Source organism: Perna viridis, chromosome 1, assembly GCF_037379345.1.
Source record: "Perna viridis isolate PV_CMFRI_1.1 ecotype Kerala chromosome 1, ASM3737934v1, whole genome shotgun sequence".
In the NCBI taxonomy this organism is placed as follows: Eukaryota; Metazoa; Mollusca; class Bivalvia; order Mytilida; family Mytilidae; genus Perna; species Perna viridis.
Window position 1 is genome coordinate 8,181,529 of NC_142445.1, and position 144,179 is coordinate 8,325,707.

General features: G+C 33.3%; 9 protein-coding genes, 1 long non-coding RNA gene and 1 pseudogene across 15 annotated transcripts; 6 read left to right on the forward strand and 5 right to left on the reverse strand.

The window, feature by feature from the left end:
* Positions 1-3,488: 3,488 nt before the first annotated feature.
* On the reverse strand, positions 3,489-3,941 carry LOC148627086 (uncharacterized). The gene has a single exon (XM_088564810.1). The coding sequence runs from the start codon at positions 3,939-3,941 to the stop codon at positions 3,489-3,491; it is 453 nt and encodes a 150-aa protein (XP_088420936.1).
* A 1,078-nt stretch (positions 3,942-5,019) lies between these two features.
* LOC148627087 (transmembrane protein 69-like) lies at positions 5,020-13,131 on the forward strand. The gene is made up of 2 exons (XM_088567237.1): positions 5,020-5,120; positions 12,245-13,131. Exon 2 carries the CDS (start codon positions 12,252-12,254, stop codon positions 12,966-12,968), a length of 717 nt encoding a protein of 238 aa, XP_088423363.1. The 5' UTR covers positions 5,020-5,120; positions 12,245-12,251; the 3' UTR covers positions 12,969-13,131.
* A 694-nt stretch (positions 13,132-13,825) lies between these two features.
* LOC148627088 (sterol carrier protein 2-like) lies at positions 13,826-24,839 on the reverse strand. Its single transcript, XM_088567201.1, has 5 exons — positions 24,777-24,839; positions 22,310-22,469; positions 20,030-20,257; positions 15,600-16,376; positions 13,826-15,058 (listed from the first exon to the last, which is right to left on the reverse strand). Exons 2-5 carry the CDS (start codon positions 22,410-22,412, stop codon positions 14,892-14,894), a joined length of 1,275 nt encoding a protein of 424 aa, XP_088423327.1. The 5' UTR covers positions 22,413-22,469; positions 24,777-24,839; the 3' UTR covers positions 13,826-14,891.
* A 183-nt stretch (positions 24,840-25,022) lies between these two features.
* LOC148627089 (transmembrane protein 69-like) lies at positions 25,023-52,865 on the forward strand. 3 transcript variants are annotated; one of them, XM_088567221.1, is made up of 2 exons: positions 25,023-25,117; positions 52,124-52,865. In XM_088567221.1, exons 1-2 carry the CDS (start codon positions 25,101-25,103, stop codon positions 52,725-52,727), a joined length of 621 nt encoding a protein of 206 aa, XP_088423347.1. In that variant the 5' UTR covers positions 25,023-25,100; the 3' UTR covers positions 52,728-52,865. The 3 variants fall into 3 exon arrangements, 2 of the variants coding, with proteins under 2 accessions (XP_088423347.1, XP_088423339.1); XR_015919697.1 differs by having other exon boundaries at positions 25,024-25,117; positions 51,993-52,133; XM_088567213.1 differs by lacking the exon at positions 25,023-25,117 and adding an exon at positions 41,164-41,296 and having other exon boundaries at positions 51,993-52,865.
* On the reverse strand, positions 26,917-29,521 carry LOC148627090 (uncharacterized). 3 transcript variants are annotated; one of them, XR_015919710.1, is made up of 3 exons: positions 28,760-29,521; positions 27,600-27,638; positions 26,917-27,388 (listed from the first exon to the last, which is right to left on the reverse strand). It is a non-coding gene; the product is annotated as an uncharacterized LOC148627090 (long non-coding RNA). The 3 variants fall into 3 exon arrangements; XR_015919699.1 differs by lacking the exon at positions 27,600-27,638; XR_015919709.1 differs by having other exon boundaries at positions 27,600-29,521.
* LOC148627091 (sterol carrier protein 2-like) lies at positions 52,737-66,365 on the reverse strand. 2 transcript variants are annotated; one of them, XM_088567169.1, is made up of 5 exons: positions 66,310-66,365; positions 64,097-64,256; positions 57,696-57,923; positions 54,792-55,565; positions 52,737-54,250 (listed from the first exon to the last, which is right to left on the reverse strand). In XM_088567169.1, exons 2-5 carry the CDS (start codon positions 64,197-64,199, stop codon positions 54,018-54,020), a joined length of 1,338 nt encoding a protein of 445 aa, XP_088423295.1. In that variant the 5' UTR covers positions 64,200-64,256; positions 66,310-66,365; the 3' UTR covers positions 52,737-54,017. The 2 variants fall into 2 exon arrangements, with proteins under 2 accessions (XP_088423295.1, XP_088423305.1); XM_088567179.1 differs by lacking the exons at positions 64,097-64,256; positions 66,310-66,365 and adding an exon at positions 59,542-59,592.
* LOC148627092 (uncharacterized) lies at positions 59,581-63,947 on the forward strand. Its single transcript, XM_088567156.1, has 2 exons — positions 59,581-59,707; positions 60,436-63,947. Exon 2 carries the CDS (start codon positions 60,439-60,441, stop codon positions 62,980-62,982), a length of 2,544 nt encoding a protein of 847 aa, XP_088423282.1. The 5' UTR covers positions 59,581-59,707; positions 60,436-60,438; the 3' UTR covers positions 62,983-63,947.
* A 149-nt stretch (positions 66,366-66,514) lies between the features above and the next one.
* On the forward strand, positions 66,515-74,986 carry LOC148627093 (hydroxysteroid dehydrogenase-like protein 2). Its single transcript, XM_088567192.1, has 8 exons — positions 66,515-66,649; positions 69,566-69,729; positions 69,990-70,203; positions 70,901-71,004; positions 71,850-71,951; positions 72,214-72,414; positions 73,579-73,773; positions 74,188-74,986. The coding sequence occupies exons 1-8, from the start codon at positions 66,564-66,566 to the stop codon at positions 74,427-74,429; spliced, it is 1,308 nt and encodes a 435-aa protein (XP_088423318.1). The 5' UTR covers positions 66,515-66,563; the 3' UTR covers positions 74,430-74,986.
* Positions 74,987-77,330: 2,344 nt separating this feature from the next.
* Positions 77,331-100,728, forward strand: LOC148627094 (peroxiredoxin-like 2C). The gene is made up of 7 exons (XM_088567267.1): positions 77,331-77,635; positions 84,738-84,774; positions 85,441-85,472; positions 86,772-86,825; positions 88,866-88,971; positions 97,229-97,351; positions 99,174-100,728. The coding sequence occupies exons 1-7, from the start codon at positions 77,429-77,431 to the stop codon at positions 99,299-99,301; spliced, it is 687 nt and encodes a 228-aa protein (XP_088423393.1). The 5' UTR covers positions 77,331-77,428; the 3' UTR covers positions 99,302-100,728.
* Positions 79,056-82,742, reverse strand: LOC148627095 (uncharacterized; annotated as a pseudogene).
* Positions 100,729-105,148: 4,420 nt separating the features above from the next.
* On the forward strand, positions 105,149-107,628 carry LOC148627096 (uncharacterized). Its single transcript, XM_088567280.1, has 2 exons — positions 105,149-105,308; positions 105,740-107,628. The coding sequence occupies exons 1-2, from the start codon at positions 105,240-105,242 to the stop codon at positions 107,507-107,509; spliced, it is 1,839 nt and encodes a 612-aa protein (XP_088423406.1). The 5' UTR covers positions 105,149-105,239; the 3' UTR covers positions 107,510-107,628.
* Positions 107,629-144,179: the final 36,551 nt, after the last annotated feature.

A 144,179-nucleotide genomic window follows, 5' to 3' on the forward strand; every position in this document is an offset into this window, starting at 1 on the left:
CCTTGATCTGTTAAATGACTTGAATGAGATTAAAGAAAGCCTCAAGGACAATGTGAAAAAATCCAGCCTTCAGGAAGCAATTGACTCATTATTGAAACAACAAGATCTTAAATCAATTATCATTGATGTTGTAAGCAAATTAATAGAAACCTTTAAACAATCAATGATAGAAGATCTTGAAGCAAAACTTATAGACAGGACAGGTAAAATGCAAGATCAGCTTGATTCATTGCTAATGGAAAATGAAATTCTGAAAGAAAAAATGAAAGATAAAGATAAAACCATGCAATTGATGGAAGAAAGGTTAACTGATTCAGAAAACTGAGCAAAAGAGGCAACAAAATTGGGAAATTAATGACCAGTACTCTAGAAAACACAATATCAGAGTTGTAAATTTGCCCGAACAAATTGATGAGAACCTAAAAGAGAACTTCCAAACAATTGTAAAAGATTAATTGAAAGTTGACACTGAACCTCAGGATATACTAGCAATACACAGAATTCCAGGAAAAGATAATGACATTAGACCTGTCATTGTTGAGATGAGAAATACCGAAGTCAAGGTGAAAGTGATGAGAGCTAAAAAAGGACTTCAGAAGGGAGTTAAATTCCATGATGATAAAACTCTAAAGAACTTGGGACTGATGACAAGACTAAAGAACACTGAAAAATTTGAAAATGTATGGTTTTATAACTGCAGTGTTTACGCTAAGACTGAAGAAGGGAGAAGAAAAAGATATGATTTATTTGACTGTTATGGTGTATCCATCAGCACCATAAAAACTAATTTATTCAACGGGTCATAGTTTTCCTTCCCTTGTTTGTCTACCCCGGACTTGACTTTTTATGAGCAACTCGGCGGGTGTTTCTAGAAAAGCAGAGGACGCTTACCCTACCGGTGCACCTGGTCCATGCTCCCAGTTTTTAGTGGAGTTCGAGTTGCTCATTTTCTTTTGTTACTTTGTATGTATGATTTTAGTTACTTTATGTTCTTTGTTGTGTATGTCTGTTTTCCATGTCTGGTCTTTGTCCCTGGATTATATTCTTTTGATTACCGCTATAACCTTGGTTCCCTTGATTACTCTTTGACAATATTGAGGAGAAGTTGAGAAAAGTTCAAAACTTTATAAAAATTAAATTCTGACTGTGTTTAATGACAGTTCAATCAAAGGTAAGTAATGTTTTGTTTTTTAATACATTTTTCTTTTTAGTTATTTTATATTAGAAAGCGAAATTTATAAATGCTTTAGGATAAGTCATTAATTATTCGATATTTCTATTTAGATTAACTTAAATTAACATCAACTTTACAGATGAATTTAAAATAACCGGTGAATAGTTATTGTCAAGTTATTGAAAGTAATTCATGTTAATACATTTATGATAAAAAATTGCAATTATTATCCTTTATATTTCAAGAATCAACTGATTATGTGATAAAGCCACATTTAATTGTGGAGGTCAAAGTCAAAGGGAGATAATCATATTGATAACTTTGGTTTTCATAAATTTTTGTCAACAACCAATATCAGTGTTTCTTTCTGTTCAGTTTATTTTCTTATTTTAATGAGAAAAGGTCTTTACCTCATGGTCAATGGTTGAATTAAAGAAAAATGAAAACAACACTTTTAATTCTTCATCCAAGATGTAAAATGCCTACATAAGTAAATAAACTGAGTCAGTATAACAAACAGTCATATGGTAGAGTTGTGCGAGTTACCATATGTGACCATCTTTTGTGAGTTTATGATTTCTGAGTGTGTGTGTGTGTGTGTGTGTGTGTGTGTATATGTGTGTTTGTCTTTGTAAGTTATATGTTTGTTTTCTTGTTAACATATAATAGTGTAGAAAATGCTTTTGCAAATGTGTTTAAAAATTAAAAATATATTTTTGATATAAAATGAAAACAGTATTTATAGTCAGGTGGTTTTGTAGGGGGTATTTGTAATATCCTGAATATTCTTGAAACGAATTTCGGTTTCGGGGGTTATGCTAACCTTTTGTTAAAAAAAATGGCCAAACGATGAGGGCAAGTAACAGCCAGCAGAAACCCTTTTCTTCAAGTTTCTTGATTGGAACCACTGCTCCTTTTATCCGCCAAAGCCTGCATGAAATATCTGAAGACAGCTCTTCCAATTGGTACTCCGCATTCTTCTTTATATTTCAATTCTATGATTGATGACTATTTATAATATCGTAGGTTTTTCATTTCTAACTAAAAATCAAATGGTTTATTATGCGTCTAAACATAAATAGGCAACTTGAATTTTTCGATACCGAACGACTGGTTTAATTGGGTAAATGCATAGAAATAAAATAGGAACTGTACTGATAAGAGGTAAGGGATAACTATTTTTAATTGGACCGTTGTTAATACAAACCAAATTTATCAGCATATTTAGTTTGCAATAAAAGTTGTTTAATGGGTTGTTTATTGGCATAAATAACAAAGAATTAACTTGGAAATAACAAAGAATTAACTTGAAATATTACAAATAATTAACTTGGAAATAACAAAGAATTAACTTGGAAATAACAAAGAATTAACTTGAAATATTACAAATAATTAACTTGGAAATAACAAAGAATTAACTTGGAAACATTACAAATAATTAACTTGGAAATAACAAAGAATTAACTTGGAATATTACAAGTACCTACAAAGTGGAATTAACTATCTGCATTTGATCCTTAATGGGGAATGCTAATGGGACTATTTTCCTCCCGTAGCGTAAGATAATTGCAGATGCTATCAGGTTTTACAGATCTAAAGGCTCTAGTGACCGCTATATCAATTCTGATCGTCGATCTAAACTAATAAAAAATCACCTTTTTAAAGGTTCATAAAGTATGAGTGTTCATTGAATGTTTGTGAAAACTATTGCATTTATTAAAATGAAATTAACACCAAATGAAAGAGAAAAATCTGCTGAATGGCTATGACTATTTTAATAAGTGTGCTTTGAATTACAATAAAATGATGACTAAATGAGTGTACCTATGTCTTGAGAAAGAAATATAAAAATTTTCCTTTTTCCTTCTTCTTCCTCCTATAAAGTTCATCCCTCAGATGTCTGAGTATTGTCGAACTTGGCTATGTGCACTATTTAAATACGGTGACAAAGGACGGACTGTACATTTAAATGAATCTGTATGTACAGTTAAAATCCAAGTTCGTCTACTCTGCTGTCAGGATTCCCACTTTGAATACCTCTAGGGTGGGTGAAACAATTAGAGTGTCTGGCAAGGCATTCCATATCCTGATGGCTGATGGTAAGAAGACATACTGATGCGTCTTGATTCTTGAGTGGGATATGATGAACATCATTGAGTGACCTCTGGTTGTGGAGGTAATGACTGGTGTGAGGTATTGTTGCGGTGGAATTGCAATCAGATGGTAGACAATCCTGTACATCATTATTGCTTTCATGTTTTGTCGTCTATGTTGTAATGACGGCCACTTGAGGTCTGACATCATCTTACTGACACTACTGTAGGTTGAGTAGTCCCCATTCACAAAACATGCTGCTCTTTTCTGCACTTATTCCAGTTTGTTGATGCTCTGTTTTGTGTGAGGGTCCCACACTGTGGTAGCATATTCTACATTTGGTCTCAGTGATGTAGTATAACACTGGTCTTGCTTGCTTGCTACAACTGCTGATGTTTTGTCGCAGAAAACCACAAGTGGAATTGGCTTTCTTTGTTATGTTGTCTATGTGTTTATTCCAAGTTAGGTTGGTGCTGAATGTAAGTCCCAGGTATTTGGCATGTGGTACATGAGTAAGAACCTTGCCATGGATGTTGTAGTCGAAATGTACATATGACCTCTTGTTGGTGATATTTATGACCTCACATTTATCAGGATTAAATTCCATCAGCCAGGTGCGTTCCCATCTTTGCAGAGTGTCAAGATCGTGTTGCAGTTGTTTTGCATCCTCCATGTTTTTCACGTTCCGGTATAAGAAGCAGTCGTCTGCAAAAAGTCTCGCTGTTGATGATATGTTCTCTGGCACTGGGAGTATCGAGTAAGCGTTCTCTGCTTTTCTAGAAACACCCGCCGAGTTGCTCATAAAAAGTCAAGTCCGGGGTAGACGAAAGAGGAAAGGAAAACTATGACACATCTAACGTGTGTATCTCTTGGACTACATTTCAGGTGGACACTTTCCGTGCATAGCTATTTGGAAATCGTTAGTTCAAAGTGCTATAAACACAAAACAATCGTCCGAATGGCATGATCGTATGAGTAACGATGGTGACTTCGAGAGATTTCGATGATTGCATAAATCAATACAACTAGCCCCTGTCTGGAAGTTTTCCAAAAACTTTACTCATTTTCATTACAAAACTATGGACAGTTACACCAAACTCTACACCTGGTGCTCGCACTATATGTGATAGACCATTTACTGATGTGTATGTTCGTGCATGCATTAACAGAACATTTACGTGATGTATTGTGGAACATTATAATTGAAAATTTTGATTTGAACTTGTATTGTGAACTCTCGCAGTATTATGATGAAATTCCTTTACCAGAAGTTACTTGGGCGTGAACAGACAACCGGTCTGAAAGCAAGAGAGCAAGTTGAACTTAACATGAAACTGTGCCATGCACATATTATTCAATATGTCTTTCCTTTGATAACAGATTCCGGTCGTAGATGTGACGATACATGCTATGTCGTATACAAGCGACCTTGCTATATTTGATAGTATTTATTAATGCATATTGACGTATATAGCTTTTGTATTCAGTTCGTATACTTATATGTTGTATTTAATATATCTCTTCATGAGGAAATAAAGATTTGAATGAATGAATGAAGTTTAACCAGAATAAAGACCGGTAAGGCACAATAATTATTTTTACAAATTATATAGACTTTGTAAGGAGTGAGTTGTCCCTGTAATATAAGGTCCGTGATATAATCAAACAGTTTTTATACCCCAATAAAAAAAACTCTTAAATTCCGCGTTTGGTTCGTATTTTATATTTTTACACTGGGTTACTGTTTATGCATTCTATTTGCCATTAGCCTGTCGTTACTTTTAGTTCCAGTAGATGTCACCCCCCCCTCTTTTCCCCTGCTTTTCTGATCCTGATTATTTTTAAGCTTCAGGTAAACCTGTTCATTAATTTTATATAATGTTCTGAATGTTTATATCGTTTCATATTAAATATTTTCAATATGAAAAAGGAACAGATTTGGTGAAACACTACAAATGCACCATCGTAATCTCTTGAAAAATAGTAAAGTCTACTAAAGAACACCAAAAGGTCTTCAATAAGTGAAAACATAGATCACAAAGGATCGCAATAATGGTATAAAATAATTCCAGTATTGTGATTTTTTTAAAATTTTGTACATAACTGTTATACCAGTTTTGTACTTATAATATTGGTATGGTAATTGTGTCTTTAATTGTTATGTAAAATCAAGCTGTGAATTTGGCAGTGCTTTTGAAGATTTTTTTCTGAGTTTGTTGTGTATTTTGACCAATTGGTTAAATTTGCTTATTTGCATTGCGGTTGTGATGTGGATGTGTATGAAACTGGTATACAGAAAGTTTTTGCATAGCATAGACACCTGAACATGTAAAAGAAATAATATTTTCTGTTTATTATATATATTGTGATACATATAACATCATAAAGTATGAATAACAAATTATAATATTTCAACAGTTCAATTATTGAAATCAAAGAGTTATTCTCATACAAAGTCAAAATAACACTGTTCTACAATGTGGGCAATGATGTTGGTGTAGGCATCATCTGTGTTACATAACCTCATCAGTCTTGCCATATTCTTTCATTTAAATAACTAGGGAGTTGATGACAAAACGCACCTTTCAAGATGTGCTGTCTTTTTTTGGAGTAACAGTGATGTATAATGCTTTTGAGTCAGGATTGTAACTGAGTATGGAAAGTGGATTTTTATTTTGCCTAAAGTTACATGTAGAACATCTAATCTTTCATTGCATTAAACTTCTGATGCAATGGCAATTTGTAGGGATCCCCTCCACGGCTGTTTCACAATATTTTACACAGGACTGTAACAAATTTGATGAAAAATAAACCTGGTTGAATCTTAATGACAAGGCATTTTTCAGAAAGAAGCATGTCTCTAGAATAAAACCTGAAAAGATTTTTGTGTAACCTTTTCTTGTTTTCCTGTATTCGATAAAAGTTTCCAGGCATCCACAGGCTCTTTTCATTGTATACAAGAACTATTATGTTAAAAAATTTGAAATATAACACCATTAACCATGACTTTATGGTCTCCATAAGTTTGAACTATGATAATGTGTAGTTGTACAAGTAAAAGTTTCATGATAATCTTTGATTTTTTGGGAAAAATGAAATTTTTACCCTATTTTTCTTCCCTCAGAAATTCAGCATACTATTATAAATGGATACTTAGATCTTGTTATGGATAACAAAATGATAATTCTAACTAATTTTGATACTATAGGTATAATATGAAAAGAAACAACAATTAATTTTAACACTTTATTCAAAATTTTGAAAATAATAGGGGTCTAAAAAGCAGCCTGAAAGCGTTGCGGACACTACAGTTTTGAATTTAATCTAAAATTTATCATATGGCTTTATATTGAAAACTAAGCAATACAAAATAGTACTAATGTCTTAGTGTACCTTACAATGTCACCACTGATACCAGGAGAAAGTGTCTCTTGTAATAAAGAATCATAAAAAATTTTGAGCTATGAATAACATAACGTTTCATTTTCAACTAGATAATCTTATTCCACTGGATATTTAGAAAACAAAGCTTGGTAAATGTTTGCATTTGATGAAAAAGCAATCAGTATAAAGGTTAAAGCCATTTGATATAGAGATGATCAATATTGTGAAATAGAAATCAAAGTTAATACATTCCTACATATATTTTTAGACTTTTGAAGATATATCTTATCATGAAATAAAAGTTATAAGCATACAATAATTTCTTATTTAGGAACATTGTAAAAGCTATTAAAGAACAGTAAATAAAGAAAATGTATTAAAGAAACTGTTTCAACAATAAACATATGTACAGAACTCCATGGCAAATAAGTCTGAAGTGTCTTTATGTTCATCTATTAGGTTATTGAAATATTTCTTAATTTCAGAAGGTCCACAATTGTCACAATTTCTGTTCAGGCAGTTAGCTTTTGGAAACTGCTGGTTTTCATAGCTGCAAACTGTTATATCTGAAGCAGATCATTTAGTAAGACTCTGTATTTCTGTATCTTTTCCAATGATGAACTTATTAGCTGCCTCAACTTTAAGAGCTACATTGCAGCAAATTTGAGAGAGACAGCATCGTCTATTTGTTTCTGACACCTTCTTTATATTCCGTGGTTTTAACTTGTAGAATGTAGTTAACCCAACTTTGTTGTCTGGATACTTCTTCTTGTACATCAGATGTGCATCTTTTATAGTCATCGTCATAACCATTTTACCTATGTTGGTCTTCTTTGATACATTTTTCTTGTCTGGCATCTCCCTAGATACTTCTCCAGAGGTATAGAAGTCAGTGATTTCTTTCTTAACTTTCCAGCTTATCTTGTCCTTTCTTGTTTTTCTCTCTTTATTGATCCACCAAGCCAAACCTGACACCTTTCTAGGCTTGAAAAAACCAACCTTCTTTTCAGTTTTTCTTTTAGATTTACTTCCTTTTAGTGACTCATTCAAAATGTTTTTTAGAGTTCTCCTGGCTTTGATGTGTCCTTCGTTCCTAGTAACCTTTGTAGATGAATACAGTGACGACATTGATTTCACAAAATTCTTTCCAATTTCTGCATTTTCTATATTTTCAGATGTCATCATCTTATCTTTCAAAAATTTAGAACAACTGGGTGAATCAGCTAGTTTTTGTATGATGATGGCCCTCTTTTTTTGGTGTTTTTGGCAATTTCTCTTTTACTTTCCTGATGGCTCTGTTCTCTGCCATTCTGTTCTTAAATTTAGCGTTTGGGCTTTCTGTTTCACTTTTTTCTCTACCATCAGCTGACCCAGTTTCAGAATTGTTACCAGTTTTTAACTGTATTCGCATTCACCATTTTTGTGTTCTTATTACAGCTTTCTCTTTCTTAAGTTTTTCAGCTTTCTTTTTTTCATTGTATCTCTTTTTTCTCTGACTTTGTTTAATTTTAGCATTCTTTTGCTTTCCAGAATTCTCTCTGTTATTTGCTAATGTATTTGCCTTCTTCTTTTCTCTGTACTTTTTCATTTCGAGTCTTCTTTTCCCTTATCTTCAATAGTGTGTTATTGTCTGCTGTCTTCCTAAGTTCTGACCTGGCCTTTTGTTTTCGAACCCTATCCCTCTTCTTTGCTTCCTCATGTCTTTTGGCATTCTTTTTCAGATTTTCTCTGTGTTTTCTTGATCTCTTAGTGTTGGTCTTGGCCATAGTTACTCCTGAAACAAGATACTACGTTTATATTCTTGTAAGAGACAGAACATGTAGTGTCCGCAACACTCTGAAATATTGTTAAAGTTACTTTATATTGTTGTTTGGTTCCTTGGTAGTCATGGTCTGGGGCTATGAATGGAAGGCCACTGTCGCCAAATTTTCAAAATTTACGATTTTCTGTTTTCTTTTGACCTGAAACCGGAATAGCAGTCCAGCAACAATGACCTTCTAATAACACTGACGTACATCGTATGCTATGCCCGTTATGCTACAATTTTTACCTTATACTGATAAAATTCTACTATTTTGTATTAAAATCAAGTTAAATACTGAACATTGAAAGATATTCAAACATTCTTTTGTTGAAATGAAGAGAAAAAGAGCTTCAAAGCTTAAGCAAATAAGAGTGTTGCAGACTCTACAGTTCAGCAATTATATGATGCTGTAAAGTCTAATCAATTGAGAAAGTCATCATTGATTGGTTAATGTCTTCAGTGTGGAGGAACCTGTTTACACACAAAATACTTTTTCAATAGCTCCAGTAGTTCAGCAGATATAACTGTGTTGCGGACACTACAAAAAAAGTGTCCCTAAACCAAACCTGAAATAAAATGAAGAAATTGTTATCATGCTATTTCATATATATAGTAAAGTTATTTTTCACAGTTTGTATATACATTTCTCCACAAATTAAAGAGTTAATTGATGAAAATCTGTATAAGGCTTTATTTCTAAGTACTGATTAGCTAGCATATGTTCCTTTTTTATGAAAAACATAACGAAGGTATCCCTTCTTTCATTTATTCATAACTTTCTAAATTTTTATCCGATCTTAATAAAATAAAATGCAAAATAAAGCTGGTGCATTCTGCTTTTTGGGAAGTAATTCATCATTGTACACTTAAGAATTATCTACTGTCTGAAATAATCAAAACTTACCTTATTTTCTAGATGTTACAGCATAACAACAAAATATGCACTATTTTAGGACACAAAATCTTGATTTTTTAATATAACGTTCAACTGGGAATATCATGTATCACTGTAAAGGTTAAAATATCAATTTGCATGATTTTAAATCTATTTTCAATGATAAACAAACATATTTTCCTGTCATTTAATGAGCATAACCAAGGTTATGTAGGGCTGTGTAAGATATTGTGAAACAGCCGTCCAACAACTTTTCAGTAGATCATTATAGCTTTGAATCAGAATTTCATCTTAATTTGACTAGACAGCAATTTTGGGAACAAGTCCTTAGCAAAGTTTGAAAATGGCTGAAAATCACATTTTTCAAGTTTGTCCCAATTTTCATGATCCTTAGAAAAACTGGATAAATAAGTGGTTTTAAAGTTTATGTTTGGCCCTTATTTCAAGCACAAGTACTGAAAATGTGCATTGTTCTAACAATACCAGGATACAGTTGGTCCACACACAATGGGAACAGAGTATACATGAACATATACATAAACAAGGGACTCAGACCTTTCTGAACTGATTTTTAGGTGTGTTTAGTTGTGTGATATTTTTCTACAGTGGCCAGATTTTAAAGGGGGATGGTTGTGATCACACCTTTTTTTCATGCATTTTTTGTGCCTGTCCCAAGTCAGGAATTTCTGGCTTTTGTATTTCTCATGTTGTTTTCACCTTTGGTTTATTTTTATGTTCCTTGAGTATATAGGGGTAACTCTTTCAATTTACCTGTGTATAATGATGTTCTGGAGCCAGCTACAGCCTTCATGTGGTATGAGGGTTTCCTCATCATTCATTGAAGACCAGTAGGTGGCCTTCAGCTGAAATTTTCATCCTGGTGGGGTTGTTGTCTCATTGATACTCACACCATACCTGTTCTTGTTATATTTTATTGAATTATCTCTATAACTCTAATAAAAGCATTTTCTATACCACAATAGTCAGACTTGGTTTGGTTTTTGAGGTAAAGCCTTGAACTTTTCAGAAATTAGGGGCCAAAAAGAGGGAGTCAGAAACATGCAATTTTCTGATGTCCAGACAATAACTTGACTATTAAGACTGAATGTAACTTTTTGAAGTTGTAATACCACAAAAGGAAGACTGGTATGGACTTGAGCCATGTAAGAATAAGGGACCAGAAACAAGTTTTTTTTCTGATTTCTTGACAATAGCTTGTTTATTTCTAGTCTGGTTTTGAAAATTTATTTTATTATACATGTATTCCTATATGTTAGGTTTAATGGGCAAAAGTTTGACTCTTGGAAGCAAATAAAAATGTTTATGATTTTATATGGATTCTATTACTTTGATTTCTTCATAAACACTGGCTCAACCACAACAGAAAACATTACGAAATTCTATATTCATAAATTGTTTCAACATCATGCCATAGTAGATTATCCATATATGATTTTTCAGTGGTATAAAATTCTCTATATGCTAAATGTGTAAATAGTTAGCAAGAAAAAAGACAAAAGGGAATCTGAACTAAATCTAATTGTAGTGGTACAACACTATTATCTATCATAGTCAATGTCAATTTTCAGTTACTAAAATCAATTAAAATATAAAGTTTGATAAAAAAAAATGTAAAATGGGAAAATGCTTTGTTTTTTTTCTCAGAGCAATTTTTGGGGTAATGTAATGAAAATGTATTAAAAAAGTAATCATGACTACAACACTTTTTCACCTAGTAATTGATTACATATTATTACTTGTAATAATTAATTACACTGATTACTGATTACATTGATTATCTATGAAGATGTAATTAACTACTGACTACAATTCCTGATTACAATTTAACCGTCGCTGCCCTATAATTAAGATCCATGTCTATTATTTTAATGTCTACATTATTACACCATTTTGTAAACAGAGATGAATATCATGGACTAAGAATTTTAATTGGATAAGAAATATTAAGTTAGTCATAAACCAAGAGCTTTAGTTTTAGTTTGTGTCATTTTAGTCATCAATCATTTATATCTGACTATAATTTTATAAAGAAAACTAACCCTCCCCCCAATAAAAACAAACAAACAAACAAACAAGGGTAATAAAGGGAACCAAGGTTCTAGTGGTAATCAAAGGACAAAGACCAGACATGGAAAACAGACATACATTTACAAAACAAAGAACATAAAGTAACTAAAATAATATATACAAAGTAACAAAAGCAAATGAGCAACTCCGACTCCACTAAAAACTGGGAGCATGGACCAGGTTCACCTGCCGAGTTGCTCATAAAAAGTCAAGTCAAGGGTAGTCTAAAGAGGAAAGGAAAACTATGACACGTTCAACAAATCAGTTTTCATGGTGCTGATGGTTACGCTGGAATGATCCACAAGTTCATGATGACGACCATAAAACTTCTGTAGTTTTGACTTCAATCTTGTAGCAACCCTGTTCCAGAAGCCTAGTGTGATACAAGAAGTCTGCGTAGTTTCAGCAAGCTATGACATAACATACAAGTTTGATATGAATACTCCATATGCAGGTACTGAAGGGATGCTGCTACATATGAAAGGAAAGTTGACAATTCTGATTGAAAAGTCATCATGTTTGTCGTAAAGTTTGGTCAATAGTTTTCCCTTACCATCGCTTTCTAAGTATAGGTTAAGATATGAGGCCAACTTCACAGTGTCTGTAGTATCCTTTATCTCAAGTTCTTTGGGGTAGATGCGATGTATCAAATCCCCGAAATTAGGATTGTTTAAAGGTAATACGTCATCAATATAACAGAAACTGAGATTGAAGGATCTATCTAAAAGTGTATGTTGTGTTTGCAATATATTCGAGCATGTTTAGTCTTATCTAAAATAATTTTTTTTCCGAAATTTATTTTCAGAATTGGGATGCATCTGTTGACAAGATTACTGAAACCAAACATTTCATTAAATCTTTTCAAGCGACAGTTAGTACATAATGAAGTGCATGATTTGTGCAGATTCACATGGAAACCAACTTATCATTTCAGTTCTTTACAGCAGTGGAAGAGAAATCTTAAACATGACAATATTAACAAACAAGCTAAACGAAACTTCACAGAAGATAGAGAAACAAAAGCATTGACAGTATGGGGCAGTATTAAACACTTGAAACATTCGCCATTGCCTGCATTGGCACTTGGAGCTTCAGGTCTGATACCTTTTGTAGCTGCACCAAGTTATATGATTTTATGTGGGACATTTATGCCATCGATATGTACAGCTCAAATGACTTATGGAGCCTCCATCTTATCATTCTTAGGAGGAGTTAAGTGGGGGTTTTCAATTGCAGAAGAAAGTATTTTAAGACCAGATTGGATAAATCTTGGAGTAAGTGTGCTTCCCTCATTAGTAGCCTGGGCTGGACTGATGTGCCCTCATCCAATCTCTCTATTTGTAATGATAGGAGGTCTTGCCAGTGTGGGATATTATGACATGGTTACTTGGGGTTATCCCAACTGGTTTAAAGGTTTACGCTTTGTTCTGACATTTGTAGCAGTTTTGGCTTTGTGGACAACTTTCATGTGTAGTTTTTTGTTAAAATCTGAAGTTGAAAATAGGAAAGATGAAGACTGCAGTATTTAAACTAAAATGAAGTGTGTATTGTTGATTATGTGCTATGCATGTTTTTTTTAAGACATTTTATTTTACAAAGTAAATATTTTAAGCCAAAAAAAATCTTCTTTCATTCGGTTACATTTAGGTTTATGTACACGACAATGCATTTATAATTAAAATTGACAGGGTACCAATGTATGTCCTGTTTCTTTGTATTTACATATTTACATCTACCAGTATAATTAAAGGGAAAAAAAGCAGGTTCAATGTTGTCAACTACATGTACATGTAAATCATACTTTTTTTAACAGGTAACTTTAAAGAAAACTATGAATGACTGAGTCTTCACCAATGAAAACATGAATAATATGTTCTTGAAGGACAAGCATCTTCTCCTTTCTCAGTTTATAGCGGAGTCCGAGTTGCTCATTTGCTTTTGTTACTTTGTATGTATGATTTTAGTTACTTTATGTTCTTTGTTGTGTATGTCTGTTTTCCATGTCTGGTCTTAGTCCTTGGATTACATTCTTTTGATTCTCGCTATAACCTTGGTTCCCTTTATTACTCTTTCTAGAGATTAACATTTTTATAATTGTTAGAAAAGTTCCACCACAATATCACTGAATTTCATAAACCTTGTTCCTAGAGTTAATTTGTGAGTAGTAAAAGCTTCTTACCCTGTGCACAATGTAATTATTTGGGATATGAAGACTTTACAGAGAAATAAACAAGATGCTTCATGGACAACAAATATGATTGACCACATACATAATAAGTTTACAATGTATATTTAGGCATTATAGATCTTTTAAAAATGTAACGAAAATACTAAAAACAACATTTTGAAGATAGGTCCAATATAAACACTTACTCCTTATAAAAACTTCAAGATTCTAAAAACTTTAATAGAAAAGTAATCATGCTTCATTAACTATAAACAACAATACAAATATATAACTGTCTATATACCAGTATTATATTATAAAACATGACAGAAAAATTCTGTAAAAATTACACATAATTAACTCTATAAAGTAACAACCTGAAAGATAACAAAAAACTGGAAGCACTATCTGAATTCTTTATACAAAAACAATAAGGTTTTTTCCTCATCTATAGTTTTTAAATGATCCAAACAAGAACACAATTTACATCAAAGCTCATTGTAATGATACTAACAAAAAGTTCATAACCTTTTATTTCCATCTATTCCAACCGTTTTATGAATCAAGGACAAATAAAGAAATTTTCTGTTTTTTTATCCCGTCTAATTTTATTGCAAAAATTTCAAAAGTAGTAATTGCAATAATTTGTTCTTGTATTTTTGAATTCTAGATTTAATCCAGATAAGCAGGATTAATCTGGATATGGAAAAAAAATAGTATAATCTTGGAGGTAATTACAAAAAGGGAAATGTACTCAAAGATTTCAGAATTATATAAAATAGAAGTAATTTGAAAGTAGAGACTGGACACAAGAAATTTCTTGATAAGATCACGATAAAAAAATCTTGTATTATTCGATTGAAATGTATTTCTTGATAAAATTAATCAACTATAATTTTTTTATAACTCTTTTGTCATTTTTTATATTTTAAATTTAAGCTGAGATTAATTTCACATTTTCAATTATACAATCAGAACACACTTTAAATATAAACTCTCACACACATATATATAATTATGCTAAAATATACAAATAATATCTAATACAACAAATTTCTTTTAAAATGACTTAAACAAATGGAATATAATCAGACTCCCTGATTAATGCTACAGTAGCAGTCTTTTACATTGATTGTCATAAAAGTACATCATACATGTACATTTAATCACCAACATGTACCCAGTTTTACTGGAATTAATAACTGATTATGCTGACACATACTGTATTGTTAATCTGATCATTATACATAAAACTATCACGGTTACAAGGCCCTTCCCTCTGTATCTATAGTTTAGCTTTATTCTGTCTAATGCCATATTTTTTGTACATGGTAACAACTGCTGCACCACCAATACCAAAGTTGTGTTGTAGTCCAACATTTGCCTCATCTACCTGTCTTTTACCTGCCTGTCCTCTCAGCTGCAACACTAATTCTGCACATTGGGCTAAACCTAGAAAATCAAGTTCAAACCTCACTCAAATTTACTCAATATTTACAGAGATCAACTTCATGTGGTATTCATCACTACATATTAATTTAAGGTGAATTGCTGTATAAGTTCTTCTAATGTATCAAGCTGTGGTATTTATAGATTGCTAATACATTTGAGATTGACCTTATAAAACATCTTAATACTTCAGTCTCTTGAAGTCATCGCTTCAAATGAAAATATTTTCTAACCCAAGTTATTAAATGTGAATATTTTTGGTCCAAAGGTGTATCTATACACACCTTTATATTATAATACATTATAAATGCATTGTTATACTTGTTTTCTATTTATAATTCAGGGGTCAAGCTAGAATCATGATCCCATTTTTGGCTATGTTAGCCAATTAGATTAATTTGTTTTGGGAGATTTGATACAAGAACCCCTCCAAAATGATCTCTACCATTTAAATTGTATGACACATATCTGTAGGCTTGGTTATTTTCTATCTATGTAATTCAAATATTTTTGTTGTTTGGCAATGCTCACAAACATAAATTACCTGTAGCACCTATAGGATGACCTTTAGACTCTAGACCACCAGATGGATTAACTACCCATTTATTGTTAAGGAAACACAATTCTCCTCCTGCTTTGTTCTTCCTCCACTCACTGTTCCTAATCAGCTGATACCCTGTTCCTTCTTGAGCAAGACCTAAAGCCTCATACATCAACATCTCATTACAGGAGAAACAGTCATGGACTTCTAGTACATCTACCTGTTTAGGATTTAAACCAGATTCTTCATAACACCTTCTTGCTGCTTCCTTTGCCATTTGGTAACCAGATAAATCTATATAACTTTTCTCAAAAGAATTTGGCATATCTGTGACCAAGTGTTGGGATATAATTTCAACTGCTTGTCTCTGTAAACTATTGCGTATTACAAAGTCCTCACTACAGACTATGGCACATGCACCACCATCAGCCACTGGTGCTGACATCCAAAAGGTGATAGGATAACACAACATCAGTTTATCTTTTATATCAGAATGAGTTAACTCTTTAGAAATACTTGCTTTAGGATTATTTACACTTTGTTTATGGTTTTTATATGAAATGTTCACTAAATCATCAATACTTGACTCTGGGTATTTTTCTAGATACTCCCTAGCAGCATAGGCATACAATTTAACCACATCAGATGTCATATTTGTCATTCTCTTTTGTATAAGCCCAGGTTCAGCTCCTAGGCTTCCCATGTGGTCCATATGTCGTCCAACTGGTGACAATTTTTCTGGGTATCTTTCTGATAAACCTTTTTCCATTTTCTCAAAACCTGTAATTAAAACAACAGCTATTAGAACTGAGTCTTTAGGACAAAGATACTCCTGTCATCCCTTAAATGTAAGAGAACAATTAGATGCACACATGTAGCAAATGACCTTACTCAAAAAAATTACAAAACCCTAAAAACATTGTGAAAGTTTATATGGGAGCAAGGCAAAAAGAATTCAGATAAACACTGTCATGCATAAGCAGTGTTAAAAAAATTGTCCCCATGAATAGTTGTGACAGAGACATACACATGTCCTCAAGAAAAAAAAATGTGATATACACCATAGTCACTAGAGATAGAAATTCAAGATTGTAAATACGAGGAAACTAATTTATTGAAATTTATTCATTTCTGAGTATTTTTCATGTTTTGTCATTACATATATCACACTTCAAAAAGTTTCAATTTCATAAGGAAGCAAACTGAACCCCCCACCCCATCCCTCAGAATCTGCCTATTAGTATAATCCCTGGTTAAAGAAAGTAAGCAAAATACATTAATGACCTAGGTCTGTCATCTATAATGAATATTTAATCTAATCTAAGCAAAATTAGGCAAAGAACTTTTTTTGTCAATGTTTACAAACTCAAAGTACAAAAATATTTGTGTCGCAAAAGTTTTAATTTTCCCCGAGTGTCCACAAAATAGGTCAAAGACCTCCATATGTTGATACTTTAAAAAATAGAGTAGATCAATCTGCTGTATGTAAATTATGAATTCATGTTCATTTAATGATGATTGGACCAGGAGGACATTAATATATTGCTAGAAATGAAGTATATTGCCCCTATGTAACTTAAAATGAACTTGAAAATAAGAATCATTTTCTCCTAAAATGCAAATATGAGAAAAATTAAATATAAAAACAAAATTATGGTAAACATTTCTATTTTATTAAACCATAAATCATACAAAGTTCTCAGCCTGACTTCCTCTTTCATGATAAACTTCAAATATTAAGAGACCTACTATAGTTAACCTTAAATATTATAAATGTTGTTTCAATTATCATATTATTTGAACAATGTATTCCCATGTTCATTATATTGGTAAAATTTGTCTGTTTTGGGTGTTACCATTTATTATTGATAAGTTTGTGCCAATTAAGTACATTGTATTTATTATTTAGTAAACATAAAATCAAATATCTAAATAAATAACATATGCAACACCACAGCATTGATTATTCAGCATCTCAAATTTAAACCAAGTTTTTGCAAATCAAATAATCCCTAGAATTTCTCATTAGTTGAAATCCATCCAACTTTAATGCTGGACGGCAATTTGACCAACCCGAATAAAAAGCTTTGTCAAGTGCAGCATGATACGACCTCAGTGGTTGAAACCCTGAACAGTTGGGGCAAGTGTGAACATGATATTAGTTTTTATTAGTTTAGGAGAAGAAGTAGGTAGGGACCTTTCTGAGGAATCCGATAAAAAAAATCTGACCAAAAATAAAAAAGTTGATTTTCTTTCGGGTGTGGCCCCTTTGACCTCATATAACTCGAAAAACATAAGACATATCTAAATGCAGAAAAGGACACGAAGTCCAATTAAATGGAAAGCTATGGTTAGTAAAATCATATTTGAATTTCAAAACAATTGGTCAAGCTCAGCTTAAGTTATCCCACGGAAAGGAAGTGTACCCAGATGATAAAGCAGCTGCTACCGCTGCTGACCACTCCATAACATAATATGACTGCATTTTTTTCTGCTGCTAAATAACAAGAGGCTCCAGAGAGTCAGAATCGCTCACCTGGTCAAAAATAGTCTTTATAGCTTTCTAAAACTGGACTCTTGACCTTACCGTACTATTGTCAAATCAATTAATCAATACAGAGTATCTTGGTTATCCACCAGGTTTCCATATTATAAAATAAATCTGTAATTGACATTTTTTTTCTTCAAGGGCAATAACTCCAACATTTAGCAACAGATCTTAATGAAAATTTCGACATAGATCGATCTCACCATGCTGATCAATTCCCAACACCCCCCCAGAAAATTAGGCTAAACCCTTTGGTTTTCAAGTAATTTCAACAAGTCGTCAATTTCTAGTAGTGGTGGCCATGTTTTCAACAGATGAAAAATTGTTAAGGATATATGTTCACAAACATTCATGCAATGTTTGGTTACAACCCATCCTACAAGACTATGAGGAGATTAAAAAAAAAATCCATTTCAGGACCCATAACTCATTCATTTGTCAATGAATCTTTCTGAAAATTTCGCCATACAAGTAGGTAACCCCATCACGCAGAACAATGTTAATCCTTGCCAGATTTTAGCTAAACCCAACTGTTTTTGAGTTATTCGCACAATTCTGCAATTTGACCCCTATGGTCTATTTATAGTAATGACAGCCATGTTTTTTTGCCAGATCAAAAATCCCCATACATGGATTGTTAAAAACATCCAAAGGAACACTCATGCAAAGTTCGGTTACAATCTATTGAGTAGTTTCAGGGGGGAAAATGTTTGTAAAAATTAATAGACAATGATGATGATGGACACATAGTGATGGCAATAGCTCACATGGCTAAAAAGGAGCCTAAATGGGAAAATCCCAAACCCCTACAATTTTAAGCCCATTTAAATTGGTCAAGAAATAAATTACCCATACATAGTTTCAGTAACAATTATAAATTTGTACTTTTTTTCAGCCCCTGTCAGTTCCTTCATTCTCAAATGAGAAGGGCCTAATACCTCCTCTCAGACAGTGAAAGAAATTAGCAGAAGACATACAGACTGTGTCTATGTAAAATCAAGCAGGTCTATGATGAAATTGGTTGAGTTTGCTTTGAATTCTACAGTGCAGTCTACATAAAATTATGATGGGTCTATGTTGACCAAAAATTAAGTTTCTTACACTGCCCAGATCAACCTTTATTTACCAGTAGTAGTAAGAAGCCTTGTAGTACAAATTCCTAGAGATCCATTTACTTATGCATGTGTACTAAACTTACTGTTCAGACATCAAATTTAATGTCTATAGACGACAAAAACATTTATAACATCATACCATTAAATGACCCATTTTTTTAGTGGTGACATGTAACCTATCTACTTATCCCATTCACTCTCTCTAGAGTATAAGCTCAACACCAGGTCATGTTGCTTGGCATATTTCTTAGCTCTTACTTAGTGAGTTGTACACAGCACCAATACAAAATGATTGGCAGCCATTAAATTAAGATTGATGACAAGGAATCTTCAAATACAGCTTTATTTAAATTACAGTATCAGTGATTTTCAACAATTATTTTGGGTCCATATTTTAGCCTCCATTCCACAAAAAAAAATTGCTCCGAAATTCCCAAATTACAGCAGTAAAATTCCCAATGGTTGTACCATCATGTACATATATATTATTTCCAAAAGTCACAATTTTCACACTCTTTTTCCCAATTGTATGGGTCCTAGGCCCCTTCCCTGAAACAGTAGTTAATATTTTTTTCTAATACAACTGTCCAATATACATGTACCTGTGAAATTTACTTTTAAAATCTTTAAAATGATAATTATTCACACAGGCCTAGAAAATTTTAGGGGGTCTATCATAGAATGATAACTTGAAATTTATGATTTTATCTAATCATAAAAAAATACATTACAAGGAATTTTGCATTTACATTTTTACTTCAGCCTCTTACCTAGTGCCATGACACAGTCTTCAATCCCACTCTGAATGAGACGCCTGGCTAACATCAGTGCACTTGATCCTGAGGAGCAGTTATTATTGACATTAAAAACTGGTATCCCAGTCATTCCAAGCTCATAGGCTGCTCTCTGTCCACAGGTAGGTTCACCATAACAATAGCTGGCTACCACTGCTTGAATCTTTGAGAAAGGAATTTTTGCATCATCCAATGCAGCTTGTCCTTAAAATAAATTGCATTGTATCAAGAAACATATTTAAAGGTAAAACATGCATACCTTTTTCTGCAATACTGATTTTCTTTATTGTGGTATTTCATATAAGTAGTAATTATATTTGAATATCAATGAGTACAAAAATGATAATACAAAAATATAGTAGACCAGAATTCAGAAACAAGAATACTTAAATTGATTTGTCTCCCATGGTAAGTTGTTGTCTTCAAGTTTCTGTTAAAAAATTTCAAAATGTGGTTCCCTGAACTTAATTTATGATATACCAATGTAATCAAGTCCAAAATTTAGGGCTTTATATAGATCAAACAGAGGCTGTATTTCTCATTCATACTTCAAGAACTTTTACACAGATTTTTTTTTATAAATGATAAAAAGAAACTTAAATGAATTACTTTAATAAAACTTTTTTTGTTAGGCCTATAAAAAAATGTTGTGTTTCCAATCACCCCTCTAAAATTTTGTAGGGTCAGTAGTTAGGGATTTTTGACAATTTTTATTTTCATTTTTTTTAATTTTGAAGTGAAAAAGTGTGTCAGAAACTAAACTCGGAATACAATGAAAACCAAATCTGCAAAGATTAAACAAGTACCAGGTAACAGACTCAGTCCATGACCAAAAACACACTCGTGTATTGTTTACAATTAATTCTAAATATAAATAACCAGTATTTTTAACTCCTTGATTTTCCATCTAGGATAGAAACAAGAGGCTCCCCGAAGCCTGAATCGCTCAACTGGTTAAAGTCTGTCTTTCAAGGGCAATGAATTTAACAAGTTGTCCAACAATTTGGACTCAAGAAGACTTTGGTAGGACTGTCATTAGAATCATTTCAGTGATAGAAAGTTTCTTTCTTTTATAGTTTTAAAGATATTGGCTGAAAGCTGTATAGGGCATCTTTCAAGGGCAATAACTATTACAGGAGTCACCTGACAACTTTGATTCCCGACGACTTTTGAAGGCCTTATAATAAGGGTCATTTCAGCTATAGAAATAATTTTGCTAAACCTAACAGTTTTGGAGATATATGCAAAAAACTAATGTCTGACCCCTATGTTCTATTTTAGTAACGAATGCCATGTTTTTCGACGGATCAAAAATCCCCACATCAGTTCTATGCATGATATCCCAAGAAACATTCATACCAAGTTTGGTTCCAATTGGTCATGTGATGTAAGAGGAGAAGATTTTTGAAAGAAATAAAATACAAAATAGCAAAAAAAAAAACGTCGAAAAAGGGCAATAACTCCAACATGGGTTAACATATTAAAATGAAAATTTGACCATAGATAAATCTCATCATGCTAAACACCTTTATCCCATTTCAGAATTGGCTAAATCTAACGGTTTTGGAGATATATGCGAAAAACTACTGTCTGACCCCTATGTTCCATTTTTATTAACGATGGCCATGTTTTTCAATGGATCAAAAATGCCCACGTCAGTTCTATGCAAGATACCCCAAGGAATATTCATACCAAGTTTGGTTCCAATTGGTCAAGTGGTGTCAGAGGAGAAGAGTTTTGAAAAATTGTTAAAGATGACGACGACGACAGACACCAAGTGATGGCAACAGCTCACCTGGCCGAAAAAGAAATATCTTTGGCTCTATTTTCTTCTTCTTTTCTCTAAGACGGTCAGCAAGCTATTTTTTTTTAAACCACAAATAAAAAACTTTTGGGTTTGGAGGGTCTGACGGAGGGTTGGTAGGGTTGGTAGGGTGACCAGAAACATACCGGCAACATTTTTTTGTTTAGGCCTTAATTGCACAAAAAGTTATACCTTGTATATATATTTGTGTTTCCTTATTTAGTATCCCCACAAACTACCTCCTAAAAATTAACTATTGGTAGAAACTTGTTTAGTTGCTTAGTTTGCAGATTAAATTGATAATTTCCTAAATGTTGAAAGCTTTCTTTTTTTAAACTATCGAAATGAAACACTTGAAAAGTTTTGTCAAATTGTACACCAGGTACTTAATACCATAAATATTAAAGGAGTTAACTATTATGCTTGAAAATTCAGATAAGTTTTATTCTTACCAGCTTCTCTACCCATGTCATGATAGTCCCATGTTTTTGTCAGAGGTCTCTCAAACTTAGTAGTTCCAACTCCAACCACAAATGTTCGTATTTTTCTGTGCATGATAACTAGCTCTGTTATTCCAATTGGGTAATACTGTTATCCAAGAACAGAAAGTCCCTAAAACAGATAAAAGTTGGAACTTTGAAACCATAAGTACCAGTAAGGCAATTTAAAGTATCAAATGCAATTACATAAGTTCTAAACTAAGGAACTTGTACTATTAAATTTTTTGGCAGCATCAGGGTATTGTTAAGGAGACCAAGCCCTATCCTTCACTAACATCTTTATATCCAGTACATTTCTACCAGTTACTTTTCATGTTTGACAAAAAAAAAATTATGTCTGTTTTCTGCTACCCTACCTACCATAGTTTTTGTGCCTACTTTCAACATTTTATAACCATTTTGGCTAAAGCACCATTAAAACCTAGATTGTTTCCCAATTAACTTAATGTAAAATGTTCCTTAAAAAATAAAATAATTTTCTTACCTACATGCCTTATTTTTTTATTTGCCGGTAGCATAAAACAAGATTAATAATTTTTTTGCCTTATCAGGATTTTAAGATGCAAATCCAGGTTGTGGCACATGGAGCAGGACTTGGAGGTGCAGACTAACAAGAAAATGCCACAATAAGCACGATGAAGATTTATAATTGTCAGAAAAGGCCTGTTTGAGAGAGTAAAGTTGATTTATTAAAAGAAATAATTTTCAGTTTGATGCCTGCCAGATTTTAAATTATTGTCTGACAAATATAAATCAATGGCTCTGTCCAAACCCATAATTGTTATTATTTAACATCTTTTATCTATCACATTGAGTCCATAAGTCTTATCTAATAATGCCAATCACTTGTACATGTATGTAGTTCTATGATCTATCAAAGGGCCTTTTAATTAGAATAAATGATCTTTATCTTTACTGTCAAAAGCAGCATTATAAAATAGAAAAAAAAAGGTTTCATTCAGTATCAAATTTTAAAACAATACAGGCTTCCGGCTAGTGGCTTAAAGCAAGCACTGACTGTAGTCATGATTACAATTAAATTAACATTTCTAAATAAACTTATTAAGCTGAGAATTTATATATAGAAAAAAAAAAATTTATTACTTAAATATTTTGAAAAATATGACGAAAAAAGCAAATGTCAAATATCAAAGAAATTCATATTTCACAGTTTGGTGCTTTGATATAAGATGATAGAATACATATGGAGAGTCATTATTCCAAAAATCTTGCCTGTGTACTTATGCATCACTTATGACACATGTTAATTAAAAGACAATAACTTACTAGTGCATGACTTATCACTCTAGGCATGCTACTCGCATGATAAGTATTAAATATTTCAATCATTTTGTTTAAGTACAAATGTATCCACAAATCGCACATAATTTGAAGTACAAAATTTGTTTTTTACTTATAATCTGTGTTTACTTGAGATGATTTCTGGGACATACATGTACCTGTAGGTTAGTATTATAATCATTTTCTGTATTTCAATTTATATGTACAACACTAGTCCAAGACCGAAGCCAGGGGTGCAACAGGTGTGACCACACACCCTTTCAAAAAAAAAAACCAAAAAAACTTTGATTTACATCTTAGCCTGTAATTAAAGAGAAATCATACCAGATAACCAAGTAAAATTGCTTATCAGTGATCAGTTTGCAGTCCCATTTAGAAAACCTGGCTACAGCCCAGTAGTCACAACAAAAACATCATTCAAATTGTAAATGATGTTTATTACCTCTCACATATTTTCACTATGTTTTCTTTTTTTTGGTTTTTTTTTTTGGTACAATTGAGCAAGTTCATATGTTAATCAAACTAGATGTAGACCATATGCATTTATATCTTTCTTTTTTCTTTGTTGTTGTTGTCAGAATTTACATACTTTGTTTCTATTAATATGTGTTATGACCATTTACAGTAAATGTGTTAGAACAAATAAAAATATTGAAAATATGAAAATATTGATGTAGCTGAATTTTCATCGCAGGTCTATAAATGTTGGCAAGAGCCAAGACAACTCAAAGCGTTGTTAAACCCCAATCAAAAACTTTGGACCAGATTATTGGGGGGGGGGGGCGGGGGAGGGGGGCTGTCAATTGAGGTGTTGACTTCTCTCTTATTTCCAATGACACCCATTAGCACTGACAAAAGCAAGGATTTTTATAGGAGCCTACAATAAATATCCTTGACAGCAACAAGTACTTGTGCAGTTGTGCCAATTAAAAGGCACAAATAATTTGTGGCCAGTTTCAGTGACAGTGTGAGGGCCACTTGGAAAAATTAATTCACAGATGGTGCACTGGTGGTTAATGGCATGTTGTATTTTTTCAAAATATTTTTTATAGGTATAACTACCACCCTGTAACAACCTCCCTTTCGTAATCAGTGTAAATATTTCGTGAAATATTACCATTTACTGAATTAATTGTCTAGCAGTAATGCCCATTTATTTCGGCATAAAAATTTACAAAACGAAACATAATAAAACTATAATAAAAATAACATCGTAATGTTTTTGTTTTGTTTTTATCACAAATCATTTCAAATATACTTATAACATATCAAGAAAACTATATTTTACATGCTAATTTGCAGAAAAAGATAGGTTTGAGATTACTTTAACGTCTTAACAGATTTAAATTCGTTCCGTCTTTAATTCATAACGACGAAGACCGGCTACTACAAAGTTCAAAGTCTACGGATCTTTTCCAAAAGGTCTTTTAGTAGAACGCCAATGGCTTCAAATACCTGGTAATTAATTGCAATTTAACGCCTTACACACATGAAATTCATTGTATTTCAGTTGAGTCGAATTTCATACTTAGACTTACAGTAGGTACTCACTATATATATATAAAAATAATGTCAGCCCTACGTGTCCAAACAATTAAGCCTTCTTCATGTTCTTAGGAGGGTTGTTTTATTTTGCAAAATTTGTTAGACTTGACAGGATTGACTACAGATGGGGTCTTTACCCTGCATCAAGTGTGGTTCCCTCCTCCCGTTGGCCCACTATGTCCATGGTTCCTAGTAATAGGGAGGTCAGTCAAAATATGAAGTATATAAAAAATGTACAAGTTTATATTAGTTTGAAAGAGCCCAAGAAATGTAACTTACTGGTGCAAAAATTTTTAAAATCCGTCAAGGGGTTCAAAAGTTATTACAATTTAAAGTTCAAAATTTTGGTCATTTTTCTTGCGAAGGCAAAAATGTCACATTTTGGGCACTTCTGTGGCCCACATAAGTCAAACAGGTAAAGAAATTCATACATTGTGTCTTAATCATTTAAATAAAGCCATTTCATACTTTGATTTAAGCCATTCAGGAAACTTGTATCTTAGATACAAAGAAAATTACACTTTTTTAAAATTGGCAAAAAAACACTTTGGACTTAGTTTTTTTTTGCTATGTGTCAACAGCATCGTGAATTAAAGTGCCATTTTTGGATATTCATATTTGGAAATTGGAAGGTAGCAGAAATCTGATACTTTGCTGTTCTTTCAAGAGTAATCCATTAAACAGAAATAAATAAACAAATATTATGTCAAAACCTCTGATTTGTTTTTCATTGGAATCAGAAACACTGCGGCAGACCGCCTTTTTTTTAAATGCGTTTTTTCAACAAAAAAATACATTTTTGCTTACTAAGAATTCAAAAAAAATATTTAATTTTTTCTGTCACTTGTTTTGTGTGGCAATAAAGTTGCTTGACTTGAAAAATCATGTTTTTCAGCTCAAAAAAATTTTTTGAGGTCGAAAATTTACATTTTAGGGTAAATTTTAGAGCTATTTTCAGTGGAAAAAATGGCGAAAGGTCAGACAAAAAAAGACATTTTGAATTTAAAAGCAGTTTTTAGCACATGACAGTTATTGTTATTGTGATTAAATATGTAAAAACACATTTTTATCAAGAAATAATTGAATTATATTTAAAAACCAACAAGCAAATGTTGAAAAATGGGGGTAAATCGAACATTTTTGAAAATTTCAGATTTAAAAAAAAACCGCATATTTATGCTTATATTGATCAAAATATCAACCTACCATATACTTATGTGGTACCATTTTAAAGCTTAGAATCTAAGCTATCACATGAAGATACTTTCATCTTATTTTGCTATAAAATGTTTAATGTGGATGAAAATTTGTTAGGCCTATACCTTAAATGAAGCCAGACGATAATCAAAATAAACATACATTTTTGCCGCAAAAAGTGGCAAAATAATATTATATCAAGGTCTGGTCAATTCTAAGATTCCTAATGTAGTCTTGTAATGTTTTCTTGTTTAAATAGGGTCTTTTAACATAATAAAATTTCAAAAACAAATGCTGTTTTCCCAAGAAATTGAGAAAATTTGTATGAATACATTGACTTGAACCAATGCGCATCCTTTCACTATGGAACTTTGAAGCCCTAGCTGTTTCCTCATGTGTACTATTATGTACATTAAATGATAATAAACAAAATATCATCATTTGATTAAGTTTAATGAACTTTTTGAAGTTTCCATTTCAGGCCAGAAGGGTTTCTTCACCAGAATCTACTATGTCTGCCAAATCTACAAAAGAGATTATGTACATAAGGACATTACACCTATTAACATCATTTACCTTATCAATTTACTTACAGTTAGTTTACTTTCTATTAAATCATAATCTGGTTTGCTAACAATCTGAAAAAATGTAAAACTATTTGATGTTGGTTGCTCACAAAGCGGTTGACAAAAGATGTGGCGAGGAGTTAAAAACACCAAACTTCCTTTTCCAGAATAATTATCTTCATTTCAAAACAAGAAGATTGTTTTATAAGGTTATATTAATGATATGTTAAATAACTTAATATGAATAATTTCGCTGCGTGATCCGTCTGGTTCTTCTATCAACTGTTGAACTCTCTTACCAATCAGGTTATCGGGTTCAGGTGTGTCTGGAACTACCCTACTTACTGTACCCCACATGGTCCTACCTCAGACTCGACCCATATTCGTCTCATAGCATAGCCCACTATGCTGCTCAGGCCATCTGAAATAAACAAGTAGTGGTATTCAATGAATATGTACTGTGAGGCAGTTTTAAAGCAGAGTCTAAACACAAAACTAATCGACAGTTCTTGTAAGTAATGTATGATTCAAATGTAAATGCTTATTTGTTACCATAATTAAAAGACTCAAAAGTTTTATTATTAAAATAAATAAAGCTACTAAACTAAATCAAAGTATAAAAACTAACTTACCATGAATTCGAAATATCTCCAGAACTCAACAAAATGAAACTAAAATGATGAAAAACAAACAGAAAATAAAACTAAATCATAATAAAATTTACATCACAGTTTACTTTTTATATGACAAAATAAAATAAATATTTAGGCAGCCTGTTTACTAATACTTTCTTCTGAAATAAATCAATAATTAGAAGAAAAAACATAGTACAAGTATGTTTCATATACATACAACAAAAGATTGGTATTATGAGTCAATCAATGTGATCCTAAAAAGGCCAAAAAAATATTAAACCATAATTAATTAAAATTTAATGATAAATAATGTATATTACTAGGATTTTAAACCTTTTCCAAGCAATTGTACATGTATATGAATATTAAATAAGTAGAGCATCTACAATCCTCTAAAAAATGAATATGTAAGTTAGCTGTTAAAAATTGTACAATATGAATATATAAAGTAAACTTAAGAAGATGCAGGTCATATGTAAAATATGCAATTGCCACATATATAAATCTCATCAAATAAGTTCTATTTATCAAGTAAAGTACAAGCAGGGCTACATGATAATTGTTCTAATAAAAGTCATAATTAATATATATGAACTGATAAAATGAAAACCAGAAAAAAAAGTTGTGTATCATTTGAAGAAGCAATTTAAGGTTGATTTTTTTTTCTACATATGATAATTTTGAATAAATAAAACAGTTAAAATAAATATAAAGAAGGTTTATGCTTAAACATGTGAGTTTCATATAAATTGGGCACTACATATAAATTAAAATTGAATTATCAAGGAAATTAAATGCAATATGTGCAGATTCTCCCAACCAATAGAAAAAAAGCAAGGTAAAATACAGAGACTTCCGATAATATAGGAAAGTCGATAAAGTCCGAAAGATTTTGAATGGATTGCAATCAAACGTTGGGAGAATTTACCTCATTACATATTCATCCTTTAATAAAAATGTTATGGAAACATATTCCAACTAATGCTAAATGAGAGTGATCTTTTTTAAATCAGCTTATGCAGAATCAAACGAAAATCAGACCTTCCAAGAAGGTGAATATAGTTTTTAAGCTTGCAGATGATAAAAGGTCATTCTAGAATTTGACCTTACGGAAACAGGGCGATTAGGCTTATATTAGACATAATTTAGGTACTTACCGTAAGTGATTGGCCTCCATGGCCTAGGTCCATCGTTGTCTGCACCACCAGTCAAAAATCCGTTCAGAAAACAGTCGGTAAAAGGCATTTATCCCCGAGTGTTCGAAAATCTTAACAGAAGCTATGGCGGATCAGTAACATCCGGTTAGCAAGAACGATAACCGGTCCCGCTTTAATTTTTGTGAAAACCACGCCCTGTCCACCCTAATATCCAATCGATTCCGCAAGCTATTATTGTTTTTCTTCTGAAACCAGGGTTACGGATGGACGCAGAAAGGATTAAATTTTCGGAATCCGACTGTCAGTGCATTCCGGGTACGCAAAAACTATTTTTTTTCAACATGTTTTTCCTTAAAATTACGTAAAAAATATATTTTGTAACAAAAAAATTAGCCTGACAACCGGATTATCAAAATTGAAGATATTTCCAAAAATTTAAGCCATAAATGAAGAAAATCGGTCCAGTAATAGCTTGCGGAATGAATTTTGAAATAGGTATGATCTTTGACACATAGTTTTTCAGGCGGCCATTTTTCTCAAAGTATCGTCACTTCAAACGTTTGTACCAAATGACCATCAACTCCAATAACAATGAAAGTTGTATATTTAGAAAGAGAAATGTCTCATCTTCAATTACATATATTTTTTTTGGTCATGCAATGGATTTTTAACCATTTTCTAACGTGTTAAAGTTGACTCAAAATTGAGAATTTTGCTCTCGCAAGAATATCGATAAACGCACTACCGACCTCCCTACTAGTAAGGCCACAAAGGGTAAAGTTGATTTCATATGGCCTGTTGTCCCCAGAAGTAAGGGCTACCCAATTCAGCCATCTCAGGTACCCATCTTTTAACAGCTTCTTTAAGCTGAGCATCTGACCACTGGCCAGATTTCTTTGTACTCTTGTCGCCTATAAGGGCAAGCTAAGTTTTGCTTTTAAACACCTGGGCTTCAAATAATGAAACCTACACATACATGTACATGATCCATGTACACACACATACATGTACTAGTATTACAATTGTTAGCTAACTGATAGGCAGTGCTTACTCTATACGAAATTAATTCAAATTTATAAAAAGAGTAATGGAAGGAAATATGGTCTGCTTACTTTTTTTTTTATCAAAAAGCATTATGAACAGTATACATTTGTAGTTCACAGTTTAATAGTATTCCTCACTGCAAAATATAAAGTTAATCTCATGTCATTTGCAGGGTTACTTATTTATATTGGGTACAACTTGTAATGACTGAATTACGTGGATAAAGCCATAATCTTTTTTTATGTTGTTACATGTATCTGAAATCCAGAATTATGTTTTCACTTCGTTAAGATCTTTCCTAAGGGCAAAGAAATCGTTCATAAAGCTGTCTTAGATCTGAATCCACAGGTACCAATATGAGATTAATATGTGTATGTAATTGTGATATTGAGTGAATGTTTCTTGCTTTTCAATTATGGAATAGCAAATTAAATATAAAATGAATATTACTTTTTTGTACTTTTTAGCTCACCTTGTTGAAGGCCATGTGAGCTATTGCAATCTCTTGGTGTCTGATGTTGTTAACAGTTTTTGAAAACTCTTCTCCTCTTAAACTATTGGACCATTTAGAACCAAATTTGGTAACAAAGTTCCTTAGGGTATTGTGCGTAGAATTGATTTGTGGATTTTTTATCTGTCGAAAAATATGGCTGCTGTTACTAAAAATAGAACATAGGGGGTCACTCGGATGTTTTTTGCATATATCTCTAAAATCATTAGATTTAGCAAATAGCGAAATTCTGACATGGTAAAAGTGTACATCTAGTCCTCTGACCCTGCAACCCTCCTTTTTTTTTATTTGGATATTGATATGTCCCAACCCGACATACCAATATCCAAATAAAAAAGAGGAGGGTCGCAGGGTCAGAGGAAATTCGGATTAGTGTATATCATGATGATATCTATCAAATTTTGATTTTAATCTGTTAAGCTATGTTGAAAAATTTCCCTTTTTTTGATGTTGTTTACAATCACTTGGCGTCCGTTGTACTTGTCAGTCGTCCCTGTCGTCTGTTATTAACAATTTTCCCAAAATCTTCTCCTCTGACACTACTGGACCAATTGGAACCAGACTTGGTTTGAATGTTCCTTGTGGTATCCTGCATAGAACTGTAGTGAGGATTTTTTTTATCTGTTGAAAAACATGGCCACTGTTACTAAAAATAGAATATAGGGGTCAGACAGTAGTTTTTCGCATATATCTCTGAAACCGTTTGGTTTAGCCGAATTCTGACAAGATAAATGTGTTAAGCATGATGAGATCAATCTGTTTCATTTTAATCTGTTAAGCTGTGTTGGAGTTATTTCCCTTTTTCAACATTTTTTTGCCATTTTCAAAATTATCTTTCAAAAATTTTCTCCTCTGACATGACCTTTCAATTGGAACCAAACTCAGTAAGAATGTTCCTTGTGGTATCCTGCATAGAACTGACATCAGGATTTTTTATCCTTTGAAAAACATGGCTGCCGTTGCTAAAAATAGATCATAGTGGTCAGAGAGTAGTTTTTTCGAATACATCTCCAAAGCACTTAAGTTTTGCCAAATTCTTGTAATAGCTGAAATGATCCTTATTATAAGGCTTACAAAAGTCTTGAGGAATCGAAGTTGTCAGATGACTCCTTGTAAGAGCTATTGCCCTTGAAAGGTGAAAAGTGACAGGGTTTTTATTTGTTTGTTTGTTTGGTTTTTTTTTTACAGTTTTCAGCCAGTAGTTGAAAACTATGAATGAAAGAAACTTTCAGTTGCTGAAATGATCCTTATGATAAGTCCTACCAAAATCTTCTTGGGTCAAAATTGTTGGACAACTCCTTGTTAAAGCTGCATTAGCTGCCAAATATGTTCAGTTTTCATTCTACTGAATTTTGCTGATTCAATGAAATAAGTTAGTAGTAATGCAATTGAAGCAATAAATGTCGATAATATCTACAGAATATTGTGAAAACAATGTTTTTTAAATCAGAGAAGATCAATAGCTCTGATCTAATTATTTTTTGTGTCTTGTTTTCATTTCATTTCATCTATTTCTTGATTAGTTTTCAAATAAATAATGACCATATTTGAGCCACATTATGTCTCAAAAGGTAAATTTCAAAAGGATCCTTGCGTTATATTCGAACTTTTTTCTTTTACGGCTCAAGTCCGTCGGTCTTCCTTACTGTTGAATAACCACTTTTGCTTTGCAATCAGATTTGTTATAAAAGAAATGACCCTTACAGTACATGCACGGATTAAGGTCACAAGAAGTCACTTGCATACGGATTTATCCAGGTCGATTTTTTGTCTTGCAAGACAATAAATATGTAGACACCTATTTCATGTAATTAATGCATTTTATTTGTGGATATCAAATGAAGTTATACAGGAAAAGTACAATTTAGTAGAAATAATTCGAAGTTGAGGTATACTTCAACAGAAACCAAAATTTATGAAATGACAGCTAATGCAGCTTTAAATTGATTGCCCTAAAAAGGCAATATTTAACCAGGTGAGTGATTCAGGCTCCTGGGAGACTCTTGTTCTTCATAAATTTGGGTTCTTCTACTTTGACATTGTCTGTTAAATCATTCAAATTTAATTCACAATCGTTGAAATAAATCATCCTTGAAAACTTGTTCCTCTCAACTAGCTACATTTCTCAGTTGATAAACTTAATAGCTCAATTGCTACAAGTTATTCCATATACTTCTATGTGTCATGTAAAAGCGATTAGTTTCTGGTTACCTAGTTCCACAGACAAATACAATAATGTCTCATAATATAATTTCACAAATTGTGTCTGTTGCAGGAAACATTAGTAATGCAGTTTTAAGACCTGGATCTACTACAGCTCTATCATAATAACATACAAATGGGCAAAATATCCAAATAGAATGATTATTGCAAAAAGCAATAACACCAGACTCAAAAAAGTGACAATTCCAAAGAAATGCATTATCGAAATTCCTATACCATCTTCTAGGTGTAGTTTCATTTTAATTTGTCATCTGCGGGCTTCAGATGTCACAAGGTAATAAAAATACACAATTCCATGGGCGATACATCAGGACGGTTTAGGGGGTTATGCTAACCTTTTGAGAAAAAAAATGGCCAAATGATGAGGGCAAGTAACAGCCAGCAGAAACCCTTTTCTTCAAGCTTCTTGATTGGAACCACTGCTCCTTTTATCCGCCAAGGCCTGCATGAAATATCTGAAGACAGCTCTTCCAATTGGTACTCAGCATTCTTCTTTATATTTCAATTCTATGATTGATGACTATTTATAATATCGTAGGTTTTTCATTTCTAACTAAAAATCAAATGGTTTATTATGCGTCAAAACATAAATAGGCAACTTGAATTTTTCGATACCGAACGACTGGTTTAATTGGGTAAATGCATAGAAATAAAATAGGAAGTGTACTGCTAAGAGGTAAGGGATAACTATTTTTAATTGGACCGTTGTTAATACAAACCAAATTTATCAGCATATTTAGTTTGCAGTAAAAGTTGTTTAATGGGTTGTTTATTGGCATAAATAACAAAGAATTAACTTGAAATATTACAAATATCTACAAAGTGGACACAACTATCTGCATTTGATCCTTAATGGGGAATGCTTATGGAACTATTTTCCTGTCGTAGCATAAGATATTTGCAGATGCTATCACGTTTTATAGATCTAAAGGCTCTAGTGACTGCTATATCCATTCTGATCTTCAATCTAAACTGATAAAAAATCACTTTTTTAAAGGTCCATAAAGTATGAGTGTACATTGAATGTTTGTGAAAACTCTTGCATTTATTAAAATGAAATTAACATCAAATGAAAGAGAAAAATCTGCTGAATGGCAATGGCTATTTTAATAAGTGTGCTTTGAATAACAATAAATTGATGGCTAAATGAATGTACCTATGTCTTGAGAAAGAAATATCAAAATTTTCATTTTTCCTTCTTCTTCTTCTTCCTATTAAGTTCATCCCTCAGATGTCTGAGTATTGTCGAACTTGGCTGTATACACTATTTACATACGATGACAAAGGATGTACATTTAAAAGAATCTGTATATACAATTAAAATCCAAGTTCGTTTACTCTGCTGTCAGGATTCCCACTTTGAATGCCTCTAGTGTGGGTGCAACAGCTAGTGTGTCTGGCAAGGCATTCCATATCCTGATGGCTGAGGGGAAGAAGGCATACTGATGCATCTTGATTCTTGAGTGGGGTATGATTAACCTCATTGAGTGGCCTCTGGTTGTGGAGGTAATGACTGGTGTGAGGTATTGTTACAATGTAATTGCAATCAGATGGTAGACAATCCTGTACATCATTATTGCTTTCATGTTTTGTCGTCTATCTTGTAATGATGGCCAATTGAGGTCTGACATCATCTTACTGACACTACTGTAGGTTGAGTAATTCCCATTCACAAAACGTGCTGCTCTTTTCTCCACTTGTTCCAGTTTGTTGATGTTCTGTTTTGTGTGAGGGTCCCATACTGTGGCAGCATATTCTACATTTGGTCTAACTAATGTAGTATAACACTGGTCTTTGACTTGCTTGCTACAACTGCTGATGTTTCGTCGCAGGAAAGCACAGGTGGAATTGGCTTTCTTTGTTATATTGTCTATGTGTTTATTCCAAGTCGGGTAAGTCCCAGGTATTTGGCATGTGGTACATGAGTAAGAATCTTGTCATGGATGTTGTAGTCGAAATGTACATATGACCTCTTGTTGGTGATATTTATGACCTCACATTTATCAGGATTAAATTCCGTCAGCCAGGTGCGTTCCCATCTTTGCAGAGTGTCAAGATCGCGTTGCAGTTGTTTTGCATCCTCCATGTTTTTCATGTTCCGGTATAAGAGGCAGTCGTCTGCAAAAAGTCTCACTGTTGATGATGTGTTCTCTGGCATGTCATTTACAAAGAGAAGGAACAATAGTGGTCCAAGGACAGTTCCTTGAGGGACACCTGATGTGACATTTGATGATGCTGAATGTTTGCCCTCTAGTACAACCTCTTGTTTTCGTCCACCTAGGAAATCTCTTATCCAGTCATTGAGGTTATCAATAATCGTTGGTGAGGGACATGAAATCGTGGTATGAGTCAAAACAGTCTATAAATTGCAAGTATGAGTGTGAGAGTGGAAGGTTTATCTTTTTATATATTGAGTTTCATTTTTGATCAATTTTGTTTATAATAGAAAAACATGGTCATCATATTTAGAATATTGTTTTGTATTACCCAGCTGTAACACCCTGGTCAGGTGGTGATATAGGGTTATGATGTAAAATCCTGGCTATGAAAAACAAATAAAAAATTTAAAAAAAAATTCACATAGTTTGTCTAAAGGATTGGTGCAGTTTCTGGGGCATATAGGTGAAGAAGTTACCAAAAGCTTTACTAAAGTCCAAAAGTATCCCATCCACCTGTTGGTTTTTGTTCAGGTTTGAAGCAAGATCGCCGACTGTTAGTAAGAGCTGTGATTCACATGAATGAGATTTCCTGAATCCATGTTGCACCAAGGTGTTTCATAACGACGCTAAATATTATGTGCTCAAGTAATTTACAGCAGATAGGTATTAAAGATGGCCTGTAATTAGATGGTTTACTCTGATCTTCTGTTTGTTTAACCATACGAATTTACTACTAATTAAAAGATAAAAGAAACTTCTTTAAAATGATGAAATTTTTATTGCATAATACTGAGTATGAAATAATTAACAGTTACAAGGTAAAATTTGTGAAAAATAGTAACAGTTATCAATTGCATCTACATTTAATAGTCGGTACTTTATAATTGCCTAACTGACATATTTCCAAATGCATATTGTATTTAAATATAGAACAGTGCATCATCTTGCTAATATGTGTGTGTGTAGGTATGTATGTTTGTGTGAATTTTATAGCAGAACTGTAGACTGTATGGCTTATTTTTTCACCTTTATAACATTCAGTTATTATTATGACAGATAACATAACAGTTTTGTCTATGAATGTTAGGGGCATTTTTCTAACTGTAAAAAAGGTCAGATATTTTTAACTGGGTAAAATGAAATAAAAACTTCTATTGCGTGCTTTCAGAAATCTCGTAGTTCTCAAGATATTGAAAAAGAATGGAAGGATGAGTAGGGGATATAAATGCTAGTTTAGTCATTTTAATAATAGAAGTGCAGGTGTTAGCATTATGTTTCAGCCTGGGTTTGATTTCACAGTACATAATTCTATTTGTGATGAAAATGGTCATTATATAATTTTAGATTTGAGTATATATGAACATAGATTTACTTTTGTATGTTTATATGGTTATAATACAGATGAACCCACATTTCTTAGTGAGTTATTACAAAAAGTTGCTTCATTTTCAAATACTAGCTTAATGTTTGTCGGTGATTGGAACCTTGTTCAAGATCAAAGTATTGATACTTACAATATTTTACACAATAGAAATCCAAATACTAGGAAAAAACTAGAGGAGATGATTGAATCTCTAGGGTTGTTAGATCCTTGGATAACGTGTTACTCCGACACAAGAAAGTATACATGGCGACAATGCTCACCAATAAAGCAGTCGTCTTGATTATTTTCTTGTGTGGGAGGATATTTTCTCCATGATGAAAACAGCTAAAATTATCCCAGGGTATAAAACTGATCATTCGGCTATTGTTTTTTTCTTTTACACCCTGCCTTGCTAAGAGAGGAAGAGGTTATTGGAAGTTCAATTCACAGTTATTACATGACGTTGATTACATAAGTATGGTGAAAAAATGTATAAAAGATACTGTGACTGAATATTATAGTTGAGGTGATATAAATGATCCTGTAACTGTCAGTTTATCTTGTAGTGACCAGGTATTTTTTGAAGTTTTGAAAATGAAGATTCGAACCATTTCTATCTCTTATAGCATTAAAAAATCTAGAGAGCAAAAGTTTTTGTACCAGGAAATTGAAAAAGAATAGTTAGTTTGGAAAACAGTATAAATTCAGATCCAGATGAAATTAAATTTGCTCAGCTGAATAAAAGAAAGCTCGAATTGGAGAGCCTTAGAGGTGAAATGGTTGATGGTTTAATACTTCGATCCCAGGCTAATTGGCATGAAAGTGGAGAGAAATGTAGTGAATATTTTTGTAAATTAGAGAAAAAAAACTATATATACAAAACGGTTTCTGAAATTATTAATGATCAAGGTAATCATGTATCAGATCAGGTAGATATCTTGACAGAACAAGAAAATTTCTACAAGACTTTATATACCACCAAGACCATTGATGATTTTGATGACACTTTTTTTCATCATGATGTAAAATTAACTGATGAACAAAAAGAATCGTGTGAAGGAAACTTGAGTTTTGAAGAGTGTGCAGAAGCTTTGAAAAAGATGAAGAATGGAAAAAGCCCGGGATCTGATTGTTTTACTGTAGACTTTTATAAGTTTTTTTTTGGAGAGATATTGGGTCTTATGTTTGTCATTCTTTACAATATTGTTATGAATGTGGTAACTTCTCTGATTTTCAGTATCAAGGAGATATTACATGCATACCTAAAGAGGGAAAAGATCGTCAAATTTTAGGTAACTGGCGTCCGATAAGTCTGTTGAATACAGATATTAAGATTGCCTCAGCAGCTATTGCTAACAGTATAAAACCAGTTCTGCCATTCATTATAAGCGATTCACAAAAGGGTTTATGGAAAAAAGATTTATGGGTAAAAATACTCGACTTTTGTATGATATTATGCACTATTTAGAGGGAAGAAATATGACTGGCTTATTACTAGTAGATTTTGAGAAGGCATTTGATTCTATCGAATGGAATTTTTTTAAAAAGGCTGTCAATAGTTTCAACTTTGGACCTTCTTTTTGTAAATGGTTTGAAAGTTTTTATTTATGTGCAAAAGGTTGTTATCAATAATGGTCACATGTCCAAATTTTTTAAACTTAGTCATGGATGTCAACTAGGTGACCCCTTATCTCCTTATTTATGTATTATTGGTGTGGAATTATTAGCATTAAAACTGAAAGCAAATCCCAGTGTTGGTGGTGTTGTTATAAATGATACTGAACCTCTGATAAATCAGTATGCAGATGATACATTTTTTATGTTAGATGGTAGTGAAGTGTCTTTACATGAAACACTTCTTTGTTTTGAATCCTTTTATAAAGTCATGAACAAATCTAAGACAAGAGCTATTTGGGTAGGCTGTAAAAGGTATTCTGACCATATACTCTGTCCAGATTTTAATTTGCTATGGGCACATTCAAATTTTAAAATACTTGACCTAGATTTTTCACTAAATCTTGATAAAATAATAGACATTAATTTTTCCAAAAAAAATTAAGGAAATTTCTATGATTTTTAAAAGCTAGCAACATCGAAAACTTAGTTTGTTTGGAAAAATAACTGTAGTTAAATCATTGGCTCTTTCCAAAATTGTTCATCTTTTGACCTCCTTGCCCAACCTCAACCAATATATGTTGAATCAATTAAACTCTCAGTTTTTTTAGCTTTATTTAGAATGGGAAAACTGAGCAGTTGAAACAAAAAACATTGATTGGTGATATTGCACAGGGAGGACTAAGAATGATACATTTGGAATCCTTTTGTGTATATTTGAAGATTGGTTGGATTAAAAGACTTATTGAGAATATAGATTGGGGTTGGCAAAAAATAATCATGTCGGATTTGCAATTATTTGGTGGTGAAAGGGTATTGAGCCTTGAGAAAGAGAAAATAAAGGAGGTTGCATTAAACCTAAAGAACTCATTTTAGAGAGATGTGTTTTTTAGTTTTTACACTGCAAAACCTTGTACTATAGAAAATTTGAGAGAGATATTATCTCTGGATATATTAAATTTTGTACCTGTGGCAGAATTTACATTCATTGGAAACATTTTGGCATACAGTATGTATACAATCTTATAGATCCTCAAAACAAAAAATTTATGTCATTTCATAAAATTAAGGATAAACTTTTGACAAATAATTTTATGAAGTACTACAGTCTTATTTCTAAAATACCAAAATATATAAAGGATTGTTTGAAGAAAAGGTCTGATGACATTTCTTTAAACAATTTTGTTGCCGAAGACAATTTTTTTACCGCTCTTAAATAATAAAAAAAAATTATATTTGTATATAAAAATATGATCAGGGAGATTGTACATATACTTTCAAAGGAATTTTTTCAGTGTGAAAATGTTGTTGGTCAAGAAATAGCTGATTAGTCTGTTTTCTTTGTCATACTACGGAAGTGTTGCAAAGACACATATTTACTAAATTTTCAGTATTAATTTGTACATAGAATAATTCCAACAAATAATTTCTTGTTTAAAATTCATCTGAAGGATATTAAATATTGTACATTTTGTAAAACAGAAGTAGAAACAATTGAACATTTATTTTTGATTGTTCTATAACACATCAATTTTGGGTATTATTCGAAAGCTATTTGTTTTTGAACTTATTAATATTGATTGCAAAAAATTATATTTTTAAGTGTAAACTCAAGGAAAAAACCCAAATATTGTAGAATTGAAAAGAGTTATAAAACAGTATCAACAACTTGAAAAATATGTTGCATTGAAAAACAGTAAGTTATTGTCATACAATAGATACTGGACCCCTATACATCATGTTTTTCCTTAAATTATAATTGTAAACAGTTTTTGTTGAGTATTTATTATTTTCATGAAATCGTGGTATGAGTCCAAACAGTCTAGGAAGGTTTATCTTTTTTTATATATTGAGTTTCATTTTTGATCAATTTTGTTTATAATCATAGAAAAACATGGTCATTATATTTAGAATATTGTTTCGTATTACCCAGCTGTAACACCCTGGTCAGGTGGTGATATAGGGTTAGGATGTAAAATCCTGGCTATGAAAAACAAATAAAAAATGTAAAAAAATATTCACTTAGTTTGTCTAAAGGATTGGTGCAGTTTTTGTGGCGTACAGGTGAAGAACTTATACCTTTTGCAGAAAGTTATACCCACTTAGGGATTGACATAAACTTAAAATTCAAATCGATTAATAGAACACAGAATGAATGTAGGAAGGGAAGAAATGCATACTTTGCTTTGAACGGAATATCAGCTAAATCTACGAATCCGTCTGTACTTATAAATTTATATAAAACTGTTGTTCTGCCGACTCGTTGTATGGCTGCGAAATGTGGTCCAAAATGAAATTTAATGATGTTTCTTTAGTAAACAGTTTTCAACACTTCATCGTATAACATATTCTGAATCTTCCCACTTTAAATCGTTCTGATATGTGTCGAAGTATTCTAAGGATATATCCAATAGAGATGTACATACATCAGCGGATGTTATTTCAAAAAACTTTGCAATATGGATACAACTTATTTATCAAAAACAATATTCATGACAAGACTTTTTTGGTTTCCAAATGATGATAAGCATATACATCTTGGATTTATACCAGACGCTGTTGAAACATGTCAAAATATGATCTAAGAGTAATCAAGGGAACCAAGGTTATAGCGGTAATCAAAAGAATGTAATCAAGGGACATCCGACAAAAACCAGACATGGGAAACTGACGTACACAACAAAGAACATAAAGTAACTAAAATCATACATAAAAAGTAACAAAAGCAAATGAGCAACTCGGACTCCACTAAACTGGGAGCATGGATCAGGTGCACCGGTAGGGTAAGCGTCTTCTGCTTTTCTAGAAACACCCGCCGAGTTGCTCATAAAAAGTCAAGTCCGGGGTAGACGAAAGAGGAAAGGAAAACTATGACACATCTAACGTGCGTATCTCCTGGACTACATTTCAGATGGACACTTTCCGTGCAAAGCTATATGGAAATCGTTAGTTCAAAGTGCTATAAACACGAAACAATCGTCCGAATGGCATGATCGTATGAGTAACGATAGTGACTTCGACAGATTTCGATGCTTGCATAAATCAATACTACTAGCCCCTTTCTGGAAGTTTTCCAAAAACTTTACTGAAATTAACAGATCATTTTTCATTACAAAACTATGGACAGTTATACCAAACTATACACCTGGTGCTTTTACTATATGTGATAGACCATTTACTGATGTGTATGGTCGTGCATGCATTAACAGAACATTTACGTGATGTATTATGGAACATTGTAATTGAAAATTTTGATTTTAACTTATATTGTGAACTCTCTCAGTATGATGATGAAATTCCAAGACGGAAAAGGAGTCATGGCCATCGCCACTATACGTCACCTAAGTTACATGATGTCTCCATAGATGGTCTCCTTCCTTTCATACAAAAACCTCTTGGACTTCATCACATTAGAACCAAACTTTATTCTATACCTCTCACTCTACTACACTCCCTTTACATAACAGGTCTTGACACTCCTGTTTCTGACCCCACCTCATCATTATACAGACTTGTTGCCATCATTTTGGATATTGGTTTCCACAGACTCTCTAAACCAGTTTGTGTGAAAAGTCAAGATGAAGAAAAACGATCATTTCTTCCACTACCGTTTGTCAACAAAGGTATAGATGCAATTAATTTGGCTAACATACTCCATCACAAAAGCGTTACCAACAAAATTCCCCCATATTTCAAAGACAAATCCATACCAATTATTTCATATTCCTATACTTCACCCATCGCATCCAAAATTTTCAATTATAAAAGGCTATTGCAGAACCTCGAGATTGAGGACTTCAAGGCTAAACCACATGACTGTTCTTGCAAAACCTCTCCATTCAAATATTGTCCTTCTGGTCACGTTGTTACGGGAGATTTAACCATTTTCGAAAACGAATCTCTGCGTAATATCCTTTCTAAAGGTCCCAAGTACCGTGAACCACGCTCCATAAATTGGAATTAAAACTTTAAAGTTCTTATGGATGCCGTCGAGGACTGTGCAAGTAAATGGATAAAACGAGAACAAGAAGACATTGATTCTCTGTCAGAGTGGTTAAAGGCCGTGAGGTCTTTAATTTTGAAACGAATGAAAGTTTTAAGTAGGTCAATGAGTGCCAAGGCTACATCAGTTTTCAAAGACCGCGATGTAGCAAAAACATTGTCTACTATACATGACAAATATGTTGTCGTACCAGCAGATAAAACCCAAAACAACATTGTTTTTGTCTGCAAAACGTTTTATATCCAATGTTTATTATCATAGGTAGACGTAGAAAGTAATAGCAGTGATAAGACCTACACTGCTACCACTCTCTCCAAAGAGGAGATTGTGGAAAACCATAAATCTGTGCTATCCTCATTTGGTCTCTCCACCAAGGACGATGATTGTGATTTACCGTCTATGTACTGGATTCCTAAACTTCACAAGAATCCATACAAACAACGTTTCATAGCTGGATCTGCAAATTGTTCCACCAAACCTCTTTCAAAACTTTTAACTTCTATACTTACAACTGTCAAAGAGGGTCTACAGTCCTTCCACAACACTTGTTACTCCCGTAGTGGTATTAATTCAATGTGGATCCTGAAAAATTCGAAAGATCTTTTGGAGACAATCAGTTCAAGACTATTATCTGAATATAATAGCATTAAAAACCTATGATTTTTCAACACTGTATACTTTTATTCCCCACGCTCGGTTGAAGTCCCGACTTAAAAACATTATACATCGTTGTTTTTCCAAAAAAGATGGTACACCTAGATACAAATATATAGTTCTTGGTAGAGATTCCTCATACTTTGTAAGAAATAATTCCAAATCATCTTCCAAATATACAGAGGAAGATGTTTACAAAATGCTGGAATTTTTCATTGACAACATATTTGTCCAGTGTGGTGGACGTGTTTTTCAACAAACGGTCGGCATTCCAATGGGAATAAATTGTGCTCCTTTACTTGCTGACCTATTCCTTCACTCTTATGAGACTGACTTTATAGCTGATCTGATCAGAAAGAAAGAATATCGTTTGGCTAGATCCTTCAATCTCAGTTTCCGCTATATAGATGACGTATTCAGTCATTCCCAAATAATGGGTACAATTAGATTGTAGAAACTGATAAAAATAAATGTCAACTGAACAGAGGGACAAATGGTATACCATTTTGTATCTATATCTGGTCTGTCAATTTCCAAAATTTCACTCGCACCATCAAAGCAGTTTTCAAGTTATAGAATTTTTAAGATGTTAAGGTAGATGTGAACGTTACGGAAGTTAGTGTTTTATAAAGTCAGCCTTAATAATTAAAGAAGAGGAACACATGATGTTTATCAAGGCTCATGTGAAAAGGCTTACATATACCACCATAACAAAATAATTAATGGTATTATTCTGCAATGTATAGAAAGAAATAAACAAATAAAATGTCTGAATCAAGAGAGTTTTTTTTATAATTAATTCATATTACAAGTTTGCAGTACTAGAGAAGTAATGAATTTTAACATATAAAAAGGTCTTATTGTATATTATTATAGTTTCATATTACAGCTTTCCAAAATGATCTAATAAATATGTTTTGAATTACTATTGCGCATGTTTCATGTGGCATATCCACATGCCCAACTTTGTTACGGAGGTTAAGAAAAAAACAGTATGCAAATGTTGATACAAAGTAACATTCAAATATTTATTGCGTACATTTTACAACAACTCACAGACAAGATACAAACTAGACAACTGTTTTTTTATATCAAATTATATGTATTTTTAAATTAAAAGGACCTTTTATGCAATAATCTCCGTAACGATTCATGAACATTCACGAGATTGTTTTATCTTAACTTAATATCGTTAATTTGATATTTCTTGTAACCAACAGTGATATTTTACTGGCCATATTAGACAAATTTATATAACTTGCAATGACATTAAGACGAAATATATTATTTTCAATTATATTTTCGTGTTACGGAGGTTATTTTTTCTCATTTAATTCACATATATTACCAAAACATCACAATAACATGTTTGGAATGACAAGTACATCAAAGTTTTTTAGGCATGTGTTTTAGCGAGGATCTCGATTTTCTTCAAGTCATCTAATGGGATGGTATAAGTTTTTATCCTTTTCCCCGATGGTTTAGGAGGAGACACAATAACACATAAAATGTGCTCCAATTTTATCCAGATTATGTCATCTTCCTTTGGCCATTTGAAGCTCTCCCCATATCGACCAGCCTGTGTCATAAACTTCACATTGACTTCTTCATCATTTTGATCTAAATCTATAACTTGTCCTATGTACCATTTTCGTTGGTACATTGCTGCAACCCAAGTTTCTTTCGAAAGTTTATCTAGCGCAACAGTCTCCTGCTGGTGTCTGTTTATTTCTACTCCTTCTAGATTTCTTCCTTCTCCTGTTTCTCCCTCTTGATCTGAACTTGCCAGAGCTTCTACAATGCCCTCGTTACCACTGTCCTTTACAAGTCGATGAAGCGTGTACCCTACACATGTTGATGTAGAAATATCAACAATACATTCCTTACAATAGCATGACGTATTTCTTGTATATACTTCGGTTATTCCATTTCCTATGACATAGTGAATTTTGAATGTTCCTTTGACAGCAACAGGTGTAATTCTTTCCGACAAAATCTTCTCTGAGTTATCATAATCCTCCTGGTTGTAAGATATGTATTTCACTCTACTCCCAGATTCCCGAGCTCCAGTAGCCCATATCATAAAATCGTCTGCAGACTGAATCGACCTCTTGCCTTGCTTGACGGCATTATCCGCAGCTCTCTTGACACTTGCGCCAAGCCCGTCACATGGCCCCTTGCCATGACCACTTTCAAGGTAGCTCCATCGAGCTGACATTCCAAATTCCTGATCGTGCATTGCAATAAACTGGAATATTGTTTTATTCCTATACTGACTTGTCGGGGAATCGCTTAGGTAATGTATTCTTTTGAGGTTTGGATTGTCTTCTTTCATGATAGCTATCATTTTTTTAAGGATTGTGTAGACTGCTGTAGCATTGTGTGACAGAACATCTGAAGCAGCAACATAGCTCTGTATTTTGTTGTCCGTACCAGTAGGATAATAAACTACCATAGTATGCAGAGATATCATGGCAGCATTCCAGTAAGCTGATTGTACCTCTTCAACTGAGACACAGCCAAAGTTTTCCGCAAAATCCATCCATATTAAAACTTCATTCTCTGGAAGGTTTTCGCGAAGGGTTTTGAGCTGACTGTATTGGGTATGAACTCTATCAACGTGATCCCTGAATTCTGTCAGATCTTTATCAAATTTGACGCAGAAGTCTGCTTTTGTTACTGTTTCTTCTATTTCTTTAAACCTCATTTTCGTTCCATCTGGAACTCTCTTCCACTGAGTGAACTTGATTGTAGTAGATTCCAGCGAGTTTATCTGTTCTAAGATCTCCTCATTGATGGTGAACTCCTTGATGAGCATATCAGGATTTTTGGAGCACCTCAAGCCTACATTGTTTAGACCCTTTATTTTCAAAGCCAGGTTCTGATGTTTAGAGCACAGACAGGTTTTTCTGTTGGCAAAATCTGCGAGAATTATATGCGGTGGTCTTAACTTATAAAAGACCGTTCTCGACATCTGAATTTCTGGGTTTTCGAGCTTGAACTTTTCGTACAGGTTCATTACATAATCTGACAAAACATGCTTCTGCTTAGTTTCTTTATTTGTCGTTTTAGTGTCTTTTTTCCCTGGTAGTGTAGTGCTGTTATCTTCTCTCTCTAAGAATTCAATTACCACGCCCTTCACCTGTTCGGACATAGCTTTGCCTTTCCTCTCTTTTGACAAATCATTAACTTTCTTTCTGTTTACCCCAAGTGATCTACTCAAGGCAGATGCACACCGATATCTTGACATCAACCCGGACCAGACTGATTTAACCCCTTTCTTCTTTTTCTGCTGTACTGATGACCTAATGCTATGAAGTACTGTGTTAGAAAGTAAGAGTTGTTTTCTAACTTGTGCTGCCCTTTTCCTATCTAGCTGCAAGGAGTTTACTTCTGTTCTTGTTTTGCTTCTAGGGGTCATTTCATTGATAGGTATTCTTTCGTTATTGATAGAACTATCCAAACTTGAAATGTCTGCGTCCTCTGCATCTGTAGATGTCAACGTCATCGAGGGTTTCTTCTTGTTCAAACGCTCAATTCTTTTCTGTAACCTTTTATTCTTTCTTTCCAGTTCTGAATTCTTTCCTAACAGTTCATTATTTTTCCTGTACGCTGTTCTCAACGACCTCCGATATGTTTTTCTCACTTGTTTTCCCTTGTTTATGTTGTTGATTGGCAATTTGACTATCATTGTTAATGAGGAGGAAGGTCTTGCAACTTCGATCGTATCATTTTTGACTCTTTTTACTTTCTTGTAATGTCGCTTTGACTTCTTACATAGCTCTTCTCGTCTTTTCTTTAATGCAGCGGGGGAAAGTAAATTCGATGGAATATATGTTTCTCTTTTCCTTTGGGCTTCTTTCTTGAGATATGTAACTGGGTTTTTTGCTTTTTGTTTCTCCCTATAACGTCTCTGTCTCTCTGCATTACTCAGTGGCATTGTCTGAAAATAAAAATAGAACGAAATGAACAGGCTTGTTTTCATACACGCACATGCGCAACTAATCTGGGGGACATGCATAATACTCATACACTCGCGTGCCCGCACCTACATAGATATTATAATGTATTTATACTCCACTATGAAGCATAGGCGTCAATCGATAATCATATATTTTTTTTCTATCCTCCGTAACGAAATTAAAAACCTCCATAACGGCAAATTCGAGCACTTACCAACATCGAACGTATATATCACAGTTAGTATTTCAATGTAATGACTATCAAGACAATGGAACAAAAAATATTCTTCGATTATCGTAACCATAGGAGAATTAAGTCTTGCCTGGAACAAATGATTAATTTTTTTTTAATTTCTATCCTCCGTAACGTATATCAAAAGTGTTGTTAATGAAAGGCATCAATATTTGATACTCATAGGTGGTAATTGATTGACTAAAACGGGATCTGTAACAATGTAAACAAATTTTTAATTGTTATTTTCGTGTATGCATGTTAATTTTTTTTATTATTAGCATAACCTCCGTAACATTCATGAAGTCTCGAAAATCTGGATAATATTGGCTATACACCGCTATTGAAGTTGTGAAAGTCGTCGTATTTTAGCAAAGTTGTGTTGTAGAGTCTTATATATGAGAAAATGGCTGAGAAAACGTTTATTGTACGTTTTAATGTTTCTTGCATCATGGGGAATAAATGAGCAAACTTACCTTTCAAAAATCGATAAAAATATTCTTTATATCTTTCTTTTGTCGTGCTGTATTATTTTCAACAAAAGCTGTCTGCTACAAAAATGACTTCCGGCGGTGTCAACAGCCGTTGATACCGATAAAAAGGTCCGGTAACAACTGCGTAACGGAGGTTATTAAAACGGAGGTTAGGTTTATTATTATTAATTTGGATATATGCAACAATTTTCTTGATTTGCTTTCATAAAACTGATTCTTGAGAAGAATTATGTGTATTTTAAAGAAACTTTGAATCATATGAGTTGTCCCTGAAAATATGTTACAAAATTATGCGTAACGTAGGTTAGGTTCTTATATGCGACAATGGGAAAATACAGAACAAAAAGTATTTTTTTCAATTTTCATAACCTTGTAACAAAAGTTAGAGGTAGCATTTAAAAAATTAATATATCAACACTTCTTAAAGTCATATGAATCAGGTTTTCTTGTCATATGAATATTTCCTGCCCGTACCTCAACATTCGTTATGGTAGGTTATACGTTTATCGGCGACATTGATTTAGTTTCTTGGTCAAAGTGTATTCAACATCATGCGATGAAGAAAGTAATATATAATTAAAATATAATATGGTGTAAAATAAAAATGGAAAGTTTATATGAATTGGATGAAAAGAAGGATGTTAATTTCACACCTACATTTGGACTTTTTCTAAGCGACATTCGTATTTGGAGTGATTTCCGGATAATGGATGTTAAAATCACACAAAATTATTTACGATTTACATCACCACGAAATATAATTTTATGTTAGTATATATTCCAACTTCTAAGAACAAAAAAGAAACTTCTCCGAAACAAATTTTAAGCTGGTAATTTATGGAATATTGCCGGCGACACTGTAATTATGTAATTGTACCCATTATTTGGGAATGACTGATTATCTTAAAACAATCCTAATTTCGGGGAATTGATACATCGCATCTGCCCAAAAGAACTTGAGATGAAGAATACTACAGACACTGTGAAGTCAGCCTCATATCTTGACATACACTTAGAAATCGATGGTAAAGGAAAACTATTGACCAAACTTTACGACAAACGTGATGACTTTTCATTCAGAATTGTCAACTTTCCTTTCATCTGTGGCAACATCCCTTCGGCTCCTGCGTATGGAGTGTTCATATCACAACTCATACGTTATGCCAGAGCTTGCCGAAACTACGCAGACTTTTTGTATCGCGCTAGAACTCTAACAAATAGACTTCTGGAACAGGGTTATGTTGCTACAAGATTAAAGTCATCACTACAGAAGTTTTATGGTCGTTATCATGAACTCGTGGATCGTTATGGTGTATCCATCAGCACCATGAAAACTGATTTATTCAACGGGTCATAGTTTTCCTTCCCTCGTTTGTCTACCCTGGACTTGACTTTTTATGAACAACTCGGTGTGTGTTTCTAGAAAGGCAGAGGACGCTTACCCTACCGGTGCACCTGGTCCATGCTCCCAGTTTTTAGTGGAGTCCGAGTTGCTCATTTGCTTTTGTACTTTGTATGTGTGATTTTGGTTGCTTTGTGTTCTTTGTTGTGTGTGTCTGTTTTCCAAATCTGGTCTTTGTCCCTTGATTACATTCTTTTGATTACCGCTATAACCTTGGTTCCCTTGATTACTCTTTATCAGACGTACTTGGACGTGAACAGACAACCGGTCTGGAAGCTAGAGAGCAAGTTGCACTTAACATGAAACTGTGCCATGCACATATTATTTAATGTCTGTCCACTTATAACAGATTACTGGTATAACAGTATTGTAATTATAATATTGGTATGGTAATTGTGTCTTGAATTGTTATGTAAACGCAAGCTGTGAATTTGGCAGTGCTTTTGTAGATATTTCCGAGTTTGTTGTGTATTTTGACCATTCGTTAAATTTGCTTATTTGCATTGCAGTTGTGATGTGGATATGTATGAAACTATTATACATAAAGTTTCTGCATAGTATAGACACCTGAATATGTAAAAGACCAATAATATTTTCTGTTTATTTTATATATTGTGATACATATAACATCATAAAGTATGAATAACAATTATAATATTTCAACAGTTCAATTATTGAAATCACAGAGCTATTCTCATAAAAGTCAATAAAACACTGTTCTGCATTGTAGGCTATGATGTTGGTGTAGGCATCATCTGTGGTACATAACCTCATTGGTCTTGCCATATTCTTTCATTTAAATGAGGTGATGACAAGACACACCTTTCAAGATGTACTCTCTTTTTTGGAGTAACGGCGATGTATAATGCTTTTGAGTCAGGATTATAACTGAATATGGAAAGTGGATTTTTATTTTGCCTAAAGTTACATGTAGAACATCTAATCTTTCATTGCATTAAACTTCTGATGCAATGGCAATTTGTAGGGATCCCCTTCAAGAACTTTTCAATAGATCATTATAGCTTTTGAATCAGAACTTCATTTTATTTTGACTAGACAGCAATTTTGTCCTTAGCAAAGTTTGAAAATGGCTGAAAATCACATTTTTGAAGTTTGTCCCAATTTTCATGATCCTTAGAAAAACTGGATAAATAAGTGGTTTTAAAGTTAATGTTGGGCCCTTAGTTCAAGCACAAGTACTGAAAATGTGCATTGTTCTAGCAATACCAGGATACAGTTGACTCACACACAATGGGAACAGAGTATACATGAACATATACATAAACATAGGACTTAGACCTTTTTGAACTGATTTTTAGGTGTGTTTAATTATGTGATTTTTTTTCTACAGTGGCCAGATTTTAAAGGGGGAGGGTTGTGATCACACCTGTTTTTCAGGTAGGTGGCCTTGGGCTGACATTTTCATCCCGGTGGTGTTCTTGTCTCTTTGAAACCCACACCATACCTTATCTCCTTATATTTTATTGAATTTAACTATATAACTCTAATAAAAGCATTTTATATACAACAATAGTCAGACTTGGTTTGGTTTTTGAGGTAAAGCCAATTAGGACCAAAAAGAGGGAGTCAGAAACATGCAATTTTCTGATGTTCAGACAATAACTTGACTATTAAGACTGAATGAAACTTTTTGAAGTTGTAATACCACAAAAGGAAGACTGGTATGGACCTGAGCCATGTAAGAATAAGGGACCAGAAACAAGTTTTTAACTGATTTCTTGACAATAGCTTGTTTATTTCTAGTCTGGTTTTGAAAATTTATTTTATTATACATGTATTCCTATATTTTAGGTTTAATGGGAAAAAGTTTGACTCTTGGAAGCAAATAAAAATGTTTATGATTTTATATGGATTCTATTACTTTGATTTCTTCATAAACACTGGCTCAACCACAACAGAAAACATTACAAAATTCTATATTCATAAATTGTTTCAACATTATGCCATAGTAGATTATCCATGTATGATTTTTCAATAGTACAAAATTCTCTATTTGCTAAATTTGTAAATAGGTAGCAAGAAACAAGACAAAAGGGAATCTGAATTTAATCTAATTGTAGTGGTCCAACACTATTATCTATCATAGTCAATTCTCAGTTGCTAAAATCAATTAAAATATAAATTTTGATAAAAAAAAATGTAAAGAAGGGAAAATACTGTTTTTTTTTCTCAGAGCAATTTTTGGGGTAATGTAATGGAAATGTATTCAAAATGTAATCATGATTACACCACTTTTTCACCTAGTAATCGATAACACATGATTATCTATGAAAATGTGATTAACTACTGACTACAATTCCTGATACAATTTAACAATCGCTGCCCTATAATAAAGATCCATACTCAAATTATGATACAGACACTAAATGTCTATTATTTTAATGTCTACATTATAACACCATTTTGTAAACTGAGATGAATATCATTGACTAAGAATTTTAATTGGATAAGAAATATTCAGTTAGTCATAAACCAAGAGCTTTAGTTTTAGTTTGTGTCATTTTAGTCATCCATCATTTATATCTGACTATAATTTTATAAAGAACACTAACCCTCCCCCCAATAAAAACAAACAAACAAAACAAAACAAAAAAACTAACAAAATTCGTTGAAAGCTTAAGTAGAATAGTTAATCCCAAGTCAGAGACAGAGGTGTGAATAATTTAAATGTTTGAGAAATGTGAAAACCATCAAGTAAGCTTCCAATCAAGGAAATGATGGAAAATATATGTATCAAGACAACCTACTTGACACATCATTTGTTTTCTGTGTCATATCTATCTCAGTTCACTATAGAACTTGAATTTGAAGCACTAAGATTTATTTCATAAATGTTAAAAAAAACTTCTTTGTGTACAAGGGTAATAAAGGGAACCAAGGTTCTAGCGGTAATCAAAGGACAAAGACCAGACATGGAAAACAGACATACGTTTACACAACAAAGAACATAAAGTAACTAAAATAATATATACAAAGTAAGAAAAGCAAATGAGCAACTCAGACTCCACTAAAAACTGGGAGCATGGACCAGTTGCACCGGTAGGGTAAGTGTCCTCTGCTTTTCTAGAAACACCCACCGAGTTGCTCATAAAAAGTCAAGTCCGGGGTAGTCGAAAGAGGAAAGGAAAATTATGACACATTCAACAAATCAGTTTTATGGCGCAGATGGATACACCATAACGATCCACAAGTTCATGATGACGACCATAAAACTTCTGTAGTTTTGACTTCAATCTTGTAGCAACCCTGTTCCAGAAGCCTAGTGTGATACAATAAGTCTGCGTAGTTTGGCAAGCTATAACATAGCATGAGTTTGATATGAATACTCCATATGCAGGTGCTGAAGGGATGTTGCTACATATGAAAGGAAAGTTGACAATTCTGCATTCTGTATCAAACCCCCGATTTTAGGATTGTTTAAAGATAATATGTCATCTATATAACGGAAACTGAGATTAAAAGATCTATCTGAAAGTGTATGTTGTGTTTGCAATATATCTGTACACGTTTAGTCTTATCTAAAATATTTTTTTCCCAAAATTTATTTTCAGAAATGGGTTGCATATGTTGACAAGATTACTGGAACCAAATATCTCATTAAATCTTTATACAAGCAACAGTTAGTATATAATGAAGTGCTTGATGTGTGCAGATTCACATGGAAACCAACTTATCATTTCAGTTCTTTACAGCAGTGGAAGAGAAATCTTAAACATGACAATATTAACAAAGAAGCTAAACGAAACTTCACAGAAGATAGAGAAACAAAAGCATTGACAGTATGGGGCAGTATTAAACACTTGAAACATTCGCCATTGCCTGCATTGGCACTTGGAGCTTCAGGTCTGATACCTTTTGTAGCTGCACCAAGTTATATGATTTTATGTGGGACATTTATGCCATCAATATGTACAGCTCAATTGACTTATGGAGCCTCCATCTTATTATTCTTAGGAGGAGTAAAGTGGGGGTTTTCAATTGCAGAAGAAAGTATTTTAAGACCAGATTGGATAAATCTTGGAGTAAGTGGGCTTCCCTCATTAGTAGCCTGGGCTGGACTGATGTGCCCTCATCCAATCTTTCTATTTGTAATGATTGGAGGTCTTGCCAGTATGGGATATTATGACATGGGTACTTGGGGTTATCCCAACTGGTTTAAAGGTTTACGCTTTGTTCTGACATTTGTAGCAGGTTTGGCTTTGTGGACAACTTTCATGTGTAGTTTTATGTTAAAATCTGAAGTTATAGGAAAGATGAAGACTGAGTTCTTGCAGTATTTAAACTAAAATGAAGAGTTATTGATTTGAAGACCGTTTATTTTACAAAGTAAATATTTTAAGCCAAAAAAATTCTTCTTTCATTCTGTTACATTTAGGTTTATGTACATGACAATGCATTTAGAATTAAAACTGTTTACAAATGTATGTCCTGTTTCTTTGTATTTACATCTACCAGTACAATTAAAGAGAAAAAAAAGCAGATTCAATATTGTCAACTACATTTACATGTAAATCATACTTTTTTGGACAGGTAAATTTAAAGAAAACTATGAATGACGGAGACTTCACCAATGAAAACATGAATAATATGCTCTTGAAGGACAAGCATCTTCTCCTTTTCTAGAGATTAACATTTTTATAATTGTTAGAAAAGTTCCACCACCATATCACTGAATTTTATAAACCTTTTTCCTTGAGTTAATTTGTAAGCAGTAAAGCTTCTTACCCTGTGCACAATGTAATTATTTGGGATATGAAGACTTTACAGAAAAGTAAACAAGGTGCTTCATGGACAACAAATATGATCAACCACATACATGATAAGTTTACAATGCATATTTAGGCTGGCTTCATAGACCCTTTAAAAATGTAACGAAAATACTAAAAACAACATTTTGAAGATAGGTCCAATATAAACACCTACTCCTTATAAAAAATCTTCAAGAAGATTCTAAAAACTTCAATAGAAAAGTAATCATGCTTCATTAAATATAAACAACAATACAAATATATAACTGTCTGTATACCAGTATATATATTATAAAACATGACACAAAAATTCTGTAAAAATTACACATAATTAACTCTATAAAGTAATAGTATAATCTTGGAGGTAATTACAAAAAAGGAAATGTACTCAAAGATTTCAGAATTATATAAAATAGAAGTAATTTGAATGTGGAGACCGGACACAAGAAATTTCTTGATAAGATCACGATAAAAAATCTTGTATTATTCGATTGAAATGTATTTCTTGATAAAATTAATCAACTATAGTTTTTTTATAACTCTTGTTATTTTTTATATTTTAAATTTAAGCTGAGATTAATTTCACATTTACAATTATACAATCAGAACATACTTTAAATATAAAATTACACACATATATATATAATTATGCTAAAATAAACAAATAATATCTAATACAACAAATTTCCTTTAAAATGACTTAAACAAATGGAATATAATCAGACTCCCTGATTAATGCTACAGAGGCATAGTCTTTTACATTGGTTGTCATAAAAGTACCTTATACAAGTACATTTAATCACCAACATGTACCCAGTTTTACTGGAATTAAATACGAATCATGCTGATCATTATACATAAAACTATCACAGTAACAAGGAACTCCTCTCTGTATCTATAGTTTAGCTTTATTATGTGTGATGCCATATTTTTGTACATGGTAACAACTGCTGCACCACCAATACCAAAGTTGTGTTGTAGTCCTACATTTGCCCCATCTACCTGTCTTTTACCTGCCTGTCCTCTCAGCTGCCACACTAATTCTGCACATTGGGCTAAACCTAGAAAATCAAGTTCAAACCTCACTCAAATTTACTCAATATTTACAGAGATCAACTTCATGTGGTATTCATCACTACATATTAATTTAAGGTGAATTACTGTATAAGTTCTTCTAATGTATCAAGCTGTGGTATTTATAGATTGCTAATACATTTGAGATTGACCTTATAAAACATCTTAATACTTCAGACTCTTGAAGTCATCGCTTCAAATGAAAATATTTTCTAACCCAAGTTATTGAATGTGAATATTTTTGGTCCAAAGTTGTATCTACATACACCTTTATATTATAATACATTATAAACACATTGCTATACATGTTTTCTATTTACAATTGAGGGGTCAAGCTAGAATCATGATCCCATTTTTGGCTATGTTAGCCAATTAGATTAATTTGTTTTGGGAGATTTGATACAAGAACCCCTCCAAAATGATCACTATCATTTAAATTGTATGACACATATCTGTAGGCCTGGTTATTTTCTATCTATGTAATTCAAATATTTTTGTTGTTTGGCAATGCTCACAAACATAAATTACCTGTAGCACCTATAGGATGACCTTTAGACTCCAGACCACCAGAAGGATTGACTACCCATTTATTGTTAAGGAAACACAATTCTCCTCCTGCTTTGTTCTTCCTCCACTCACTGTTCCTAATCAGCTGATACCCTGTTCCTTCTTGAGCAAGACCTAAAGCCTCATACATCAACATCTCATTACAGGAGAAACAGTCATGGACTTCTAGTACATCTACCTGTTTAGGATTTAAACCAGATTCTTCATAACACCTTCTTGCTGCTTCCTTTGCCATTTGGTAACCAGATAAATCTATATAACTTTTCTCAAAAGAATTTGGCATATCTGTGACTAAGTGTTGGGATATAATTTCTACTGCTTGTCTCTGTAAACTATTGCGTAATACAAAGTCCTCACTACAGAGTATGGCACATGCACCACCATCAGCCACTGGTGCTGACATCCAAAAGGTGATAGGATAACATATCAGTTTATCTTTTATATCAGAATGAGCTAACTCTTTAGAAATACTTGCTTTAGGATTATTTACACTTTGTTTATGGTTTTTATATGAAATGTTCACTAAATCATCAATACTTGACTCTGGGTATTTTTCTAGATACTCCCTAGCAGCATAGGCATACAATTTAACCACATCAGATGTCATATTTGTCATTCTCTTTTGTATAAGCCCAGCTTCAGCCTCTAGGCTTCCCATATGGTCCATATGACGTCCAACTAGTGACAATTTTTCTGGGTATCTGTCTGATGAACCTTTTTCCATTTTCTCAAAACCTGTAATTAAAACAACAGCTATTAGAACTGAGTCTATAGGACAAAAAAATCCCTGTCATCTCTAAAATGTAAGAGAACAATTAAATGCACACATGTAGCAAATGACTTCACTCAAAAAAAATGCAAAAAGAATTTAGATAAACACTGTCATGCATAAGCAGTGTAAAAAAAAAAAAAAATTGTCGTCTGAATATAGCTGAAATATTGCTTCTCGGATGTTAAACCCCCCCAAAAAAACATAAAAAAATTGTCCCACGAATAGTTGTGACAGAGACGTACACATGTCCTCAAGAAAAAAAATGTGATATACACCATAGTCAGTAGAGATAGAAATTCAAGATTGTAAATTCAAAGAAACTAATTTATTGAAATTTATTCATTTCTGAGTATTTTTCATGTTTTGTCATTACATATATCACACTTCAAAAAGTTTCAATTTCATAAGGAAGCAAACTGAACCCCCCACCCCATCCCTCAGAATCTGCCTATTAGTATAATTCCTGGTTAAAGAAAGTAAGCAAAATACATTAATGACCTAGGTCTGTCATCTATAATGAATATTTAATCTAATCTAAGCAAAATTAGGCGAAGAACTTTTGTTGTCAATGTTTACAAACTCAAAATACAAAAATATTTGTGTCGCAAAAGTTTTAATTTTCCCGAGTGTCCACAAAATAGGTCAAAGACCTCCATATGTTGATACTTTAAAAAATAGAGTAGATCAATCTGCTGTATGTAAATTATGAATTCATGTTCATTTAATGATGATTAGACGAGGAGGACATTAATATATTGCTAGAAATGAAGTATATTGCCCCTATGTAATTTAAAATGAACTTGAAAATAAGAATCATTTTCTCCTAAAATGCAAATATGAGAAAAAATAAATATAAGAACAAAATTATGGTAAACATTTCTTTTTTATTAAACCATAAATCATACAAAGTTCTCAGACTGACTTCCTCTTTCATGATAAAAGAGATGACGAAATGATGATGAAAGAGACCTACTATAGTTAACCTTAAATATTATAAATGATGTTTCAATTATCATATTATTTGAACAATGTATTCCCATGTTCATTATATTTGTAAAATTTGTCTGTTTTGGGCGTTAACCATTTGTTATTGATAAGTTTGTGCCAATTAAGTACATTGTATTTATTATTTAGTAAACATAAAATCAAATATCTAAATAAATAATAACATATGCAACACTACAGCATTGATTATTCAGCATCTCAAATTTAAACCAAGTTTTTGCAAATCAAATAATCCCTAGAATTTCTCATTAGTTGAAATCCACCTAAGTTTAGTTTTGGACTGCAATTTGACCAACCCGAATAAAAAGCTTTGTCAAGTGCAACATGATACGACCTCAGTGGTTGAAACCATGAACAATTGGGGCAAGTGTGAACACGATATTAGTTTTTATTAGTTTAGGAAAAGAAGTAGGTAGGGACTTTTATGAGGAATCCGATAAAAAAAAGTTTATTTTTTTGGGGTGTGGCCCCTTTGACCTCGTATAACTCGAAAAACATAAGACATACCAAAATGCAGAAATGGATTTTTACGAGGAATCCAACAAAAATTTGTTTTTGAAATCGGACCAAAAATTAAAAAGTTGAATTTTTGGGCAGTCAAAAACACATAAAATGTTCACCAAAATTAAAATAAAGGACACAATAAAAAAAAGGACAACTAAAATTGGGGAAAAAAACCATTCTGCACAAGTTTTAATAAAACACCTATTTTTACCCTTTTTGACCCCTTTTCTAAAATGGTAGGGGCCACAAGGTCCAATTAAATGGGAAGCTATGGTTTGTAAAATCATATCAGAATTTCAAAACAATTGGTCAACCTCAGCTTAAGTTATCCCACGGAAACGAAGTGTCCCCAGATGATGAAGCTGCCACTGCCTCTGCTGACTACTCCATAACATAATATGACTGCATTTTTTTTGCTGTCAAAAACAAGAGGCTCCAGAGATAATTATTCACACAGGCCTAGAAATTTTTAGGGGGTCTATCACAGAATGATAACTCGAAATTTATGATTCTATCTAATCATAAAAAAAATTCATTACAAGGAATTTCGCATTAATATTTTTCCTTTTTCTTTAGCCTCTCACCTAGTGCCATGACACAGTTTTCAATCCCACTCTGAATGAGACGCCTGGCTAACATCAGTGCACTTGATCCTGAGGAGCAGTTATCATTGACATTAAAAACTGGTATCCCAGTCATTCCAAGCTCATAGGCTGCTCTCTGTCCACAGGTAGGTTCACCATAACAGAAGCTGGCTACCACTGCTTGAATCTTTGAGAAAGGAATTTTTGCATCATCCAATGCAGCTTGTCCTTAAAATAAATTGCATTGTATCAAGAATCATGTTTAAAGGTAATACATGCATACCTTTTTCTGCAATACTGATTTTCTTTAAGTTTCTATTAAAAAATTTCAAAATATGGTTCCCTGAACTTAATTTTTGAGATACCAATGTAATCAAGTCCAAAATTTAGGACTTTATATAGATCAAACAGAGGCTATATTTCTCATTCAACTTACTTCAAGAACTTTGACACAGATTTTTTCTCATAAATGATAAAAAGAAACTTAAATGAATTACTTTAATAAACCTTTTTTTTGTTAGGCCTATAAAAAATGTTGTGTTTCCAATCACCATTTTAAAATTTTGTAGGGTCGGTAGTTAGGGATTTTTGAAAATTTTTATTTTCATTTTTTTAAATTTTGAAGTGAAAAAGTGTGTCAGACACTAAACTCGGAATACAATGAAAACCAAATCTGCAAAGATTAAGCATGTACCAGGTAATAGACTTAGTCCATGACCAAAATCACACTTGTGTATTGTTTACAATTGATTCTAAATACAAATAACCAGTATTTTTAACTCTGATTTTCCACCTAGGATAGAAAAAAGAAATATCTTTGGCTCTATTTTCTTCTTTTCTCTAAAACAGTCAGCAAGCTATTTTTTTAAAATCACAAATAAAAACTTTAGGATAAGGAGAGCTGGTAGGGTGACCAGAAACATACTGGTAACATTTTTTTGTTCAGGCCTTAAATGCACAAGAAGTTATACCTTGTATATACATTTGTGTTTCCTTATTTAGTATCCCCACAAACTGTTGGTAAAAATTAACTATTGGTAGAAACTTGTTTAGTTGCTTAGTTTGCAGATTAAAATGATAATTTCCTAAATGTTGAACAGTCATTCCCAAATAATGGGTACAATTACATAATTACAGTGTCGCCGGCAATATTCCATAAATTACCAGCTTAAAATTTGTTTCGGAGAAGTTTCTTTTTTGTTCTTAGAAGTTGGAATATATACTAACATAAAATTATATTTCGTGGTGATGTAAATCGTAAATAATTTTGTGTGATTTTAACATCCATTATCCGGAAATCACTCCAAATACGAATGTCGCTTAGAAAAAGTCCAAATGTAGGTGTGAAATTAACATCCTTCTTTTCATCCAATTCATATAAACTTTCCATTTTTATTTTACACCATATTATATTTTAATTATATATTACTTTCTTCATCGCATGATGTTGAATACACTTTGACCAAGAAACTAAATCAATGTCGCCGATAAACGTATAACCTACCATAACGAATGTTGAGGTACGGGCAGGAAATATTCATATGACAAGAAAACCTGATTCATATGACTTTAAGAAGTGTTGATATATTAATTTTTTAAATGCTACCTCTAACTTTTGTTACAAGGTTATGAAAATTGAAAAAAATACTTTTTGTTCTGTATTTTCCCATTGTCGCATATAAGAACCTAACCTACGTTACGCATAATTTTGTAACATATTTTCAGGGACAACTCATATGATTCAAAGTTTCTTTAAAATACACATAATTCTTCTCAAGAATCAGTTTTATGAAAGCAAATCAAGAAAATTGTTGCATATATCCAAATTAATAATAATAAACCTAACCTCCGTTTTAATAACCTCCGTTACGCAGTTGTTACCGGACCTTTTTATCGGTATCAACGGCTGTTGACACCGCCGGAAGTCATTTTTGTAGCAGACAGCTTTTGTTGAAAATAATACAGCACGACAAAAGAAAGATATAAAGAATATTTTTATCGATTTTTGAAAGGTAAGTTTGCTCATTTATTCCCCATGATGCAAGAAACATTAAAACGTACAATAAACGTTTTCTCAGCCATTTTCTCATATATAAGACTCTACAACACAACTTTGCTAAAATACGACGACTTTCACAACTTCAATAGCGGTGTATAGCCAATATTATCCAGATTTTCGAGACTTCATGAATGTTACGGAGGTTATGCTAATAATAAAAAAAAATTAACATGCATACACGAAAATAACAATTAAAAATTTGTTTACATTGTTACAGATCCCGTTTTAGTCAATCAATTACCACCTATGAGTATCAAATATTGATGCCTTTCATTAACAACACTTTTGATATACGTTACGGAGGATAGAAATTAAAAAAAAATTAATCATTTGTTCCAGGCAAGACTTAATTCTCCTATGGTTACGATAATCGAAGAATATTTTTTGTTCCATTGTCTTGATAGTCATTACATTGAAATACTAACTGTGATATATACGTTCGATGTTGGTAAGTGCTCGAATTTGCCGTTATGGAGGTTTTTAATTTCGTTACGGAGGATAGAAAAAAAATATATGATTATCGATTGACGCCTATGCTTCATAGTGGAGTATAAATACATTATAATATCTATGTAGGTGCGGGCACGCGAGTGTATGAGTATTATGCATGTCCCCCAGATTAGTTGCGCATGTGCGTGTATGAAAACAAGCCTGTTCATTTCGTTCTATTTTTATTTTCAGACAATGCCACTGAGTAATGCAGAGAGACAGAGACGTTATAGGGAGAAACAAAAAGCAAAAAACCCAGTTACATATCTCAAGAAAGAAGCTCAAAGGAAAAGAGAAACATATATTCCATCGAATTTACTTTCCCCCGCTGCATTAAAGAAAAGACGAGAAGAGCTATGTAAGAAGTCAAAGCGACATTACAAGAAAGTAAAAAGAGTCAAAAATGATACGATCGAAGTTGCAAGACCTTCCTCCTCATTAACAATGATAGTCAAATTGCCAATCAACAACATAAACAAGGGAAAACAAGTGAGAAAAACATATCGGAGGTCGTTGAGAACAGCGTACAGGAAAAATAATGAACTGTTAGGAAAGAATTCAGAACTGGAAAGAAAGAATAAAAGGTTACAGAAAAGAATTGAGCGTTTGAACAAGAAGAAACCCTCGATGACGTTGACATCTACAGATGCAGAGGACGCAGACATTTCAAGTTTGGATAGTTCTATCAATAACGAAAGAATACCTATCAATGAAATGACCCCTAGAAGCAAAACAAGAACAGAAGTAAACTCCTTGCAGCTAGATAGGAAAAGGGCAGCACAAGTTAGAAAACAACTCTTACTTTCTAACACAGTACTTCATAGCATTAGGTCATCAGTACAGCAGAAAAAGAAGAAAGGGGTTAAATCAGTCTGGTCCGGGTTGATGTCAAGATATCGGTGTGCATCTGCCTTGAGTAGATCACTTGGGGTAAACAGAAAGAAAGTTAATGATTTGTCAAAAGAGAGGAAAGGCAAAGCTATGTCCGAACAGGTGAAGGGCGTGGTAATTGAATTCTTAGAGAGAGAAGATAACAGCACTACACTACCAGGGAAAAAAGACACTAAAACGACAAATAAAGAAACTAAGCAGAAGCATGTTTTGTCAGATTATGTAATGAACCTGTACGAAAAGTTCAAGCTCGAAAACCCAGAAATTCAGATGTCGAGAACGGTCTTTTATAAGTTAAGACCACCGCATATAATTCTCGCAGATTTTGCCAACAGAAAAACCTGTCTGTGCTCTAAACATCAGAACCTGGCTTTGAAAATAAAGGGTCTAAACAATGTAGGCTTGAGGTGCTCCAAAAATCCTGATATGCTCATCAAGGAGTTCACCATCAATGAGGAGATCTTAGAACAGATAAACTCGCTGGAATCTACTACAATCAAGTTCACTCAGTGGAAGAGAGTTCCAGATGGAACGAAAATGAGGTTTAAAGAAATAGAAGAAACAGTAACAAAAGCAGACTTCTGCGTCAAATTTGATAAAGATCTGACAGAATTCAGGGATCACGTTGATAGAGTTCATACCCAATACAGTCAGCTCAAAACCCTTCGCGAAAACCTTCCAGAGAATGAAGTTTTAATATGGATGGATTTTGCGGAAAACTTTGGCTGTGTCTCAGTTGAAGAGGTACAATCAGCTTACTGGAATGCTGCCATGATATCTCTGCATACTATGGTAGTTTATTATCCTACTGGTACGGACAACAAAATACAGAGCTATGTTGCTGCTTCAGATGTTCTGTCACACAATGCTACAGCAGTCTACACAATCCTTAAAAAAATGATAGCTATCATGAAAGAAGACAATCCAAACCTCAAAAGAATACATTACCTAAGCGATTCCCCGACAAGTCAGTATAGGAATAAAACAATATTCCAGTTTATTGCAATGCACGATCAGGAATTTGGAATGTCAGCTCGATGGAGCTACCTTGAAAGTGGTCATGGCAAGGGGCCATGTGACGGGCTTGGCGCAAGTGTCAAGAGAGCTGCGGATAATGCCGTCAAGCAAGGCAAGAGGTCGATTCAGTCTGCAGACGATTTTATGATATGGGCTACTGGAGCTCGGGAATCTGGGAGTAGAGTGAAATACATATCTTACAACCAGGAGGATTATGATAACTCAGAGAAGATTTTGTCGGAAAGAATTACACCTGTTGCTGTCAAAGGAACATTCAAAATTCACTATGTCATAGGAAATGGAATAACCGAAGTATATACAAGAAATACGTCATGCTATTGTAAGGAATGTATTGTTGATATTTCTACATCAACATGTGTAGGGTACACGCTTCATCGACTTGTAAAGGACAGTGGTAACGAGGGCATTGTAGAAGCTCTGGCAAGTTCAGATCAAGAGGGAGAAACAGGAGAAGGAAGAAATCTAGAAGGAGTAGAAATAAACAGACACCAGCAGGAGACTGTTGCGCTAGATAAACTTTCGAAAGAAACTTGGGTTGCAGCAATGTACCAACGAAAATGGTACATAGGACAAGTTATAGATTTAGATCAAAATGATGAAGAAGTCAATGTGAAGTTTATGACACAGGCTGGTCGATATGGGGAGAGCTTCAAATGGCCAAAGGAAGATGACATAATCTGGATAAAATTGGAGCACATTTTATGTGTTATTGTGTCTCCTCCTAAACCATCGGGGAAAAGGATAAAAACTTATACCATCCCATTAGATGACTTGAAGAAAATCGAGATCCTCGCTAAAACACATGCCTAAAAAACTTTGATGTACTTGTCATTCCAAACATGTTATTGTGATGTTTTGGTAATATATGTGAATTAAATGAGAAAAAATAACCTCCGTAACACGAAAATATAATTGAAAATAATATATTTCGTCTTAATGTCATTGCAAGTTATATAAATTTGTCTAATATGGCCAGTAAAATATCACTGTTGGTTACAAGAAATATCAAATTAACGATATTAAGTTAAGATAAAACAATCTCGTGAATGTTCATGAATCGTTACGGAGATTATTGCATAAAAGGTCCTTTTAATTTAAAAATACATATAATTTGATATAAAAAAACAGTTGTCTAGTTTGTATCTTGTCTGTGAGTTGTTGTAAAATGTACGCAATAAATATTTGAATGTTACTTTGTATCAACATTTGCATACTGTTTTTTTCTTAACCTCCGTAACAAAGTTGGGCATGTGGATATGCCACATGAAACATGCGCAATAGTAATTCAAAACATATTTATTAGATCATTTTGGAAAGCTGTAATATGAAACTATAATAATATACAATAAGACCTTTTTATATGTTAAAATTCATTACTTCTCTAGTACTGCAAACTTGTAATATGAATTAATTATAAAAAAAACTCTCTTGATTCAGACATTTTATTTGTTTATTTCTTTCTATACATTGCAGAATAATACCATTAATTATTTTGTTATGGTGGTATATGTAAGCCTTTTCACATGAGCCTTGATAAACATCATGTGTTCCTCTTCTTTAATTATTAAGGCTGACTTTATAAAACACTAACTTCCGTAACGTTCACATCTACCTTAACATCTTAAAAATTCTATAACTTGAAAACTGCTTTGATGGTGCGAGTGAAATTTTGGAAATTGACAGACCAGATATAGATACAAAATGGTATACCATTTGTCCCTCTGTTCAGTTGACATTTATTTTTATCAGTTTCTACAATCTAATTGTACCCATTATTTGGGAATGACTGTGAAGTTTCTTTTTTTAAACTATCAAAATGAAACACTTGAAAAGTTTTGTCAAATTGTACACCAGGTACTTAATACCATAAATATTTAAGGAGTTAACTATTATGCTTGAAAATTAAGATAATTTTTATTTTTACCAGCTTCTCTCCCCATGTCATGAGTGTCCCATTTTTTTGTCAGAGGTCTTGCAAACTTGGTGGTTCCAACTCCAACCACAAATGTTCGTATTTTTCTGTGCATGATAACGAACTCCGTTATTCCATTTGGGTAATACTGTTATCCAAGAACAGAAAGTCCCTAAAACAGATAAAAGATGGAATTTAGAAACCATAATAAGTACCAGTCAGGCAATTGAAAGTATCAAATACAATTATATAAGTTCTAAACTAAGGAATTTGTACTATTTAATTTGTTAGCAGCATCAGGGTATTGTTAATGAAACCAAGCCCTATCCTTCACTAACATCTTTATATCCAGTACATTTCTACAAGTTACTTTTCATGTTAGACAATAAAAAATAATATATCTGTTTTCTGCTACCCTACCTACCATAGTTTTTGTGCCTACTTTCAACATTTTATAACCATTTTGGCTAAAGCACCATTAAAGCATAGATTGTTTCCCAATTAACTTAATGTAAAATGTTTTTTTAAAAAATAAAATAATTTTCCTACCTATCTACTTTATTTTTTATTTGCTGGTAGCAGAAAACAAGATTAATTTTTTTTTTGCCTTATCAGGATTTTAAGATGCAAATCCAGGTTGTGGCACATGAAGCAGGACTTGGAGGTGCAGACTAACAAGAAAATACCACAATTTGGAATAAATAATCTTTATCTTTACTGTTAAAGGCAGCATTATAAAATAGAAAAAAAATGTTTCATTCAGTATCAAATTTTAAAGCAAAACGGGCTTCGGGCTAGTGGCTAAAGGTGAGCACTGACTGTAGTCATGATTTCAATTAAATTAACATTTCTAAATGAACTTATTAAACTGAGAATTTATATACAGAAAAAATAATAACTTATTACTTAAATATTTTGAAAAATATGACTGAAATAAGCAAATGTCAAATATCAAAGAAATTCATATTTCATAGTTTGGTGCTTTGATATTAGATGTTAGAATACATATTAAGAGTCCTTATTATTCCAAAAATCTTGCCTGTGTACTTATGCATCACTTATGACACATGTTAATTAAAAGACAATAACTTACTAGTGCATGACTTATCACTCTAGGCATGCTACTCGCATGATAAGTATTAAATATTTCAATCACTTGGTTTAAGTACAAATGTATCCACAAATTCGCACATAATTTAAAGTACAAAATTTGTTTTTACTTATAATCTGTGTTAACTTTAGATGTACCTGTAGGTCAGTATTATAATCATTTTCTGTATTTCAATTTATATGTACAACACAAGTCCAAGACCGAAGCCAGGGGGTGCAACAGGTGTGACCGCACACCCCCTTTCGAAAAAAAAAAAAAAACAACTGATTTACATCTTAGCCTGTAATTAAAGAGAAATCATACCAGATAACCAAATAAAATTGCTTATCAGTGATCAGTTTGCAGCCCCATTTAGAAAACCTGGCTACAGCCCTGTAGTCACAACAAAAACATCATTCCAATTGTAAATGATGTTTTTTACCTCTCACATATTTTCACTGTTTTTTTTTGTTTTTTTTTTTTGTTTGGCGCAATTGAGCAAGTTGCTATGTTAATCAAACTAGATGTAGACCATATGCATTTATATCTTTCTTTTTTCTTTGTTGCTGTTGTCAGAATTTACATACTTTGTTTCTATTATTTGTGTTATGACCATTTACTGTAAATGTGTGAGAACAAATAAAAATACTGAAAATATTGAAATATTGATATAACTAAATTTTCACAGCAGATCTATAAATGTAGGCAAGAGCCAAGACAACTCAAAACGAAGCGTTACATAGGTGTTAAACCCTAATCAAAAACTTTGGACCAGATTATTGGGGGGGGGGGGGCTGTCAATTGAGGTCCTGAATCTGACTTCTCTCTTATTTCCAATGACACCCATTAGCACTGACAAAAGCAAGGATTTTTGTAGGAGCCTACAATAAATACAATAAATATCCTTGACAGCAACAAGTGCTTGTGCAGTTGCGCCAATTAAAAAGCACAAATAATTTGTGGCCAGTGCCGGCAGTGGCAGTGTCAGTGACAGTGTGAGGGCCACTTGGAAAAATGAATTCACAGATGGTTCACTGGTGGTAAATGCTGTATTTTTTCAAAATATTTTGGTATAACTACCACCCTGTAACAACCTCCCGTTCGTTATCAGTGTAAATATTACGTGAAATATTACCATTTACTGAAGTAATTTCTAGCAGACGCCCATTTATTTCTGCATAAAAGTTAATTATATGAAAAAGTTTACAAAACGAAACATAATGAAACTAATATCGTAATGTTTTTTTTTTTTTTATCACAAATCATTTCAAATACTTATAACATATCATCAAAAGTATATTTCACATGCTGATTTGCAGAAAAGGATGGGTTTGAGATGACTTATACGTCTTAACAGATTTAAATTCGTTCCGTCTTTAATTCATAACGATGAAGACCGGCTACTACAAAGTTCAAAGTCTACTGATCTTTTCCAAAAGGTCTTTTAGTAGAACGCCAATGGCTTCAAATACCGGGTAATTAATTGCAATTTAACCCCGTACACACATGAAATTCATTGTTTTTCAGTTGTGTCGAATTTCATGCTTAGACTTACACTTACTCTAAATACTCACTAGTGTCAGCCCTACGTGTCCAAACAATTAAGCCCTCTTCATGTTCTTAGGAGGGTTGTTTTTATTTTGCAAAATGTGTGAGACTTGACAGGATTGACTACAGATGGGGTCTTTAGCCTGCATCAAGGCGCTGATCTAAGTGTAACAGGGCAGGTTCGGACAATATGCTTATCCGTACCCCCTGGCCCTGTGACTGTGTACTAGAATTGCTTATTTTTATATCTATATATCTGTCTGAACAATTAGAAAGAAAACCTGTAAAGTACTCTATATGAACCTTCAAACGAAACAACAGACGACAGACCTTAAATCAACAGTTAACAACGACAGTGTGTACCATAATGTTGCAGCATTCTAGACTAGTTTGTTCCATTGATATCTGAGCTTTTTAAATGGCAATAAGACTCAAGACTTTATTAGTTTTCATATTTTATATACCAGAACATCAACATTTGTAAACATCAGTAAAAATATTTCAAATTCAACATTGTAAAAAGTTTGTGTAAATGTTTCAAAAATAGAAGTTATTTATGCAATAGCACTTTTCAAAAACAATACTGCTTTTAAATAGACAGCACTGGCAAGGTAAATAAAGAGGACGGACTACAATACCTACAAGTAATTGTTAAATAGAACTATCAAATCCGCAAACAGTATTGAAAAATATATCTGCCAAACAAGAGTTAAATTCACTTTACCTGGCCATGTGTATTAAGGGGAGATAATAATGAAAAATTAGCCAAAACTGTCACATAAGGACTGGCGTAAATCGGTAAGAACAAAAGTCTTCACCACAAGTTGCACCCAATAATATTTTTTGCCTTGCTTTGCACAGCATTTAATTCAATTAACGCCCCCCTTTAAAATCAAATCCTGGATCCGCCCCTGGTTCCCTCCTCATGTCGGCCCACTATGGTTCCTAGTAAGGCTACACAGGGTGAAGTTGATTTCATATGGTCTGTTATCCCCTGAAGCAAGGGCTACCCAATTCAGCCATCTCGGGTACCCATCTTTTAACAGCTCCTTAAGCTGAGCATCTGACCACTGGCCAGATTTTTTAGTACTCTTGTCACCTAAGGACAAGCTAAGTTTGCTTTGGACCAATTCTTTTAAACACCTGGGCTTCAAATAATGAAACCTCGACATACATGTACATGTTTCCATGTAAACACACATATACATGTACTAGTATTACAATTGTTAGCTAACTTATAGGCAGTGCTTACTCCAAACGAAATTAATTCAAATTTATAAAGAGTAATGGAAGGAAATATGGTCTGCTTGCTTTTTTTTTTTTTTTTTTTTTTTATCAAAAAGCATTATGAACAGTATACATTTGTAGTTCACAGTTTATTAGTATACCTCACTGCAAAATATAAATTTAATCTCATGTCATTTGCAGGGTTATTTCTCTATATTGGGTACAACTTGTAATGACCGAATTACGTGGATAAAGCCATAGTCTTTTTTTATGTTGTTACATATATCTGAAATCCAGAGTTAAGTTTAATTTGTATGGTAAACACTGATGTGTTTGTAAATATACTGCCATTTGAAAGTGACATACTGTATGAATGAGAACCGATAAAAAGTGTTTTTTGAAAGAAATCAATTGCTGAAAGAAGGTGACATCAAGTAGGAAATAAGGAATGAACATATTGATTACCATTTACATTTGTATGTACATCAGTGCTAGCTAGAGCAAATTGGAGTGGTGCCGTGCCCTGCCCTTATCCAATTGAGAACCCCCTTAGTGCCCATTTACAATTATCTGAATGTCCCTTTAAGATATCCACTCTTGTTCATGAACTACCCCAAGCCAATTAAGAAGTGTCACCATCATTAACTACATCCTGTCGTAATTAACCCTCAGGTAAACCTCAGATAATTATCTGTGATCAGTCGGCTGATCAGGGTTATTGGATGATGATTGACAAGTAGAAAATGGATCCCAATTGGATCTATCACCATTTTATGGACAACCAATCATTGGTTAATGATTAATTTCTACTGCACAATTAATTTCACAAATATTTTCAAGTCTTGTAGAATCACGGGTGTAAACAATTGCATGTTGCACATGTTCATTTATTCAAAATGTCAGTTACCTCCCTTATAATTCAATATTTTAAAAAAAAATTCTATATCTTCAACAGTAAAGGACATTTTCCATGACTTATAATTGCAATAGTTGCAGAAAATAATAAATGTTATATTTCTCCTAATTACATAGGATTTTGATTTTTAATTGGAGGAATATTGAATGCTGGTACATGTATTTGTTTCATTTCATACAACATTTCATCTCATAGTATGTCATAAATGTTAAGAATCACTTGCCCTTATCACCATTATGTAAGAAAATACTGCTTCTCTGTGAAAGCAATGATAACATGCATCTACTCGTATTGAAAATGTGTTCTAAACTTTTAAATGATGGGGAACTAGACCTTCAGTTCTACATTTTCGGCATACTCACTTCTATCTATTATATAACATGTATGTGTTTTCTAAAAGTACTTGGTCAACAGAGAAAGGTTTTTTAATACAATAAGGGTGTCATGCATATATTAATGCAGACAAAACTTACTCAGTTTGCAAAATATGACACGACACTGTCCATTCACACATTTCCCACCTTCATTTTCAGAAGTTGGCATACTGCAATAAGAATACACATAAAAGGAAAGAAAAGAATGAAGGAAGATATTTCTGATTTAACGCAAACATACAAGATCAATATTACCAAATGTTAGCTAGAACACTGTACATGTTTTTTACATGATATACATGTAATTCTGATAAATGTATTTGTAGGAAACTAGCTGGAAAGACTATCTTCATCACAGGTGCAAGTCGTGGTATCGGCAAGGCTATAGCATTGAAAGCAGCTAAAGATGGTGCAAATATTGTGATAGCAGCTAAAACAGCACAGGCTCATCCTAAACTTCCTGGTACCATATATACTGCAGCTAAAGAAGGTTAGTATATGTACATGTAAAATTAACAAGAAAATAATGTAAACATACTCTATTTTAAGTGACATACCTGTACACATGTAAAGATTGATTACATTTGTAAAAAAATATTGTTTCTATAGATATGATCTTTGAAACTCAGATTTAATTGATTGTCCACAAAGATTTTTTTGTCTTTTATTGTATTTTGTATTTTTATTTTTACTATTGTATTTGAATCGGTAACAGTTCTTTGGCACTAATTTTAAGTGTATATGTTTCAGTTGAAGATCTTGGGGGAAAATGTTTACCATGTATTGTTGATGTCAGAAGTGAGGAAGAAGTAAGAAAGGCTGTTGAAGAAGCTGTTCAGAAATTTGGTGGAATTGACATACTTGTTAATAATGCTAGTGCTATTAGCCTTACAGGAACGGTTGAAACACCTATGAAGAAATATGATTTAATGAACCAAGTCAATGCAAGAGGAACTTATTTATGGTGAGATTTATCATTTTCGAGGGAAATTGGGTGTAGAGAAATAACTTTCTATATTAAGATTTTACTGTCCCTGATTTTTCTAAAAAAATAGTAGTGGCTTTTTCAACAATCCTTTATATATCTATGGTTTATGAACAACAAAAACAAAGATGGTGAATTTTATCATTTGTCCTCTGCTTCTAGCTTTCTTCTGTTTCTTGGGAGGGCTGGGGATGGGTTGATCTTGTGTGGTCCCTCCAGTGGTCCAAGTTCCAATACAATTTGTATTTCTTAAGGGATTTATACTCTCCACTGTGTTCTGCATGTTCAATGCTTTCAAATCATGTTTTTGTTAAGATTATTAGATTTAAAAAAAAAAACAGTAGGTAACTTGAATTCCTTGTACCGATATATGTACTTCATGACATGATATACATTATGTAAATTCATGATAATTCTTGATTCTTACAAAAAGTGTTCAATAGCACACCAACATCTGCCAATATGCTTTCCTGACAATTCAGACTTATTATGTAATTGTATTGTTTAAAGGTGTCACTTATGAAAAAAAACTTTATGTTAGTTGACAGCTTATTCAGAAAAAAAATGACTTTCATAAATAAATTGTTAAAAACAATCCAGTTATGTTACGGGTTATTTCAAGGCCTGTTCTATGAATTTATTTGAAATTAAATGTTACTCTTTCCCTTTTTTGCAGTTCTCATGTATGTGTACCGTACCTCAAGAAAAGCAGCAATCCACATATTTTGAATATAAGCCCTCCTTTGAACATGAATGTTAGATGGTTCAAAGGTCATGTGGGTAAGTAGCAGTTAAACATAAACATATCCATTGAAATAAAAAAATAAATTAAGCTCTAGCAATAAAACTGATTTTGAACTTTACATTAAAACCTTGCTACCTGGTTAATGGCCATGGTAGCAAGGTAGTTTTGAGTGTGGTAAATAAGATTGGTCATACCTAAGACTTGGCAGTAATTTCTCTTTGCCAAAGTGCATGTTGTATATAAGAGATCTGTGACAACTGAATGACTCAAACTCAAAAAGATAATTCTGAGTTAAATTGACATGCCTTCCTTTGGATTGTTGCTTCTGTGAGATGGCACATTAAAATTTTGCTCAACATGTCTGACTAGTAAAAAGCTAGATAATCTAATGTTCTCTTCCAATCAATGATAAGCTACACTGTCTTATGTTCCATAATATAAGGAGTGAAAGGCAGTGTAGCATATTATAACAGCTGATTTTAATCCGACTGGTTCTCTTCCTGAAATTTACAAAATATTTTCCATTGGTAGGTAACTTGAATCCTTGTACATGTACTTCATAACATGATAAAATAAAAAAAAATGCAGTTTCACTTCATTTATTTTGGGGTCTTTTACAGTTTGCTTTATGATTTGCCCACCATTGAAGACTGTGTGATGACATGTAGAATTTAAATTGTTTGTTGGTTGCCCTTTGGTGAATGACTGTCTCATTGACAATCATACATCTCCGATTTTTATAATCATTCTTATGTTAAAAAAAGGCAGTATTGAAGAGAAACAAGTACTATAATCAAAAGAAAATGAAAGTGCTTGTCTTAGTGGTATTTTAAAACACTTAAACTGTAGTCATAGCATATATTTTCTTATTTCTTATCAGCTTACACCATGGCCAAGTATGGAATGTCTATGTGCGTATTGGGAATGGCAGAAGAGTTGAAGACTGATGGTATAGCAGTGAATGCTTTGTGGCCCAGAACAGGTACATCTGTACTACATTGTTGAAACAGAAATTTTCTTAGAGTTAAGGTTTCATTCACTGGTGTTTCAAATTTATCATAGAATGTAAACAATCTTGTTAAATTAAATGTCAAAGTTACAATGTGACAAGGAAAAAAATGAATTATGCTTACTTTTAAGATAGAAAGATTACACATTAAAATATCATTTTGCTCACATATTGTAAACTATTGTGGCTTGTGGTACCTACACTAAAACTAAGGGACTTACGTTACTCTCCGCAGCTATATACACAGCAGCAATGGAGATGTTAGGTGGTGGTGATCAAATAGGTAAACAATGTCGTAAACCTGAGATTATGTCTGATGCTGCCTATATGATGTTATGTAAAGACAGTAGGTCGTACACTGGTCACTTTGCTGTGGATGATGAAGTTCTAAAGGAAGGTGGTGTAACTGACCTAGAAAAATATTCTTGTGTACCTGGTAAATACATTATCTTGCTAATTCATGGAAAAAAGAACAGATATAGTGAAATACGACAAATACACCGGCATATAACTTAAATCGAAAACAGTAACTACATTTCTGAGGTCACCATTAAGTCTTCAACAAGTGTCAACACACCATTAGGAAAGCTCTGAAAGGCCCCTTCAAATATCATAAAAGATTCACGGTCACAGATCCATGACAATTACTCAAATTCAAACTGAACAGTAAAATAACAACACAAAGACATATTAATGACCAACATCTCCAGACTCTTGACAGGCACATGACACCTGCAGTGGGGTTAAACTGGTATTAAAAGGAATGTAAGCTCAAAGATGAACAAACAAAATAATTACACAACAAAATTCACTCAATAAGATATTCAATTCCCTCCATGGAAAACTGTAACATACACCATACAGACAAAAAGAGATTTCCAGTTAAAGAATGATTGCACTCCTTTTAAGACAAATTCATATTGGACTTCTAGTACTTTTTATTATAGAGCATAGGTGTTTACCTTTACATATACTGTATAATTTGTATGGTTTTCTAAGCAATATCAGAAATAAGAAAATGAGGCAGAAAGCTCAAGTGTGTAGAATCACCATGTTCAAGATTGATATCATCAGATATAATGCATAAGGGTCAAACATACTTAATGTTAGAGTTTTGGGTAAACAGAAGTATTGATTTATTCAACCAATAATTTACCATGATACTGATTGTAAAATTCTGCTTTGCCTATTTTGTACAATTACTCTGAATTATCAGTGTGTCATGCCAATACTAACACCATAGCTTCATTTAAAGAAGAAAATATTTGGTGTAAAAGCCATTCTGTAAACATTGTATTTAAAATAAGAATTCAGTTGACTCTACCTTACTTAAGGTCAGTATACTATTACTTGACTACAATGGTAGTTATAGATAGCAAATTACTCAGATCCATCAATGTTCAGTTCAAGTGACAAAAATGTAAAACTTCATTTTTACATTTGAAATCTATTATATATTCCAAATAGAACCAAATTTTATAATTTTTAGGATATTCAAAAATGAACGCAATAAAAATTAACAATAGTTTTTAAATTTACAGGGCTGGTTTATCATCCTTTTTTGTTTTGTTTGACCCTTTTCCTGTATTTTAATAAATAGGTAGCAAGTTATTACCAGACTTTTTCCTGGAATCAGAAGATCCATATTTATTAAGACAACAAATGGTTGATGAGGGTGCCACCCCTGCTTTTGGGTCATCTGGTGGACCAGCAGCTACTTTCCAACAACTTAAAACGGTTATCAGTTCAGATATTGTCAACAGTACTGGTGGAGTCTTCCAGTTTAATCTAACAGGTAAAGCTAATGGTGTGGAAAGTAAATCTATATATTCTCAACAAATACATTTTTTGTTGATTTATACATGTATATGTTTGATTGGTTAAAAATGTCATCCTTCCATATCAAGGTTCTGAGTCTACCTTTGCACTTAATTGCCTGCCATTACAGATGTATTATGATATATTAATTATTCTGTCTGTTCACATGGAAAATTGATTACCAATGAAAAATAGGTTGAGGATTATTTTTATATTTTTATTTAATGTGAGTCTTGGTGGTAGTTTGTCTTGTACATTGAAATATAACCATGTATAAAATTAGCAACATACTGTAAAAGTTTAGTAAGGCAAACAGATTGAGATTTGACACAATAGTTTAGTATTACCCAATTATTTAAATTAAACTGTAATCAAGTTGTTGTGACTTCAGGAGCAGATAAAGGAGAATGGTACCTAGATTTAAAGAATGGCAATGGAGATGTAGGAAAAGGTCCAGCACCTAATGGTGCCGACTGTACTATGATCTTAGATAGTGCTGACTTTACTAAAATGTTCAAAGGAGAACTAAAGGCAGTGTCTGCATTCATGAGTGGAAAGTTAAAAATCAAAGGAGACATGGGACTGGCGATGAAATTAGAAAAGTTGATGAATAAAATGAATTCTAAGTTGTGATGTGTGTAATACATGTAGCTGTATGGGAACAATTATTTCTACAAACATAATTTTGAAAATTTATTTATATTAAAAAGAAGTTATTGCTACATGACTTATAATTTGGTTTTATAAGAGTTGATACTCAAGATGTCATTAAATTACTCCAGAAATGAAGAAGTACACACAAAACTCATAGCACTTATCCATTTATTATGAATATTACGAAATGAAAAAAGGGACAACGTATATCTGAAAAAAATTAATTTGCTAGTGCTTACTTGTAATTATATGCACCATAATCATTTATGTTCTAACATGAATAGATAACAGTTGTGTATATCAGTAGTGGATCCATAATTTTTTATTAGAGGGGCTATTGACTTGCTAAAGAGTGGCCCACTCCAGAGATTTTCGGAACATTCCTAGCATTAAACACCCCAAAAGTAATGTAAAGAATATGTATGTTACTACTCGTATTCATGCTATGTAAATCTTATTTTAAATCACCACCACTTCACAGCTTTTTTATGACTTTTTTACAGTTTGTTTCAAAATAAAAAAATGTTATTTGTCAACTCTGATTTATTGTTGAAAAATCAGGTCTTCACATCAGTAATTATTGCTATAAATTTCAAAATGTTTTTGTTAAAGGATGAACTCTTACCAATCTGATCTTTGACAGTTTTATGGGATTGGCAAATTTGCTACTATTCATTCCACAGTTAAGATATGATATAACAAAAACAAAAAAAGCATACTAATGTGAAAACAATGGGAAATTCAAGTCAGGAATTATTTTCTTCAATTACCCAAAAGAAAAGGGACAACTTCAAAGAGTTCTTTTTTTTAATATTTGATTTATTCTGGTAGAGTCACAAGTAATGCATGTACAATGGTACACAGAAAAAACAGATTATTTGAACATGAACCATAGACGACTTTCATGAATATACAAAGGGGAACAATCCTTGAAGCTATTCCCGCTTGCCTTGAACCTAGAACTAAAACATTCATGACCGTATTCTGTTCATACATTTTTTTAATCATAGTAATCATTGTACAATGTATTAAATTTTTCTGTCCATGAGGGTGCATGATTGGTGTATAAAACTGTCTCTGAACATCAAACCATCTGAAATGCTATGATAATGTATCATTTAAAAATTCTTCATAGTTTTAAATTAGTACAAGTTTCTTTTCCCTTGGCTCCCTTTACAATGTGTCAGATTTTATGCCTGTTGACCTCCTTGTAAATGACTTTTTATGGAAAAGAAGTGAATATGAAAGTTGTCTATTATATAGAGGTATTGTGCAGCAGTTTGGTTATTGTTTCAATATTTTTTAGTACTCCTGTAGCTCTATTTTACCTGGAATAAAAATAAAACACTGGAAAACTGGAGAACAAAAGACAGTTTATTTGTCTTTGAAAGATATCATTTCTTGTTTCGTTTTTTGGTTTTTGATCCTTGAGGATCAAAATACCTAATGTGGCTGGTCCATCTCTGAATCTTCCTTACGACTTCTGAACATTATACAAAAATGTAGTCCAAATGTAATTCCTTTTATTTCATTCAATACCTCTTTTATAACTAGTAAATACATGTATGTCTCTTGCTTTTATTCAGCCCAATAATATTATATTATTTCTGCAAATAAAATTAAGATTTAATCTTCATATCAACTGACAATTTGAGGGACTCCTTTTTGGCCTTGAAAAATATTTAGTAATTAATTTGCCTTTAGGGAATTTAGTTCTTGCAGTAATGTGTCAAGAAGTGTAAAATGTGTAGAGAATATTCCATTTAACACACTTATCAGTCAAATTCTCCATCCTATCATTTGTATTTTACTATTAATAAACAGAAAGTGAAGAGCAGTGATTTTAACCAAGTAAAATTGGCAGGAAAATTCAGATTGATAAAAGTGTAATTCTTGAAAATCGTCTGTTCACCAATTAAATAATTTTCTTAAACTGAAATTTGTTTTTATCTGAGTAGAATTACAGGGTAGGATAAATACTCTGTTAATATAGTTTTTGAATGTAAATGGACATTACCTTTTGAACAGATTAAAAATTTGGGAAAAAGCTAGAATGGAACAAAGTTTGTAAATGTGTGTGAGGTTGGATCAGTAGTATGGATTGACATTTAGTTTATACATATTAGGAAAAAACAGTTCTTAATAATATGTAAAATGCAAATGTAGGGTCACAGTTTTATTTTACACCGAGTAATCTTTAAAATTTTGTTCATGCTACTACAAAAAAAAGCCTTCAGTTGATTGGGAAATTCCTGATGAGATGTCTCATTTCCAAACTCTTAAGCTCCAAATAATTCAAACATGAAAGTATAAGAATACTGAATACTCTATAGGCACAAACTCATCAATAATCAGCATAAAAGGTTAAGGGCAACTATAACAGACATGATTATTCATTAATACGGTAATTGGAATATTATTAATTTTAATATGTATGTATAATTTTAGTAGACTCTAGTGGAAGATTACCACTTAAAATGACTTAATTTTTGTCATGAAATCAAGGACTTTCTCTCATACATTCAACAAATAAGATATTTTGCTTCCTATAATGCTTGTGGTTATTGAACCAACCATATCTAATGGAATTTTGAAATAAAAAATTAGAGTGCATGCTACATATTTTTTTCATGATTCCATATTGGGCTTGGGTTCAATCCCAACCCCTACAAAAAATATAAACATTTGTTGGCTGGTCAATTATAAAATAACATAATTAATTAAATCGAAATAACGTTATTGCATGATTTTTTGGGGGGAAAGGGGAGCTAATTCAATTAAATATTTTTTATTTATAAGTTTCTATGGTAATTTCATTGACCTTCAACTTTAAGTTTAAAGCTGTTGTCACCGTCATTCGTGCGCTTTAATCAAGTGATTTTTTTAATGAAAATTTTCAAGCCTCTGGCAAAACGAAAACAGAACAAGCATATTCCGGTCAAGTATTTATTGTGTAAAAAGTTAACACGCTCTCCAAAATGACATCAAAGGTAGAGTTGAATGCACCCGAGGAAGTGAAAGGTGTTGGTGAAATACAAATGTCTCGTACTGACAAACCGGATGAACCCAAAATGAACATAGACTTTAATACATTACGAGAGAAAATAGTATTTGACGAAATGGGCAACAAGATCCGATTTGGAGATGTGTATAAGAGGCAGAAAACCATCATTGTGTTTTCGAGGGTTTGTTTTATATTTACTATTCTTGTCAATTCTGATTACATTTTATGACAATGTAACCAAACTCAGGACTATTGACTGAGTGAGTATTTTGTCATATCACTAAACGGTAAACCTGGCGAAAATTTGTTTGTTTGTTTGTTTGTTGGGGTTTAGCGTCCGGGCAGCAATATTTCAGCTATATTCAGACGATGGCGAAAATTAGGAGTCAACCTAAAAAATAATTGCTACAAAGGCTTTAATGACTGAAAATGACAATGCAGACATACATTATTAACATAATGAAATCATACAAAAATATAATTTTCGGAAAAGCCTATTTTTGGGTGAAAAATGTGTTTTTTATTGAAAAATCATGGTAAACTGGAAATAGCAAAATTAAATCTTCCCTAGAAAATGTAAATTAATATTTTCCTAAAGAACAACTTTGTTGTAACTAAAACTAAGGTATGAGATCTTTTACTAACTTTTAGCACTATTTTAGAGCAAGAAATAGCTTTATGGGGTGAAAATTAAGGATTTTAATGAAAATTCACAAAAAACAGGAAATGTGAAAATCACCATATCCTCAGAACATGAATGCATAGTTTTTTCAATATTGGATTTGCAACAAAAAGTGTAATAAGTAAATTGTTTTCACCAACATATCTTGCATTTAAGAATTTTTTCACAAGAAAAATATTTTTTGTGGGAAAAATGGGGTTTTATTGAAAAAAATGAAAAATCAGAAAATTAACATTTCCTTACACTGACATCGGTATTTCTTTACCCATATTAATCGGTATTTATTTTATAATAGATTGTAATTGTAAAAGATAACAAAGTTGTTGTTTTTTTACACAAAAGGTTGGATAATAAAAACTTTGGGGAAGAAAGGGTTTTGAATAAAATTCAGAATAAAAGAAAATCTCAAATTTAACATTTGTTTTAGGATAGCATGCTTTTATACAGCTAATGATATCAGTTGAATAAATCTAATTTAGAATATCAGTATTATCCTTTTAACCACAATTGCTTTCAATACATCAAATGCAGTGTAAAATTATTTGTCATGAAAAATCCTAGAAAACGAAAATTTAATTATAATGAGATTTATAAGTATCTTTTATGATAAGAGTTCAAATTTCAAAATAAATATTAACAGTTTCTGATTTTCACTCAAGTGTGTGTACACGACGGCCGTCGAAGATCAAATTACAGGTCTCCATTTTCCAGGTTATTTAATTCCTCCGATATCCTACTTGTGTTAGAGCAGTTGACTCCCCTGCATTCATCACAGCCACTTGAACAAGGGATGCCGTTCTTTCAAAATGTATATCTACGATTGTCGCAGTCAGTCTTGCAATTACAATGAATTATTTTCAAGAGAAAGTCGGGTGCAGGCTGCTTTGACATTTCAATTTGGTACAAATTGTTATTTCGTTTAGTCCAGCCCCAATCTGTAGGGTCTAATTCCGCAGGCGATTTTCCTTTCCAATATTGGCATTGAAGGTATACCCTCATCAAGTGAAAATTGGCTGCATCGGTTGTTGGTGGAAGACTGTACCTGTACGACGGAACACCTATTTGCGGCCATTGTTTTTGTGGTGAACTTTCTCCATCTTAATAGGTCTAATCCTTCTAACGGCATCCCACCATACAAAGCAACAAGGATCTCTTCTCCAGCTTTGCATATGGCTTCTCTACTGCTATCGTCCTTTAAAAATGTCTCAGCATCCGCTAGGAGTGAATGATCGGATGCGATTTTTTTTTCATAGCGACAGCTTTTCCGATTCTGTGCAAACGACCTGTAGTATCGCTTCCTGTAATTACATGAATTACAGGAAGATGGTGACACAAGTCCAATCCAAGTACTTCCTGGGCTGTGGATATATCCCAAACTTTCATAGTCTTCGTAGGAACTTGTTTGTCCGATGTGAAATATATGTTGTTGCTTTCTTTATCGGCATAATGACAGAGCAACACTAGTAAATCGGTGTCCTTTCCATATACAACAACTTGTCCTATTTCTGATTTTTCAACTGCTGTCTGGACAATGAGCAAGTCCGCATCACCATCTGCTTGTTTCGCATTAATGTTTTTCTCTTTGAAGGTCTTGACAAGATTTTGTACAAATCGTTCTTTATTAGACTCATTCATCAGGAATGTTTCCTTCTTTATTCTCAGTGGCATATCTTCCGTAAATGAAATTGTATTCGACTGAACACCTTTACTGCGTCTCAGATGTGTGATATCTTTTGTTGAAACTGTTTTATAGCCATCCATGACAACCACTGGATTGTAAAATATTTTTTTCATGTGACCCACATATTTGCTACATATATTGGAGAATGTATAATGCTTGGATTTGTAGGTCTTTTTGTTTCCAGGGTAACGACTTGATCTTTCTTTTTAAATGATATTTGTGATATTGTCTGTCCAGCTATTCCATTTACGATTTTCACTCCAACTTCCTTTGCATTATCTACATTTACATCGGAATCAGCTACCATTCCAGTTTCAATATTACGTAATATCTTTTCATCCTCCTCTCCTTTAAGAAATCAAGGATAGTGTTTTTATCTTTGGTATCTCTGTCTGTGCTTGCTTTTGAACTTTCTACGTGTTGTTCGCTTGTTTGATACCCTGTTCCACTGAGCTTCTGCATTGCTAAGTTGTATGCAGCTAGTGTTGGCTTAGATAATAACCATTGTGCACGTTGAGCCTCTCCCATCCCTCTGCCTCTTGTTAACCTGCCTTGTTGACTTTACGCTTCTCATCAGAACCTGTTCAATTACCAAATCAGTTGATAGACCAGACCAATATTTATCAGTTCTACATACAACATGTTTACCTTCCATGAAATGAGCGTGAACAGTTGGGTGATGAACTTCAAGATCTTGCATTTAGGATAGATAAAAGTATGCATGCTTTGTATATAGGTTGTGTCCAGCTGCGGCCAAGTAGGGTAACATCTCCTGTAGTGTAGTTAGATGGATTATCCATTCTCCCGTCCTCTCGGCTAGTAGAAATTGTTTTAAGATAGCAACCATCTCGGAAAAGCATAGCCATAATTTTGATGTCCTGGATTTTTCAAGGTCTTTATTTTTTTCATTTACTAGTTGTTTGATGGTTTTGAAGCTTTCACTTTCAAGCATTTGGTTTATGGAAATTTCTTTCTAGATAACTTTTCATACAAGTCGCATGCTTGGCCTTAGCGGTTATCTTTATAATCAACATTCATGTTTTCATCTTCAGTCAGATCTACCTCGAATGTTCCTTCTGATATAAGGGTTTGTACAGCAGAGTCAACAAGCAAAAATCTTCGAACCGCACGAGATACTGCTTTTCCTGATACCATATGCGTTGTTGCGTTGGGTGCGTAAACAAGTTCTCTCAGGCCAGACCCAGACATTATCCGTCCTATGCTTCCAAGGAAGCTCATCTCAGTGTGAAAAGCACCAAGACGAACGATGATGTTATTACAGTCTTCTCCATAGGTAATCATGACAGCTTTCCAATACAGTGGCTGGTCAAAAGTAACGATTGGTGTTCTGTTGCAGCATGCAGCTTCATTTGATGTAAACATCAATGTAGAGTATATACAACTCATATCGCTTGGATTCATATCAGTCATTGGCAAGAACTTAACATCTGAAATGCCTGAATAGTTCCCATTTTGTACCATATGCATAGTACCAGACCAATCGGGTATAGGTGACTTAAGTGGTCGAATTGCATCTTTAAGAATCTCGATCTTCCAAAAGTTGTTGGTGCTTGTTATTGTTCTAAGCTCTGGAAGTTTCAACTTAGTAAAAGCTTTATGTTTTTCAGCATTGTAGAATAACATATTGATAAGGCCACAATCAATTTAGATGTTTGACACATCTAATCTTGGAATGTTTAGTGGAGATTTCTGCAATCCTGGAGTAAGACAAGATATAATACCCATACCGTGAAATGTATCGTTTCCATCAATGGTATCTATGTTATGGTTTACATTGTCCGCTACATACTGAAGACAGTGGGTTGTATCTAGAGGCTGAATATCTTCATTGTCTCTTGAAATAACTGCAGAGGATTCAAACTTCTGAACCTCAGAATAAGATGAACAAAACCCCATATTGTGTAACGTGTCTATTAGAAACCTTGAGCCAAACATGTGATGCATTTGTACCGCAAGACCAATCTGTAGATGTTCGATTGTTAATCTGGATCTGGCTGCCTGAAGTATTGTTTGACCTATAGTGTTGGCCTTGATTGATGAATCCTCTGCCGAAAAAATCGTCTTTAAAAAGGTAGTAAGACTATCTGGTACATGAGAATCAGTTGTCAAGATGTCATTTATGCTTGGGTAGAATTTCTTACTGACTGGCATAGAGCGTATCTCAGCTTTGATAATGGTAGCTGCTGTATTGATTAGAAACATTTTGGTCTCTTCATGTGATCTTTGACGCATTGATTCTTTGTAGAAGTCATGCAAGATGTTAGATGCATTTTGACGGAATGTGACATTTTCCTTTCTGTTTAATTCAGTGATCATAATTGATGATCCGTGGTGCTCCTTTAACTAATATTTCATATACTGTTGAGTATATGCTTCTTCTCCGCATTTTTCTCTCATCATATCAACCAGATCTTTGATGGTAACTTGTTCATCTTCATTTTCTTCCAAGTATTGAAGAACCTCTATAAAATAATGGTGTCGATAAGTTGGTCGTCCTCTTTTTAGCTGAAATTTGTCGGTCTTAGGTGAAAACATTATTCCTTTTGTTGCATATCTTCTCCACTTTTGAACAGCATGTGTATCAAAGAGTTTCTTTTTGGCTGAGTAGTCCTGTATAGACATTCCGCAAAAGAGGCAATTATCCTTGAAGCTGAACTGCTTTTCTGATCATAATTAAGGAGGCGATGAAATAGGTGACGTCGATTTTCTCTTCAATGATTTGATAACATTGGGATTAATGTAATTTCGTCTACAGTGATCGTGAACAACTAGGCCAGCTTTTGTAAAAATTATATCACCTCTTTCTCGACTGGCATTGTTGATGCCTGTGCTTCCCTTTTCTCGCAGCTTAACAGTCTTACTTCCATCGTGTAAACTTTCCTTGCAAATAACACAAGTTTCCATTTATTTGATTTCTTCTAACCTGAAATAAAAAAAGAGATAGCAAATATTCAGGAAATTATTTCTCTGTGTATGTATTTAACGTGTTGGCACAAGCTTATTTATTGCGTACATTGGAGACCTGTGTGTCGCATTGAGTTTATCATTTGTCATACAACATGGTTTATATAAGTTTTTACCTCATTATTTTCATTGTAATTATTTCATTTTTTGTTTTTGTTGTATTTCTTAATGCTTAATTTGCTTTGACGTTACACAGTCTGTGGAATATTAGAATCTGGCTCTATGAAATTAGTACTTTTTTAATATAATTTTTTTTTCTTGGATTTATGTATTCTTTTATATTCTTAAAAACAAATGTTGGAAATTTCTATTTATTGTCACATATTGTAGAATGATTCCATCGTATTTTCCAAAATTTAAACAAGATTTAGATGAGATATGACACCGTTATGCTGTGTATAATGTAACAAAAATACATACCTGAGATATAAGTATTTAGCATATTTACTTCCTGGAGCTTTGTCGTAATGATATCTTCAACCTGAAATAAGGAAAATCCATTGAAACTGGCTCGACTTATTAATATTACTTTTCTTTACATCATTTGTTCAAATATTGTTCTGTTTTTTATTTAATTTTTTTTTTTTGGTTTCATGTTATTGTCAATTTTCGTTTTGTTTTGTTTTGTTTTTGTTTATTTGGTTTGCTTTGCTTTTTTTTCTTTTTTTCTTTTTTTCATGTAATAATATAATAAAAAACATGAAATTCAGCATAAGGAAATAATAAAATTTCATATTTTCTAATGTGAAATTTTTTTAGATTAATTCTACCATTGATGTGAAAATTGTGGTTTTTTTTTCTAATTTTCGACAGAAAACAGCACATACCTGTCATATACTGACTTCAAAAATTTCTATTTCACTCGAATAATTCATTTTGAAACTGCTGAGGTCTTGCTGATTTGCCGAAGTGAAAACAGGACATTAAGATAACTAATTTTCACAGTTTTATGAGTGCAGTTACAAATAAATTGTTAATTACAATACATTTTTGTTAATTTGGCGTTCCATACTTTATTTTTACGAGTATAACTATCTTTATAAAAGCACTGTTTGAACTTAACTAATATAACTTAAACTGTTTTTCCTGGTAAATTAATGCTATAAAATGTAGATAAAAGGTTTATTTATCTTGATATCAATTTAAACACTCTGTGATTCGTATTTATCAACTTATGGTGCTGACAAAGGGAGATAACTTTATTAACCGGGAAAATATATATTTCTACTGATGTAAATATCTTTATTTACAGTCTGTGAATATATTTTGGTTTTAGAATTAAGTTGAATCCACAATATATAAGTAAATGTGGTGAAAGGTGTACACATAACCGTTAATAAACCTACCAGTTTTTATTCCTATACCGTCATCGCTAATATGACGTCATGTATGGAAGCCGGTTTCGGAAACAAAAATAGACGAAATATCACGGTTTTTATTTCTTATTTTTAAGCATGTTCCAAAAATTATATTTTGCTATATTTTTGATATATTGATCCTATATGATAACTTTACAATATACAAAAGAAAAAAACTTGTGTAGCAATTACTTTGAGGTCTTGTAATAGGTTGACTATACTAGTATTGAACTGATCAAATATACAGTATACTTAGTCCTACCCTACGGAAAGCAAGCATGCCCTGATCAAATATACAATGTAGCCCAACCCTATGGAAAGCTAGCATACCGCATAATTTTGTAGCTTCTGTTTAGAATCTGGTGTTTTTACACCAAAATTATTTAGCACCATGCAGAATAGTTTCACCCTATTCCCTGTTCAACCTTTGTAGTTTTGCATTATTACGTCCAAACAGTCACTTTTTAAAAATGTCATTTCCAACTGAATTGTTTTGTGCAATTCATTTTTCAGAGAATTTACATATATAGGATGTCTCTGATGCCCTGTCACTATTATACCTATTTTTATTTTTCAGCATTTTCTGTGTTATATTTGTAAAGATTATGTGGAAGGTAAGAGTTCATTTCAGTAGTGTAAATTCCTATTTAGAACATAAAGGTAAATTGTAATTGCTCTCTGTACTGTCCTCTGTTAAAATAATAGAATCAATTAATCAAATACTGTGAAAGTACAATGTATTACTGTTTGTGCACTACTTATTTTTGTGGGTTTGGTTAACCACGCAATTTGGTTCTCAACGAAAAGGAAATTTTCCATTCGCTTGTATGATAGAGTAGTCAAATCCTGGAATTCAAGAATCTATGAAATGATAATTTTTCCCAAAACCATGAAAATTGGTTCAGATGAATAAAATTACTCTCAAAGTAAGCAACAGTGTCACCAATTGATAGATTTATTTAGTATATGTATGCAATTCATGTTGACTTTAAAGTATGTTGGGTTTTACCATCTGAACAATATATTAACACTGCAAAGTTAAGGAAAAAGTTGTGCGTGAAACCATGGAGTACAATCTGATGAAAAATAAAAACTTGAATTTATGCTATTGTAGAGTTTTAGTTCTTAAATCACCTTTGACTATGAACACTTTTCTGGGTTTGCAAATTACCAGTATAAATAATTATTACTCATAAATGCTTTCTTGAATTCTTTTTATATGGAGATACATTTTTGTACTTTGTCATGTATAGTTCATATCTATTTTTTTTTCATTTCAGATTTAGGTGTTATCCCAACTGAATACTTACAAGTAAGTATAGTGCATTTACTATACAACATTAACAAGGAAACATTTCAAATTTCATTCAAACTTCAGTTTTAAAATCAGAGATTTGTTTGTAAAAACTTTACTTTATATGATGTTGAATAGCTTAACTCAAATTTAACTATATATATATATGGTTTAAGGTGCAGAAAAACACACCGAGCATGCAATGATTTTTTTCAGTCTACATATGCTATATTTTTATGCAACGATAGTCTTTGCTGCATACAGATCTTTATTTTTGAGGAAACCATATACATTTTGTATAATCAACCAAATCGAGAACAATAACTCTTGCCAGTTTCATATATTTGATGTGCAACAACTGAATGACAAATCAAAGTAATGTTGTCTGTGTTTCTGAATGAGAAATAAAAGTAAATTGGGTAGGTTTTAAACATGCATGAAGTACCTCCTATCTGGTTAACTCACCTAACTGTTGGCCATTCAACTTATTGCCATCACTTGGTGTGTGGTAGTCTGTCACAGTTGTCGTTAACAATACTTCAAACATCTCCTCCTCTGAGACTACTGAATGGATTTGGATGAAACTTAAATTGTTCTTTACAGTATCCTGCACAAAATGATCCTTCGGATTTTTGATCTGTTCAAAAAACATGGCTGCCATTACTAAAAATAGAACATAGGGGTCAGACAGCAGTTTTTTCATATATCTCCAAAAGCATTTAGTTTTATCAAATTCTGATGCAGGATAAGTGTTCAGTATAATGAGATTTATCAGTGGTGTAATTTTGTTGAAAATGTGTTGACCCACGTTGGAGTTATTGCTCTTTTTGGAAGTTTTTTAGCTGTTATTGATGTTATTACATTCAAGAATCTTCTCCTCAGAAACTACTTTACAGAATTCAATGAAAATTTGTGTTTTTGTTTTCTAGGCTATTCTGAACAAAATAATTGTTTTGAGTTTTGATCAGTGAAAAAAACATGGCAGTCATTATTAAAAATAGAACAGAGTTCAGACAGCAGATTTTTCCATATACACATTGTATCTCCAAAACCATTAGGTTAAAGGAAATTTTGACTGGATAAAAGTGTTCAGCATGATGAGGTCTATCTGTTGTCAAATTTTGGTGAAAATCTGTTGACCCATGCTGGAGTTATTGGCCCATTTGGATGTTATTTGCGGTTTTTGATGTTGTAACTTTCAAAAATATTCTCATCAGAATCTACTCTACAGAACTTAATGAAAGTTGGTATTACTGTTTTCTATGGTATCCTCGGTAAATCTAGACAGGTTTCATTGTAGTTGAAATATTTTTGTAGGAAGCAGATGTACGGTTGGTAGTAATTGGACCAGCTCCATTCAAATTTATAAAGGTAAGTTCTATTTATATTATTGGTACATCCCACTTCTAGTGTACAAGGTTATAAGACAATAATTTAATTGCAGAGGTAGGATGCTTTCTGATTGGATAAAAAAAATGTGACTATGAAATCATCAACTTTTTATAATGAATTACTCAAATTTTGATACTAAAACTAAATTATAAGGAGTGACTGTTATATTTTTCCAGTTTATTTTAAATAACCTCAATGCCGGTAGTGCACACTAGATAAATTGATACTTAGTGTGTTCCACAGGCATTGAGGTTAATTCTTCATAGACCAAAAAAAATATGTAACAGTCATTCCTTAATTATTGAGTTGACTTTCAAATTATTTTTCATGACAATCAAAGATCACTTCCTATTTTTAGCTCACCTGGCCAAAGGCCACGTGAGCTATTGCTATCACTTGGCGTCCGTCATCGTCGTGGTCCATCGTCGTCGTTAACAATTATACAAAACTCTTCTCCTCTGATAGTTCTTGACTGATTAGAACCAAACTTGGTATAAATGTTCCTTGGGGTATCCTGCATAAAGCTGATTAGTGGATGTTTGATTTGTCAAAAAACATGGCCACCATTACTAAAAATAAAACATAGGAGTCAGACAGTAGTTTTTCACATATATCTCCATAACCGTTAGGTTTAGCTAAATTCTTTCAGTGTTAAAGTGTTGAGCATGATGAAATCTATCTCTGGTTAAATATTTGTGTTAATCTGTTAAGTCATGTTGGAGTTATTGCCCTTTTTCAACGATTTTTGATATTTTTTTATGTTATTTCTTTCAAAAATCTCCTCTGGCACAACTTGACCAATTGAAACCAAACTTGTTATGAATGTTCTTGGGGTAGCCTGTATAGAACTGATTTGGGGATTTTTGATTTGTTGAAAAACATGGCCGCTGTTACTAAAAATAGAACATAGGTGTCAGACAGCAGAGTTTTGCATATATCTCAAAAACTGTTAGGTTTAGCTAAATTCTGACACAAGTTAAAGTGTTTAGCATGATGAGATCTATTTCTTGTCAAATGTTGGAGTTATTGCCCTTTTTCAACAATTTTTGCAATTTTTAATGTTATTTCTTTCAAAAATCTTCTCCTCTGATACTACTTAACCAATTGAAACCAAACTTTGTATGAGTGTTCCTTGGGACATCCTGCATAGAACTGATGTTGAGATTTTGATCTGTCAAAAAACATGGACAACATTACTAAAAATAGAACATAGGGGTCAGACAGTAGTTTTTCGTATATATCTCGAAAACTGTTAGGTTTAGACAAATTCTTTCAATAGATGAGATGATCCTCATCATTAGGACTACAACAGTTTTCAGGAATAAAAGTTGTCAGATGACTCCTTGTAAGAGTTATTGCCCTTGAAAGGGGAAAAATGACTTTTTTTTAATAGTTTTCAGTCAATATCTTGAAAACTATGATAGATTAAAAGAAACTTCCAATTGTTGAAATGATCCTTATGATAAGCCCTACCAAAGACTTCTTGTGTCAAAATTGTTGGACAACTTCTTGTTAAATTTATTGCCTTTAAAAGGCAAAGTTCAACCAGGTGGGTGATTCAGGCTCCTGGGAGCCTCTTGTTTATAGTCAAATACAATTATTCTTGAAATGCATGTTAAAATGTACATATGTATGCTTACAGGTATTTTAACTTGTGAAACAATTTTTTTCTGTGTACCGCATCACAATGTTAAACAGTAATTCTTATGGTGTATTAACCGTTTAAACCAATTCAAGTTTTATTTTAAAGTTAAGGCGGTAACTATTGGAAACCAGATTTGAAATAAAATTCCTCAGGGGTAATTGGTTAGTAATCTAGAAAAAAGGTCTTGCAGAATGCATTAAAATTTTTATTCTAATTTAAATTCTTATGTTCAGTCTCAGGGTTTTCTGCCACTCATATAGAAATTAATGTAGTTAATGAGTATCATAAAATATATAGAGATTAATGAAGTTAACGAGTATTATAAAAAGAAAGTAATAAAATGACATAGATGTATTAAGTATTAACTTCTGTAGGAGTTTAAACAGACCACAGGTTACCAGTACACATTATATACAGATCCAGAGACAGAAATCTACAAAATGTTAGGACTTAATACTAATATGGAACATGGGTCAGGAGGTACGTATTGATGGTGCTACTATCATGGTAGCTGTTTTATTGATTGTTTTTGGGTAAGGAGGTATGTAATGATAGCAGCTGTTTTGTTGATTGTTTTTGGGTAAGGAGGTATGTAATGATAGCAGCTGTTTTGTTGATTGTTTTTGGGTAGGGAGGTATGTAATGATAGCAGCTGTTTTATTGATTGTTTTTGGGTCGGGAGGTATGTAATGATAGCAGCTGTTTTGTTTATTGTTTTTGGGTCAGGAGGTATGTAATGATAGCTGCTGTTTTGTTTATTGTTTTTGTGTCAGGAGGTATGTAATGATAGCTGCTGTTTTATTGATTGTTTTTGTGTCAGGAGGTATGTAATGATAGCTGCTGTTTTGTTTATTGTTTTTGTGTCAGGAGGTATGTAATGATAGCAGCTGTTTTATTGATTGTTTTTGTGTCAGGAGGTATGTAATGATAGCTGCTGTTTTGTTTATTGTTTTTGTGTCAGGAGGTATGTAATGATAGCTGCTGTTTTATTGATTGTTTTTGTGTCAGGAGGTATGTAATGATAGCAGCTGTTTTGTTTATTGTTTTTGTGTCAGGAGGTATGTAATGATAGCAGCTGTTTTATTGATTGTTTTTGTGTCAGGAGGTATGTAATGATAGCTGCTGTTTTGTTTATTGTTTTTGTGTCAGGAGGTATGTAATGATAGCTGCTGTTTTATTGATTGTTTTTGGGTCAGGAGGTATGTAATGATAGCTGCTGTTTTGTTTATTGTTTTTGGGTAAGGAGGTATGTAATGATAGCTGCTGTTTTGTTTATTGTTTTTGGGTAAGGAGGTATGTAATGATAGCAGCTGTTTTATTGATTGTTTTTGTGTCAGGAGGTATGTAATGATAGCAGCTGTTTTATTGATTGTTTTTGTGTCAGGAGGTATGTAATGATAGCTGCTGTTTTGTTTATTGTTTTTGGGTCAGGAGGTATGTAATGATAGCTGCTGTTTTATTGATTGTTTTTGGGTCAGGAGGTATGTAATGATAGCTGCTGTTTTGTTTATTGTTTTTGGGTAAGGAGGTATGTAATGATAGCTGCTGTTTTGTTTATTGTTTTTGGGTCAGGAGGTATGTAATGATAGCAGCTGTTTTATTGATTGTTTTTGGGTAAGGAGGTATGTAATGATAGCTGCTGTTTTATTGATTGTTTTTGGGTCAGGAGGTATGTAATGATAGCTGCTGTTTTGTTTATTGTTTTTGGGTCAGGAGGTATGTAATGATAGCTGCTGTTTTATTGATTGTTTTTGGGTCAGGAGGTATGTAATGATAGCTGCTGTTTTGTTTATTGTTTTTGGGTAAGGAGGTATGTAATGATAGCTGCTGTTTTGTTTATTGTTTTTGGGTAAGGAGGTATGTAATGATAGCAGCTGTTTTATTGATTGTTTTTGTGTCAGGAGGTATGTAATGATAGCAGCTGTTTTATTGATTGTTTTTGGGTCGGGAGGTATGTAATGATAGCTGCTGTTTTATTGATTGTTTTTGTGTCAGGAGGTATGTAATGATAGCAGCTGTTTTGTTTATTGTTTTTGGGTCAGGAGGTATGTAATGATAGCAGCTGTTTTATTGATTGTTTTTGGGTCAGGAGGCATGTAATGATAGCAGCTGTTTTGTTTATTGTTTTTGGGTCAGGAGGTATGTAATGATAGCAGCTGTTTTGTTTATTGTTTTTGGGTCAGGAGGTATGTAATGATAGCAGCTGTTTTATTGATTGTTTTTGGGTCAGGAGGTATGTAATGATAGCAGCTGTTTTGTTGATTGTTTTTGGGTAAGGAGGTATGTAATGATAGCAGCTGTTTTGTTTATTGTTTTTGGGTCAGGAGGTATGTAATGATAGCAGCTGTTTTGTTGATTGTTTTTGGGTAAGGAGGTATGTAATGATAGCAGCTGTTTTGTTTATTGTTTTTGGGTCAGGAGGTATGTAATGATAGCAGCTGTTTTGTTGATTGTTTTTGGGTCAGGAGGTATGTAATGATAGCAGCTGTTTTGTTGATTGTTTTTGGGTAAGGAGGTATGTAATGATAGCAGCTGTTTTATTGATTGTTTTTGGGTAAGGAGGTATGTAATGATAGCAGCTGTTTTGTTTATTGTTTTTGTGTCAGGAGGTATGTAATGATAGCAGCTGTTTTATTGATTGTTTTTGGGTCAGGAGGTATGTAATGATAGCAGCTGTTTTATTGATTGTTTTTGGGTAAGGAGGTATGTAATGATAGCAGCTGTTTTGTTTATTGTTTTTGGGTAAGGAGGTATGTAATGATAGCTGCTGTTTTGTTTATTGTTTTTGGGTCGGGAGGTATGTAATGATAGCAGCTGTTTTATTGATTGTTTTTGGGTCAGGAGGTATGTAATGATAGCTGCTGTTTTGTTTATTGTTTTTGGGTCGGGAGGTATGTAATGATAGCAGCTGTTTTATTGATTGTTTTTGGGTAAGGAGGTATGTAATGATAGCAGCTGTTTTGTTTATTGTTTTTGGGTAAGGAGGTATGTAATGATAGCAGCTGTTTTGTTTATTGTTTTTGGGTAAGGAGGTATGTAATGATAGCAGCTGTTTTGTTTATTGTTTTTGGGTCAGGAGGTATGTAATGATAGCTGCTGTTTTATTGATTGTTTTTGTGTCAGAAGGTATGTAATGATAGCTGCTGTTTTGTTTATTGTTTTTGGGTCAGGAGGTATGTAATGATAGCAGCTGTTTTATTGATTGTTTTTGGGTCGGGAGGTATGTAATGATAGCAGCTGTTTTATTGATTGTTTTTGGGTAAGGAGGTATGTAATGATAGCAGCTGTTTTGTTTATTGTTTTTGGGTAAGGAGGTATGTAATGATAGCAGCTGTTTTATTGATTGTTTTTGGGTAAGGAGGTATGTAATGATAGCAGCTGTTTTGTTTATTGTTTTTGGGTCAGGAGGTATGTAATGATAGCAGCTGTTTTATTGATTGTTTTTGGGTCGGAAGGTATGTAATGATAGCAGCTGTTTTATTGATTGTTTTTGTGTCAGGAGGTATGTAATGATAGCAGCTGTTTTGTTTATTGTTTTTGGGTCAGGAGGATGTAATGATAGCAGCTGTTTTATTGATTGTTTTTGTGTCAGGAGGTATGTAATGATAGCAGCTGTTTTGTTTATTGTTTTTGGGTAAGGAGGTATGTAATGATAGCAGCTGTTTTGTTTATTGTTTTTGGGTAAGGAGGTATGTAATGATAGCAGCTGTTTTATTGATTGTTTTTGTGTCAGGAGGTATGTAATGATAGCAGCTGTTTTGTTTATTGTTTTTGGGTAAGGAGGTATGTAATGATAGCAGCTGTTTTGTTTATTGTTTTTGGGTAAGGAGGTATGTAATGATAGCAGCTGTTTTATTGATTGTTTTTGGGTCAGGAGGTATGTAATGATAGCTGCTGTTTTGTTTATTGTTTTTGGGTCAGGAGGTATGTAATGATAGCAGCTGTTTTATTGATTGTTTTTGGGTAAGGAGGTATGTAATGATAGCTGCTGTTTTGTTTATTGTTTTTGGGTCAGGAGGTATGTAATGATAGCAGCTGTTTTATTGATTGTTTTTGGGTAAGGAGGTATGTAATGATAGCTGCTGTTTTGTTTATTGTTTTTGGGTCAGGAGGTATGTAATGATAGCAGCTGTTTTATTGATTGTTTTTGGGTAAGGAGGTATGTAATGATAGCAGCTGTTTTGTTTATTGTTTTTGGGTCAGGAGGTATGTAATGATAGCAGCTGTTTTATTGATTGTTTTTGGGTCAGGAGGTATGTAATGATAGCAGCTGTTTTGTTTATTGTTTTTGGGTCAGGAGGTATGTAATGATAGCAGCTGTTTTATTGATTGTTTTTGTGTCAGGAGGTATGTAATGATAGCTGCTGTTTTATTGATTGTTTTTGGGTAAGGAGGTATGTAATGATAGCAGCTGTTTTGTTTATTGTTTTTGGGTCAGGAGGTATGTAATGATAGCTGCTGTTTTGTTTATTGTTTTTGGGTAAGGAGGTATGTAATGATAGCAGCTGTTTTATTGATTGTTTTTGGGTAAGGAGGTATGTAATGATAGCAGCTGTTTTATTGATTGTTTTTGGGTAAGGAGGTATGTAATGATAGCTGCTGTTTTGTTGATTGTTTTTGGGTCAGGAGGTATGTAATGATAGCAGCTGTTTTATTGATTGTTTTTGGGTAAGGAGGTATGTAATGATAGCTGCTGTTTTGTTGATTGTTTTTGGGTAAGGAGGTATGTAATGATAGCAGCTGTTTTGTTGATTGTTTTTGGGTAAGGAGGTATGTAATGATAGCAGCTGTTTTGTTTATTGTTTTTGGGTCAGGAGGTATGTAATGATAGCTGCTGTTTTGTTGATTGTTTTTGGGTCAGGAGGTATGTATTGATAGCAGCTGTTTTATTGATTGTTTTTGTGTCAGGAGGTATGTAATGATAGCTGCTGTTTTGTTTATTGTTTTTGTGTCAGGAGGTATGTAATGATAGCAGCTGTTTTATTGATTGTTTTTGGGTAAGGAGGTATGTAATGATAGCAGCTGTTTTATTGATTGTTTTTGGGTAAGGAGGTATGTAATGATAGCTGCTGTTTTGTTTATTGTTTTTGGGTCAGGAGGTATGTAATGATAGCAGCTGTTTTATTGATTGTTTTTGTGTCAGGAGGTATGTAATGATAGCAGCTGTTTTGTTTATTGTTTTGGGTCAGGAGGTATGTAATGATAGCAGCTGTTTTATTGATTGTTTTTGTGTCAGGAGGTATGTAATGATAGCTGCTGTTTTATTGATTGTTTTTGGGTAAGGAGGTATGTAATGATAGCAGCTGTTTTGTTTATTGTTTTTGGGTCAGGAGGTATGTAATGATAGCTGCTGTTTTGTTTATTGTTTTTGGGTAAGGAGGTATGTAATGATAGCAGCTGTTTTATTGATTGTTTTTGGGTAAGGAGGTATGTAATGATAGCAGCTGTTTTATTGATTGTTTTTGGGTAAGGAGGTATGTAATGATAGCTGCTGTTTTGTTGATTGTTTTTGGGTCAGGAGGTATGTAATGATAGCAGCTGTTTTATTGATTGTTTTTGGGTAAAGAGGTATGTAATGATAGCTGCTGTTTTGTTGATTGTTTTTGGGTAAGGAGGTATGTAATGATAGCAGCTGTTTTGTTTATTGTTTTTGGGTAAGGAGGTATGTAATGATAGCAGCTGTTTTGTTTATTGTTTTTGGGTCAGGAGGTATGTAATGATAGCTGCTGTTTTGTTGATTGTTTTTGGGTCGGGAGGTATGTATTGATAGCAGCTGTTTTATTGATTGTTTTTGTGTCAGGAGGTATGTAATGATAGCTGCTGTTTTGTTTATTGTTTTTGTGTCAGGAGGTATGTAATGATAGCAGCTGTTTTATTGATTGTTTTTGGGTAAGGAGGTATGTAATGATAGCAGCTGTTTTATTGATTGTTTTTGGGTAAGGAGGTATGTAATGATAGCTGCTGTTTTGTTTATTGTTTTTGGATAAGGAGGTATGTAATGATAGCAGCTGTTTTATTGATTGTTTTTGGGTAAGGAGGTATGTAATGATAGCAGCTGTTTTATTGATTGTTTTTGGGTAAGGAGGTATGTAATGATAGCTGCTGTTTTGTTTATTGTTTTTGGGTAAGGAGGTATGTAATGATAGCAGCTGTTTTATTGATTGTTTTTGGGTAAGGAGGTATGTAATGATAGCAGCTGTTTTGTTTATTGTTTTTGGGTCAGGAGGTATGTAATGATAGCAGCTGTTTTATTGATTGTTTTTGGGTAAGGAGGTATGTAATGATAGCAGCTGTTTTGTTTATTGTTTTTGGGTAAGGAGGTATGTAATGATAGCAGCTGTTTTATTGATTGTTTTTGGGTAAGGAGGTATGTAATGATAGCTGCTGTTTTGTTTATTGTTTTTGGGTCAGGAGGTATGTAATGATAGCAGCTGTTTTGTTGATTGTTTTTGGGTAAGGAGGTATGTAATGATAGCTGCTGTTTTGTTTATTGTTTTTGGGTCAGGAGGTATGTAATGATAGCAGCTGTTTTATTGATTGTTTTTGGGTAAGGAGGTATGTAATGATAGCTGCTGTTTTGTTTATTGTTTTTGGGTAAGGAGGTATGTAATGATAGCAGCTGTTTTATTGATTGTTTTTGGGTAAGGAGGTATGTAATGATAGCTGCTGTTTTGTTTATTGTTTTTGGGTCAGGAGGTATGTAATGGTAGCAGCTGTTTTGTTTATTGTTTTTGGGTAAGGAGGTATGTAATGATAGCTGCTGTTTTGTTTATTGTTTTTGGGTCAGGAGGTATGTAATGATAGCAGCTGTTTTGTTGATTGTTTTTGGGTAAGGAGGTATGTAATGATAGCAGCTGTTTTATTGATTGTTTTTGGGTAAGGAGGTATGTAATGATAGCTGCTGTTTTGTTTATTGTTTTTGGGTAAGGAGGTATGTAATGATAGCTGCTGTTTTGTTTATTGTTTTTGGGTCAGGAGGTATGTAATGATAGCTGCTGTTTTATTGATTGTTTTTGGGTAAGGAGGTATGTAATGATAGCTGCTGTTTTGTTTATTGTTTTTGGGTAAGGAGGTATGTAATGATAGCTGCTGTTTTGTTTATTGTTTTTGGGTAAGGAGGTATGTAATGATAGCTGCTGTTTTATTGATTGTTTTTGGGTAAGGAGGTATGTAATGATAGCTGCTGTTTTATTGATTGTTTTTGGGTCAGGAGGTATGTAATGATAGCTGCTGTTTTGTTTATTGTTTTTGGGTCGGGAGGATGTAATGATAGCAGCTGTTTTGTTTATTGTTTTTGGGTCAGGAGGTATGTAATGATAGCAGCTGTTTTGTTTATTGTTTTTGGGTCGGGAGGTATGTAATGATAGCAGCTGTTTTATTGATTGTTTTTGTGTCAGGAGGTATGTAATGATAGCTGCTGTTTTGTTTATTGTTTTTGGGTCGGGAGGTATGTAATGATAGCTGCTGTTTTGTTTATTGTTTTTGGGTAAGGAGGTATGTAATGATAGCAGCTGTTTTGTTGATTGTTTTTGTGTCAGGAGGTATGTAATGATAGCAGCTGTTTTATTGATTGTTTTTGGGTAAGGAGGTATGTAATGATAGCAGCTGTTTTATTGATTGTTTTTGTGTCAGGAGGTATGTAATGATAGCAGCTGTTTTGTTTATTGTTTTTGGGTCAGGAGGTATGTAATGATAGCAGCTGTTTTATTGATTGTTTTTGTGTCAGGAGGTATGTAATGATAGCTGCTGTTTTGTTTATTGTTTTTGGGTCAGGAGGTATGTAATGATAGCTGCTGTTTTGTTTATTGTTTTTGGGTCAGGAGGTATGTAATGATAGCTGCTGTTTTGTTTATTGTTTTTGTGTCAGGAGGTATGTAATGATAGCTGCTGTTTTATTGATTGTTTTTGTCCCCTGCTGCAGCATGAAAGGGGTTATAGAAATACCAGTGCTCATCCATTCACCGCACTTAACTTTGTGAACCAAACTCATCAGAAACTGTTATATTTGCTCAAGTTTTGTGGGAATGTTAGTCACCATATTTAGTTGATCATATAGTGAAGTCATTTTGATTTTAGAAATTTCACAGGATTTATGGGAATTAGTGTATGCTACACTACAGGTACACATTGTAGATGCAACTTATCGGAGACTGCTTTACAAACTTTGTTCAAATTTTGCATGATTGTTAATCACAATATGTAGATGATCATGTTACATTGTGATTTTTACTTGACAAATTTTACATTAGTTATGTGACTTTTGCACCTCATCTTTTTTGTGGTTGTGGAGGACATATGGATATATACACCGCAATTTGTTAACTTAGTAAATTTTCTAATGTTTGAGGATTTCATTGGTATTGATGCAGTTTTTGACGAATATAATCATTCTCTTCTGCCAAAATTTGACATATGAAAGCATATTTAAAAAATGTTGCTGAATGAATTAAAAAACATTGACAGGGAATAAAAGCCCTTTCCTCCTGTGGAGGTCTTGAATAACAATTATTTTTATCAGAGTATATTTTAATATGTAACCTTTATCTACCGAACCAATGTGTTTGGCATACATGTCTTATAGGTTCATTTCTTCTAGCTGTCTTTTGAAAGACCTACTAGTAGCTCTGGAAGTGGTGACCTAGATCTCCTATCCAGCATATTTAACCTGGGATTAAAAGATGTAAGAAATATTTTTAAAATGATTAGTTGATATACAATGTATATTCACTCTTTCCAGATAGCAAGCATATAAAGCAGAATTCATTCTTAGGTGTTATGAGTAGTGTGTGGAGAGGAATGAAACACCATGAGTATCAAGGGGATGTCAAACAACAAGGTGGAGCTTTAATTATAGGACCTGGTGAGTAAAGCATGGGTGGTAAAAACAGCTGGCTGGATCTTTAGTTTTAGGACTTGGCAAGTAAAGCTTGGATGGTGAAACTAGTAGATGGGGCTTTCATTACAGGATCTGGCAAGTAAAGTTTGGATGGTGAAACAAGTAGGTGGGGCTTTAATTATAGGATCTGGCAAGTAAAGCTTGGATGGTGAAACAAATAGGTGGGGCTTTAATTAAAGACCAGATATATAAAATATAGGGTGATAGAATGATGGCAAAGGGCTATAATTGTAGGACTGGATGAAAATTGAGTGTAGATGAAAGAATATAATGGAGCTTTATTAAAAGCACATCAGATTAGGGCTTTAAGAATTGGGAGTAATCTTTGGTATATATATAGGATAAAGTTAGCATTGGGAGTGGTAACAATTATATGTCCTGGCTTTACTAGGAATCAAAGAATGGGAAGTGAACTCAATTATAGGACCTTCTAAGAGTGTTGAGTGACTTCCAACTTTTGGTCTTGGATATATAAGAGCTCACAAAAAGAAACACTCCAAGCTGTACTTGGATTTTAGTCCTGTAAAACCCATAACATTATCTCCCCTTGAAGGCCATCTCTTGTTGTGCACATCAATACTGTAAACATTAATTTTCACATCTGCTTTTATGTGGATTCTGTCAAGTAAGCATATTCACAGGTATCAATTTTTTGTGAATTGAAAAAAAAAAGGATTAGTGTTATATAGTGTTAAAAAATCATTCTCGTGTGTACTATTTTTCATGCTTTTCTGTCCACCGCGAAAATTAGTACGTTTACAGTATTAATGACTAACTTTCTTGTACAAATGAAATTTGTGTATCACACCTATTAAATTTGACATAGAAATGGTTGTAGTACAAATATTTATTCTAAAAATCTCTTTTAAAAGGGAAATATTGTAATGGCAATTATTGTTTTGAAAATAACAAGTAAAAGTTTGGTGACCCTAATTTTTCTTTAGTTTGAAAGATCAAATAAAAATTGTTTATTACAACATTTTTTAAGAGTACTGTGGACCAATTTTTATTCACAAAGTAGGAAAAACTTCCCTATATAGTCTGTAAAATCACAGGGGTTTGCTCCCATCATCAAATATGCAGCCAGTTTGTGTATGAACATGCAATAGTTTGGCTGCGTATTATACCCCTACTCAACGAGTGGATGATATATTGGAATCACCTTGTTTGACCTTCTATCCATCATTCCGTTCCTTGAATTTGTCACCATTTTCTTGACTCCCAATGAATGGATTTATTTAAAATATGGGATGTGGCTTTATATCGATTTTAAATGCTTTACTTTCTGTTTCATTGGACTTAGCCTTTTTTGTAGGGAATGATAGAGAAAATTTGTCAACTTAGAAGTGCAATTATTTCAAAATCAGGTTTAATGATTTTTTTTTAATGAAACTGTGAAGCATGTTCATGGAACATCATCTATAAGAAAAATGATAAACTATATTTACAAAAATAATAGCTCTGATTTACCTTAACTATAGGAGCTGGTATGTGTTGTGAGTAGAAAAGCATTTAAGGAAGCGTCTTTATACTTTAATCAAAGTGCTGATAGCACTGGCAGTTTTTGATTCTTGACCTTGTAAATATAAATATAAATATACTGGGAATTTTAGTGTGTTTTAAATGAGGCATTTATTCTTTATAATTAAGCACTAGTGTTTAGTTTTAAGAAAGAAAACTTATAACCTTGCTTTACTCTCTAGGTTATACATTGGATCTTATGGTTAAGTCAACAACGTGCAGAGATGTTTGTTATCTCAATAAACTTATCTGCTTTCGTTTTTAGGTGATGTGATTCATTATCAACACATGGACAAGAATTCATCAGATCACACTCCCATTAATTCACTACTGGAAATAGCTGGAGTGCAGCCTGTGAACTTTCCTAGAGACAAAAGAGTTCAAAACTTGTAGCATGCCCTGAGACTTTGCCAATAATACACAGTGTATATTATATTCAAGTAATTTGTCATGGGTACAAATTGAATCATGCAATACTAGCATTCTGGATTGCTGTTATTGTACTTATTTTGATGGAAATTGTAGTTTTTGCACAAAAAGTAATGGTAGAAATTGTCTTTTGTGTGTACTAATTTGCAAAAATAAATACAATTACAGTATAAAGCTGTTTAAACCCTTACTCTTTCAAAAAATCAGGAAAAGACTATATGGTACTGGAGAGAAATCAAAAAGGACAAATATGGAGAGTCCTTAATATATGTGCAATTTTCATATAAGCAATTTAGACTTTTTGTAATTTGTTTTGTACTACTTTGATATAATTTTTCAGAGGTTCTCTACACCTAAAAGTGATTTTATAGGTTCTGCACATTCAGAATTTTTGCAATGATGTTAAGTGAAAAGATCCAATGGTTATGATAGCAATCATTCTTTGTTCTGTTATTATATACCTGTACATGTAGTAAATATTTGGTCTCTCATTATGATGCTTTAATATCTTGATTTACAATTCATTGACTTCTGAATAAATTTTTCAATCAAGAGTTTTTTTTGCTTGAAATCTCAAATTTTGGTTAAGAATTGAATAATGTTTGACTTGGTATGACCATATATATACTTTGCAATGAGAGTCCTGTTCAGCATTGATTATTACATTTTCATAGGTTGTAATGTAAAGTTTTGTGGCATTTCATCACTTTTTTATATTAATGATACTAGTGTTCATTTGGTCCATCCATGACATACATTGTTCAGGGTTCATTATCTCCAGAGAAACTTGTCTTAACTGAACTTTCTTTGACTAAAGATTTTGGACATAAGTTTAGAAATAAACTGTCAACATACTTATAATGGTGGGTATCAATTTTCATGATAAGGGGAAAGGCACAAGTTCGTGCATTCTTGAATTTTTGGTTTTGATGATTCTGTCATACAACTTAAAGTAAATAATCCTTTCCATTGGGAACAAAATTTCATGGTTTACTTTACCCACGAAATCCATGAACAAGAGTATTTTCATAGTATTTTGTGAAAGCTGACAGTCATCAATAATTTGATAAAGGGTTTATTTTATAAATGTTTTAATCTACATTATCATTTCCAATATATGGTACCCAGTTTTTCTGTGAGATCAATTCTTGTGTAGTAGAGCAAATGTTTTATGCATCATCATTTGTTGTTTCAAGTTGAAACAAAAGGTAATTCTACAATGAGAGAAACAGAATATTGTTAGTTATTTTGATCATTGGTTTATAGTATCCGTTCATGTATCATGTGTCATTTGTAAATATGTCTGCTGATATTTATTTCTATCTGTTTTTCACTTTTTTATGTCTTCAAGGTTATCATATTTTCACAATAAATTTGTTTTGCAATTTGAATAGATATTGATTGTTTATATGTTGTGGAAAATCATTCTTTACATACACAACAATTTGTAATCAGATAATTGTATGATGGTGTATTCTTGGTGGTCTGGCATCCCTTCATAACTTCGTTTCCTGACAATGACTTGAATATCAGTGGATGGATCTTCATGAAACAATACCACAAGAAGCCATATCACAAAAGGATAGGTTGGATCAGTTTTGGGAGTTTTTGCCTGACCTGTTTAGGTATTAGAGAATACCAGCAAGTATTTTCATTATGTCAGAACAATAATTTGACTATATGTTTATGGATCTCTGCGAAATGGTGTCACAAGGTGCCCTATTACAAAAGGATGGCTGGGGCAGATTTAAGGCGTTGTGACAGGTATCAGTCCACATTTATTTTGGTCAAATTCTAAACCTGTGTCAAAAATGTAATTGCAACACAATTCAGAGCTGCATCAAGCTTGAATGGGGTGCTCACATTCAGTGTTCGACCTCTGTGGTCGTATGAAGCTGCACTCTGCAAAGGATTTTATTTTCATCAAGTCAGAACGACAGTTAAAAGAGCATTGTAGTAACTACAGTAAATACAATAATTTTTTTTACAAAATGACAATATAGATGGTTTTCAGTTGTGTTCTAGTTTTCTCAGTGCTTGCATGTATGTTTTTGTGTTTATTGTTGCAATCTCTATTTTCTACAATTTTGTTTGTCCTATGACTTGTAGATTTACAATTATTTATTTCCTTGAAATTCTTGAAAAAACTTTCGAAACGTAAGATTCAATAGGCTTTTTGTGCAGTATTGTTCATACTAACCATGGGTAGGAGCGGGGGTATCTTAACTTCAATCGGTAGGTGCAGAGGTGCGGCCCATGTCGATCTAGTTTTTATGATTAGTGATATATGAAAAGGGCAGATATTTTAGTTGCAGTACATGTATATGTGATTGGGGTTAACATTTACAAATAGGCTGTATATTTACAGATGGTTATTGATTTGACATCTTAAAAATTATCGAAGTAAATAAAGATTAACACTTGACTAATAAACAGGAGGGGATCCAATTAGCTCTGACATGATAATGATGATGTTTTAGATACAATGTCATATGTTCTGATTAGCATCCTGCTGTGATATGTAGATACTGATAAATGCCGTGCATATAAATGAAGGCGTTACATAAATGCATTACATATATATGAATGTGTGTCAGGTTTTCATTGTCAGAATATATGAATGGGGTGAGTAAAAATTTTTTGGGGCGCACATAAGAACTCTTTTACACGTGATACTAACATTGACCATCAAGACAATCATCCAGTGCACTGATCCGTACAGTTGTTCGCTAACTGAATTTGTTTCAGAAGTGTTCACAATATAAAACTCATTTAGTAATGAAATTTATTGACTAACGTTCAAATATTGGCCTAAATATGATAAAAACTGATAATACAATACAAAATGCAAAAGTGCGCCAATACGGGATATAGCTGTCCAATACGGGATTTAGACGTCCAATGTGGCTTTTACCCGTCCAATACGTCGTGATGTTGGACTAGTTAAAATCCATATTGGCATAGCGTATTAGACTAGTTAGTCAATAAAGATATAATTGTGCAAGGTTTTCCATATTGGCTTAGTTATTGGACCTTGGCTTGAAATATTGGACTTGGGCTACGCCTCAGTCCAACATGGCTAGCCTGGGACCAATAACTAAGCCAATATGGAAAACCTTACGCAACAATACTACATAACAGTCCTTACTCTCAGTTTTAGATAGTTTATTTTACATTTAAGGCGAAACCCACAGATAATATTTATTTTGACAAAAAGACAAAAAACAACATACACATGCGCACGCACATGTGGAAACCAAATAGTAGAATATATGAACAACCACGACCCACAAATGTAATAACTGAAATACAGTTATCGGTGTACTGGAACACATTTTGAGAAATTACGAATGTATAAATGCGGACTTCAGCTGAAAAGTAATACTATGGTTTCATTTCCCGGCTTGCTAATTCGGACAGAAACCAACTGATATCATTGCAGTAATTCTAAAAAAAGGAAATAAATGGTTTCAAGAACAATTGTGGGCTCGTTTGGTCCATTATAAAAAATATATTTTACAATAACACTATAAAGGTACGATTTATGAATTATTTGAAAAAAGTGGTAGTACCGTTTGTATTGAAACCTTCATAATGTCGATTGTTAATTATATAACAAGTCTCTTTACAAGGCTAGAAACCACTAATTCCACTTCCCATAGGCTTCTATGCTAATTTCACAATATTCAATGGCTTCTCTGGACTTTACCTTAACTTTAACCTGCAGAAGACTATATATCAGCATGATTCTACATATGTCAGCTCACAATCCCCAGAATGGCATGTGGGGTTAGCAGACTTGCAGTGCAGTACTGGTCACCGGAAATGAAGTGTCTATAAATAGCATGGGAAATCCCAGCGTTTTCACAAGATAGGGGTATATTTAGAAATCATTATGGAGATTAGGCTTCACATCACAAGAAGCAAAATGCACCTATAAAATGTACAGAAATGTTTTTCCTTTCAGAAACTGTTTAAACTTTTTAATGAGATGAACTTTTTTCACAGCACTATGAGGAACAGGGGTAATTTCTGCGTAGGACTATTTTTGCGTACGTTCCAAATGCTCATTGGTTGAATTGGTGGTCTGTAACCTACAAGATAAATTTAACAATCGATAACAGGAAGTATCTACATCATTCACATCTGCATTCATTAAAAAGAATTGTTGAGTTTTCTAAAACTTCTAACTGGATGTGTGGATATATACCGGGACGATAAAAATGTGCACGAAACAACCACATAATTATAGAGGAACAAAGCGTTTAAGACACATATCGATTGTTTTGCATGTAAAACCTCTCAAAACATTTTTTTTCAAAATAACACAAAATTCAGATGATGTTTTCTTCGGTTTTTTAGTCCAAAACTGTCATTTTTTAATGTTTCTAATGTCGGTCCTAAACACAAGAAAAACGTATTTCTCAGAAGACATATATTATAAAATTAGGGCAAGTTGTTTTCATATTTGTTCGTTATTTTTAAAAGATATCACATATGATACATCAATTATTTAAGATATCTTAATTAACATGTGTGATATCCCAATATACTGTACCGGTATAAAAAAAAATCATATATATGATATATTATACAGTATGTAATATATAATAAATGATACATTTATAATATAGTAAATATAGGTGAATTAACATAAGATATCTTACAAAATATATGACATATCCGATTTATTATTCGATATATCTAAAATGTAGAGGACGCTTACCCTACCGGTGCACCTGGTCCATGCTCTCAGTTTTTAGTGGAGTCCGAGTTGCTCATTTGCTTTCGTTACTTTGTATGTATGATTTTAGTTACTGTACGTTCTTTGTTGTGTATGTCTGTTCTCCATGTCGGGTCTTTGTCCCTGGATTACATTCTTTTGATTACCGCTATAACCTTGGTTCCCTTGATTACTCTTATCAAACCTATTCAAAAGTTGGAAATACCGTGCAAAACCAACACAAAAAATTGTACTTAAAATCAACAAGACTGGTTAAATGGTTTTATATGTAGCTAAATACCCTCAGCACATGTGTATAACAACTCATACGTTATGCTAGAGCTTGTCGTAACTTTGCAGACTTTGCTCCGCGCTAGACTTCTTACAAAAGTGTTTTATTGCTACAAGAATTGAAGTCATAACTACAAAAGTTTTATGGTCGTCATCATGAACTCGTGAGTCGTTACGATGTATTTATCTGCACCATGAGAACCGATTTATTCAACGTGTCATAGTTCTCATTTCTTCTTTCGTCTACCCGGACTTAGCGGGTGTTTCTAGAAAAGCAGAGGACGCTTACCCTACCGGTGCACTTGGTCCATGCTCCCAGTTTTTAGTGGTGTCCGAGTTGCTCATTTACTTTAGTTGCTTTGTACGTATTATTTTGATTGTTTTATGGTCTTTGTTGTGTATATATGTGTGTTTCACTGTCTGGTCCTTGTCCCTGGATTACATTCTTTTGATTTCTGCGAGAATCTTGGTTCCCTTCATTACTCTTTTTATGGGTGACTTCACAAATGTAAAAATGATCTGTTAAAAAACGCGGACACAAATTAAAATGAAATGAATGATTGATGATGAATTATTGGTTGTTTGTAAGTGAAAAGGTTTATTTACATAAATGCAGATAATTAACTTTTAAAAGATGTAACAAAATGATTATAAAAAAGAAAATTATGATGCGAAAATATTTTTTGCGTAGTACTGAAGCGGATTTATTAGATCATATATAATCATTTTAGGTTTTCAGTAAATCGAATACACGCACCTAAGCACCACCAAGTACGCTAAATACATCACAAGGACAGAAGTGTTTATTTCCTGAAAGAGAACATCCCTTTCCATAAGGAAACGATTTAAATTCCGGCCAATGTTTTATGTTGTTTTAATTGTCACTAAATGCCTGTTTCATCTTTGTTTCCTTATCATCATCAGTTGCAGGTGCAATCGAACGACCTAGGAGTTGAGGTGAGTCCACTTTAAAATCGCCTTGTTGCACGAACGTCCTAAAAAAATCAACTTTCTGCCACTTTTTTTTTGACATCCAATAACATGTACACAAAAATCGATCCACTGTTTGTTGCCTAAAACATAAACTAAAACTGTCTTTTTTTACAATACTTTCATATCATTTTACAATCAAATTACCTTAATTGGTTATCTATATTAAAATCACAAGTTTTGTCACGAGGAAAAAAAACATGTAATATATGCCCAGAATATATGCAGCATTCATAAATATCACTACCATCTTTAACCAAATTTAACACATCATTTCAATATTTTATATTCCCTTTTAGGACAAAATCCTTTATCATCCATGGATTATATATACATTACATACATTACATATATTTCTATCGTTTAAAAAAATAAAATAAACATTTTTTGATCTTCAGCTTTTCTCACTTGTTATGGCCAATACCCAATTCCTTTTCTGCGGACCTTGTGAATCAAAGAAGAGCCACCTACAAGCATCTTCGTGGTGTGCAGTGTGTCAAGAAGGGCTATGTAAAGAATGTGAAGTTATACACAAAGGGTCAAAACTATCCAAAGACCATGTGACTTTTGACGAGGATCTTTATCCTTTGTTGAGACCATTTCTCAGAGGTTTAACTGTGGAATGCAGTAATCACAAACGCAAGTTTGATTTCTTTTGTCAGACTCATTCGAGCCTTTGTTGTGTTAGCTGTGTAACCGACGATCACCGACAATGTACCGTTACACCTATTGACGACGACACTCATAGCTCTCGGGGAACCAGTGCCTTCAACAATGTGGAACACGATATGATAAACACGTTAGAAAAGATAGAGAGTGTTAAAAACAGCCAGACAAACACAATCAAGTCGTTAAACCAGCAAAAAATATCCATAGAGACCGAAGTAAAGTTCATCAGAAAATCTATAAATGATCATCTTGACCACATAGAAAAGGATCTTTTAGACGAGGTATCAACCACTGAACAGGGTCATAGCATCGAAATAGCTCAACTGTTGTTCGATATTGATACGAAGAAACAAATAATTGTCGATCTTCAAACCATTGCAGATTGTATCAAGAAACTTCCAGCAGGAGTTCAGACTTTCCTTGCAACGGAGAAAATGACAGAAATATTTGATGCAGAGAAGCGTGCTCTTGATTCAGTTATGACCAGATGTACAGAAAACGAACGTCTTACCATTCGTTTTCGCCTAAACGAGAAGTTGGTAACATTTGTCTCCGACTTGAAAAATTTTGGCGAGTTAGAAATACCCTACTATCGAACGTCTGGATCTTCGTACCAATCTTTAACACCAGAGGTTGAAAAAAAGAAACCAACGTTACCCCTTCGCAAGATTGAGTCATCTGACCCGAATAGAGTTTCTGTGAAACCAATAAGAAGAATCAAATGTATTAAAAGAAAAACAAAAATCCCAGTCGATCTGCGAGGCTGTGTAATACTTTCGGATGACAGAATGCTGTTCGCTGATTGGAGTGAAAATAAAAAGCTAATGTTATTCAACACTGACGGAACGCATGTTAAGGACATTGGTGTCACGGGAAAGCCGTATGACATCACTCGTCTGGACGCTGAGAGGATTGCTGTCAGTTTTCCAGAGGACAATGTAATTCAAATATTTGACGATGTTGGAGCCAATGACTATCCAATATACCAAAATATTAAAATGTTAGACCAATGCTGGGGCATCTTTTACTGCTGTAGCAAGCTCATTGTCGGATGTAATGATCACAAAATTCAGATCATGAATCTCAGTGGAAACGTCGAAAAGACTGTTCCTGCCAGGGTAAACACTGTTTATTGCATAAACGCAGACAGTGACTATGTTTACTATTTAGACGAAATCAATAATTCTGTCTACTGCTGTGACTTCAATGGCAATGAAATCTGGAAATTCCGCGATCCATCTCTGAAATACCCTTGTTCTGTTATATACAATCGTGATGGCTTTGTTTTTGTCGTTGGAAACATTTCCCAAAACCTCCTAGTTCTGTCGGCAGATGGACAACAGAGCAAAACGCTGCTAGGGAAGCTGGATGCACTTGATGGCCCTGCGAACATTTTCTTTGAAAGCAAGTCTAGTCGATTACTTGTAGTTCTTGCAAGTTTTAAAGGAATTGTTGCTTTGTACGATGTGACAATTAAGCCGAGATCACTCAACCTTTAAATACATAAGCTACCGATTGTTTTTTAGGCAAAACACGATTTGGTTATAAAAGGAAAAATAGAGACAGTAGAAAGTAATCCTGTTTCTCATAAATAAATCAGCTAAGATATTACAATTTATATTATATATTCAATTTATTATTATTTTTTTATTTTCCATAATTCGCTAAAAAAGTTGGGTTCAAGCGGGATCATTATTACTTATCTAAAGGGATTCTTGCAATTATCCTTAATGTCAGTGAAGAGTAATCAAGGGAACCAAGATTCTAGCGGAAATCAAAAGAATGTAATCCAGGGACAAAGACCAGACATCAAAAACAGACAAACACAACAAAGAACATAAAGAAACATAAAAAAGTAACAAATGTAAATGATCTACTCGGACTCCACTATAAACTGGGAGCATGCACCAGGTGCACCGGTAGGGTAAGCGTCCTCTGCTTTTCTAGGATCTAGAGACACCCACCGAGTTGCTCATAAAAGTCAATTCCGGGGTATACGAAAGAGGAAAGGAAAGCTACGACACGTTGAACAAATCAGTTTTCATGGTGCAGATGGATACACCGTAACGACCCACAAGTTCATGATGACGACCATAAAACTTCTGCAGTGATTACTTCAATCTTGTAGCAGCATAACCCTGTTCCAGATGTCTAATTGGAAGAAGTATAGCGCGATACAAAAAGTCTGCGGAGTTACGGCAAACTCTGGCAACGTATGAGTTGTGATATGAAAACTCCATACACAGGTGCTGAAGGGATGTTGCTATAGATGAAAAGTCATCACGTTTGTCGTAAAATTTGGTCAATAGTTTTTCCTTTACCATCGATTTATAAGTGTTGGTCAACATACGAGGCTGACTTCACACTCTCTGTAGTATCCTTTATCTCAAGCCCATTGGGTAGATGCGACGTATCAAATCCCCGAAACTAGGCTTATTTAAAGATAATACGTTATCTATATAGCGAAAACTGAGATTAAAGGATCTAGCTAAACGATGTCCTTTCTTTCGGATCAGATCAGCTATAAAGTCAGCCTCACAAGAGTAAAGGAATAGGTCAGCAAGTGTAGAAGGACAATTTGTTCCAATTGTAATGTCGATCGTTTATTGAAAAACGCATCCACCACACGGGACAAATATGTTGTCAATAAAAAATTCCAGCATTTTGAAAACACCTTCTTTTGTATATTTGGAATTGCTTAAATACTTATTTTAATTAAAAAAAAAGAAATAAATGAATGGAGTACATATATACGCCCTTATTTTATTTTACAATTTTATAACTAGGCCTTACCACATTAAGTTTAGAAGGAAGTTAACTTGTAAGTCAATAAAATGCAATTTCATAACAAAGCTTAAACTACGTGTAATATGTTCTCTTTTCTTGATCTGAAAAACTATTGATTTAAGGTACTATTTATATCAGGCAATCCGGTATCCTTTCAGATATGGCACTAAACGCGGATGAGAAAAAAAACAGCAAAATAAATATCATGCATAAAGACACGTTTGTTATGGTTTTATTTGTCATGATTCCAGTTCCGGTTCAACACAATATATATAACTAAAACATTATTTCTTACTGACAAAGAGTTAAACGTAACAGCGTATACAAATAAATGAAACTCAATATATCTATAACTCAACTTCTCAATATGAGAAGGAAAGACTGATCAAAATAGAAGAAAAGGTCATAATATAACAAAGCACTATATAGCACCCTTCTATAATCCCTGAGTTCAAGTACCACAATAAAATAAAATACTAATTATGAAGATATAAATTCAACACTTTCTTTTTCCTTAATTGTTGTTTATTTACGATAAAAAGATGGTTGGTTGTTGGGGTTTAACGTCCGAGCAGCAATATTTCAGCTATATTCAGACAATGAACATGAAACGGATGATAAAATGAACATGAAATGAAAAAAAGAAAGGATGGGTCACAAGGATAATAGGGTCGACAAATTTTGATTGCCACTGGAAAAAGGGGGGATGGGTAAGGTCGGGCAATTTAGCCTCCTGTGGCGGAGCGCAAAGGTTCCTACTCCTATCGAATACCACAGCTGGGTTCTTTAACGTGCGAGGAACGTGGCATCTTTCCCAACACGGTGCACCACTATGGTTTGCGGTCAGGTTTTCCGTCTTATAGCCTGACAACCCCAGCATGTAACACGCCAGGGGTACCCCCATTCCACCACCTGGAGCACACATCCCAGTTGCTCTGTGGGCAGAGCGCCTAGCCCCCGGCTAGGTTTCTGAGCACTATTTAGTCGATAAGCTTAGCGCTGCTGCAGGCCTATTCTTTTAACACCCGGACCTGCACGGGGCACGATAAAAAGATGATGGTTATATATATGTGTATAAAAATATTTTCATGATTTTTTTCTTGATCATAAAAAATATTAATGCAGAAATCGCTGTCGATGGAAAACATACCTTTTTGTACATAAATTTTATCTGAATTTGTACTCAAAACTCAAAAATTCTCCACCTAAGACCCCAAGGACGACAAATCCGGAAATTCTTTACAAAAGACACGTTATTGTTTTAGTATTTTTGTAAAGATATTGTTTCAAATCTGGATATAAAATGGTAGAGAAGATAAATAAACGAAAGATATTTTATACTTATGGTACTTTCGATAGATTTTTTTTCTGAAATGAATTAATAACTGAAGTATCAAGCTTTCTGATCGGATAAAAAAAATGTCCATAACTCATAGATCAAATTTTGTAATTTGGCAGTGACGAGGATATACAAACAATTATATTATATGGAATGGCTGTTACACATTTTGTATTTGTTTTTTTATATAACCTCACATGCACTTTAAAATAACCTGCAGTTTATTTAGTGTGCACTGCATGATTGAGGTTATTTCTTCATAGACTGAAAAAAAAATATTACAGTTTTAGAATTATAACTTTTTTTAAATGACGCAACATTATTGTAAAATTTAGTCGTTCGGGGTTTGTTTGAAAATTCATTACATAAAAATAGCTAATAATGTACATTCACGAAATTTTAAGCCTTTACTTTGGGGAAAAATGTCGTATGCAAGTTACATATTATACAGTATGTGCGAAGCTGAAGTTGTACCAGACATGCTTTTCTTTTTTTTAACACTATACAATGTAACTTGAACAATTAAATATACTTCACTATAAAATACATATAAACATTTTTACATAAATATTCCTGTATACATGAGCAATAATTAATAACAAATTAAATTCTTTTACTTGCATTTAAAATGTCAAGTTTAATGATAAAAAACTGAAAATACAGAATAAGTGTCTTTCTGCTGTGCTCTGATCAATTACCAGTTCAAGTCTACAATATCTAGTTTGCGTTTTAAACAATTCAGATACAACAAAGAAAAAAAAGAATGTTTCTGTAGTGTTTATTAGTGAATGAACAGGCATCATGTGTACTTTATTGATAGGTCTGAGCACGAAAAACAGGTTTAGTTGTATAACTCATTGACAATACATGGTATCATATCGCTGACCTATCGGTTCTAAAACCGGAAGTGCACGTATAAATTGTCCATTGCAAAAATCAACTTGACACCAGTAACATTCAATATTATAACCAACACGGCCAACCATTTCGTCGAATTCCCGATATTGCTTGTAATAGTGTCTTTCTGAGTGTATTTCAACATCTGTATAAATATCAGGGGCTTCTACTGTTTGTGCAATACAGTGTATCATCGTGTCTTCTGAACAGAACCTGGGCTGTGGGCCCATATAAGAATATATAGTGTCATCAGATTCATAGAAATACCGGTCGCAATTTCTCCATAGTCCATTTTGTAACTTGCACCTAAATTCCTCAAGAGGAACTTCAAAAACTGTTGGATACAGCGAATAAAATTCCCTTAAACAATTAAATGCGTGATATTTAACTGCATGAAAACATCTTTCATAAGCAGTTCGAGGTACATCACTCATACCTGAAGATCTACCATTATAGTCATTTGGATGCTCATAGTAGCTTGATTTAAAACATCTATTGTTCCTGAAGTCACTATACTCCGTTTCAAAATTCTTTACACGTTGATATCCTGTGTTATCGTTAACAAAATGATGTCTTTGCGGTTCAGACTTAGTTTGATCATCCTTTCCATCATTAATTTTATCTTCTCGTTTTCGTTTGCCATACTTTGGTTTTATATCTGCTCTAATCTTCTTTTTGTTCGTGCTTCTTTTTTCGTCATCGTTTTCATTCGTAAGATCGATGACTTCTTCATCTGCTTTACATGTTTTGGAATCAAGACGGAATTTTCCTTTATTCGTCGTCTTTGACTTGCTTTTAAATTCCGTCGACTTGCTACTTTCATCTTTCTTACATTTGTCAATACGTTCCATAGAAATATCAACCACTTTACTCTTAACTGTGCAATTGTAGGTCTGTTTCTCTCTGCTGTCGGAATGCTTATTTTTAATACTTGTATAATTATAGTGTCCTTCTCTTTCTTCGGCTTTCGAGACCACAGAAGAAGGCTGCTTACCTATAAACGAGTTTGGCCTTGTCGTGCCTTCTATCTCATTTTTGTTTCTTTCTATATATTTCTGTTCACTTATATTCGACAATGTCTCTTTCCCTTCTTGTCTCAGACACTTAGATGTTTTGGTTATCGTACAAGTTTCATCCATTAATTCTACCTTTCTTTTCTTAGTAAAACTAATGATTTTGATCTTTTTTTCATCATTCACAACCGTTTCGTTCTTCGTGTTTGACTCGATTATTACAGTACTTGTATCTATGTGGTCTACCTTGATGCCGACTTCATAATTTTTTCTAAAACTCTGACTAGTCTTCGAATTTACTTGTTTGTTATCTTTGTGTTTCCATTCACTTATACTAGTTTCTTTCCCATACATTGTTGAATCAAATGTTGATTTTACTTCAACATATGCATCATTTTTCGGCTCTGTTTGTTTTGTATGTTCAAACGTTTTTTGTTCATCTTTTGTCAATGGTGAAATACTCTCTATACTTCTTGTACTATGAAGAAGTAAATCCGAGGAATCTATATTGATATTAGTAGGTTTTTGGTTTGACAAACAAGTCTTATAATTTACAGAAATGTCATTTTGGCTTATAAAATCATGGTTTTCTGGAAATATATGTTTATTGTCTTTTATTTTTAGCAGTAAGTCGCCAGTATGACTACAAGACTTTTTCACAGTATTAGATGTCGTCGTTTCGATTACATTGTTGAAAATATTCGATGTCGCATACTTATACTGAGATTTAATAACCTTAGATATTAATGTGTTGTCTTCCATTGTGCTTGTAGACGAAACTGAGCGTCCATTATCTTTTTCCATTGGCAATTCCGTTCCTACTTTTTTAAACGAATCGCATTTTTCCTCCAAGAGTAATTTATCTGAAACAATTGCAAACTCTGTCGCTTCCATAAGTTGTGAATCACCTCGTTTCAAATTAGAATGTAGTGAAGAATTTTCGCTCTTTGATTCCACCGCAACACAGTCATCAGACTTATTTTTACTTGTACTAGTTCCTACGACAGAACGGTACGACTGAATCTCTTGTTCATCAACTTTAGTTTTCATCAGCATGTTTGTTTCACAAGTTCCATTGTCACCGGCTTTTTTATCAGCTTTGCCATTTATATCTTTTACATCTCCATCGAAAGTTATGTCCATAATAACTTTACGGTGTGATACTTTGTTACCAATGAATGAACTGAACGATTGTCTTCCCTTTCTAAATTCTCTATCATGCTTTCGTTTATTCCTGTCGATAAATGGTCGATACCAAAGGTTACTTTTTACATGCTTATAATCGTTTATAATTTTTGGTTTAAATTGTCGTTTTGAGACTGGCAAACGTTCGGATTTTTCACTCTTAAGTAGAGTTAATCTCCCATGAACAAAATGAGGCTGGTAGCGTAGGACATTGTCATAACGATTACCCTTCTTCTGTTCACTTACACGACCATGTATTACCATTTCATCATTGTTTGGACTGATACTAGCTCGATAATGCAGATCATCATTAAGATTTTTGCTGCGTTTGCCACTTTCTTTGTCGCTATCTGAATACGTTTCATATTTCTGATTATCTTGGTCACTATCTGAATCTTTGCTGTGTTTGTCATGTTCTCTGTCACTATCGTTTTTTCTTGTGCGTTTGACATTTTCATAGTATTTCCAGTCGGTTTTAGATTTCTTGTGCATCCGATAATCTCGATCTTTGTCGGAATTTATATAGCGCCTTTCTTTTCCTCGGTCACTTCGATAGCCTTTAGATGTGTTACGACCCCGATCGCAATCAGACGTACTGCGGTGTTTGTGGTTATGATAGTCTTGTTTGTCGTTCCTTCTGTCGAAGGCTTCATTATCACAATGATTATGTCGCTTTTCACCACTTTCGTTACGGTCATCAAAAGAACTATCCGTATTATTCTTTCCTTTAATCATAATTTTATCGGTTATTTGTCTTTCCTCTGCACTACATTTTTGAAGTTTTTTCTCTGTAACTATAGGAGAATTTTTCAATTCATCTTCAGTTTGGAACGAGGATAATTTTGCTGAAGTTGTTGGTTTATTATGTTCTTGCATTAAATTTGGAAATGTTTTACCTTCTTTTCCTTGTTTGGAAATATTTTCCAAATTACCCGAGTTTTGTGTTGTATGTTTTAAGAATGAATTTTCGAGTTTAACACCGGATTTATGCGTTATTCGTTCTGACGTCGAAGACTTCGTATTCTGAGGACATGCTGTTTGTTGTAGTTTACCAGTAACTTTAGCTACCTCTAATATTTCTGAAGCGATAGTTTCCTTTACTTTTTGATTGAATGATCTTTTTGAACTCGGCGATTCCCTAATATCTGTATTACTTGGTAGTAGCCAATGACGATCACTGTTTTGACATCCACTTCTGTCACCTTTATTCAAAATGCTTTTACTTTTCTGAGGACTCACTGGTTTTTCATTGTTCGGCAATTCTGATTTTTTACAGGGCACATCATTGTTAACAGTTTTGTGTAGATAATGTAAACTAGGAGTGATTTTCGATAATATATATATTCCTTTTAAATCACGAGAATGCATGTTCTCACCGTCTCCTGATTCTTTATGTTGAATTTTAATGTACTTCTCCAATTGAATTTCTTTTGTCCTCTTGGACTTTTGACAACCATTGGCAATGCCGGAAGCACTTTTCTTTGGACTTATTGAAGAGCCATCCTTCTCGTCGATACATTTTTTGTCATTACTTTTCTTTAAAGAAGTTTTACGACTGACTAAAGATGGACTTTTAAGCATAGGTTTTTCGTTATAAATAGGTGGCTTATCGAATGTAGTGGTCATGTTTACTCGACATTTTTTATTTGAAGGAATATTATTTCGTTGTAATTTCTCTGCTTCACTAACAAGCATAAAATCCAGATTCTTGTTGTGTTTGGCATATTTACCAACGTCCATCTTCGAAACCGTGGCTCCTGCAGACAAGTAAGCAAAAAATATGTAAAGATTATAAAATGATCACAAAATAATGTAGTTTGATCAGTGGGGGAACCATTTTGGCGGTACGTCAAAGAATGAGATAAACATTTTCTACCTTCAGATGTCAATTGTATAGACGTGAAACTGATTTTTCAAATGGCAAACCGGTTTAAGGAACAGTCTTGTTACTTCGGTTGAGCATGTTAAGAGGGCCAGAAAAAGTAACGATCAAATTATATGTAAATTTACTGGATAATTGAAAGGCTGCTTTAAAAGTGGGTCGGTGCCAAATTATACAACTGTTACAGTAGTAGTCCCGGTTAGCATGATATATATTAAGTACCATTCTGTGTAAGAATCAGGCAATGGGTGGCACATTATATTTCTCAGTTTGGTCTTTTTTGCCTCAAATATATTCAATACATCTAGAAAACAACTGAAAAACTATTTATCCTGAAGCATCTGTGACGTAGATATTTTTTACTGCTTATATAAGGAAGAAGTGTGGGAAAATTTTCCCGCCATTTTTCCATAGTGCATTTTAACTAAATTTGACCTATCAATATCTTAAAAAGGCAAATTTTACAAACACTTTGATGGTTATTTTTGGAGGTTATCGGATATAAATACTTGTTTAATGCAATAAAATCTATGGGTTTTTTCCCTTCGTGTGCCACACCTTATACACATTTTGCCTGATTCTTAGATGGAGAGGTACTTAAATGTTTAAAAAAAAAAATCAATATCAAAATTAATGTTGTTCAAAGATTTTAACTATTAATACATTATAAAATCTTATCGACAACCATGTAAAATAGTCATAAAAGATAAAGAATTCCATAAAATATTCTAAGAATTAAAACGTCAACAAATTCAGATGAATTTCACTTAAAATATCAGTCTTAAGTTGAAGCTTGACTTGTGAAACAAAACTTTAAGAAACAAATATCTTTAAATGGTTTAGCTGAATTCGGATTAATACGATACGACAAACAGCTTATTAGAGACAGCTGCAACATACATGTTTGGTCGATTTGATAATTAGTCTTTTTCCTTTCAAGTTGCTGAAATGATATATTTAGGCATATACCATTTCTATCCTGAAAGGCGGCTAGAATTTGATTTTGGGTAAGAATTTTTCATTGTAAATTTGAAGTTGGTAGTGCACACGACAATCTAGCGTAAACAGCTACAAGACTTTGATAGTAAAGACAATCACAAATTTGTTTCATTCATCCTTCTTTGGTGAAAGACGGAGATCGTGATGTAGTAATTGCTCACTGAATAGGCCTTTCATGCATTATTTTGTGAAATATAAGGGCCTGTTTGAAAGCCTGATTGAATACACATACATGTATTTCTATCGTGACGGAAAAAGATGCCCCGAATATCACCTCAAAATGAAAAGTTATACCTGAATGATAGAGGTTTCGATAGCAAACATTTACAGGGGCCTAAGTATATTAGCTATAAGACACATTTCGATGCCAAGCCAAATCGCCTTAGTCTAATAATACAAATGTACTTGTGACACTAAATTTAAATTTTTAAGATAGAGATCTGCATGTCAATGATTACTGGGTTAGGTAAAATAAAAAAAAGTAAAGTGTGAAGCCTTTTGGAACAGACTCGCATCTCCAAGATGTAAATATGTTCGAAGCTATGTTTACCTGGTGATTCTGTTGATTTTCTGTGTTTCTTTGGACTGGTAATAACGGGAAGATCTTCGTCATCCTGAACAATAGTTTTGTTCTTCAGAAGTTGTTGATATCGTTGTGGCTCTATAGCTTCACCAAATTCATCCTCTTCCTCGGACAGTAACCCTGGTAACGATCCTTCATAATCGGAAGTTATGTCATCTGTCGATGACAAAAAACTATATGTATCTGCAAGAGATTCATATTTTACAAGCCAAGGACTATGTTGGGAAAGCGTAGTACAATTTGCTTGTGTATTTCCACGGTCAATGTTACACACACTTTGTTCTTTGTTTTCTAAAGAATTAATATTCAGAACCGAAAAGATGTTCCTCTCAGCAGAAAGAGATGTGTCTTCATAGTTTGGAGAAATACTTGCGTTGCTACAGCTCTTTTGTAGTATTTTGATATGCTCGTCCCTGTTGTTCTGAAGCTTTTGACCCAAAAGCTCCGAAGCCGATAGATTTTCCTCAGCGTGTTTGCTTCTTTTGTCGATAAGGTTCGAAAGAACTGACCTTGACATTTTCCTATTTAAAGAAACGTGATCTAGCGTAGCAATATTATCTCTCAGATTTCGAGTTACAGCATCTTTACAATAATTATCCCTTAAAATTACAGCTGAGTCGACGACAACGTTTACTTTGATTTCAGTAAATACACTTTCAACAAAGTCATGTATTCTTTCGCATGATTGACCCAAAGAAGTTTTTGTTATATCCTTATTTTGTTCTATAGTATCGCCATCTTGAAATTTCTTAGCCATGATAAATCCTGAAGTGACGGGAACTTTGCTCACTTCCATGTGACTCTGCATTTTCGACTTGACCTGTAAAGAAAATAAACATATCTTCCTTAGAAATATTTATCGTAAAAATTGGTTGACCTTAATCTAACCTGTCAACCTGAGGGCAAGACATATCTCAATAAAACAATCAAATATTTCACAGGAGAATTGTCAGTATATCAAACGATTGGTGCATGAATTAATTGCCTACAGGAAGAGTTAATCGGTATGCTGGTTGTTGAACAATTATAACGAATGGTAACGGGTCAATTAATGAGGCAAAAAATAATAAAACAAAATATATTTTGCAAGTCATTAACTTCCGGTACAATGAACCGGTTTTTGTCGATTATATTTATATTTTTATTCATTTATCTATTTATTTTAATTTAAGAAAAAATTATCGGTGCTGACCAATATAGTCCAATTGAGTTTTAAAAGTCTTCGAAAAAAAAATGTTATAAAATCATGTTTCGAAATTATTCAGGTTTCAATTGCATTTGGTTTTCTGAAGTGCACACGAAGTCTGAGAAACATTTTCAGAATTTTATCTCAACAGACTTAAGAATTTCCCACTAGGCTTACTGCAGTTTTAATATTAAATATTTAAAAAAAATTTTGGCTGTTTGAATGGTTGAAAAGCTATTTGAATATTTGATATTTTTATCTTCAGAATTTTTGCCATGGGAAATGTCATTCCGTTAATACTAAATTCATTTTATAATGACTTCAAAAAGGATTGTGCCCATTCAGCTAGATATATCATCAATATAATTATTGTGACGGTTTTTTTTTCCAGAGGATTGATTTTGTTAGCCTTTTTTTTTTGCTGTTTGGCGAGTTGGTGAATGCTCACGCCGTCACAATGTGGACTAGTGTTATGACGGGGGTTTCGTATGTGTGACGGTATTGTTTCGATTTGCTCACATCTAGTGTTGTAAAAGGGAGAGTGTTAACAGGTGTTAACCCCTTCGAGGTACCCGGGGCCTCTAAAAGTATATAAAATGCGTCAGGCAGGAATCCCTTCATTAATTAATATTCTTTATTCTTTTGTAAACAGGGTTCAAAAGACATGTCCAAAATTACAAGTAAAAACAGATATAACTTAACAATACATAATTAACCCTATTGACAATAGCAAACAAAAGTAAAGGAACAATCTTTAACTCGTGTATTAATAGAATAAATAGCATTTCCGTATCAAAATAATGACAAATACTATAAAATAATAAAATTATATAAAATGCATCAGGTAGGATGCCAACCTAATGCGCCGTTCGATCCCTTTTGTATGATTCTAATGCCACGTCCCATCAGAACATTTCACAAACATGCTGACAGATGGCACTGTCATTATGAAGCACCCAAAAGGTATCCAACAAGACCTACGGGCGACACATTAAATCATTGTTTTTAACAAAATCCAATTTAAGACTTTTGAATCCAAAACATGAATTTATACTGTCCTAGAATTTATTAAACAGTCGAATAACTTGTGACTAAAACTCTCTGTTCTTTCTGAATCCTTATTTGCCAAAACCCAGTATGTCAGAAGTTCATAATCAAGACTTGTTTATGAAAAAGAAATATTACCTAAACAACCTGACCTTATGACTGCTGTCGCAAAGGTTAACAATAACCCCCCCCCCCAAAAAAAAAAAAAAAAAAAAGAAATCTAACGTAAACAACTTAATTTTAAGACTGCTGTTGCAAAGGTAAATAGGACAACTCCTAAAGAAATCGTCAGTGAATTATGTACATCAATCAAAAATATTGATACGGGAAAAAGCATTAACTTTTATTGTAATAGTATTAATATGCCCAGACTTTATTTTAAACAAGTTTATTATAGTAATCATTAGAATATTAGCACTATAATTTATAGATATAATACATAAATTCAAAAATATAATATTATGAAATAAACACAAGTATTCAAATAAATTTATATGGAGAATTACAGGCGCGGATCCAAGGACTGGCGTGCCGGGCGTACGCCACCCCCACCCCCCCCCCCCTAAATCGGTACGAAATTCTGGATCCGCCCCTGAAATAAATTAACACGTTTTGTTAAAATGGAATAACTTAAAACTGATAACAAAAGTAATACTTTATCTAAAAGTACGTCAGTGAAGTTAGTACCAGACGCCCGAAACGGCCAACGTCACCCATTAAATATGGGCTTGATGTTGGACCTGCTGTTCTGATTCGTCCAAGAAGCATACATAATGAGCAACACCTAAGAGGTATCAGTTTTGTATTACATATTCCAGAGTGGGTGTACGTCAAAACATGGAGGCTAAAACATATAGTGCGCTTTCTTTTTGCCTTTAAAATTTTTTTCCCTGTTTCTGGGCAAATGACTATCAATTTTCAACAAAAGTACAGGGTAAATATCAATCTATGGCACAAAATTCATTTTATGAACTCAAAATAAAAGTGAAAGTAGCAAAGTTTATTTTCAGTTCGATCTGTCCTGGTGTACCAAAGTTCGTGCCTTTTTTCTAAAATGGACCTAAAATTATTTTTGACATTTCCTTAAAGGAAAAACATGGTCATAAGTTAGATTGAAACGCCTTGTCTATTTTTTTTTAAAACATGAAAATTTAAGGCATACTATAGAAGCCCATGGGCACAAGAATACAAGACTGAGACCAAGAAAGAGGTTCACATCAAAATAAGAATTCAATCAAAGAAAAGTTTCCTAACTTTCACAAATATCTAATCATCGCTCAAAACGTAAACATAAGCATGAAGTATTTGCCAAAATACAAAGCATGTAATCAAATTAATAAGGTTTAAATTCCGAAACAGGTAACTTGCAATGATATTTATTAATCATTTTCCTTTTGCAACCCTTAATTCCTAAGTACAAAAAATAATAAAAACTATGTCAAAGTTACACCTAAACTCGGTCACTGACTTACCTAGGTCATCATTGTTTTTTTTAATTGATATCGTGTAGTTCAGAATGATGGCATGCGATTCCAAATTATGGTTAATTGGATTTTTCCATTCCACTGTCCTTCTCTGACAGGAACAACGACGCTTAAAAATGAAATGACTTAATCAACAAAGTCACTTATAACAATTATATAAAACGCGACAGTAATTCAGCTTAAAAAGAAAGAACTGTTTGTTATTTGTTTCTCTTCTCAACATCCAGCACCCTCTGCAACGGTCAGGTTTCTACTTTTATATATTGGTCTGAACAATAAACTAATAAATTATTAAAGTTAAATTATGTCTATGAAATTCATAAAAACAGTCATTAATCCTCCGTAGGCACATGTCAGTATCCTCCAGCATTAACACGTGGGATCAATGTTCATTAGTAGGTTTAATGTATCCATCAATCCTCTGTACGCATGCGTTATTATCTTCTGGCATTGGAACGTGGAGACAGAGTCAATAGTATATTTCATAGTTTGCAATAGGCAGTGGTCACAAATGTAAAGCTGTTATTTTCAATAATAATGTCCAAAACACCTCTGGTACCAGGCGCGTAGCTGCCGTTAGGCAAAAAAAAGCTTTTGCCTGCATCTAATTTTGCCAATTTCTTTTTTTTTTAGATAAAATACATCCAGATGAGGCATAAATGATGCTCTAAAACGCTATCTCCGCGGATCTTCAGGGGGAGGCTTCGCCCCTCTGGACCTGCTGGGGGCCTTAAGCGGCCCCAGACCCCCTATCGTAACTTTGCCTACACTTCAATTTGGCCTCAGCTACGCGCCTGGGTACTATAGTAAAATGTTGTATTTCAGCAAGTTGTATAGTTAAAGGTTTGCACCACTTTTAGAAGTTTATCCCAGTGAAATGTCAAGTTCGTGATAAAATCGTTTTTTATTCTCTCTCTCAGAGTTGTGTCCATTCAGCTGGAGAAATCATCAATGCCATCATGTAACTTAATATCAATTAATTCTCTTCTGCACTTACTTCAAAAAATAGTAATATAAAATGGATTACCAGAGAGATGAAGATTCGATAGTAAAATCTGAGAATTTCCGGATCTAAAAATGTAAATGGAGACAACAACTTTGATCAAAATATTTACAACTTAATCGAAAGAGGGGTACATGAAAACAACATCACATTAACATGAAAGCATGTCAAAGGACGTCATGTACGAACAATTAAAACAAACATAAGAAATTTTGAAAAATGGGGATCAGCTTTAAGTACACGTAAAAGTGCAATAAAACTGCAATTTAGCGGACATGTATGGATGGTTGTTGTCTCCTGTATAATGGACATCGATGCCATATATGTTATTATTGATATAAATACTCGCGACTCAAAGAACTCTTCTGACTTCTGAACTGGACATTAAACTACATTATCCTCAAATAAGTGTTTGCTTGGATTGTATTACATAGTTAATGAAATAAAACAAGTAATGAGACTGAATGTAAGTTACTCGATCATGTGTCATATTAGTTTTTCTGACCGAGTTAAGAATAACCTTTTGTAAAGCTGCATTAGCTGCCAAATTTGTTCAGTTTTGATTCTATTGAATTTTGCTGATTCAATGAAATAAGTTTGTAGTAATGCAATTGAAGCAATTAATGTTGATAATACCTACAGAATATTGTGAAAACACCGTTTTTTTAATCAGAGAAGATCGATAGGTCTGATCTAATTATTTTTCGCCATTACTTCCGAAGATTACCGACAGGCCATTCACCAGGGTTAAAAATACTTTAACCTTGGTAAAAAAAAAATAACAACAACGGATACACAGGTAAGCACGTGTCTTGTTTTCATTTCATTTCATCTTTTTCTTGATTAGTTTTCAAATAAATACTGACCATATTTGAGCCGCATTACATCACAATACGTAAATTTCAAAAGGATCCTTGCGTCATATTCGAATTTTTTTCTTTTACGGCTGAAGTCCGTCGGTCATCCTTGCTGTTGAATAACCACTTTCACTTTGCAATAAGATTTGTCAAAGAAGCAACCCTTACACCACACGCGCGGATTAAGGTCACCAGAAGTCACATGCATACGAACTTATCTGGGTCGATTTTTTGTCTTGCAAGACAATAAATATATAGACACCTATTTCATATATTTAATGCATTTTATTTGTGGGTATCAAATGAAATTGTACAAGAAAAGTACAATTTAGTACAAATAATTCAAAGTTAAGGTAAATTTAAAAGAAACGAAAATTTACGAAAACGGCAGCTAATGCAGCTTTAAAGATCATCAATGCTAAATTTTGTATCATAATACAATAAATGTAGATTGACAATAGGCCATTTTGTGCTAAATGTGGGCTAGTCGGTGAGCATGCGTATCTAACATAATGGTTATCATCAGTGATTATTTAGACGTCCCTTGACCATGTTACGTAACACAGATCATTAACAACAGTGACCAGTAGTTGTTTATAAACATTTACAAACATTCAATTAATACTAACCTCTATCCTATCTCTTTTCTTCTCTTGATAAGTTACTAATTAGTTAATGAAATAAGTGATACTTCCAAGAACAACGTGGAACTGATGGACTTATTTAGAAATTCACTATACGATCAAGAATGTCATATAAATACTAGAGACAATTGAGTATCTACAGACCGAGCCGAAATCTTTTAGTAACCTCGCTCCTTCTTCTTCGCTTTGATTGTTCTTTCTATCTTTGTATATGACTTGATGTGATAATAAACCGTTGTATTTTAACTTCGTTTACTTTACGCTACGTCACAATGTGACTTTTAAGCTCTTCAAAGACAAACACTGCTCTTCAAAACCTATTTATATTCAATATATCACCTTTTCATGAGATTTTGGCCACATCAAATTACTTTATCCTTTGTCGAAAAATCATAGCAAAAATATGCATGATAGCAAGTGAGCAAATTTGATAAAAATTCAACTACTTAAGACAGCCTGCACTCCAAGTCAGATTCAGTAACCACCAACTAGTCCCTTTATCGACTCTGAAGCTGTCATACAAAATACTACCATTTCCCAGGATCACCATAGCGTAAGGATTGCTATATTCTCTTCACTCAATTTATATGGAGTAAGGTACAGAACAACACAGGACTTGTTACCAAAGTACAAAGAATCAACTATTTGTTCGCTTGTTCTCGTAGGGCAGTGGTACTTCCACTAGCTCCACAGGTATCAGTAGAGGACATAGAGTTAAATGTTCTAGAGGACTTTAACAAACTGACAACTATGAAAACATTAACTGAAGGGTCAAGAACTATAACTATCACCTGGAAGGGAGCACAGCTGCTTCAAGAATATAATCCAGCACCCACATCAAAACATCTACACTCTCCTCAAGAACGGTAAAGAAGAGCAAGAGGTCAAGTTACCATGAACCAGTACCAAGTCAGAGGTACCAGACCAGCCAGACGCCAAAAGTACACACTGATCAACGCCAGACTAAAACAATACATGTAGAATGGTGAATTTGCAGTGACCAAATACGCAGACATGGCTACATGCATTTGTATGTGTTGCATTAGAATATAATCCAGCACCTACATCCAAACATCTACACCCTACTCAAGTACCGTAAAGAAGAGCAAGAGGCCAAGTTATCATGAACCAGCACCAAGTCAGAGGTATTCGACTAGCCAGACGCCGAAAGTACAGTGATCAACACCAAAATAAAACAATACAGAATGGTGACGTTGCAGTGACCAAATACGCGAACATGGCTACATACATTTTGTATGTGTTGCATTAGACGGAACATATATAATTCGTGCTATTGGAATACTGTTTTTAGCTCACCTGGCTGATAGGCCATGTGAGCTTTTTCCATCACTATGTGTCCGTCGTCGTCGTCGTCCGTAGACTTTTTTAAACATCTTCTCCTCTGAAACTACTCAATAGATTGTAACCAAACTTTGTAAGAATGTTCCTTAGGGTACAATCCTTGTGTGGGGATTTTTGATCTGGCAAAAAAAAAACTTGGTCGCCGTTACTAAAAATAGACCATAGGGGTCAAATTGTAGAATTATGCAAAGTACTCAAAAACAGTTGGGTTAAGCTAAAATCTGGTAGGACAAAATTGTTCAGCATGATGGGATGGACCTATGCCGAAATTATCGGAATGGTCCGTTCACGAATGAATGAGTTGTGGGTCCTAAATGAATTTTTTCCCCGAATATAACATTTCCGACTTTGAAAATCTTCTCCTCTAAAACTACTGGATGGGCCGAAACAAAACTTTGCATGCATGTTATGTAGAGAATGTTTAACAATCTGTGAGTTTTGATTTCTGATCTTTCGAAAAATATGGCCACCCTTACTAAAAATAGACCATAGGGGTCAAATTTCAGGATTTTGCAAAGAACTCAAAAACAGTTTGGTTTAGCTAAAATCAGACAGGGGTTAAAATTGTTCAGCATGATAGGATAACTTACATATACGTGAATGCCGAAATTTTCAGAAAGATCCGTTGGCAAATGAATGCGTTATGGGTCCTGAAATGGATTTTTCTCCTCTTAGACAACGTGTAGGATGGACTGTAACCAAACGTTGCATGCATGTTTGTTATGATATCCTTAACCGTTTTTTTATCTGTCGAAAACGTGAAATAACTTGAAAACCAAAGGGTTTAGCATAATTTTCTAGGAGGGGGGATTGATCAGCATGCAGAAATTTTCGTATAGATCTGTTGCTCAATGTTGGAGTTATTGCCCTTGACGAGAAAAGAAAGACCATTAGAGATTTATTTCATAATATGAAAACCGGGTGGATAAGTAAGATGCTCTGTATTGATTAAATGATTCTTGTAACAATAGTACGGTAAGGTCAAGAGTCCAGCTTTAGAAAGCTATAGACTATTTTTGACCAGGTGAACGAATCCAGGCTCTCTGGAGCCTCTAGTTTGTAATAAATTACTCTCAGTGCTTTATGTTTATGACTTAACTAGTGTTGTAAAAGTGATATTGACATTATGAATTTGAAATAAAATATCTAGAAATATGGATAGTGTTCTATCCATTGGTCATTACTACCAAACAATTTATAAACACATGTTTACACAGCAAAATTACAATTAAAACAATTCCTGATTACTCATTTAAAATTCCTGATTGTCTACACATACCTTTCCCTCATTGTCCCACAAAAATATCACCTGTTCTACCTATAATTTTCAAATGTGGGACAATCAGGAATACACCATTCAAACAGAAATTAAAAAATGGATTATAAGTTACACAAATGCACTAACAAAGGGTTAGTAGCAGTTAACTGACATGCCAGCTCCAGACCAGTTTAAATGTACAAAAAGTCCTCGACGTATGCAATATCAGTCCCAATTCTTCCCATACGGGGTTGAGAACTACGGTACATCAAAAGGAATACAAAAAAGACACAACCAATGTCATGTCAAAAACTGCTTTTAAATAAAATGTGTTACTTTCTAATATGCAAAAAGAGACCCTGTGAACATTATCAAAGAAGAATTGTCAAAGTTTGTAGTCACTTCAAGTTTTCCAACGAGTCCATTTTTTTCTATATAGAATACAGAATGGTCTGGAAAATGTCCACTAAAGTTACCTAAGGTGTTTATAACATATTAACTATATTTCCACGATAAAATTCCCTATCATATTTACACAATTTATTAAACTGGTCAGCGTAGAATTCGCTTGAGATTGTGAATTGTTTACCTGTTATAATCATTTACAAAAGTAAGCTACCCAGCAGAAAAGAAAGTGGAAACGGGGTGTGTCAACAACCCTGACAAACAATAAAAGAACCTGCGGAAGGCAGTCTGTGGGCATTCAATGAACGGTGAGAATTTTCCCACATATGGCTCTGCCTTTGACTAACCCCCTTGATACGACAAGTATACCATTAATAGTCAAATGGAAATCACACTTCACCTTAATCGAATAAAAAAAAATTCAAGATCAGACAATATCAACTTAGACTAGAGATTCTTGACATGGGACAGACGCAAAAGATTTAGTTTGATGGGATCTCTCCCTCCAGCAAAAATGTACCGAATGCAAACAAAGTAAACAGACAAAGATTGCACTTGATATAAACAGCACAATATACAAATCCTCGTGGGAATAACACGATTTCTCCACTCGAGATAGTTAAAACTATCGTAATCCCCGAGAGCATTGGAGGTGAATCTGTTTCTCTCAAGAAATCTGTAGAAAACTCGGAAGTGTGTAAAATGACGGGAAAACTCTCCCAGAAATTTTATCACCGCTCGGTGGTTAAAAAACGTACATTTTTAATCACCTGTTTAGAATGGAGAGAAATGTGGTTGCATTTATACTTCTAAATTAACTAACCTGTTACGAATAGAAAGAAATGTATATAAAGCTGGTGCTAAAAGTGACCAATAGTGTCCTCGGTTTCTGTTGAATTTCACTTGTAACAGTATGCGGTACCTTTCCTTTAGTGTATATAATATTATGTATCTTTATCAAAGTTGTGTAATATTTTGACCAAACACCTAAATGTCAATATGGACTTGTAACAGTACTTTACGACAAGGTGGTCGTAATTTATGTCAAGCTGACCAAGAGTTAAATACCCGATTAAATTTTTAATAGATTTTCCATACAAGTTTGCGAGCTACAAATAGATCTCTGCTTGGTCAGTAGTTGAAAACAAGAACATTGTTTTTTAACTAGATGATGGACAAGTCTGTTACCTCATTGAATTAAACTTAAAAAGATAAATTTGTCGTCTGTTAATTCTTTTATCCTTATCATAATATCAGGACCGCAGGTCCAGAAAAAGATTAGGAATTGCCCGCTAATTGCTACAACACTCACGGAACCTCATTAAGGAGCCTGTACTACATAAAGTTTGAAAATACTTGATTTATGCACTGAACGATGTGGTCCTTGGGTTTAAAAGCCATTTGACCAACACCGCCACCGTTACAATTTTTAAGACCTCGAGACATCGATAAACCGGTTTGAAAAAAAGTTGTGTGAGCATTTCTTGTTGTTGAATTCGTGGCATTGTGTCTATTTGTTTTACTCTTCATTATCAGGGATGAAAATGGGTTGTGCTAAAGTTTTCTATTTTTGTTTAAAAAAAACAAAAATAATGATGACGTTGACCTCAGTTGACTATTGTGTAGTTCCAGATAATTTTTTTTGCGATATCATCAGATTGTTTCGTTTTTACTTTCAGTTTATTCATATGTTGCTTGAGTATGTGGGAGCAACTATTTTGGTGTACCTGTGAATAGTAATGTTTTGTGGCCAGCTACAGTCTGCCATGTTGTGTGAGGGTTTCCTCTTAATTCATTGAAGACCCATGGGTGGCCTCAAGCTGACATTTTCATCCCGGGTTGTTGCCTCTGACATATTCACCATACTCATTCTCGTTATAATTAGTGTATGATTCCAACAGATATGATAAGTTGCTATGGAAAAAAATAATTACCTTTATAATCATTTGGCGATGAACTCAGTTCAACGATTAGTGTCATGTCCACGGTAATGAATGCATAGAAGACGTCACTAGAACTGCATGTTACAGTTTCAACAGTCAAAGATATATGTTATCGTTGCGCTACAGTTTTTGTTGGTTAAATTGAATTGGTTTTTAAGTTCATCTGTACACAGAGATAATGATTGTTTAGCAAGTAGTTAATTGTACCGAGGGTCATTTAGCAATATATGGACAGGTATGTCGTCCCGAAAATATTAAATGGACCGCCATATAATTTTTAAGGGCGACATACCAGTCCATATAATGCCATTTGACCTTCCGTACAATTAACTACTTGCTAAATAACCTTCATCCAGTTAACAAGCTTCATTCAAAAAGGTACTCAACTGTACTGTGTGATGCTGAAGATATCATTTTTCTACAACATGCAAGCCAATTTTGTCTTTTTTAGCTGTGTCATTTCAAATTTTGCAAATACATGTACACTGAAATTCCCAAGGAAAAAGAAATATATATGTACAAAAATACAACTGTCTCAAGCACAAACACTGTCAATGAAAATAAACCACGCCTACCGGTCCAATATAATTTCCAGCCGGTCCATATCGATTCCAACCACTCAACCGTAATTTAGAATTAATGCCACCATCCCGAACTACATGATAAATAACTACCAACGTCAGTCGATGACTGAGTTTAGGCGTAACTTTTACATTTGGAATTAAGGGTTTTATAAAGAAAATGATTGATAAAGGTAATTGTTTTAAAGGTTACTTGTTTCGGAATTTGAAACTTATAAATTAAATTAACTTTTTGGCAAATATAACGTTTACGTTTTGAGCGACAATTAGATATATGTAAAAATTAAGAAAATTTTCTTTTATCGAACTCTTGTTTTGATGTGGACCTCTTCCTAAGGCATTGCAGATTATGTATTGTGTGTTGGTCTTTCTGGACAAATCGGAAAGCCAGGTTCAACATCAAGCCCGTATATAATGGGCGACGTTGGCCGTCTGGTACATGTACCAACTTCCCTGTCGTACTGTTATTTTAGGTTAAGTATTATTTTTGTAATTAATTTTGTATTAAGGTATTCCATTTTAGGAAACTTGTACCTCTCGCACACTAACAACAATTGATCTGTATCACCGTGGCAATGCCGGTCAAGAGTTACAAAATCGTAACTTACGTTCTCATGCCAAATTGTGCATTCCATTTACACGTACACTGTCGATGAGTGAGCTAGATAGTCCTGTATTGATTTGCGCGATTATCACGTGCCTTAAGGTGTGTTTGAATTTCTAATGAAGCAAAAATGTTTTGTTACATTGAATTTCCTTGTGTGACCTCGCATATCTGTTGTGACATTGTGTTGGTTTTTAATACATTTCTCCATGGACATAAAATAGTCAATAGATAGCGCAGTAAAAAAAAAGGATTTCAAATATGTTCGATTAATTATTTTCCATTGGCAAGGGAAGTTAATAAATCAAATTGATTCGATGATAAAATAGGAAATTGGTCGGTGAGGTTTACATAAAAATTATATCTGTTCCGTTTTGCCGTTTGTCTTCTTTTGTCAAGGAAGGCTATTTATCTGAACTTGACTTAGAGATCGTCGTCAAGTGGAATTCAACCGGAAGTGGATATTGCCACATGGAACGGCCTAAATATTCCGCGGTCTGTTCTCTTTACAATCCCCCTTTTCCACTTTGCAAATTTACGTTAGTATATCGGTCCGCCGCCGATCAATATGTGATGCTTTATTTTTCGCAAGAGATGGAAGTATTATGACATCAAAGCTTTTGTAATATTTTGTTGAACTGCAATATTTTTATGATTATGTGCTTATCTTAAACTATTTGAATTTTGCCTTAGCGAGCAGGACTATTTTTTCTAATTGACCTGACGCAGGTCAAACACGGTACCTCCAAAAACCGAAAACAATATGGCGTCGGAAGGACAAGTGACTAATTTCAAAGTACTGACGCCATATTGATTATTACAGACTTTCGTTAGGTATCTAGAAAGTGCTGGAATACTAATAAAAAACTTATCTGCAAGTGTGTTTAAATTACACAGTGAGTAATTACACCACCCTAAAAACGTGTTTTATTGAGGTTTTCGGATTTTCAATCTGGTTTTCGGTTAACACCGAGGTTTTTGGTTATTCGAGCAACCCGGTCAAACATTCACAAGAAGATGTTGGAAGTTTTTAATGACGGATTTTTTTTACCTGCAATGAACACTCTTTGAGTTGTTAGTATATTGTTAATGTCTACCACTACAAGATGGGTTCTGTAGGTTTGAAAGTGTTAATTGTTTGTCAATTTTACCAAGGCAGGGGCGTAGCTGCCTATACGCAGATACGCAGTTGCGTACTTTCGGAAAAAGTAACAAAAATAAAAACACACATTTTAAAGATGAAATAAAGGTTATTTATCTCATATGCATACCATGAACGTAGTATAGGCTCTGAAAAACTGGATCCAAAATCGTTAAAATTCAGGAGTTTCCCTCAGGGCTTTGCCTTGCCGGACTCACTGGGGGCCTTGAGCGACCCCCCCCCCCAAGATCCCTCGCCGTAATTTTGCGTACAACTAAAACAGGCCTAGCTACGCCCCTGCAAGGAGTTAAATATAGATTCCTATCATGCATGGATACTGTAATAATCTATTGCGAATGTCGGGAGCTTCTCATAACGGATTTTCGGAGCTGCAATATACGTTTTTTGTGATGTACAAACAACGTAAGTATAGTTTTAATGTTTATGATTACAGTGAGGGTGCAGGGGGGGGGTTGCATCCCTCATATTTATGGGAAAATTATAATTTTCATGTGTAAAATTGACAAAAATGGCAAATAATGACCTAGCAACCCCTTTTTCTGAGGAACCCAAGCCGCCACCCCTCATTTTCAAGTGTGTGGATCCGCCTCTGCCAGATGGGTCCTGAAGGTTTGAGAAAGTGTTCTAGTGTTTGTAAATTACAGGTACATGTATTTTTGTGAACAGTTTTGATAAAAATATTTTTAGTGGAGTCCGAGTTGCTCATTTACTTTTGTTACTTTGTATGTATGATTTTAGTTACTTTATGTTCTTTGTTGTGAGTGTCTGTTTTCCATGTCTGGTCTTTGTCCCTGGATTACATTCTTTTGATTACCGCTATAACCTTGGTTCCCTTGATTACTCTTACATATGCTAAGGGTTTTCAAGTTGTTCTATATTTTATACACTTTGTACTGTTAAATACATGTAAATCCTATATAGATATCATGTGTGTTTGATTTGATCACAGAAATTTAAAATGCAAGCAATGTGTACGTGTACATGAATAAAATACGAATGTATATTAGCAAACAATATGAAGTATTTAAACTAGAAAATAAACATTTGAATCATGGAATTGTTAAATTAGTATGATTTCGAAAGCAGAATTATAAACAATGTCTGTTTCAAAGGTAAGAATGAAAGGCAGAAAATTAGATCTTAATTGCTCCCCTTTTTTCTATGTCACATGAAGTCATGCAAATTTTTAGAAATTGCCTAGACCTATATTGCATACTGTACAAATGTATATCACACCCCTAGACCTATATGGCATACTGTATATCACACCCTTAGACCTACATGTATATCACATACCCTATATCACACCGCTGGACCATATCGCACCCTTAATCATACATAATATGCACATCATATACTGCATATCACTCCCCTAGACCTACATATAAATGGCATACCCTAGGCCTATATCACACCTCTAGACCTATATGGCATACAATATACCACACCCTTAGACCTACCGGGTATATGGCATACCATACATCACACCCCTATACCTACATGTATATGGCATACCATATATCACACCCCAAGACCTATATTGCATACCCTATATCACATCTCTAGACCTACATTGCATACCCTATATCACACCCCTAGACCTATATTGCATACTGTACAAATGTATATCACACCCTTAGACCTACATGTATATCACATACCCTATATCACACCGCTGGACCATATCGCACCCTTAATCATACACAATATGCACATCATACACTGCATATCACTCCCCTAGACCTACATATATATGGCATACCCTATATTACACCCCTAAACCTGTATGGCATACCATATACCATACCCTTAGACCTATCGGGTATATGGCATATCCTACATCACACCCCTAGACCTATATTGCATACCCTATATCACATCTCTAGACCTATATTGCATACCCTATATCCCACCCCTAGACCTATATTGCATACCTTATATCACACCCTACACAGAACACACTTGAAGTATAATTTAAATATATGTTTCGATGAACATGACATGCCAAAATCTGTATCTAATGGGGTATCAATCCTCGACCTATATCACCCCGCGACCAACAGCCCTAAGTGGTTTGACATAGGAGTCTTGTGTTGATACCACATGTGATACAGATTTTGGCATGTAATATTCAGTATGGAATGTACATGTGTATTATATCCATATACAATTAAGTCATAATTGATTATCAATATGGTTCTTTTTTAGTGCATTATCAAGATATACATTTAGAATGCAGTTCTTAAAGTTAGATGCATGATTTTTATGGCAAACGAAGAACACAGTCAATTAAGTTAGAAATTCTATGTCCATGAAAGTGGATTGAAAATATGATGGATATCATTGCACCCAAAAGTAGACCTTTCCTAAGAGCTGATTTTCAGGGACATTCATACATGAACAATGTATTAGGTAAGTGAAGGTATACATAAGTTTGTTCATTTGTTTCCAATGTACACAATGATTTAAAATTTTCAGAACTGGTGATAGGTCTACTGTAAACATTGCTAGTGTAGAATAGTTGTCATATGTCTTAGCAAAATTTGGGGTTTACATTTGTAAGTCTGCGAACAGGAAATTTATACTGAAAACTTCAAAAATACATGTGCATGTACTCTAACTATGTTTACTGGCATATGCAGTACAGTATTAATTAAAGATTTCATACATGAAATTATGATATTTGTAATATAAAAATACATGTATCAAATTTGTTATTTACTTTACAGTGTGACATTAATTGCTCATAAATCAACACACAGGGATGGATCCAGATATTTTGAAATGGGGGGTCCAGACATCATTATAATTCATCAGGTAACTAGAAACCATACATAGGAGAAGCCCTAAAGCAATATCATTGGTAAACTTTCCAGTTTCTGTATTTAGAAGTTTTGTCTAGTGCATGAAATGGCTTGAATTTATTGTTTTAAACTCACCACTTCAAACCACTTTAATGATCTTCCTGGTTATGAGGGGATGTTGTTTTAACAATGACCACCTGTCAGTCAGGTGAAAAGTAACCTATTCTACTCTTACTTAGGTTACCTGTTATTAACAGTTATTGAAACAAAGATGTGCTCATGAAGTACACTGTATTACATTTTTGTAAAGTTTGTTATGTTTTATTTTTAAGATAAATTTGAATTATTTTAGAGAAAGAAGTGCTTATATTTTCTTAATTAAGACAGCTGACAGAGATATTTTAGGAATAACATTTCAGAACACTAAAATATAATATATAATTATTGTATTAACTTTTTATAATGTAGGACAGAAATTATAATGCTACAGAAATACTGTTTGCAAAATTTCAATCAACAAGTACTGAATAGGTGGCTTAAAAACCAGTAAAAACCTGGAACAATGATAACCACCCAACCTCTATTTTTGCCTGATTTTGCACACAATTATATGTACATGTAAGAATATTTCTGATTAAGAGGAGGTTTCTGTACTTCCATATGATGTGGCTAAAATACATATATATTTTCATGCATTTACATATTGTAACATTTTGCAGTTATCAAAGGCACTGTTATCACCTTTTCCTTGATTTCTTTTCAGTGGTAATCCCTTTTGTAGTTTCACTAGATGTAGTGAGAAGAAAGCAAAAGCAAAATGAACTATGTCAACAACTCTTAATAAAAACTGCAAATATGAAGTCTGATTTCGTAGCACTTATTTGTTGGCAAAACATAATAGTTACTTGTATTTTAATATAATACATATCGGTGAAACAATCATGCAGAAAAAAATGAAAGAAATGCACATACGTTATTGAAGGCAGACAGGTATAAAACACTCTCCTTAAGCGCAATAATGATGCATCATAAAAAGTAGTACTCATGGGTTCACTAGTAACCTTTTTGTTTTGGAAAGTAGAAAAGATGGATTTATATTCAAAGTGCATTTGTTATAAAGAAAGACAAAATATTTCCTGTATTCACTTCATCTCTTTATCCTTGACTTTACATCTTGATTGGAATCTTAAATTGCTAAAATATATGAGGTACAACCAAAGTTTTTTTTTAGTTTAAAGATTTTTAAACTGCATAGTAGTTTGATAACAAGAGTTTGTATCCTTGTTTGAATACAAAAATTCCTAGAGAAAGGTAATTATTCATTGTAAAAAAGTGTATAGTTTTGATATTTTCAACTCAGGGCCTAATCTAGACAACAATGATAAGGATAAGCTTTAGTAAATTCTGTTTGAAAACTAACAGTATTGACATATTTGTTCATTTAATCTATTACAAATCACTGTCAAAGAGAGCACAAACAAGGAGAAGGTTTTTTTTTGCTCATTTCTCCCTTTAGATTAGGTCCTTGGTCAACCTAGCTCCCCTAGTCCACAGGATTCATTTCTACTTCATGCATCTCCAACCCGAAATTTCAAAGTATGGATTTTTTCTTACTTTGAAAATCCGTATAATATTGATAGTCAGTGATTCACAGTGGAGATCATATTTTTGAAGAAATGCTGGTTTAGGTGTAAAGTGTCAAGAAATTTGAGGACATAAACGTACACAGCCAGAAATACCAAAAACAATAAAAGAAAAAAAGATCCATAAATGCATTAATAAACAAGCAGTATTGATATGCATTTCATTAAAACAGATGTTCTCTATAAAATGACTAAGTTTTTAGCTTACAAGTTGGTTACTTGAATATTTATTAGGTCTCCCTTGACTCAGTGCCTCGTCACTTTGATTTTTATTTCGTTTTATCCCCTTTAGGTCATTGTGTATTATTTAGAACTCCACCCCACTATCAAAATGCAGACAACTAATATGTAGATGAGTCGGGCTGCATATTTGATTGTTCATTTATGTGTTCTCCATATTGAGGATAATAAAGAATACATAGTAGGAGCAAGCTCATGTAGATAAATACATGTCCCTACACCTAAATCATACCGAAATCAAATCGGGGTACGGAAAACTGATCATTTGTACTCTTTCTTGTACAAACATGTTCTTTGAAGGAAGTTTGGAGTCGAACATTTTTCTTTTGGGTGGATAAAAATTGCATGTCACTATCTATAAATGGTCTTTTTCCTCATGCACATTTGTAATAACTTCTACCCTAAAAAATTGAATTATTTTTCATTGTGTCTTACGTTATGCACTCCTTGAAAACATGACATACTGTATCTTCTTTTTGGAAAATGTCAATTTATTAGCAGGACTAGATACTGCTTCAAACTGCTTTAACAAAAAATGATATATTTTTCTTACTTTTTATTTTCTAGTACGCCGACGACATTGTCCTGGTGGCAGAGTCGTCCACAGGCTTACAGAAAAATTCAAATGCATTCAACACATATTGTAAAAACTGGAGGCTCAAAATTAACATCTAAAAATATTTTGATTTTTCTCATGTGGCAGACAAGAGTCAAAATCTGAAGTTTTGGTTAAATGGCATTACTTTGGAATTTTCCTAAAAAGGACAGTGTGATAGGACAGTGGTTAGACATTCTTGATTAAATAATGTTAGTCTTTGAGAAAGGGAGGAGTGTGTATGGACATTTTTAGACTTTATAACTGATATTTTCTTATGTGAACTTTTGATTAAATTAATATGTATAAGGGGTAAAACAACTATACAAACCATGAGAACAGGTACAAAATATCTCCAAATACATAATGAAATTCTAACAGGAACAGATTATCACCCTGTTATGTTTTGGTGCCTGACCTTTCGAACCTGGTTGTAAGTTGCTTTAATCATGTGTTTGATTTGTTTACTGTTCAGTATGGCTGTATCATATGTGCAATTAGCTAGCTTGTCGCATTCTTTTTCATTTATTATTGAGAGTCATGTTTTAAGATCTTAAAAAAAATGGATAACCATTTTGGGAAACAAAATCTGTTATTTTTTAAAATTCTGCATTTAAGTTAGAATTTTGGTTTATCATTATGATCAATTCTAGATTTAATTTTTTTTTGTTCATGGTATAATTCTTCAAGTATGTATTTAGCATTTGCTAAAGGAGTTTTTTTGTGATCTGTCAGAGAAAATGGATGAACGATTTAAATTTTAATAGTGAATGTAAGGTAGTTGTGTAATTGTTGACACACGCTTTGTTATGATTGATTCAGAGCAAGAATGGACATCAGATTTATGCTTCAAACAAATCAGGTATTAGATGTATTGCGGATAGCAAAATAGTGATGTAAGTTTACACATTTTTTATGTTCCTGATAAGTTGTGAAGTTATGAATCAGGAGGACGTTTTGCGAAAAAAATATTTAGTTACAGTAGTGCGTGTTCATAGGTCAAATATATTCTGGTCGATGATTTTTTTTCTTCTGATGGTTTCTATAAAATCTTATTCTTTCTTTGATATTCCCTAAATGCAAATTACTATTCACGGAACTTCACTTTTATTTCAATTGTGCATACGTGATTTTATTTTTTTTTGTTATTGTCAGCTCCATTTGTCGTTGCGTATATACGAGAAGTGGTCGGTTGTATTTAATTAGTTGAAGCTGTTAGGTATATGGCTTCATGGCAGTTCGCGCGCGTTGTTGTTTTGTTTAGTTGAAGCTGTTAGAAGTATGGCTCCATGGCAGTTCGCGCGCGTTGTTGTTTTGTTTAGTTGAAGCTGTTAGAAGTATGGCTCCATGGCAGTTCGCGCGCGTTGTTGTTTTGTTTAGTTGAAGCTGTTAGGTATATGGCTCCATGGCAGTTCGCGCGCGTTGTTGTTTTGTTTAGTTGAAGCTGTTAGGTATATGGCTCCATGGCAGTTCGCGCGCGTTGTTGTTTTGTTTAGTTGAAGCTGTTAGGTATATGGCTTCATGGCAGTTCGCGCGCGTTGTTGTTTTGTTTAGTTGAAGCTGTTAGAAGTATGGCTTTATGGCAGTTCGCCGTTATTATTTTATTTATAGTTGGCGCCGTTAGATGTATGGCTATATGGCAGTTGGCCGTTATTATTTTATTTTAACGTAGATAACGTTGTTTTTATGTTACAAGAGGTAACGGTGTTGACCGAGGCAATAAGAAAACACAGAAATGCGTATGTAATTAATGAGGTGCTTCGTAAAGTTTTGTGAAATATTAAGTTGCTTTAAATTGGTTATACAGATTCTGTTTTGGTGTTAGAAAGAATATGTCAACGTGTATGGGTTGCAAAAGTTGGTTACTTTCTTACCATATAGTTATTTTTAGGTATGGTCATTATGCTTTAAATTTTGCTACGCATACCTTAAAAATGCTTATAATTCATTTAATCATTCTACTTATGACAGATCACAGAAATATTTTTATTGAATTTCTGAATGCATAGGAGTATTTTTGAAGATGATTTTTTTAAATCTTTACGTAGGTAAATTGTTTTTGGGAGTTGATTTTTTTTTTATAAAAATTGTTAGGGATTATTTATTTATTGGCGACAAGTTAGTTTTTGCAGATATAAATGGTTGGTCAAAATGAATAGAGATGAGTCTTATGCACATGAAGTTGCTGAAACTGGGTAATGGTGTGGTCTGATGGAGATTGGCGATGAGATATTGACATTATTGCGAGATACACAAATTATTTGAAGCAGGTGGTTGATCATGGAGACAGTCTCTAGGATGGATACAGTATACCAGATGGCGTGGACGTGGCAGAGAATATTGGCGAACCAAATGGTGACTTGCAATGCTGTCTTGAGGCGAATCTGAAGTCTTCCATTTAATCAGACGATGATTGACTTTTTAATTTATACAATCAAACTTTCACGTATATATACTCATAGCAGCGACGGGATGTCAGAGATCATACATAACCGGATTATGGTCTGTTAACTTTCAAATATTCAGGAGTAGATGGTTGGCTTCATTATTTGGGAACTAATGGGGACGGACATTGGGCATTTCAATCATTCATTGGAGCATGTTTGCTGATCAGAAGCACATAAGGATGGTGATGGACATTTCGTAGTATAACCAGACACGTAGTATTATAGACATTTCATATTCAGTGTAGCTGTACGTTTGGTGATGGTGACTTTCTAAAAATAGCAACTGGACATTTACAGGAGTACTACCACAACGCAGAAGTACGATTAGCGGCCTGTTTGCTGAATTATCTGCGATAATTCTTTGAGAAAGGGAGCAACAACCATTAAGATGACAAAGGTGCATGAGGAAAATGGTAGTTGTACAGGTTCATTTATAATTAAGAGGGTAATATCAATAAATAAATGAACCTTAATGGTTGTTTATGTATATGGGTATGTCATATGTAGATGTAACACCTTTTTGATTTGTACAAGTATGTGGTTAATATTAATTTGTTTTATCATCTGTCCCCATTAGAATTTCATTATGTATTTGGAGATATTGTGTACCTGTTCTCATGTTTTGTATAGTTGTTTTACCCCTTATACATATTAATTTAATCAAAAGTTCACATAAGAAAATATCAGTTATAAAGTCTAAAAATGTCCATACACACTCCTCCCTTTCTCAAAGACTAACATTATTTAATCAAGAATGTCTAACCACTGTCCTATCACAACAGGAAACTTCAATAAATCTATTGAAAAGCGGGAAGAAAAGGCTAGAAAAGCAATGTATGAAGTTCTAAAAAGAGGGAGAACACATAATTTGTCAATTAAGTGTCAAATCTACTTTTTCAATAAAATGTTTAAACCTATTACTGGGATGTTAGCAAACCAATATCATGCCCAGGACCTTAATTACATGTGGGAACTTGGCATAATGCCAGTGAATATATTCATGTTAATTTAAGAATGGTATATTTTCGGGCGCGTCTATTAAATGGAAAAGAAGAAATCTTCTGATGTCTTATTTAAATTATACATTGGAGACAGTTGTGGGTTGTCTTGTTTAAAATATGTAAAGAAAATATGGGACGCAGTGGCGGATCCAGAGGGGCGCAGGGTGTTGGCAACACCCCCGCCCCCGGTTTTATTGTAAAATTGGTCACTTCCATGTGTAAAGTTCACAAAAATGGCAAATATTGTCCTAGGACCCACTCCCTATTTTTCTGAGGAACTCCGACTGGCATCCTTCCTTTTCAAATTGTCTGAATCCGTTCCTGGGACGATACTGGCTACATATATGTATAGCTATACCAAGCAGTTTTCAAACCCCGATTGGCTAATAGCTGCATTAAAAATAAAATTGAAATAATTGTCTTCTGGTACACGCATGTGTCTGACGTTTAAGTATTTGGCTTGTCCAATTTTTTTTTCAAGAATGGCAGACTATTATCCGAAACTTACCTGAAGCTGTAAACTATAACTTATTTCAAACCGAATTCAGATTTGAAGACCGATTAAAAATTCTTGAAGACAAGAATCTATTTAGTTTTTGCGCTTCCATTGCAGAACCACAAACCATAGATTGCTTATCGAAATAGATTGGTTGACGTGAACACCACTGTAATAAGTGTAATTGGAGACGAATTTAATTACCTTATGCAGTGCAACTTTTTTCAGTGGAAAAAGAAACAAAATTTTTAAAAAAAAAAGTACTAATATCTGAAAATACCGAAAACTTGTAATACCGGTAATAAATGCATCACAAAAACAGATTCTCTCTCGGCGCATCTTCGTAGTTAAACCTTCTTGTAATTATAGGTCTCTGGAAATTGTAAATGTTTCCTGATGTACGAATGGGTGAGTTAGACATTAGTGTCTTGTTTTTATTATATTTATTTTGTAATGTCTCTGTATCATTGTATTCATGGTTCACGAGAATAAAATATCTATTTTTCTTACCTTATTGATTTCACTCCGGTTGGTGTAGTCATTCGATTAGGTTAACAACGGAATAATTCAGTACTCGTGTCATTCAAGACATGACTAAATATCCTCGAACTCAAAGTGTTTGAGCGACAATTTAATCTCATTACAATAGGAAATATATTATGCGGATTATGTCTTTTGATTCATCAATGCCATTCTAGTTTTATCGCTCTTACATCCGCGGGGTTTGTTAATCAGGTTAATCTAGTTGATTAAATGAACAACGGTTTTTGTTATTTTTTTCTTTCTGCAAAACAATGAAATATCAACACCTACGGGGCGCTGAATGGGAGTTTTGTGGTTTTGTACTAAAAATTCAATTTTGAACAGACAAAAGTGAATTTTGTTCGACAAAAATGACTTCCGATTAACAAAATTTATAACATACTACAAATTTTCAATTTTGTTTCATAAAAGTCAATTCTGTGTCACAAAGTTCAATTTAGTGACACAAAATTCAGTCTACTTTGTGTCACAAAATTCAATTTTCAAAATTAAATTTTTCTCAAAAGTCAATTTTGTATGCGAATAAGTTTACAGATTTTTTTGGAAATGCAAATGAATTGTCTCATCACGATTTGTGAGAAAGTTTCTCATTGGATATAGTGATTGCTACGGGGCGCCGAATGGGACTCTTGTGGTTTTGTACTCATAATTCAATATTGTACAGACAAAGGTGAATTTTGTTCAACAAAAATGAATTCTGATTAACAAAAATTATAATATAATACAAATTTTCAATTTTGTATCACATAATAGTCTTTTGTCTCACAAAATTTAATTTAATAAATTTCGTCATTACAAAATAAAGTGATCCTAAAACAAGTCTGTGTAACATTGTTTTGTTCCACAAAAATGACTTTGTTATGACGAAATTTAATTTTGTGTACACAAAATTGTTTTTGATTACAAAAAGATCAAGTCCCACTCGGCGCCCCGTAACACCTGTATAGTGTCGATACTCTCTCAAGGGAATGAAGGTAAGATGTAGGTAAGTTATAACATGTGATAAATCTATTTTATTCTGGTAGGTTATATAGTGCATATAAAAGAAATCAAAGGCGTGCAGCATAATTTCGGTTTAAACTTCTTCATAGCTCCATAGAGATTGTTTGCAAGTACAAATATCTGGAGTTGCCAGTTATTAACGTTATAATAAATTTCATTAATAATTAGTAACACAATTACAATTAAATATATAATTACAAGATAGAACATACAAGCAAGAACATCATAATTCATAAAGGAAGACAGATTGCTGATGAGAGTCCATAGCAAGTCATACACATGGATACTTTTATCTATTTTATTCAATCTATTGCTTTATTACAAATGTAGGTTTGTGCAATTCCTGTGTATATCCAAGTACAAAATTAAGTTATCTATAGTATATCATATAATATATGAATAGTCTACCAATGGACCTTCAGTTTCATAATATGCAGATAATACTTAAAATAATTCATAAACGATATTCAATATAATACCACCAAATATATTAGTGTGCAAGATTGTTTTTTAGTTTCAAGTAATAATTTTAATATAGGATGAGAAAATAATGTTTATTCGGATAAACAGAAAAAGAAATAAGATAGTTTGAGCAACTAAAATACTAGTAATCGAAAGAGTTAACTTGGAAAGAATGTCAAAACAGAAAGAAAACAAGTACTATCTATAAAAAGCGATAGCCGCTCAGAAAAATTTTACTTCGAAGTTTCTACATTTCTTTCAAGAAAATTAAACATAGCACGCAATTTAAAATTTTCGATAGTTTTTTAGAAAGCAATTTCAAATTTTCGATACCGTTTTATGAACGCCACTAAGTTAACAGTATTTGGCCAATCGGGGAAACAGAATTGCGATCAGGTGACTAGCGTTTCCATAGAAGAGCGTCCTTAAGGTCAAAGGGTAAAAAGCGAAACTATACCGACTGCGTAAAAAAAAAACAAAAACAAAAACTGAAGGAGCAATCAAAACTATGTATCGTCGCATCCATTAACCATGAGCTTGAGTCGTCGCATCCATTAACCATGAGCTTTAAAGTTTAAATGTAATATGAAAACGATGTTGCATCTGGAAACAAAACTGTTTTGGTAAATCAGATCTACGGTAGATAATGCATACTATTCAAATCGTTTTGAATCTGCTATACAATTGTGTACACTAGCTGTGATGACAATATTATCATCTGGAGACAGGTTACTTGAACCACAAAGTAATATAGGTAAATCAACTATAATATTATCAAAGTTTCTAAGGTCATGAAATAATTTCATGCGCTGTCTGTCGTAGAGTGGACAAGCACAAAAATAGTAATACATGTAGTTACCTTCAATATCATAACCACATGCACAACTGGAGCTCTTAGACACGTGTGTCCTGTACAGGTATTCATTCAAATTGCTAACTTCATTACGAAGTTGGCAGTGTAAAATATTCAACTTTTGAGGACCTACCAAATAGTGACTGGCGGTTTCGTGAAATCACTTGAATGAAGACAGTGACGTCACATTTTGTATGTCCTTATCAAAGTTGTTCCATAGCTCAAAGGCATTAGGAAAGAAGCTAGTATTCTTATATGCCTTAGTATCATATCAGTAATATTAAAGAATCTCGGGTTCCTGAGAGGATAATTCTCACCAGTATTGACGAAAGATGTAACATACCCTGATAAGTAACCCGGAAGGTACCCACCAAGGGATTTATTCACAAAAAAGCTTCTGCCTTTTGCGTCGTTCCCTTAGAAAGTCCCACCCTATTATTATTTTTATAGTATAACAAAACAGTTTCCCCATAGAAAGTAATTTAAGTCAGCGTGCAATCAATTTCCATATTGCACTAGTGCAAATATTATTATGACACGAAATAATACTAAGTTTCTATAATTAAAAAAAGAACGATAAAGAGGTTAATTTTCCATCTTCAAATGTAGGTGATGATAAGCGAGGTCAGATCTTCTGATCCTTCGTTTATCACCATAGACTAAGTTCACCTCTATAATTAGAAAATTATCTTTGTGTGTGTAATTTCTTCACGTAGTTTACGCGATGCTCGTCTGGTAGAGTGATTTCCAAACTTGACTATATGCTTTGACAAACTTAATTAACCGCGTGTCAATTCGGAAGTGAGGAAGCACATTTATTCTTTCTTCATTTTGGTCTTCAAATAAGGATTAATTGTAAAATCAAGTATGATTCGGAGAAGTGGTATTCCTGGGCGGATCGGAGCGGCAGGTTCAACATCTGGGGCCATGTCAATGAAAGTATCCTAAGTATAACTAAATGGTGGATATATTGAAAAGGGGTGCGATATATCTAATTTATGATATATGCGGATCATGGGTAAATTTAACTCGAATAATTCAAGCCCTCACCGTCATCGATTTTCTCCGACTCACGAGTCAATGTAGCGTTCGATAGTGAGTGGAATATAACTACTGTATTATTCGGGTTAGGGTAAATTCTACAAAAATTAACACTATTACGATTTTTTTTTGTCGTTAACGTATTATAGTATAGTTTAAACTTAATATCAATCTATGGTCAATTAAAGTCCATAGTTTTGATACACTTAAAAAATCGAGCAGAGGTCCGCTAGATGACATGTGTTGCGTGAATCATGAGTAGTAAGGAAAGGAACCAAATTTTTTCAGAAAGTGCAATTCAAATTACTTACTGGAGTTAAGAATATTTCAACATAGTATCTAATGTTACTACTATTAAGTCGACTTCAATTAATTGAATATTTCCTTACTTTATCTAAATATATATATGATGTATGTAAAAATTAGACTTCGTCATCATAATAATTTAGCCAATGAACATGGAATTTTATTTCTTATTTAAGTGGCATCTTGACTATTTAGTCTAAGACCTTGAAAAACGATTTTGCAATTCTCTTGAAAACTAAAGCAAAACTAAATCCATGTTTTAAAAAACGAAATTCTTTTAAGTGTCAACCTTTAATTGTTTATCATGGGATAGGGTTTTCATGTCTGATAAAATTAATGCATCTATTAATATACAAAATTTAACATTGATGCACTTCACATATTAATAAGGATAATATTTATTTTACATTGGTCAACCAAACACTAAATTGATCGTGACAGAGTCTAGTAATCCAATTCGTCATTTACTAACTATAAAGTGCAGAAAGAAATTAATTGTCAATCTACATTTATTG

Bases quoted from the DNA above. Each gene is read 5' to 3' on its own strand.
- LOC148627086 (XM_088564810.1), bottom strand. From the start codon at position 3,941: ATGGAGGATGCAAAACAACTGCAACACGATCTTGACACTCTGCAAAGA.
- LOC148627087 (XM_088567237.1), top strand. From the start codon at position 12,252: ATGCATCTGTTGACAAGATTACTGAAACCAAACATTTCATTAAATCTT.
- LOC148627096 (XM_088567280.1), top strand. From the start codon at position 105,240: ATGCCTGTTTCATCTTTGTTTCCTTATCATCATCAGTTGCAGGTGCAA. The intron at 105,309-105,739 runs GTGAGTCCACTT...TTTGATCTTCAG, and splicing joins CGAACGACCTAGGAGTTGAG to CTTTTCTCACTTGTTATGGC.
- LOC148627088 (XM_088567201.1), bottom strand. From the start codon at position 22,412: ATGCACAGAAAAATACGAACATTTGTGGTTGGAGTTGGAACTACTAAG. The intron at 20,258-22,309 runs GTAAGAATAAAA...ATTTATTTTAAG, and splicing joins TGACATGGGTAGAGAAGCTG to GACAAGCTGCATTGGATGAT. The intron at 15,059-15,599 runs GTAATTTATGTT...TTGATTTTCTAG, and splicing joins TCATCCTATAGGTGCTACAG to GTTTAGCCCAATGTGCAGAA.
- LOC148627089 (XM_088567213.1), top strand. From the start codon at position 41,252: ATGAAGAAAAACGATCATTTCTTCCACTACCGTTTGTCAACAAAG. The intron at 41,297-51,992 runs GTATAGATGCAA...ATTTATTTTCAG, and splicing joins ACTACCGTTTGTCAACAAAG to AAATGGGTTGCATATGTTGA.
- LOC148627091 (XM_088567169.1), bottom strand. From the start codon at position 64,199: ATGCACAGAAAAATACGAACATTTGTGGTTGGAGTTGGAACCACCAAG. The intron at 57,924-64,096 runs GTAAAAATAAAA...ATTTATTTTAAG, and splicing joins TGACATGGGGAGAGAAGCTG to GACAAGCTGCATTGGATGAT. The intron at 54,251-54,791 runs GTAATTTATGTT...TTGATTTTCTAG, and splicing joins TCATCCTATAGGTGCTACAG to GTTTAGCCCAATGTGCAGAA.
- LOC148627092 (XM_088567156.1), top strand. From the start codon at position 60,439: ATGCCACTGAGTAATGCAGAGAGACAGAGACGTTATAGGGAGAAACAA.
- LOC148627093 (XM_088567192.1), top strand. From the start codon at position 66,564: ATGAAGACCGGCTACTACAAAGTTCAAAGTCTACTGATCTTTTCCAAA. The intron at 70,204-70,900 runs GTGAGATTTATC...CCTTTTTTGCAG, and splicing joins GCAAGAGGAACTTATTTATG to TTCTCATGTATGTGTACCGT. The intron at 73,774-74,187 runs GTAAAGCTAATG...TTGTGACTTCAG, and splicing joins CTTCCAGTTTAATCTAACAG to GAGCAGATAAAGGAGAATGG.
- LOC148627094 (XM_088567267.1), top strand. From the start codon at position 77,429: ATGACATCAAAGGTAGAGTTGAATGCACCCGAGGAAGTGAAAGGTGTT. The intron at 85,473-86,771 runs GTAAGTATAGTG...ATATTTTTGTAG, and splicing joins TCCCAACTGAATACTTACAA to GAAGCAGATGTACGGTTGGT. The intron at 88,972-97,228 runs GTACGTATTGAT...CACTCTTTCCAG, and splicing joins TATGGAACATGGGTCAGGAG to ATAGCAAGCATATAAAGCAG.